At 39.7% G+C, this 137075-nt stretch overlaps 2 protein-coding genes across 9 annotated transcripts; both read right to left on the bottom strand.

Annotated features, from left to right (window-relative positions):
- Positions 1–27839: 27839 nt before the first annotated feature.
- SEC62 (SEC62 homolog, preprotein translocation factor) lies at positions 27840–59077 on the bottom strand. Its single transcript, XM_079923275.1, has 8 exons — positions 59029–59077; positions 50086–50194; positions 48955–49060; positions 42847–43051; positions 42509–42601; positions 39397–39457; positions 35076–35195; positions 27840–31038 (listed from the first exon to the last, which is right to left on the bottom strand). The coding sequence occupies exons 1-8, from the start codon at positions 59062–59064 to the stop codon at positions 30569–30571; spliced, it is 1200 nt and encodes a 399-aa protein (XP_079779401.1). The 5' UTR covers positions 59065–59077; the 3' UTR covers positions 27840–30568.
- An 11121-nt stretch (positions 59078–70198) lies between these two features.
- SAMD7 (sterile alpha motif domain containing 7) lies at positions 70199–134089 on the bottom strand. 8 transcript variants are annotated; one of them, XR_013828438.1, is made up of 12 exons: positions 133996–134089; positions 113217–114470; positions 103987–104082; positions 95985–96111; positions 95640–95878; positions 94116–94240; positions 91215–91293; positions 89522–90150; positions 88383–88504; positions 84278–84388; positions 79013–81089; positions 76042–76159 (listed from the first exon to the last, which is right to left on the bottom strand). XR_013828438.1 is itself a non-coding variant. In XM_079922014.1 (10 exons), the coding sequence occupies exons 4-10, from the start codon at positions 96083–96085 to the stop codon at positions 80895–80897; spliced, it is 1362 nt and encodes a 453-aa protein (XP_079778140.1). In that variant the 5' UTR covers positions 96086–96111; positions 103987–104082; positions 113217–114470; positions 133996–134089; the 3' UTR covers positions 76909–80894. The 8 variants fall into 8 exon arrangements, 1 of the variants encoding a protein (XP_079778140.1); XR_013828439.1 differs by lacking the exon at positions 95640–95878 and having other exon boundaries at positions 113217–114237; positions 114379–114470; XR_013828440.1 differs by lacking the exon at positions 95640–95878 and having other exon boundaries at positions 113217–114237; positions 114395–114470.
- Positions 134090–137075: the final 2986 nt, after the last annotated feature.

Here is a 137075-nt window from a genome sequence, read left to right as displayed (position 1 = left end):
ATTATTGTTTCAAGATGAGCAGCAGGCAAGATATCTAGTACTTTCTCTTCCCTGCTGTGACTTCAGAGACTGTACAAAATGTTTGTCAAATGTTCCTATGCCTGCACTTATTTATTTTTTAAGTCTAGGCAATTATTTAGGCAGTAAAATATATGCAAAAGTTAAGTTTGTTTCAGTGACATAAGGCAAAATGTGGGGGCTTTTTTCCTCTTAACTTTTTTTATTATGGAAAGTTTTAAGCAGGCCAAAAAATAGAAGATTATAATGAACCCCCATGTTCCCGGCACCCAGCTTCAACAATGATTAACTCACAGCCACGCTTGTTTCATCTGTACCCACCCACTTCCTCCCACATGCTTGTTCAGAAGCAAGTCCCTGACTTGGTATCATTTCATCTGTAGATGATTCAGTATGTACCTTTAAGAGATAAGAACTCTTTGGGGGCTGACTGTTTTGTCGAGCATTTCCTGAGACTGGTTTGTGGGAACATTTGCCAAGAAAGGGCTCAGATGTTTTCCAGAAAGCTGCACTGGGAGAGGTGGGGAGCGAGGTCAGAGGAGATGGCTGGTGGGCAGGGAGGCTTTGGGTGAATGTGGGAGCAGCCGGGGAAGCAAAAGGGCCCACTCAGGGAGAGTCAGTTCTTCAGCTCTCGGCCTCCACTCTTCATTGTTAGCTCTCTCCATGTTTGGTGAATTTACTGATGTTTCTTCCTGAGTCTTAGTTAGTGTTTTAATGACCCCCATGGGAGAAACTCAGTAGAGGTGGCAATTCAGTGACTGCCTTTTGAAGTACCGGTCTCATCTGCATTGTCCTTTCCGTACGGCCAGCTCGCTTTAATGGGACCAGTAATAAGGCTCTCCAGGAAAGCCGACTGTAAACTCCCTGAGGGTAGAGTCTGGATACACAGTTTTCTCCGCATAATACCTGGCAGACTGTTTAGCACATAGTAAGTGCGCAGAAAATGGTTGTCCAATAAAGGAAGGGAGGAAGGAAGGCCTGAACAACTAACTGAAAGAATGCCGAAGTTTTAGAAGTGGCTAAAGGTGACAATAAACCAAGCAGCAAGGAAAAAGAAAGAAAATCTATGGAGAGTGTGGTAGGCAGAATCACGGCCCCCTCAAAGGTGTCCACATTCCAATCCCCAGAACCTGGGAATACGTTGCCTTATTCAGCAAGAGGGACTGTGTAGACGTGAAAGGTTAAGGATTTCAAGGTGGGGAGATTATCTTGGATTATCTGGGTGGGCCCCATGTAATCACCAGGGTCCTTAAAAGGAAAGAAGAAGGCAAGAGGGTCAGAGGAGACGTGACAACGGAAGCAGAAGTTGGAGTGAGGTGAGTACTGGCTTTGAAGATGGAGGAGACAGGCAGCCTCTGGAAGCTGGAAAAGACAAGGAAACAGATGCTCCCCCAGAACCTCCAGAAAACAGCCCTGCTGACCCCTTGATTTTAGCCCCCATGTCAGACTTCCGACCTGCAGAACACCGACCTGTTTAGAATATGTTCCTAAGGCAATCCTGTTGTCTCTACCTTAAAAACATATTCTGAATCTGCCCCATTTCCCGTCCCCACGCTGCCCCCTAATGCACACCACCCTCCTCTCCTGTGCTACAGCCTCCTGACGGCAGTCCACTGTCCACAGAGCTGCTGGGGTGAGGATGAGGGCTTGCCACCAGCGCACAGACTCGTCTGCACCTGGCCTCACCCATACCATGCTCACCTCCCTCACAGTGCCGCATTCTGAGCAGAGTTCCTTCCTGCCTGCAGGCCTTGGCACCGCTGGTCCCCTGTCTGGAGCCATTTCCCAGGATCTTTGCGTGACTGGACCCGATCAGGTGTCTATTTAAATGTCACTTCCTCCAAGGGACCTTCCGGAAGCCTGACCTGAAGTTCTGGCCTCACCCTCCTCCTGCTCTCTGTGCGATCTTAATTTCTTCAAGCACACATTGCCTTCTAAAATTATTGTTTGTATGCTTGTTTACTGTCTATTTCACCTCACCGAAAAATAGGCTTCTAAGGGCCTGGGAGCCTTGTCTGTCTTGTACTCGCTGTACCCACAGTTCTTGGAATTGCCTGTCTCATTTGTATTTATCAGCGATTTATATTTACTGAACAATGGACAGATGGATGGATGGATGGATGGATAGATGATTGGCTAGTAGGGCTGAAGGTGGACCAGAGATTAAGATCCTCATGTGACTGGGTAGCCTTCTGAGGGTACCTGATGAGCAAGGAATTCATCATGCACACAGTACCTGGGTGGACACTGGTAGAGTGTTGGATGCGTCCCTGCCAGTGCCGCTCACCTCACCTTCTAGTCCAACCGACCAGGTGCCTCGTGTCCCCTTCCTGTAAAAAGAAGGAGATGGCTTATGAAACAGAGTCTGTTGGTGACAGTTGACTGAACCGGAGCGGAGGAGGCTCCAAGGGGTGGTGCAGTGACAGCTGGAGCCAAGCAGAAGGGCAGCCAGGGCAAGACAACGTGACATCAGGAGGGTGACGACAGGGGCAGGAACTATGGCAGGAAGGGTGACAGCTGCATAGCAAGGAAGGGATGGGTATAGAGCGTGGGTGGTCCCTGTAGTTTTGTGAGCTAGGACTGTTTAATCGGGGGGTTGTGATCTCCTATTGCTTGGGGGAGAGGGTGACTTAAAAACAACAAATCTGGGCTTGCCTGGTGGCGCAGTGGTTGAGAGTCCGCCTGCCGATGCAGGGGACACGGGTTCGTGCCCGGGTCCGGGAGGATCCCACATGCCGCGGAGCGGCTGGGCCCATGAGCCATGGCCACTGAGCCTGCGCGTCTGGAGCCTGTGCCCCGCAACAGGAGAGGCCACAAGAGTGAGAGGCCCGCGTACCGCAAAAACAAACAAAAAACATATCCTTCAGTGTGGGACGTGTTGTAAGCCAGCTTGTCTTCCATCTGAACATCCAAAGTCTTAGAGGTGACCATGTGTTTTTTCCCCCAAAGACAGGAAGTTACTATTTCAGAGTGACAGACACAGCTGTTTGAATTTTCTGCAGCAATTAAAGACACCGGCTTGAGACAACACCGGTTCAACCCAAGTCACCTCCAGGATACTTGCTTTTGCTGGCAGCAACCCTGGAGGAATCATCTCTCTGGCTTACAAGAAACCAGTTTACTTGAGATCTGAGCTACTATCCAAAACCGCATAAGGCGGCTAATGCAGGCCAGCTACGCTGAGGAATCCTGCAGCTAGGCGGCTCTTCAGACGTTGATCCGGTCATTTTGGAGAAGTCTCATAGCTGGTGCTCTCAGACCTCCACCTGAGTTGAGCAGCAGGCCCTGTGGATGATCAGTCATTTCCTTATTAATTAGGTACTTCCTATGTGCTCAGGACTGTGCTAGATGCTTTGGGTAGAAATATAGTGAAAAAAGCATTAGAATGGGAGTTGCATAACCTGGGTACTATCCCTCTGGCTCCTCCATTAGCTAGTAGCACGACCTTTGGGAAATCCATTTAACCTGTCTGTGCAAATGTTTCTTCATGTGTAAAATGAGAGAAGCAGACTCTGTCCCTTTAAAATCTCCTCCAGTTCTTCAATTCTAGATTCTAAGAAGTAGAAAGATCATATCTCGAGATTTTAATTGAATATCCACTAAGTGCAAGAGACTGTGAAAATGTTAGGTTCCTCAAATTCCTTGGTTAAAACAGTAGGTAATATTGTTTGTGAGGTTATAACATAAAAGGGACTTCCAAATTATGTGACTTAATTAACAAAATGTTCCACCCGGAAGAGACTTGACACAGGAGTTAGGTGTTGTGTCATTCTAGGACCCCTGCTAAAGTGAAGCAGAGGGCTGAGAGTCCCCACAGCTGTCCTGCCCATGTCTTGGAAGTCATATCTCATGGATAATTCAGTCTTTAATCTCTGGATTCATTAAAAAAAAATCAATAACTTGGGCTTCCCTGGTGGCGCAGTGGTTGAGAGTCTGCCTGCCGATGCAGGGGACACGGGTTCGTGCCCTGGTCCGGGAAGATCCCACATGCCGCGGAGCAGCTAGGCTAGGCCCGTGAGCCATGGCCACTGGGCCTGCGCGTCCGGAGCCTGTGCTCCACAACAGGAGAGGACACAACAGTGAGAGGCCTGCGTAATGCAAAAAAAAAAAAAAAATCAATAACCAACTCAAGTTGAGTTAAGCAAGAAGGTGAAATACTTTGGCACATGACACTGAAATGTCAAAGGATTGGCAGGGTCTGGCATAGTTTGATCCAGGAATTCAGTGATGTCCCCAGGACTTGGCTTCTCTCTATCTCTCTTGTCTGCTCCTCTCCATGCTGGCATCATTTTCAGGCTCCATATGTTGGCAAGATGGTGCCAGGAGCTCCAGCCTCAGCCGATCTGCACTAATAGCTGCCACACAGGTCCTGGAATTCACTCTGGTTAGACTAAGTTGGGAATGACTTAAAATAAGAAGTGACATTTGAGCTGGAACTTAAATGAACTGTGAGAACTTATGAGTCATTGGTGGGACAGAGGAAACAGTCCAGGCAAAGGCAGAAGACTGTATGAAAGCTTGGTGTGTTTAGGGAAATCCAAAACTCCAGTTCGTCAGAAGCATGTGTGGTGGGCCTTAGGGGAAGTGAACAGTGACGTGCCCAAGTTTTACCCAGAATTTTAGGCAGCATCCGTACCCCATTCCTTTCCTTCTAATCTACCTACATCACTTGAATTATTTTTATGAGTTGAAAATGTCACCAAATAAACTACAGAAGCTTGACTGAAAAAGACTGCCACCCCCAGGGTTAACAAGTTATATTAAGTTTTTAGGAAAAGTAGGCAATGAATTCACATTTCCAGTCCAAACCCTTGGTCCTTTTTGAAAGGGAGAGTGTCATTGGAAGTTTCCACGCTGTTGGACCTGGGAGTGATATTTGCCTTTAAACCTACTAAAGCCCTGATTGGTTTTCTGTCTTGGCTTTGGTTCCCCTGGAAGCAGGCCTTGAGATAAGGACTTGAGTGTATGTAGTTCATTGGGCAGTGATCTCAGGAAACACCAGCTGGGGAGTAGGAAAGACAAGGAAGGTGCTATGAGTTGAATTGTATTTCCCCAAAATTCGTATGTTGAAGTCCTAAACCCCACCCCCATACCTCAAAATGCGACCTTATTTGGAAATAGGATATTGTACATGTAATTAGTTAAGTTAGGATGAGGTCATATGAGGTAGAGTGGACCCTGATCCAATATAACTGATGTCGTTATCAAAAGGCGAAATTTGGACGTAGACAGGCACACAGGTAGAACACCATGTGAACATGAAAGCAGAGACTGGGCTGATGCTTCTACAAGCCAGGGAACACCAAAGATTTCATGCAAACCACCAGATAATAGGTTAAAGGGATGGAACTGATTTTTTTTTTTCTTACAGCCTTCAGAAGGAACCAACACTGCTGACATTTTGATCTTGGACTTCTAGCCTCCAGACTGTGAGACAATACATTTCTGTTGTTTAATTCACCCAGTCTGTGGAACTTTATTATGGCAGTCCTAGAAGACTAATACAGAAGGGAAGGTGTCAATAAAGGATGTGTTATCAGGCAAGTTACCAGTGTGACCAAATGGAGAAAGGACTCTGCAGACAGTGTAGAATTCAAAATTATCCTGCCAGATACAACTCAACAATAAAAGGACAACCCAATTTAAAAATGGGCAAGGATAGATATTTCTCCAAAAAATACATGCAGATGGCCAGTAAAGTACAAGAAAAGATGTTTAACATCTGTCTTAGTCTGTTCCAGCTGCTATGACAGAATACTATAGACTGGGTGGCTTAAATAACAGATATTTATTTTTCACAGGTCTAGAGGCTAGAAGCCCAAGATCAGGGTACCAGCATGATCAGGTTCTTGGAGAGGACCCTCTTCCTGGTTTACAGATGACTGTCTTCTTGTATCTCATATGGAGGACAGAGAGGGGGTTAGCTCTCTTCCTCTTCTAATAAGGACATTAATCCCATCATGGGACCCCACCCTCATGAGCTAATTACCTCCCAAAGTCCCCACCTCCAAATACGATCATATTAAGGCTTCAATATATGGATTCTGGGGAACACAAACGTTCAGTCCATAGCAACATCATTAGTCATTAAGGAAATGCAAATCAAAACAGCAACGAGATACCACTTCACACCCACTAGGATGGCTAATGATAAAAAACATGGCAAGGACTTCCCTGGTGGCACAGTGGTTAAGAATTCGCCTGCCAGGGCTTCCCTGGTGGCGCAGTGGATAAGAATCTGCCTGCCAATGCAGGGGACACAGGTTCGATCCCTGGTCCGGGAAGATCTCACATGCCTCGGAGCAACTAAGCCCATGAGCCACAACTACTGAGCTCTGTGCTCTAGGGCCCGCGAACCACAACTACTGAAGCCCGTGTGCCTAGAGCCTGTGCTCTTCAACAAGAGAAGCCACCGCAATGAGAAGTCCGTGCATCGCAACGAAGAGTAACCCCCGCTCACCACAACTAGAGAAAGCCCGCATGCAGCAACCAAGACCCAATGCAGCAATAAATAAATAAATAAATAAAAATTAAAAAAAAAAAAAAAGAATCTGCCTGCCAATGCAGGGGACACAGGTTCAAGCCCTAGTCCGGGAAGAACCCACATGCCATGGAGCAACTAAACCTGTGTGCCACAACTACTGAGCCTGTGCTTTAGAGCCCGTGAGCCACAACTACTGAGCCCGCGTGCCACAACTACTGAAGCCCGCGCGCCTAGATAGAGCTCGTGCTCTGCAACAAGAGAAGCCACCACAATGAGAAGCCTGTGCATCACAATGAAGAGTAGTCCCTGCTCGCCGCAACTAGAGAAAGCCTGCACGCAGCAACGAAGACCCAACACAGCCATAAATAAAATTTATTTTTTAAAAAGTTTATTCTTTTTTTTTTTTTGGTATGCAGGCCTTTCACTGTTGTGCCCTCTCCCGTTGCGGAGCATAGGCTCCGGACGTGCAGGCTCAGCGACCATGGCTCACAGGCCCAGCCGTTCCACTGCATGTGGGATCCTCCCGGACCGGGGCACGAACCCGTGTCCCCTGCATCGGCAGGTGGACTCTCAACCACTGCGCCACCAGGGAAGCCCCAAAAATTTATTCTTAAAAAAAAAATATGGCAATAACAAGTGTTAGGATATAGAGAAATTGGAATCCTCATACATTGCTGGTGAAAATTTTAGCGCAGCTGCTTTGGAAAACAGTTTACCAGTTTCTCAAAAAGTTAAACAGAGTTATCATATGACCCAGCCAATCCACTCCTAGGTATTTACCCAAGAGAATCAAAAATATATGTCCACACAAAAGCACGAATGCTTATAGCAGCATTATTCATAATAGCCAAAAGTGAAAACAACCCACATGTCCATCAATTGATAAATGGATAAACAAAATGTGGTTTATTCATAAAATGGAATATTATTGAGCAATAAAAAGAATGAAATACTAGTATGTGCTCAACATGAATGAATCTTGAAAAAACGTTAAGTGAAAGAAGCCAGGCGCAAAAGGCTTCGTACTGTATGATTCCATTTATATGAAATTCCCCAAAAGACAAATCCATAGAGACCAAAAGTAGATTAGTGATTGCTAGGGGCTGGAGAGAGGATGGGATTAGGAGTGAGTGCTACCGGGTACTGAGTTTCTTTTTGGAGTGATGAAAATGTTCTGGAATTAAATAGGAGTAATGGTTGCACAACTGTATGATTATACTAAAAACTACTAAATTGTACACTTTAAAATATGAGTTTTGGGACTTCCCTGGTGGCACAGTGGTTAAGAATCTGCCTGCCAATGCAGGAGACACAGGTTAGAGCCCTGGTCCCTGAAAATCCCACATGCCACAGAGCAACTAAGACGGTGAGCCACAACTACTGAGCCTGCGCGCCACAATACTGAAACCCGTGCGCCTAGAGCCCGAGCTCTGCAATAAGAGAAGCCATCGCAATGAGAAGCCTGTGCACCGCAACAAAGAGTAGCCCCCGCTCGCCACAACTAGAGAAAAGCCCGCGCTCAGCAACAAAGACCCAACGCATGCAAAAATAAATAAATAAATAAATATTTAAAAGAAGTATTAGTTTTATGATGTGTAATTTATATATTGATTAAAAAAAATGAGAGATAAGATCTTTAAAAATACTGTCCTGCCTGAGGGAGGAGGGAGCTGGAATATTTATCTACCTGCTCCCAGCAGTCATTGGTTGAAGTCTGCTCCTGGGATGTATTTAACTCCTTGGAACTTGTGGCCTGATTCATATGTGGACTCCAGGAGCCAGAGAGAGCCTGTACAAGAGTTGCCACTATGGAAGTTGGGCCTAAATATTTTTAGGAACTATCCATTCCGAAAGTGTGGAGAGTTCCCTATGGGCTCATGGGCCAATGCTACTTGCCTTCCAGGGTTATACAGTCCTGACTTCTTCCTGCTCTGTCCTCACACAAGTCAAAAGTAGTCCCTCAACTTGGAAGATGAAGTGTTATGTAGTGAGGGCTTTCCATGAAGTATTTACGATTTAATTCATTTTGAGGTTATCCACAGTCGTTTTAGCTGCAAACAATGGAAACCAACCCAGGCTAGGATGGCTATACAGCAGTAACAACAGATGGACAGCAACAAGTGTTAAGGAGGTCATGGAAGGTTGGAACCCTCATTTACAAAAGAAGATGAAGTGATTGTTAAAGTCTGAGTGGCTGTGAGACTTACTGGAAAAGCTGGAGGACAAGGCTCAAGCACCGAGCTGCAGCCAGAGAAGCCACGCGTCAGAGCCAGGGCCAGAGTCACGGAATTTTGCTTTGTTTCCAAGGCGCACACTTTCAGCAGGTCAAGCTTGAAGTGGTTAAGATCACACAGCAATTTCTAGATGAAGGCGGGATTAGACAGGATTTTGAGTCCAGGGCTCCCTGGATCCAAAGTCCCTCATTCTTCCTTCTGCAAGTTTGCAATTTCTTCATCAGTAAAAGGACTGATGATGGCAGAAAGGTAGCCGTGAAAAATGATGCCACCGGGACTTGGGCAGTGTCCCTATGTGCCAGATGCAATTTAAATGGCATTGTTATTAAATGCAGCCACAATCTGCACTCATACATGTGTCTCAAACAACTAATTGCTGAAGGTGCCTTTGTTTGCTGGCTGCAACTGGTCCATCCTGAGCAGGTAAATGATTTACACCCCAGAGACAATGTCCTCAGGGCTTTTGACCCTCCTCCATTTGGTGTAAACCTCCGGCTTGGATTTTCTAGTCCTATTCTGTCTGCCTCCATTTCTAAAGCCCTTCCTTCATCCTTTTTTTTTCTTTTAAACCCCCATGATTCTGTGTGTCATCAAACCCTCTTTATTTTCAGTCATGTTTCTCCAAGTCCTTTAAAGGCTAAGCTGCACTGGAACAGCAGCTCTCATACCTATTGGTCTCTAGAGTCCTTAAATACTCTTTTCACAATATTGAGGATGCTAAAAAGCTTTTTTTGTGGATTATTTCTGTCAATATTTTACTGCATTATAAAGTTAAAAACAAAAATTCTAAAAATAGTTATTAATTTAAAAATAACGATGAAAGAGATTACAGGTTAACATAAAATGTTATCATGAAAAATGTATTTTTCAAAACAAAAAATTTGTGAGGAGTGACTATTTTACATTTTAAACAAACCTCTTGAATGTCTGGGTTAATAGAAGAAAGCTTGGTTCTTATATCTGCCTCTGCATTTATTCTGTTGCCATATCACACTGGAAAACTCCACTATACACTGTGAGAGAACGGGCATGAAAAGGCAATAACTTCTTACTTAGCATTATTATGAAAATAATTTGACTTTGCAGATCTCCTGGAAGGGGACAACCAGGAGCTCCCCTGGACCATACGTTGAGAACTGCTGCCATTTTTGGAGCTCATCATTCCTTTGTGTAGATCCATACTTCCACCTGGCATCTTTTCATCCCATGTGAATAATAACTTCCTTTTACATTTCTTGCAATGTGGGTTTATTGGTAATGAATCCTTTCAACTTTTTGTATATTTGAAAAAGTGTATTTTGTCTTAGTTTTTGAAAAATATTTTCACTGGGGTAGTACAATTCTAAGTTGACAGTGTTTTAATTCAGTATTTTAAAGATGTTGCCCTACTGTCTTTTCACTAGCATTGTTTCTTTTTTTTTTTTTTTTTTTGGTAACGCGGGCCTCTCACCGTTGTGGCCTCTCCCATTGCGGAGCACAGGCTCTGGACACGCAGGCTCAGCGGCCATGGCTCACGGGCCCAGCTGCTCCGCGGCATGTAGGATCTTCCCAGACTGGGGCACGAACTCGTGTCCCCTGCATCGGCAGGCGGACTCTCAACCACTGAGCCGCCAGGGAAGCCCTGTTTGCTAGTATTTTGTTGAGGATTTTTGCATCTATGTTCATCAATGATATTGGTCTATAAATTTTTTTGTGATATCTCTTTCTGGTTTTGGTATCAGGGTGATGGTTGCTATGTAGAATGAATTTGGGAGCGTTTCTCCCTCTGCAATTTTTTGGAAGAGTTTGAGAAGGATCGGTGTTAGCTCTTCTCTAAATGTTTGATAGAATTCGCCTGTGAAGCCTTCTAGTCCTGGACTTTTGATTATTGGAAGATTTTAAAATATGGTGTCAATTTCATTACTTGTGATAGGTCTGTTTATATTTTCTACTTCTTCCTGGTTCAGTCTCGGAAAATTGTACCTTTCCAAGAATTTGTTCATTTGTTCGTGGTTGTCCATTTTATTGTCATATAGTTGTTTGTACTAGTCTCTTATAATCCTTTGTATTTCTGCAGCGTCAGTTGTTATTTCTCCTTTTTCATTTCTAATTTTATTGATTTGCATCCTCTCCCTTTTTTTCTTGATGAGTCTGGCTAAGTGTTTATCAATTTTGTTTATCTTCTCAAAGAACCACCTTTTAGTTTTATTGATCTTTGCTATTGTTTTCTTTGTTTCTATTTCATTTATTTCTGCTCTGATCTTTATGATTTCTTTCCTTCTACTGACTTCGGGTTTTGTTCTTCTTTCTCTAGTTGTTTTAAGTGTTGGGTTAGATTGTTTATTTGAGATTTTTCTTGTTTCTTGAGGTGAGATTGAATTGTTATAAACTTCCCTCTTAGAACTGCTTTTGCTGCGTCCCATAGGTTTTGAGTCATCGTATTTTCATTGTCATTTGTTTCTATGCATTTTTAAATTTCTCTTTTGATTTCTTCAGTGATCTCTTGGTTATTTAGTAGTGCACTGTTTAGCCTCCATACATTTTTGGTTTTTACAGTTTTTTTCCTGTAATTGATTTCCAACCTCATAGCGTTGTGATCAGAAAAGATGCTTGATATTATTTCAATTTTCTTAAGTTTTCAGAGGCTTGATTTGTGACCCAAGATGTGATCTATCCTGGAGAATGTTCCATGTGCACTTGAGAAGAAAGTGTATTCTGCCACTTTTGGGTGGAATGTTCTATAAATATCAATTAGATCTATCTGACCTATTGTGTCATTTAAAGCTTGTGTTTCCTTATTTATTTTCTGTTTGGATGATCTGCCCATTGGTGTAAGAGGGGTGTTTTAAACTCCCCTACTATTATTGTGTTACTGTAGATTTTGCCTTTCATGGTTGTTAGTATTTGCCTTATGTATTGAGGTGCTCCTATGTTGGGTGCATAAACATTTATAATTGTTATATCTTCTTCTTGGATTGATTCTTTGATCATTATGTAGTGTCCCTCCTTATCTCTTGAAACAGTCCTTATTTTAAAGTCTATTTTATCTGATATGAGTATTGCTACTTCAGCTTTCTTTTGATTTCCATTTGCATGGAATTCCATTTGCATGGAATATCTTTTTCCATCCCTTCCCTTTCAGTCTGTATGTGTCCCTAGGTCTGAAGTGGGTCTCTTGTAGACAGCATATATATGGGCCTTGTTTTTGTATCCATTTAGCCAGTCTGTGCCTTTTGGTTGGGGCATTTAATCCATTTACATTCAAGGTTATTATTGATATGTATGTTCCTATTACCATCGTCTTAATTGTTTTGGGTTTGTGTTTGTGTGTCTTTTTCTTCTCTTGTGTTTCCCCGCTTAGAGAAGTTTCTTTAGCATCTGTTTTAAAGCTGGTTTGGTGGTGCTGAATTCTCTTAGCTTTTGTTTGTCTGAAAAGCTTTTGTCTTCTCCATTGAATCTGAATGAGATCCTTGCTGGGTAGAGTAATCTTGGTTGTAGGTTTTTCTCTTTCATCACTTTAAGTATATACTGCCACTGCCTTCTGGCCTGCAGAGTTTCCACTGAAAAATCAGCTGATAACCTTATGGGGATTCCTTTGTATGTTATTTTTTGTTTTTCCCTTGCTGCTTTTAATATCTTTTCTTTGATTTTAATTTTTGTTAGTTTGATTAATATGTGTCTTGGTGTATTTTTCCTAGGGTTTATCCTGTATGGGACTCTGTGCTTCCTGGACTTGGGTGACAATTTCCTTTTCCATGTTAGGGAAGTTTGCCACCATAATCTCTTCAAATATTTTCTCAGACCCTTTCTTGTTCTCTTCTTCTTCTGGGACCCCTATAATTTGAATGTTGGTGCATTTAGTGTTGTCCCAGAGGTCTCTGAGCTTGTCTTCTTTTCATTCTTTTTTCTTTATTCTGCTTCTCGGCAGTTATTTCCGCCATTTTGTCTTCCAGCTCACTTATTCATTCTTCTGCCTCCATTATTCTATTATTGATTCCTTCTAGTGTATTTTTCATTTCAGTTATTAAGTTGTTCACTTCTGTTTGTTTGTTCTTTAGTTCTTCTAGATCTTTGTTAAACATTTCTTTTATTTCCTCAGCCTGTGCCTCCATTCTATTTCTGAGATTCTGGATCATCTTTACTATCATTACTCTGAATTCTTTTTCAGGAAGATTGCCTATTTCCTCTTCATTTATTTGGTCTTGTAGGTTTTTACCTTGCTCCTTCATCTGTGACATATTTTTTGCTGTCTCATTTTTTTTTTTTATGAATGGGAATGTGTTCCTGTTTTACTGCTTGTTTGGCCTGAGGCTTCCAACACTGGAGTTTGTAGACTATTGGGTAGAGCTGGATCTTGGTGCTGAGATGAGGAACTCTGTGAGACCTCACTCTGATGAATATTCCCTGGGGTCTGAGGTTCTCTGTTAGTCCAGTTGTTCAGACTCAGAGCTCCCACTGCAGGAGCTTCCACATGACCCTGAGATTGCAAATCAAGATCCCACAAGCCACGTGAGGTGGCAAAAAATAAAAATAAAAAATAAAATTAGACTAGGAAACTAACAGATATGTTAGAAAGAATGTAAATATAAAAATATAGGTGAATCAACAAGTGGAAGTTACATTGGTGCCACAGTAGTAAAAAAGAGGAAGGAAAAACAAATGGGGTGGGAGGGAAGGCCTTGGCTGTGGAGAGCGGGGCCTAAGCAAGGGCAAGGTTTGGGTGGTGGGCTGGGCCAGTACTCAGGACCCACAGGGCTGGAAAAGGCCCTGGGGGCTGTGGGGGCTGGGGCTTAGGCTCAAGGAACAGAAGGAGCCCAGGCGTGCCCCCCACCCCTGGTTTCAGAGGGCAGGGGACCTCACCTGGGAGTCCAGCAGGCTTCCTGGGCTTGAGTGGGCGGGGCAAACACCCTCCTCTCCTGCTCCTCGGGCCTGGGGTCTGGGAGGGCCCCTCCCTTCTCCCTCTCCTGATCTCCCTGGCCTCCCTCCTATGCCCCCAGGGGGTGGGGTGGGGTGGGAGGGGGCACCTTGGAGGGCAGGGGACCAGCTTGGGAGCTCAGCAGGCTCCCCGGCCCAAGTGGGCCAGGCGATCACCCTCCACTCCTTTCCTGCTCTTCCCAGAGAGTCGCTCCCACCTGCTCTCCTGATCTCTCCTCCCTCAGGGGCACTGATCCTTGGTGGTCAGAGTTCCTCACCAGCAGGCGGCAGGTACCCTAGTTGTGGGGAGATGCTAACTCCACATCTTCCCACACCGCCTTCTTGACTCCTCCCTATCTATTTCTTTTTGAGTGGGCTTTGATCATTTGATTCTTTCAAGGAATCTGTCCATTTCATTTAATTTATCCAATTTATTATATAAAACAATTAAAAAATTACTATCTGTTTAATGTCTGTAGGCTCTCATATTTGTAATTTGTGTCTTTTTTCTGTTTCTTGATGAGTCTGGCTAGAAGTATACCCTTTTAAAATATTTTCAGAGAACTTTGGTTTCATCGATTTTGCTCTGTCCTTTTCATTGATATCACTTTTTCTATTTATGGTTTCTTTCTGCTTGATTTGGACTTAGTTTATTTGTGTCTAGTTTCTTAAGGTAGAAGCTTAGGTTCTTAATTTGAAAACCTTCTCTTTTTCTAATGTAAACATTTAGGGCTATAAATTTCTCTCTAAGCACTGCTTTGGCTATATGCCCAAAATTCCCATATGTTTTGTCTTTATTTTCATTTGATTCAAAATATATTCTGATTGTCTATTTGACACCCTCTTAGGCCCATGGGTTATTTAGAAGCATGTTGTTTAATTTCCAAACATTTGGGGATTTATCAGATACCTTCTATTTTATATTTATGTTTTAACTGTTGTGATCAGAAAATTTTGTACAATTTCAATTCTTTAAAACATTTTTTATGGCCTAGGATATGGTGTATCTTGATGAATGTTTCATGTGCACTTGAAAAGAATATGTACTCTGATGTGATTGGGTAGCATGTTCTATAAATGGAAATTAGGTCAAAAATGTTGATAGTGTAATTCAGTTTTATATCCTTTTTGATTTTTCTGTCTACTTGTCCTGAGACAATAGTGTTAAAGTCTCTAATTGTGTTTGTAGAACACAATTGTGTAGAACACAATTCTCCTATCAGTTCTAATAGTTTTTGCTTCTTGTATTTTGAAACGGTGTTCTTAGGTGCATACCTATTTGGGATTACGTTTTCTTGATGAATTAATGCCTTTATCATCATGTAATGTCCCTCTTTCTTGTTGTCCACTGTTATAATAAAGCCACTACAGCTTTCTTTTGATTTTCATTCGCATGGTATATCTTTTCCCATCCTTTTCTTTTTAGCCTATCTATACCTTTATTTTTATCCAAGCTGGCAACCTCTGCCTTTTACTTGGTGGGGGTACTTAGACCACTTACTCTTAGTGTTAGCCTTAAACCTACCATCTTTCTAGTTGCTTTCTGTTCATCTGATCTGTTCTTAATTCATTTCCCCTTCTTTCCCTGCCTTTTAATTTGATCAATTGAGTATTTATTATGTTTTTATTTAATCTTCACTAGACTTACTAATCATGCATTAAAAATTTTTTTGGTGGATGCCCTAAAGTTTACAATATAGATCTTATAGCTCTTAACACAGTGTACTTTCAAATAATATTATGGCTTTTTTGTTGTTGCTGCTATTGGTCTGCAATCAGATGAGGTTTGCAACAGAATATAAATCAACTGTATCACTAAGCACATTGTTTAGTACCTGACTTTTTTTCAGATCAAGACTTTCTTGATGAAATAAGCAGTATGTTGACTACATTCTTACACAAGCTTTCTTTGTTTTTGTGGTCTAGTAATAAAACTGTCACAGCCCAGCACCACTCCTCAGACCACACTTTGAGTAGCACACTGGTCTAAGCCATAGGCAAGAGTATCTTTAAGGATAAGGAGGAATATGTCTCTTCTACCAGTGCCTGATGCATGATCTAGAGCCCAGTACCTTCAAGGAAGGAACAGTCCATTCTTTTCTCAATTATCTCAAAGTACATAAAAGATATCAAAGTAAATAGCCCATAGTATCTTTGACTAAAGACTTCTTTTCTCAGATACATGCACCCCTATGTTCACTGCAGCACTATTCACAATAGCCAAGACGTGAAAAAAACCTAAATGTCCATCAACAGATGAATGGATAAAGAAGATGTGGTACATATATACAATGGAATACTACTCAGTCATAAAAAAGAACAAAATAATGCCATTTGCAGCAACATGGATGCAGCTAGAGATGGATAAACAACAAGATCCTACTGCATAACACAGAGAAACATATTTAGCATCCTATGATAAACCATAATGGAAAAGAATATAAAAAAGAATTTATATATATATATATAAAAAAAACTCAATCACTTTGCTGTACAGCAGAAACTAACATAACATTGTAAATCAACTACACTTCAATTAAAAAAAAAGACTTCTTTTCTCATATTCTCTAACACTCCACAATTTGTGTTTTTGCTTTACTTTTTATTGAAGTATAATCTGCATATAGAAAAGTGCACATATCATAAATGTACAGCTCAATGAAATTTCAGAAACTGATTACACTAGGGTAACCAGCACACAGATTGAAAAACAGAACACCATCGGCACCAAAGAAGACCTCCTTGAGCCCCCCACCCTTTCAGTCACTGTCCCCTCATCAAGGGTACCACTATTCTGACCTCTAACAGTGTACCTTAGTGTTGCTGGTTTCTTTTGCTCAACCATTATGTTCATGAGATTTATCCATATTGTTGCCTGTACTTTTAGTTCATTCATTCTCACTGCTGCACAGTATTCCATTGTGTGAATATCTCACAATGTGTATATCCAGTCCACTGTTGATGGGCATTTGTATTGGTTCCAGTTTTTAGCTATCACAAATAATGTTGCTTGGATTCATCTTAAAAAAGAATTTGTAAACATCTTTTGATGCATTTCTGTTTGGTATATTCCTAGGACTGGAATGGTTAGGTCATAGAGTTGGCATGTGTTCAGCTTTAGAAGATATTGCCAAACAGCTTTCTGAAATTATTATATCTATTTATTCTCCTGCTGACAAGGCATGAAAATTCCATTTGCTTCACATCTTCACCAACACTTGAATTTTCTATCTTTTATTTTAGCCATTCTAGTGGTATGTAGTGGTGTCACACTGTGGTTTTAATTTGATGACTACTGATATTGAGGATGTTTGCACATGTTTATTTGAGAAACATTTCAGGTGCTTACTTGAGAAATGCTTGCTCAAATCTTTTGCTTACTTTTTATTTGGGTTATCTGCTTTTTTCTTACTGATTCATAAGAGTTCCTTATATCTTCTGGATACAAGTCAGATATAAGTACTATATATATCTTCACTTACTCTGTGTCTTATTTTTTCACCTTCTTAATAGTATTTTTTGATAAATAGAAGTTTTTACTTTTACTGTAGTTAAATTTATTTATTTTTTTCCCTTTATGATCTGTATGCTTTTGGTGACCTGTTTAAGAAATTTTTACATACCCAAGGTCATGAAGATATACTCCTCTTCTTTCTTCATAAACCTTTATTATTCTACTTTTCATATTTAGACCTTTAGTCATCTGGAATTCATTTTTGTGTATGACATGATGTAGGGGGTCAATATATTTTTTTCTATATAGATATCCAGTTGACTCACATTCACTCCCCACCAGACTGAAGTATCATCTTTATTGTAAATCAAGTGAATATAAACATGTGAGTATTAATCTTTTTCAAGGATGTCTTGGTTATTTTTGGCCCTTATATTTCCATCTACATTTTAGAATCAGCCTATCAATTTCTATTTAAAAAATCCCTGTTGGGATACTGATTAGAACTTAATTTAACACATAAATCAATTTGAGGAGAACTGAAATCTTTATAGTATTGTCATAATTCAGGAACATGTTATATATTAATCCATTTATTTGTGTCTTCTTAATATGTCTTAGTTCATCTTAATATTTTCAGTTTTCAGGGTAGAGAAGTGTTACTTCAGCACAATAACATTCTGTGCACATTTTGTTAGATTTAATCCTAGGTAATTTACATTTTTTGATGCTATTGTAAATGGTATCATTTAAATCAATTTCTACTTGTTTGTTGTTTGTATATAGAAATTCCATTGAGTTTTTCGTCTATGTTAACCTTTATCCAGTAGCTTTCCTAGTTCCAGTGGCTTGTCTGTAAATTCTTTTGTATTTTCTTTGTATATAATCATGTCATACAATTTCTTTATTTCCAATTCTTATGCCCTTTATTCCTTTTTCTTTCCTTATTGCATCAGCTGGTACTTCTAGTATGATATTGAATAGGAGGCCCTCTTGTTTCATTCCCAGTCTTGGCAAAGTTTTCAGTAATTCATCTTTAAATGTGATGTTTGTAATAGATTTTTGTAGGTACTCTTTATCAGATTTAGAAATTTTTCTTCTATTTGTAGTTTGCTTATTATATTTCAAGTCAATCACTTCAAGTCATCAGTCTAGGAAGTGAGAGAGAGTTAATGTCTAGAGCTCAGCTCTGCACTTCTGGAGGACACCAGATCCACCTTTGCATTTGCCTTTAGCCAATGGTGACATTTTCCTTTTGCTACACCTGAATCAGCCATTCCATCCCAGTCCTCCAAACTCCCAAGTTTCTGACCACTATCAGTTCTGTAGGTCTGCTGATTTCCTGCTGTTAACCCCCAAACAGATTTTTCTACACTTTTGCTACTCTACCCCCAGCAGGCATTTATTCTGAAAAGTGGCAGCATCCTGTTTTCTCATGTGGAGTAATAATCTTTGATGTGTGTTTAAATTTCAGTTATTCTTATAGCTGATTTAGAATAGAGAAAAGGTGAGAACTGGTTAATATTTCTAGCAAATTGCTCTCAAACCTGCTGTACTCAAAAAACGAAGCACCTAAAGAATATACAATGGAGAAAAGACATCTCTTCAGCAAGAGGTGCTGGGAAAGCTGGACAGCTGCAGTAAATCAATGAGGTTAGAACACACCCTCACACCATGTGCAAAAATAAACTCAAAATGGCTTAAAGACTTAAACGTAAGACATGACACCATAAAACTCCTAGAAGAGAACATAGGCAAAACATTCTCTGACATAAATCATACCAATGTTTTCTTAGGTCAGTCTCCAAAGGCAATAGAAATAAAAGCAACAATAAACAAATGGGACCTAATCAAACTTACAAGCTTTTATACAGCAAAGGAAACCATAAACAAAATGAAAAGACAACTTACAGAATGGGAGAAAATATTTGCAAAGGATGCAACCAACAAGGGCTTAATTTCCAAAATATACAAATAGCTCATACAACTCAACAATAAAAAAACAAACAACCAATAGGAAAATGGGCAGAAGACCTAAATAAACATTTCCCCAAAGATGACATACAGATGGACAACAGGCACAAGAAAAGATGCTCAATATCACTAATTATTAGAGAAATGCAAATCAAAATTACAATGAGGTATCACCTCACACCAGTCAGAATGGCCATCATTAAAAAGTCTACAAATAACAAATGCTGGAGAGGGTGTGGAGAAAAAGTAACCCTCCTACTTGTTGGTGGGAATGTAAATTGGTACAGGAAGACAGTATAGAGGTTCCTCAAAAAACTAAAAATAGAGTTGCCAATATGATCCAGTGGTCCCACTCCTGTGCATATACCTGGACAAAGCTATAATTCAAAAAGATACATGAACCCCTATGTTCATAGCAGCACTATTCACAATAGCCAAGACATGGAAACAACCTAAATGTCCATTGACAGATGAATGGATAAAGAAGATGTGGCACATATATATTATACAATGAAACATTACTCAGCCATAAAAAAAATGAAATGATGCCCTCTGCAGCAACATGGATGGACCTAGAGATTGTCATACTAAGTGAAGTAAGTCAGACAAAGACAAATACCATATGATATCACTTGTATGTGGAATCTGAAGTATTCACAAATGAACTTATCTACAAAACAGAAACAGACTCACAGACACAGAGAACAGACTTGTGGTTGCCAAGGGGAAGGGGGGGTGGGGGAGGGATGGACTGGGAATTTGAGGTTAGCAGATGCAAACTATTATATATAGAATGGATAAACAACAAGGTCCTACTGTATAGTACAGGAAACTATATTCAATATCCTGTGATAAAGCATAATGGAAAAGAATATAAGAAAGAATGTGTATATATAAATATATATATATATAAAAATAACTGAATCACTTTGCTGTAGAGCAGAAATTAACAAAACATTGTAAATCAACTATACTTCAATTAAAAAAATGTAGTGCCTAAATATTATGGTTGATGGGCAATTCAACCAGACTGAATGAAAAGACACATATAATAAACTTTTTAGGCATTTATGACACCAGCACATTAGGAAAATACTCTTAAAATAAGGCAACTCTCTTACCATATGATCCAGCAATCCCACTCCTGGGCATATATCCGGAGAAAACCATAATTCAAAAAGATACATGCATGGGACTTCCCTGGTGGCGCAGTGGTTAAGAATACGTCTCCAAGTGCAGGGGGCATGGGCTCGAGCCCTGGTCTGGGAAGATCCCACATGCCGCGGAGCAACTAAGCCTGTGTGCCACAACTCCTGAGCCTGAGCTCTAGAGCCCACGAGCCACAACTACTGAGCCCACGTGCTGCAACTACTGAAGCCCGTGTGCCTAGAGCCCGTGCTCCACAACGAGAAGCCACCGCAATGAGAAGCCTGCACACCACAACGAAGAGTAGCCCCTGCTCGCCACAACTAGAGAAAGCCCACCTGCAGCAATGAAGACCCAACACAGCCATAAATAAATAAATAAATTCATTAAAGATACATGCACCCCAATGTTCATTGCAGCACTGTTTACAATAGCCAAGACATGGAAACAACCTAAATGTCCACTGACAGATGAATGGATAAAGATGTGGTATGTATAGACAATGGAATATTAGCCATTAAAAAGAATGAAATAATGCAATTTGTAGCAACATGGATGGACCTGGAGATTATCATACTAAGTGAAGTAATTCAGACAGAGAAAGATAAATATATGATATCACTTATATGGGGAATCTAAAAAAATTGATACAAACGAACTTATTTACAAAACAGAAACAAACTCACAGACTTAGAAAACAAGCTTACGGTTACCAAAGGGGAAAGGTTGGGGGAAGGATAAAATGAGAGATTGGGATTCACACATACACACTACTGTATATAAAAGACCAACCAGGACCTACAGTATAGCACAGGGAACTCTGCTCAATACTCTGTAATAACCTATATGGGAAAAGAATCTGAAAAAGAATAGATACATGTATATGTATAACTGAATCACTTTGCTGTATACCTGAAGCTAATATAACGTTGTAAATCAACTATACTCCTACATAAAATAAAAACTAAAAATATAAGGTAGCTCTCTACTATCCAATGATATGCAAAGTTTTACCAGCACATGTTTGTTAAGTGGCAAAAAGTAAGATACAGAAGAAAGGATATAGTATGTGCCTTTAGGGTAGAAACAAAGGGTGGGAGGGAGTGAAAATAAGAACTTTTATTCATACTTTATTATATATGCATAAAGAAACTCTGGAAGGATATTTATAGGGGAGGGGGTGGAGTGGGAGGAGAAACTGGGCAGATGCAAAGTTAAGAGAGAGATTTTTTTTTTTTTTTTTTGCGGTACGCGGGCCTCTCACTGTCGTGGCCTCTCCCGTTGCGGAGCACAGGCTCCGGACACGCAGGTTCAGCGGCCATGGCTCACGGGCCCAGCCGCTCCGCGGCATGTGGGATCTTCCCGGACCGGGGCACGCACCCGTGTTCCCTGCATCGGCAGGCGGACTCTCAACCACTGCGCCACCAGGGACGCCCAAGAGACTGAATTTTATAGTACAAATCTGTTTGAAAAGAATTCCCATAATTACATGTTGTATCAAGAAAAATAAAATCAGCCAACAGGAAGGAAATGGAATTGTTCTCAGCAGCACAGAACAATGTCTTGGGTTGCTTCCTCTTTGTAGTGCAGCATAAGGTAAACAAAATGAGCATCCTGGTGGATTTTATTTTAAGCAGGTTTAACTATGATAAGCACAAGATACTTAAGAAGTAAGTGGAATGCTTGTTTGACATTGTCCCAGATGTTAAGGCTGTGTACTGGAAGCCCCCATCACAGAGGCCCAAGGAGTTATTCTTTTGTTCCTTTCCTTTCTACTCCAACAGTTCACGGTTATTTTTCACTTGGATCTGTAAACTCCTGGAGGGCAATATTCCCAATTCTGGAAAACATCTGTTGATGGTAAAAAGGAAGCACAGGGAATGAGTGATTGCAGCGGTAAAACCCTTGCTTGTCACAGAAGCGCTACCCCAACCATCTTCCTTTTTTGCCTCCCCAGTCTTTCCTTCATGATCTAAGCCCCGCAGCACCAATGTTTTGTCTCTATGGCACATAGGGTTTGACTCTGTATTTGCATTATCTTCCCCCACAAGGCTGGAAACTTTCAGGTGGCAGAGACTGTGCTCTTAGGGTAGAGGATGGATCTCCTTCTGCACCGTGTTTGCTCTTGCATGGGCAGAGGCTTGCTGCATGCTCCTTCCCTGGACTGTGAGCTGCTTGGGGGCAGGGACTACAGGTTCCTCATGTTGTATCTTCCTTGTTTGGTACATAGTAGGGGCTCGGTTGGCCGAACGAAGGAAAGAAGGCAAGGTGGATCGGGTCTCCCAGTTTCAAGATTCTCCAGATGACCAACTTCCTGAGCGCTGCAGAAAACTGTAATTGCCTCGTGGAAAAGCAGTCTATGGTCTATATTGGGAGTCTGAATGGCATTCCTTCTGTCCCTACTGGTCACCACACTCCTCTTAATCTGTATAGGGTGGAATAAAGACTGTGAGTTGGGGGAATTCCCTGGCGGTCCAGTGGTTAGGACTCAGCACTTTCATTGCCTGGTAGGGGAACTAAGATCTTGCAAGCCATGCGGCATGGCCGAAAAAAAAAAAAGAATGTGAGTAGGCAATGGGGCTGAAAATTTGAGCTTATTTCCCAGGAATTGGTCCCCTTGCTATAGGGAAACTGTTTATAATTGTGCCTTGGTATTGATGGAAACTTTAAAACAAACATTCCATGCTGCCTTCCAGTACTGTTACTTAATAAGTCACTTTGGTTGGAGCCTGAGGGAATCACTAGACATCTTCAGAGTCCTTGCATATGCTGTTTTTAAGAAATAAAATTTACAATCTGTCCTTAGAAAAGAGACTGAATTGGAGGCAGGCTGGAAGGAGAGGTAGAAGCAAATGTATAGGAGTTTGAGAAGTGGAGAACTCTGAGGGTTCTATTAAACAGTGAGAACAAAGTTATTAAGAATAAGAGTTTCAATCTTGTAAACCTTGCAGAGTATATGCAACTAGAGAGCAGGGATGGAGATGTGATCTCTTACTTGTGTAGCATCTAACAGCTCTTTCTAGTCGTGAAGTCTGACAGATATTGTATAGACTATATATTCAATAAATGCAGACCAGTTTCTACATACTCATTGCTACTTTCTTCAGTTGTAGACTAATTTGTTTGTTAGTAATCTTTACTTTTTCTTTGCAGTACAAACTGCTAAAATTGTAAGAGGTAAGGATATGGGTAAGTTAACCATTAAATCTTCCTTATCTAAATCCCTCTTATGTTGATCATCAAACACATCCTAATGTGAAATCTTTGTAACATGCATTTGGCATATACTTAGTCTCAGGTTAACATTAAGTTCACAATTTGAAGCTTGAAGTTGATGAACAGAAATACAATTTAAAATCATAAGCTGGTCAATGATTTGTTCTTCTGGAAAAAATGTTAAGTCTGTAGTTTCGCACATGTTCTTTTTCCAGATCAGCAATTTTTGCATATTCTAAGTGCAAGGTACTTGCACTTATTTAATACATTTTCCCACCTCAGTGAACACAGTTACACAGCTAAGTGTTTAGAAGTATAAACGTTAAGTTTTAACAGTGGTTGTCCCTGCAGGGTAGATTTGGGGATTTTCTGTTTCCTTATTTTTGCTTTTAAGTATTTTCTTAGTTTTCTGTAATAAGAAAATAATCTCTATTTTAAAACAAGAGGGAAGTTTTGGTTAGAACACATAAATTTAAGAACTATTAGAAATATTCAGAGAATCTGATGGTCGCTCCAAGAGCCACATCTTCTCCTTCCCTCTAGACTTGCCCCTCATGAGCCCATTTCCATGTGGTTAGTATAGTCTAAGATGCAAATTTGATTGTGGCACTTCCCCACTTTGAGTTAATTCCCTCCAAAGGTACTTCAGTGTCACTGTCCATCATTATCCCGTGTAAGTCGGTCACCTTTCAGTTCCAAGGGACAGAAGCCTCACAAAATAGCTTAAGCAAAAATAAGGAATCCGTTCACTCATGTAACTGAAAAATCCAGGCAGGGCTAGATCTAGGAGTTCCAAGATGGCATTATTTCTTGTCTTTCCTGGTTCTGCTTTTTTCACGTTGGTTTTATTTCTAGGCAGGCTTGGTCTACCTGAAGGAAACACAGCCATTGGTGTCTCCAGGCCCACTTGGTCCTTAGAACTCTAGATCCTGAAGAGAGGACTTGGATTGGTCTGGGTTGGGTCATGTGCTCTTCCATAGGGCCAGTCACCCTAGAATGGAATGAGGAGACTACAGAAGAGGAAGGAATGTTCCCCAAAGGAAGATATTTTAGGCAAACCATGACTGGGCTCCAGAAGCATCACTTCTGCAGGGGTGCATAATTGAGCAGCTTCTCGGTCAGGTCCATGTGGGCCAGCGGCATGCAGTGCTGCAGGGAGTCCTTCTAGGTGTACTCAGCTTGCAGTAGCCCCAGGCACCCCTCCCACTTGTTCCTGGCGATCTTGCTACACGTGAAGCAGTGCACAGGTATGATCATGGCAACAGCACAGCATCTGGCTGGTCCCGTAGGCTGTCCCACCATGGAACTTGCTAAATATGTGTTAATGAAGTAGACATGAGCTGTGAATCACATTAAATACTAAATTATGCTAAATTAAGTATCACTAGCCTTTGAATATAATGTTATAGTTTCACTTGATATTGGTGTATCTGATTAGCTAGGTAAAGGGGTCTTACCTTGGAGTCCACAGACCTCTAAGGGATTTGATAGAATTCAGAGGATATGTGAACTTGGATGGGAAAAAAATTACTTTTTTTTCAATAGACTGTAACGGAAATTTAGTATTTCCTTTGATTATAAATGCATACAACAATGCAGAGCTGTTTTAGGCAGTAACGTGACTTCGTCACTAACAGAAATCAGGTCTTTTCATATCACATTACAGTTGCAGAGATCTCAATATATTGTTCATGCTACTTCAATGTCATAGCAGTTATTAAACTCTCTGCTAGATCTGGTTATTAAATGAACATATATTACTGTATCACACACGTACATATTTTGATAACTTACACTTCAACATAATTGGTTTTGTAACGCTATGCATTTTATTTTCTGCATTTAAAAACATTATTCTGAGAAAGGATCCATGGCACAAAACGCTGAAGTGATCTAGGTATTCACTTAAAACAAGATGAGACCAAAGTGTGATGATTTGACTCCAGAGAACCTTAGCCCACTCTACTCTTTCTAATGCCATGCTGAAATAGAGATGACGAGCCTTTGGACAATCCAAAAACTACAGACCTATCTATGTGTGATTTACTTTAGTTTCAGAGGGTCTCTGGGCTAGGTTAGAAGAGTGGAGTAAATGCATTTGGACCTACTCAAAAACTTATAACTAAATGCTGCAAACATTGGCTTAGGAGTTTGCTAAAGAAGACAAATTTGTTTCTTTGTGTGGTTATCTGCATAGGTATCTACCAGAATAGGATTTTGGTTATCAAAACTCTTCGGGCAGAAAATCTACAAACAACAAATGCTGGAGAGCGTGTGGAGAAAAGGGAACCCTCTTGCACTGTTGGTGGGAATGTAAATTGATACAGCCACTATGGAGAACAGTATGGAGGTTCCTTAAAAAACTAAAAATAGAATTACCATATGACCCAGCAATCCCACTACTGGGCATTTACCCAGAGAAAACAATAATTCAAAAAGACACATGCACCCCAATGTTCATTGCAGCACTGTTTACAATAGCCAGGTCATGGAAGCAACCTAAATGCCCATCGACAGATGAATGGATAAAGAAGATGTGGCACATATATACAATGGAATATTACTCAGCCATAAAAAGGAACGAAATTGGGTCATTTGTAGAGACGTGGATGGACCTAGAGACTGTCATACAGAGTGAAGTAAGTCAGAAAGAGAAAAACAAATATCACATGTTAATGCATATATGTGGAATCTAGAAAAATGGTACAGATGAACCTGTTTGCAAGGCAGAAATAGAGATACAGACGTAGAGAACAAACATATGGACACCAAGGGGGGAAAGGGGGAGTGGGATGAATTGGGAGATTGGGATTGACATATATATACTAATATGTATAAAATAGATAACTAATGAGAACCTGTTGTATAAAAAATAAATAAAATTCAAAAAAACCTCCCCAGAAAACAAAAATAAAAACAAAACGAAACTCTTAGGGCATGCTCTGTAAGGTTGTGAGATACTTTCTAATAATGTTTGGGGACAAGGACCCGTCAAAGAGGTAAACTCTTCATCAGAATTGTTCTCTAGGAATTTCTCTGGTTTACTTGGTCTTGGTTCCCAATAGGAAGCAGATGATTCTTAAATTAAGATACTTTGAGGAGATACTAACAAAGATGTGGGGTGTAGGGGAGCCACAAGAGGAGGCACAATAGCTTCAACAACTCCAGGCCAGTATCAGCAGAGCTGACATCACCGCTTGGCCAGAAGGGAAGAGAACAGGAAGTGGCAACTTGAAGGAAAGGAGTGAAGAGAAGTTTAGAGGAAGTGGTAACCTTTGACTATTGAGGGAGCCCATAGTGGGAGAGCAGAGAGAAGAGGTTACCCTGACCATCCTCAGATCTCCAGCTAGGACACTCCTTAGCCACACCCACCCAGAAGCCAGGAGGCGAGGCAGCCCACTGCTGTGGTCCACTCATAAGTCTCTTGAGGGCAGAGAGCAGAGTGGAACTGGAAAGGCAGAGATATCCAGCACATTTGGCAAATCCCTACCATAGCACTTTTCACACTACCTGATGGTCCAAGAGGGCAAAACTTTTTTTTTTTTTTTTGCGATACGCGGGCCTCTCACTGTCGTGGCCTCTCCCGTTGCGGAGCACAGGCTCCGGAGCGGCTGGGCCCGTGAGCCATGGCCGCTGAGCCTGCGCGTCCGGAGCCTGTGCTCCGCAACGGGAGAGGCCACGACAGTGAGAGGCCCGCGTACCGCTAAGAAAGAAAAAAAAAAAAATTCATGGCTACACCTAAAATTCTGACACGCTGTGTTTGGTATTACTGAACAAATGGACAAAGAACTGAAATACTGCTAAAACAAAGAGTAAAAGGAAACTACTACATACAAGTAGGAACTAAATATTTACTTTCAGACAGAATGGATATTTAAAATGTTATGGAAATACTAGAGCATGATTCAGCAATAAATCCTATTCTGTAGATCAGACAGATATGTCACAGCTTTATAATACAGTTAAGTACAATTGTTCCTTATTTGTGGATTCTGTATTTGTAAATTTGCCTGTTGTTTAAAACTTCTGTGGTGCTTTCACAATCATGCATAGAGGTGAAAAATTTGACTTGCCCAATGCATATGTTCCCAGTTGAGGGTGACAAGTTGACATGCTGTGTCCTTGGTTCAGCTCTCTTAAACAAGCATCGTTTGCTCTATTTAGTGCATTGTTTTTAGCATTTTTGTGCTTTTTTACTGGTGATTTTACTGTTTAAAATGGTCCCCAAATGTAGTGCTGAAATGCTGTCTAGTGTTCCTAAGTACTAGAAGGCTGTAATAGACCATATGGAGAAAGCACGTGTTAGATAAGCTTGGGTCGGGCATGAAGTTATGGTGCTGTTGACCATGAGTTCAATGTTACTTAACTCAACAAAACAGAAAGACACCTAAAACAAATTTATGTATTGATTAGCTGGTGAAAATGTGGCCAGAAGCTCACACAATAACCCCAGTATTTCCCCTAGGAGCAATGATTCAGTATTTGTTAATTCCGTGTTGGTGGTGACTTTACAGAACCTAACTACACGAATAATGATGATCAACTGTACTTATTGTTTTCCAATTCCTCATAAAGATTCAAAAAAGAAAATTCAATTTATAAAAGATACAAGATGATTTTTCTATAGTTAGCAGCTAATTGGTACTCATAATGTAAAACCAGAAGGGGGGAAAACATTAAAACCCATCACCACTGCGTAATTTTAATGTGACATATTAAAATTTATTACTTTTTGATAGTATTTGGCTAAATCCAAATTATTTCAATTAAAGTCATCTAGAAGGCCATATAGTTTGAAAATTAAAGAAATCAGTGGGAGGGAAAAGGAGAAACAACCTATTTAATACATTGACTTTACAATCACAAATGCATTATTATTATTATCTGGACTCAGTTCATTAATTCAATCCTGCTTATTAGTTAAGTCAATTTATACCCACTCCACAATAAATCCTACATTATCCAAAAGCTTCATGCTTCTATTTACAGTAGCATAGCAAACTTGAAGTTTTTTTTTTTAAATCACGATTCCAATGACTAATGTAAACAATTTTCCATGCTCTGGCATAAGAATATTTAATGTTAGTCAACAAAGACAGCCATCTATTATTCTGAGAAATGTAACAGTGGCAGTCTTTTGATTTTCTGTTTAAAGTATACAACCTTGAATAGTAAAAGAGCTGAAATTTCTAACTTGCTTTCTAACCATAGTAAGAATGACATTTTCCCCCAGGGACCACCAAATATTTATAAAAATTTGTACTAACATTCTTTAAGAATCCACACATATCAATAAGAAGCTGACTTTCCTGCCATGCTCCAAATGTCTTAAAGGTTAGACACAGTACATATATTATAAAGAGCTTAAGGATAAATATTGAGTGCCTGGGCATTATCACAACAGTAAAGGTTAAATCATTTTTATTTCTGAAAGACACTTTTGGTACCATTATCATATCCCAAAATAGGTATTAATGCTACTGGTGATTAAGAAGCTCAGAAGTTATAATTATGCATCCCTTTTAGGGAAATAAAGCAGAAGAGCTCTGAAAATGTGAGGGGAAAACACCCAGGCACTTAAATCAATGAACATTGGCTAGGAAACTTAAACTGATTGACTGCATCCTTGATAGAGTTGCATTAACATCCAACAGCCACATTTCTGTCCACTTAACAAGGAATACTATAAAGAAGCAAACAAGCCATGTTTAACAAAGTGTGTCAGTATACAGAAAGTGTACTTTTTCACAATTAGAAAAATTTAACACCTTTAGTCTAACACTTAGGTGGGAAACTGCCTAAGAAAAATGAAGACCTATACACACCACCTATTTCAACTACAAAGCAAAATGCTCTCACTGTGACTGAAGGAAAATAATTTAATATTCATTATCATTTGATAAGAGTATAACTCCAGGGAATGATTATGCTCATAAGTAAACACATGATTTTTCCTAAAGATTTTTTTTGTAACTAAGGTTTGCAAGACATGAAATCAAACTGCGAAACTAGTTTAAAGCAATTAGAGTCCAATGGTTCTCTTATGTTTGCTTTTATGTTCTTTATTTTAAATTGATATTTTAGAACAGTAAATTATCTTTCATAGCAGTCCTCCTGGTCTGATAATACAGCACCCCATTTCTGAATGTAGAGATTTAAGATAAATCAAAATGAACATTAAGGCGTACAAACAGCTACTTTAAGTCTGCTCTTATTTAATAAGGATCGTTTTAATTCATATTCAAATACATGGAATGTTGGCACAAAACTGAAGCTGCTGCAGAAAGATCACAGATGTTTTGTGGGTTACTGAAACTTCCGTTTCTCTAAAAACATATGCTTAAATGGTCTTAATTTTACAAATTTAAGTTCTGAGAAAATGTCTAAATAAGAAGTCAATTAAAATAAAATGTTTATTTGTAAATTATGTACAGAATACATTTTACTTTACGACAAGGGAATGGGAAGAAGAGCCATCACCTTCCAGCCAATGCTTCTTGCTTCCTCTGTTGGAGATGACCACCTTACTCTCAATCAGTCGTACAAATCAGTTTGGATTTCCTAAGTTGGAAAAGGAGAATTTGTAGTTAAACTAAGTGTTGCTGCATTATTACTAGTTGGCTTGTTTCCACAAAATGCTTTTGAACCTTGCTAACTCAGAATCTTGGAAATTTTCTGGTATAATTTTATAATCAACAAAAGCTAAACTATCAAGAACAATAATTTAAGCATTTCACCTTAAAGAAACTGTGAAATGGCTACAGAACTATGCATAATCTGAAATGTTGGTGTTTGTTTTTATCCCTTTTAGTTATTTTGATTAGTCTAACAGTAAAAAGCCATACAACTATCAAAAAATGTCATTAATGTAAATGTCACTGTGGAAAGTGCACCTTTGATAACTATGAAAATAAATGAGACCTAAATTTTACTGTAAAATTATCAAATAGATAAAACTTACAAATGGCTTTAGACTGTACCAATAATAGTATTACATGAAATGAGGGGCTGAATATAACTGCTTGGATGACAAATCCACTTCAGTAAATGGATTTAAAGAATGCTACAAATGTCACGTGTACATTATGATGATCAGCCAACCTAGAAAATCCAACCTCTTGCACTTATTTAGTCCCCAAATTAGTCAGATTATGATTTTTCATGTGAAGATTTAGTTGTTTCTCCATCATTGTCTTCTTCTTCCTCCTCTTCACAATCCCCATCTGTTTGCTGTTCCAGTTCCTCTTTTGTGATCATTTCAAAATCATTCCCATTTCCACTACTGTGTTGGGATCGGTCATCTTCTCGCCTGTCACTGTCTGTGTCTGAATGCCGTTCTCCACCTGAGCCTTCTGTTCCATGATTTCCTGGTCCTACTTTTCCTTCCTCATCTTCCTTTTTCTCACTGTCTGACTTTTCCTCACTGTCGGACTTCTGCTGCTTTTTGGTTTCAGACTTCTCATCTTTCTTTAAGTCTGCTTTTGGTCCTTTATATTCATGTGTGTACAGAGGCCTGAAGGAGTCAATGAAGCCCACGTCAGCAGTCAGATTTGGCAAGAACCAAAAATGGTGCCTTCCTCCAGTTATGAGCCAAATGATGAGAAATAGAATGCAACGAGCTGTGGGAGAAAAATTTCTCTAATTGAATAATTCAAGCATTGACTCAGAAAGCAAAGAATATTTGTTAATGCAAAAGTGGGAAAACATTCAGAGTTTTATTATTTGCATATTACATGCACCTTAAGTATAAACAATTAAATCCTAGTTTAGCAGCTATCAACAGTATTCTAGGCACAGAGCATTCTTCTCTGAACTTGAGGGCATAACGCTACAATGCCATTAAAAAATTGCTTTTATAATTTTTTAATTCGGGTGCTGTTTCATGGATATACTTATGATTTATGCACTTTGCTATGTTATAGTTCAATAAGCACAGCTGCCAGTTGGACCCTGAAGTACATGAGATCATGGTAGAAGAAAAAGGAAATAAATGCAGGATGAAGGATACCTTAAGCAGCCTTAAAAAGGAGAAAGCAGGGCTGCACCATGACTTCCCTAGACCCCAGACACTTTTGCCTTTGTAAGGCAATTCCTTCATTAAAAAATATTAAAAATTCTGCTTTTCCGACCATACTGGTACAAATACAAATATAATCCTGCACAGGTTCACTATGATATATGTGTATATATTATTACTTTTGATTTTAAAAGAAATGAAAATGAAACAATTTCCGTGCGCCCCTAAATGTATCTTGAGTTCAAGGCATGTGCCTACCCTGCCTAAAGGATAAGTCTTCTAAGAAAAAATACTTTTGAACAATAAGATAATGTCTTACCAGAAGTTACGAGTTTCTTAAATAAGTATATAATTTCTGTTTATTTTAAGGACCAACCTTCTCCCAATATTAGGAAACATACAATGCTAATGAAAGCCAGATGGCTTCAACAAATAGGTTTGAAGTTACTCTTTTAGAGCAATATATGACAAAACTGCGGTTTAGATAATGGAAGAAATTGAGAATTTTAAAGTTTATAGTAATGAGCTATCACAAACACAAACCCCAATATTTCATATAGTTTTCTCTTAATTTACCAAACATATTGAAGAGCTGAGTGAGTGATTTGCCTGGTTTTTCTTTTTTTTTTTTAAGGTCATGATTATGTGAATGTTATGGACTAATCAATTATGACAGGTTTTTGGTTTTATTTTACTTTTTGTTTTCTTTACTGATAATTATATCATTGTTTTCAAATAAGACCTGAGAAAAGCTCATCTATGTTTCTTCCATTACATTGCTTTGGACAAATAAAATGGTTATAGCTGCCCTGACTTTTATAAAGCAGTAATTTCTATTTTCACAAAAGAACATAAATATTCTGAAAGACTGTGTGTGTATACATCAGTATCTTTTGTGGTACAAACAGAAAAGGCAAATATGCTTTGAAATTATGGAATAATCAGTGAATAAACCCCACTGAAAAAAATAATGAACATCTCTTAAGGAGGCTGCATATTTTTCCCTCCAAATAGAATTATGATGTTATGATAGGCTTTGAAGGGTTGTTAAGACAGACAGTTCATAATATGAAATCTTGCCTCAAATCCAAGAAAGAGCAATATCGAAATGGCAAATAAAATCCAAATTCTAATGCCATATATAAACTGGGTATAGCAGAATTCTAACATTTTTTACAGTTTTTCTCTATGTGGCAGTAGATTATTATCAGGGGCAAAAGGAGAGGAATCATGAGAAAACCGCTGTGATATGTATTGTCATACCACTTCTATACTAAAAGTGACATATTTAGAAAATCGGCAAAGATCTTATTTTAAATGGCAATACTAAGAATATGTATTCAAAGTAGCACCAAATATAATTTTGACCAATATATAATACTTCATGAGATAATATTAAAAAAATCTCCAATTTATAAGTGGGGTACAGATCAAAACCATTTGAAAGTATATTTGGAATTTTCCAAGAGAAACAACATTTTCTAAGAGAAGCAATGAAAACGTTGGGTTTATTTTCTGATTTGATTCACAAGACTACTTAATGCACAATGCTACTTAAATCCATACTGTATTTAAAATGAAAAATTATAGAAAATATTACTGAAGAAACAATACTTTAAAAAGCAAAACAAGATAATAACCATAAATTATTTCAAATATTGGTTTAAATAAAAGATAACCAAGTGGGTTATTTCTATTCAGTGGAGTTAAACCTTTGCTGAAAAATTTCAAAGAGCTTCTAAATTTTCAGAGATTTGGGAACCATAAGACACCAACTTGATTAGTATATCTAATGGCAGATAAAAGTTTATGGCTTCTAATTCTTGATGTAGGTAGTACACTACCACGAATTACCTGCTTCACACTCTTAGATATTATTTCTTGGCCTACAAGTGTGCTGTTACATGCAAAAACTTCAAGGGCTATTTTCAAGGTGACTAAGCTAGAGGAAGGAAAAACTGAAAGGTGGATGAAAAAGGCCTCACACACAGTCAGAGATCCCAGAAAAAAATGGAGGCCCATAAACAAGATGAACTGAATGAAAATACTCAATGAATTCCTAGGTCCATGGCTGGTGGCGCCAACTCAGGACACTTTGATGTCCAGGGTGAAGGGATGTGCAGAGGGAAACTGCTTAGGGCTATAGCAGTAATGCTTTATAAACATAAGAATCTATTACATTACATATCATAGAATCTCAGAGTAACACACACCCTCCTCAGATAATCTTGGCCAAATCATGTCCTCTAAAAACAGATATTAAATCATTGATGTGGATATTTAAAAACATTTCTATAAAGAAGTACTCCCATATGTTCTGGTGGAAAAGCTTATTTGTCATTTGAGGAAAATAATCAGAACTTAGTACCATATACCAACATAAGCTCTCGATGGTTCAAAGAATTATATATAAGGTTAAAAAAAAAATCACTAAAGAGCTTTAGACAAGCATAAAAAAATTCCTATTTCTTTCCCAAAATGAAAAACTAAATTAGACCAGTTTACCCTATACAGGAAAATCTTCAAAGACTAGAATTTTAAGCAAAATAATACTTGTTTTTTCTCATAGTAACATGTTCATTGTAAAAAATACAGACAAGTGTAAAGAAGAACATTAAAATCATTCAAAACTACCACCACCATTTATATTTAGGCATACTTCCTTTTTTTTTTTTTTTTGTGGTACGTGGGCCTCTCACTGTTGTGGCCTCTCCCGTTGCGGAGCACAGGCTCTGGACGCGCAGCATCAGTGGCCATAGCTCACGGGCCCAGCCGCTCCGCGGCATGTGGGATCTTCCCGGACCGGGTCACGAACCCATGTCCCCTGCATCGGCAGGCGGACTCTCAACCACTGCGCCACCAGGGAAGCCCTAGGCATACTTCCTTATAGTCAAACCCTCCTTGGCACTATTTCCATTTCAAACAAAACAAAAAAAATTTTTTAAGTTCCTAATTATATAAGCAAAAAATACCACATTATCCTAATTTTATCATTTGATAACTAGTGATGAGTATTTTTCATATATTTATTAATCAATTGTTTTGAATTTCCTCTTTCGAATTGGGTTATTTTTATATTGTTATTTTAGCCATGAAAGACCCCAATCATCCAGAAACATAAAATAACATTATTTACATTTTCTTGTTGATTTTTAAACAGCATTCTACAACCTGTTAATGCATCAAGAATTTACCTTGGTACATGGTACAAACTGATTTTTACTAAAAATGGCATATCAATTGTTTACAATCATTTATTGTATAAAATGTAAATGTTTAAAATAAGTTTCACTTGCCTTGAGTAAAAAAAAAAGTGTTTACTGAAAATATTATGCCTAATAAATGATCAACCACTGTAAAAATATTGAAGTCCTTGTGGTAGTTAAATCTTAAAGCATAACTATTTGCAGACTGAGACATATTAAATCCTTTCAACACAACAGACCAAATCTAATCAAGCACATATACTACTTCAAGCCTGAGTCAGTTTTGGGATATGACCCAAAAAGTAGGCCCATATATTTCTTGATTCACTTACATTAATTTTGCTGTTAAACTTTACTGAAGCTCCAGATTATAGTCCAAACTGCTCAATATCTACCTCTTACCGAGGTCAGTCTTATCAATAACAATACTTACCAACAGCAAGGAGAAGAATGCTGGCTACAAAACAGCCTGCACCCACACTGAGGTAATAAACACCTACTCTCATTTCTGCTGGCCAAAGAGGGAAGAGGGTGGCTGCTATCACTGCAATCACTGGAACAAGAAATGAAAAAGTTACATACATAACCTTTAGATTAAAATTTTAAATGGCTTAGTTGCCATAACAGTGAATATACTCCTAGGGGGAGAAATAAAACAAAACCATATTGAAACATATAAAATTGCCATTTTTATAGGTAAAAAATGGTGGATTATCAACCATTTCATAGTTTAACTACTATTTTTAAATTAGATTAGGATTTTTCTAGTATAAACTATATATAATTAGAAAAAAGTATTGTCTAAAAATGTGAGACTGTTAGCTCCTTAAATGATCAACTGCTGCTGCTGTTAACTTTTTGACTATAAGATATCTGTCTATCAAATAGGGAAGCTTAAAGAAACAGCAACCAAACAACAGAACTAACCAAAAATGATTCCAAAGATCCCTCCCTGGAGATTGGTTCTGGGGTGAAGCTCTGACATCTACCAAATGAAAAGCTCACCAGGAAATTCTGATACAGATCATTTTTGGTAGTTAGGGAAGCTGTATACAAGCATCTCCAGTTTTTTTCTAAGTACAGTGGAACCACATGGAACAATCAAAAGAAAGATCTGGTTTTTAGGTATTTATAGCAAAAGAGATCAGGATTCAAATTCAAATTCTAGCTATTTCATTTATAAGCTAAGGATTGGATTTATTATTTTGAATGGGATCCTATGATCATATTGATCAAACTTGCTTAACTGCTATTTTTTTCTACTTGTTAAATCATTCCCTCCCTCTACTCCTATACCCGCCCCACTAAATTTACAGGAATAACACATACCTATGGTAACAAAAGAAGCAAAAAAACCCCAAAACAAACAAACAAACAAAAAAACCAAAACAGTAAAAGAAGAAACAATAAAAAACAAACCAAAAGGTATAATGTGAAGTCTTCATCCAATTCTTGGTCCATTCCCCAGAGGTTAATTACTATGATTTATTTGTATTCCCAGAAACTGCCTATACACAATTAAAACTAGCTACACAGAATTTTTTTTTTTTTTTTTACAAAAATGAGCTTATAACACTCTTACTCTTTCACAGTGTTCATTTAATCTATTCTAGATATCTTTTAGTGAGTACTAATAAGAATTAGTCTTATCTAATTCTTTAAAAGCTGCATGATATTCTGGCACACAGTTGCACTGAAATTTATTTCACCATCCTCCTACTGAGGGACCTGATCTGTTTCCAGTTTTATCCTATTACAGACGAGAGGGCAACAAATACCAATGTACATGTACATGTGTGCAACTGTGATTACAGCACAGGATAAATTCCTTGAAGTGTAACTATTAGGTCAAAGGGTAAAGGCATTTAAAACTTGAAAGATGTTTGCAGATGACATGATACTATACAGAGAATCCTAAAAATGTCACCAGAAAACTACTAGAGCTAATCAATGAATTTGGTAAAGTAGCAGGATACAAAATTAATGCACAGAAATCTCTTGCTTTCCTATATACTAATGATGAAAAATCTGAAAGAGAAATTAAGGAAACACTCCCATTTACCAGTGTAACAAAAAGCATAAAATACCTAGGAATAAACCTACCTAGGGAGACAAAGGACCTGTATGCAGAAAACTATAAGACACTGATGAAAGAAGTTAAAGATGATACCAACAGATAGAGAGATATACCATGTTCTTGGATTGGAAGAATCAATATTGTGAAAATGACTATACTACCCAAAGCAATCTACAGATTCAATGCAATCAAATTACCAATGGCATTTTTTATGGAACTAGAACAAAAAATCTTAAAATTTGTATGGAGACACAAAAGATCCCAAATAGCCAAAGCAGTCTTGAGGGAAAAAAAACGGAGCTGGAGGAATCAGACTCCCTGACTTCAAACTATACTACAAAGCTACAGTAATCAACACAATATGGTACTGGCACAAAAGCAGAAACATAGATCAATGGAACAAGATAGAAAGCCCAGAGATAAACCCACACACCTATGGTCAACTAATCTATGACAAGGATATACAATGGAGAAAAGACAGTTTCTTCAATAAGTGGTGCTGGGAAAACTGGACAGCTACATGTAAAAGAATGAAATTAGAACACTCCCTAACACCATACACAAAAATAAACTCAAAATGGATTCGAGACCTAAATGTAAGACCGGACATTATAAAACTCTTAGAGGAAAACATAGAAGAACACTCTTGGACACAAATCACAGCAAGATCTTTTTTGATCCACCTCCTACTAGAGCAATGGAAATAAAAACAAAAATAAACAAATGGGACCTAATGAAACTTCAAAGCTTTTGCACAGCAAAGGAAACCATAAGCAAGACGAAAAGACAACCCTCAGAATGGGAGAAAATATTTGCAAACGAATCAACGGACAAAGGATTAACCTCCAAACTATAATAAACAGCTCATGCAGCTCAATATTAAAGAAACAAACAACCCAATCCAAAAATGGGCAGAAGACCTAAATAGACATTTCTCCAAAGAAGACATACAGATGGCCAAGAAGCACATGAAAAGCTGCTCAACATCACTAATTGTTAGAAAAACACAAATCAAAACTACAATGAGGTATCACCTCACACCAGTTAGGATGGCCATCATCAGAAAATCTACAAACAACAAATGCGGGAGAGGGTGTGGAGAAAAGGGAACCCTCTTGCACTGTTGGCTGGGAACATAAACTGATACAGCCACTATGGAGAACAGCTGCAGGTTCCTTAAAAAACTAAAAACAGAATTACCATATGATCCAGCAATCCCACTACTGGGTATATACCCAGAGAAAACCATAATTCAAAAAGACACATGCACCCCAATGTTCACTGCAGCACTATTTACAATAGCCAGGTCATGGAAGCAACCTAATGCCCACTGACAGACGAATGGATATAGAAGTTGTGGCACATGTATACAATGGAATATTAGCCATAAAAAGGAACGAAATTGAGTCATTTGTTGAGATGTGGATGGATCTAGAGACTGTCATACAGAGTGAAGTAAGTCAGAAAGAGAAAAACAAATATCGTATATTAACTCATGTACGTGGAACCTAGAAAAATGGTACAGATGAACCGGTTTGCAGGGCAGAAATTGAGACACAGATGTAGAGAACAAATGTATGGACACCAAGGGGGGAAAGCCGCGGGGGGGTGGGGATGGTGGTGTGCTGAATTGGGCAATTGGGATTGACATGTATACACTGATGTGTATAAAATTGATGACTAGTAACCTGCTGTATAAAAAAATAAATAAAATTTAAAAATTAAAAATAAAAACTTGGAAGATATTTGCTAATGGCCCTCCTAAATATAGTCTGAGGGATTTGGATTAGAATAAAGTGTCAATGTATATTTCTGAATAGATACTTTGTGCAACTATATTAGGAACAGCCATGACATAAATTCCTAGAAGTAGAATAGTTGAGTCCATGTGTATACATTTAAAATTTGGAAGATATTGCCAAACTGCCCTCCATAAAAAATAAAATAACGGACATATCAATTATTGGAGAGTATTGGTTTTTCTTAAGTGTTGGACCTTCACTAAGAGTAGGTACTATTAAACTTTGTAATTCTCTTGATAATCACTGTTACTTTAATTCGTATTTAATATGAGTGTGATTAAGTATCACTCACAATTATTGGTCACTGTATTTCTTTCTTTTTTAAAATAAATTTATTTATTTATTTATATTTTATTTTTGGCTGCGTAGGGTCTTCGTTGCTGCATGCGGGCTTTCTCTAGTTGTGGTGAGCAGGGGCTACTCTTCGTTGCGGTGCGTGGGCTTCTCATTGCGGTGGCTTCTCTTGTTGTGGAGCATAGGCTCTAGGCGTGTGGGCTCAGTAGTTGTGGCTCACAGGCTCCAGAGAACAGGCTCAGCAGTTGTGGCACACAGGCTTAGTTGCTCTGTAGCATGTGGGATCTTCCCAGACCAGGGCTCGAACCCATGTTCCCTGCACTGGCAGGCGGATTCTTAACCACTGCGCCACCAGGGAAGTCCAGTCACTGTATTTCTTTATCTGTGAGTTACCTTTACCATTTTTCTAGCAGGTTGCTAATCTCTTAAAGATGTAGTGCAAATATTCTCCTCAGTTTATCATTTATCTTCTGGCTTTATTTAAAATGTACTTTAAAAAAATAACTATTTTATGTTAAATATTTTCTTTCTGGCTTCTGCGTTGTTTATATCCCTTTCTAAATTTTAGAGATTGTACTTACCAAGGATTAATCCCATGACAAATGTTTTAAAGTGAACTGGGTCATAGATCCACACAAATACCTAGAAGAATCAAGAAACCTCAGTGCTTAAAGTTCTAAGGTTACATTAGAACAGTTACTTCCAACCTCTTAACATATAAGAACTACTTTTAAAGGTAAACAAATTCCAAAGACTATTCCTTTAGTAGCAGTGTTTCTTTTGGTATCCATTCAGTTAGAAAATTATTTTAAAAACTATAAATTACGTAACACAGTTAAGTACATTTCTATGTACTTGCATGCTTTTAGCAGTTTACTCCTGTGTGCAAACAATTACTTAACCTAATTACCAGCAATTGTACAGCCTTTTTGCCCCTAATGTAATGATGTATACTGGCATTGAGTAGAGTAGAACCAACCCGTCTAAGAGCACAGTTATGATAGATTCCAGTCAGGCCCTATTAAAGATCCAGCAGCTCTCAATTCCACCCAACTGATGAGAAGCAAAGAACCATTATTAAAGATCTTGCTCAGTGAACATAAAGATTCTATGACTCCCTGCAATAAGTTCATTGCCAGCTCCCCACGGAGGGTCTGTAGCTGCAAAGCTGGGAACCACTGCTTTTAAAGCTTACTTTAGAAAACAGAAATTTACTTCATTTAGAATAATCAGAACTCTGTTCATCATCCATAAAACTCTTAGTTTTATCTCTCAGTTTCTATAAATAACAGTACTCTTCCATTTCCTGGTTCTATTTTTTTTTTTTTTTTTTTTTTGCAGTACGCGGGCCTCTCACTGTTGTGGCCTCTCCCATTGCAGAGCACAGGCTCCGGACGCGCAGGCTCAGCGGCCATGGCTCACGGGCCTAGCCGCCCCGCAGCATGTGGGATCTTCCCGGACCGGGGCACGAACCCGTGTCCCCTGCATCGGCAGGCGGACTCTTAACCACTGAGCCACCAGGGAAACCCTCCTGGTTCTATTTTGACTAGCGCTCTTGGTTACTGCTTTTTGATTTGCTTCTTTTTCTAACATTTCTCTTTTTTAATGCTGCACATTTATCCTGGAAATCGGATCCACAGACATCACTTCTGCCATTTAGCATTCTAAAGAAACAAGTTTTTAAAGATGTTTCCCATCTTCAAAAGTTTCAAAGCCTGCTTCTTTCTACAGAATAAAATCTTAGCCTTTTTGGGAATGCAAGCACCCATGCTTTTGCTCAGGAAAAAGCTTCCTTTGTCTAACAGACCTATAACTCCTTTGCAGTGTACCTGGCAATCTACCAGTCATCCTTCAAGGCTCAGGTCAAGTGTCCAGAATCTCCAGACGCTTCTTATCCTCTCTTGATTAAATTACCTATCCCTAATTGGTATTCTCCCATCATAATACTCACCATGCTGTAATATAGTACAGGCATGGACTATATTATACTGTACTATATAATATATACAGTGTACCTCAGAGGTATTTCCAGTTCAGCTCCAGATCACCGCAATAATGCATTTTTTTGGGGTTTCCCAGTGCATGTAAAAGTTATGTTTACACTATACTATAGTCTATTAAGTGTGCAATAGTATTAAGTCTAAGAAAACAATGTACATACCCTAAGTAAAAAATAATTTATTGCTAAAAAATGTTAACCATCACCTGAGCCTTTGGTGAGTCTTAATTTTTTTGCTGGAGGAGGGTTTGAAATATTGTGAAAAATACCAAAATGGGACAGACACAAAGTGATCAAATGCTGTTGGAAAAACGGAGTTGATAGACTTAATGCAGGGTTGCTGTAAACCTTCAATTTGCTGAAAACAAAAAAACAAACAAAAAACTTTATCTCTGAAGCACAATAAACAGAAGTACAATAAAATGAGGTATGCCCATACCACGTTTAAACGCTTGTATGCTTGCTAGACTATAAGAGCTTCCAAGAAGATAATTTTATCCTATTTATCATGTTATTCCCAACACCTATAAAAACGACTTCGCATATAGCCAATGCCTGATGTTTAACTGAAGGTATTTGCGCTTTCACATTAAGAAAGACCTGTGGTCTTCTATTACATTGGTTCTTAAGCAGGGGTTCACCAGAATCACCCAGGGATACATTATACAAAACACACACACACATCCATATACACACTCACTTACTATAGATTCCACCCTAGAGATCCTCATGCAAGTATGCCTGGAATGAGCCTAGTGCACATGTTTTGTGAAAAGCCTTCCCAGATATTCAAGCTCATAGCTCCAGGAACCACTGCTTTCTATTTATACTACTTTTGTATTAGGTATAGCAAGAAATTCACAACAACTCAATGGTCAGTATATAAGTAAATGTTTTTGTATTGGTTAAATGACTAAATTAAGTGGTCTTCATGGAAGGCTACAACCATAAAAATAAGCCACTAAATTAAATAAATAAAAATGATCTCCTTGAGTAAAGCATCAAGTAATATTGAAAATTTTAGACCCTGATAGTCGTGTGTCTAACTATAAGAGGCAGAAACCTGTAGGTGTCCCTCCTTAACCATTGTACTTTTTTTCCTTTGATTCTAATGGGAATCTTATACTTTACTGGGCAAATGACCATCCAGTATAAAAAGCATATTTCTAAGACTTTACTGCAGGTAGGCATGACCATATGAGTAGGTTCCGGCCAATGGAATACATGCAGAAATAAAATCGCCAGCTTCCTGGAAAGTATCCTTAAAAAGGAAGCATGTCCCTCATTCTCCTTCCCTCCTCTGGATGCAGATATAAGGCTGGCAGTCATTTTGCACCATGAGGTAATCTTTACTAACTGCCTCACACAGGCGGAAAAGTTCAGATCCACCCTGGAGCTGCCATATCTGCTTACCTTCCGATTTCATTAATGAGAGAGAAACAAGTATCTGTTTTGTTTTAAGCCACTGTTATTTCATGTTTCCTATCTATCATAGACAGCTGAACCCGATTCAGATTGATTTAAAAAAATTTTTATAAATCTAAATTCAGAGACATTCACTTTTAAAAAGTAGATTTTGTATCTACATGGTTAAATTTATCTGAATTACTTCTTTTCTTAGTGAAGGCATCAAAGATAATTCTAAAAACTCCTATGGAAAATTGGATTTCTACTTATAAGCTAGATACTCTCACCTCATTTCCATCCAGAAAAACTTGATCATCATGTGGCTCAAGCTTGAATTTTTTCTTAGTTTCCTTCTTTTTGGGAGTTCCAGGAGTTTCCTCCTATTAAAAAACAAGTTGAATAGAAGAAAACACGTTTGCAAAGAAGCAAAAAGCAATGTAACATCCATATAGTCAAAGTTTCACTATATGAGACACAGAAATCAAAATTCTCAACCACAGTATTTGTAAGAATCCTAATGTGGTTTAAGTGGTTGTTGCGCAATATTTTAAAGTGCTGATACACCAGTAGTGCTAATGTGCAAGTAATAATTTTTTGATTTTTACTTAATTTTAGTTGAAATCACCTTTTTGGATTCTTCCTTTTCACCATCTTTCTTTTTTTCTTTTTCCTTTTTTGTCTTTTCATCCTTTAGATTTTCTTTCTTGCTCTTTTTATCTTCTTCTTTTCCACTTTCAGCTTTTCCTTTCTCTTTTTCTTTTTTTATGTCTTTCTCATACTTCATTTTCATTACTTTTAGTGCCCGATGAAAAAACTGTTTCTTTAAAAGCCTTTGGAAACAAAGATATGACATTACATTCCCTATAAATTATATACAGACTGAAAAGCAAAAATTTCAAGACCTGAATAAAATGAGCAAAGGAAGACACACTGGCAACTCACAAAAGAAATTACAGCTAGTAAGCCCATTGAAGAACAATCAAAAATGTCTAACTGAAAACCTGTGTAGCCAATTTGATTATATGAAAGTTGTCAACCTAATTTTCATTTTTTAACTGTATAATTTAATGAGATTATAGGTTTGGAATTATCCTCAAGTTTTTCTCTAGGTTCATTAGGAGTAATCAAGACTGCTTTATTTAAAGTTAAGTCTCAAATTCAAGAGCAGATATAAGTGGTATATAAATATATGGGGAAAATAAATGTAACAGTTTAAGAAATGTTAGCAGATTAAAAATGTGCCCAGGCTTCCCTGGTGGCGCAGTGGGTGAGAGTCCGCCTGCCGATGCAGGGGACGCGTGTTCGTGCCCCGGTCTGGGAAGATCCCACATGCCGTGGAGCAGCTGGGCCCATGAGCCATGGCCGCTGAGCCTGCGCGTCCGGAGCCTGTGCTCCGCAACGGGAGAGACCACAACAGTGAGAGGCCCGCGTACCACAAAAAAAAAAAAAAAAAATGTGCCCATGATCTGACTGATCCAAATCGTGTCTTCACCTGTCCTTCTTGATGTATTTTTCTTCCCTCCATGTACTTCACTATTCAGCCTGTCACTATAATTAAGTATCTCCAATTAACTAAGGAATAATTAAATATGCTAAGGTGGGATTTCTGGACTCTGAAAACAACACAGTATCAAGTTGAAAACTGTACAATATATGTAGCAGAACAACACCATGTGTTCCTTGCTTCACTAATTTCTCTCAATAAACTGATCTTTCTTCTATTTAGCAGGGGTTATTTTGTTGTTGTTGTTTTTTTTAATATTCCTACTTCAGGGCATTTCCACTGGCTATTCCCTTTATCTAGAATGCTCTTCTCCCAAATAAGCATGTCCTTTTGGTCTACTTCCTCACTTCTTTCAAGTCTTCCCTCAAATGTTACCCTCTCTACTAAGCCTACCCTGTTTAAAATTATAAATCTATCCCTCATCCTTCCTCCTGTTTCCTGTTATCCTATCCACAGCATTTATTCTTTTAGTTTAGTATACAATTTATAACATGCTTGTTTGCCTTCACTAGACTGTAAACTTCTTAAGAGTAAGATCCTTGCTTTATTCACTTCTTTATCTGATGAATTTAGAAGCTCAGCTGACCCCAAATTAAGTCAACCTTGGCTGCCTCAATCTTTTCTAATCCTACTCAAGAAACTGGTTTAACCTTACCTTTGTCATCTAAAAGCCATCTTTTCAAATCTTATGTTCCAGTTTCAGAGTTCCTGATTTCTTTATTCCTGCCTTGATAAAGTACAACTACCAAAACACAACTAGAAGCTAGGTCCCACTGCCACCATCTGTGCCTGTTAATGGTAACTATCCACCTTTCTATTCAATACCTTCACTGGTGCCTACTCCAGCACATCATACCACTTGCTAACTAGATGCCTCCTTCTTGCCTAAAGACAACTTATTTCTGATCATTATCTTGTGCCCACCTGTGTTTTGACCTGCTTGGCTGGGCTTCTTTCTGCTGCTCAGTTAGGTCCACCCCATGAACATCTCCACAAAGCTAACTTCTAGGTCTCCTCATTTGGACTTTTACTTGTTCAGAAGATCTATACGGCATATACAATTATGCCACTGTCTGAAATGCCCCCAAAGAATCCATCATTAATATCTGCTACACATATACCTATATACATAAACAAGCAAAAATCTGAAATGAGACCCTTAATAATTAACTACTTATGAGTAGAAAGTGAGACTTAAAGAGTAGTGGTGGATATTTGAATATGAAGGGGGATCTTTAATTTTTACTACTTCAGAACTTCTTACAAAAATTTATAATGAAAATATTCTAATCTCTATTTTTGCACTTAGATGATTTCCAGATTTTCTATCAGGATCATTCATTACAACTTCACACATTACTGACCGCAGATGTACTAACACCACAGCACTAGTTTCTGCAAAACCCCCCACCCCAGTCAATAATGTGTTAATATGAAAACAAAAATACATCTTATTCATTGTATGTTAATTGAAAACCAGCATTTCATACTACAGTTCATATTATAGCTCTCCATATAGTAAGAGTACATGTACACACAAACACAGATACTTGAGTATATAGTCTCAAATGGTAATATAATTATCCATGAAGCAACATTATTGGTAATTTGGATTTTCTTCTGTATCATTTTCAAAATTTTCTCAAATTTACTTTAGTGAAAAAAATGTTCTTAATAAAGAAATAAACAATTAAAAAATATAAACCATAGAACTTCAGGAGAAAAAAAAAATCCTTCCCTTGACAAGCAGATACAGAAGAGCACAGAATCAGCAGGAACACCTGCTTCTGTTACTCCTCCTGTACAGCTGCCCCAACCCCTTGAGAGAAAAGAAGACTATTAACCAATCAAATCGGTCTTGAGAAGTTCACATTCAAGTAGATGGGTTCAGATATCACCTCTACCACATAACGAGCTATGTAGTATTGGGTAAGTTACTTAATTTTAGTGTATTTCTAAAATGGGGTATAAATGAGAAGCATGTAGATTGTTTAGTGTGGTGCCTGGCATGCATGTTCTCAATGTTAGCCATTACTACTGCTGTAGCAAAATCTTGAATTTCATTTAATATTGATAGTTATGGAAAACACAAACACATTTAGTTTTATAAATAGTTACATTATACCCTCATTCCATTCATTAATAAGTAGAATCATTCACTTATTCCTTGATAGTTCCTTAGAGAATGCCTACTTCAATTCACTCTATGCCTCAAAAAATGAGATGACATTTACTATTGTAATAAAATCAGTGCCTCCATTTATTTAGCTTTAAACACACTGTATAGTACAGATCATCTACATAAACTCTGACATTTTCACAGACTACTCATACTTTCCTATCTCAGTATGTTCTGTGCCCTCTGCCAGGATCAAATGTCCACTCTCCTATTGTTTGCTGGGTAATCACCTATTTCTGTTTCAAAATTTGATTAAAACGTATTCCCTGAGAGGCCATTCTTGAAGTTTCCCCATTTCTGTCTTTCTTACAGAACACACTGTATTGTAATTAGTCACAAATCTTCTCTAACAGATGAAAATATGTGCTTTGGAGGCAGAAACCAAGTCACAATTATCTCTGTATTCCTGAGGCCTGGCCTATAATAGATATTTGATAAGTATTTCTAGAATAAATGAATGGATTAAAAGCAGCTTGTAAAAAGTTATTAAATTGCTTATTATTCTTCTTCACCTCTTAATTTTTTTTTACCAGGTTTAATAAATGTTTATTAAATGCCAGACATATGTTTAGGACCTTCACTTATCTGACAATGGTGAATGCCCACATTGTGCTAATTGCTGTGGAGTTACAATAAAGTATAAAACAGTCCTCCAATTGCCTTCAGATTTAGCAGGCAAGAAATTTAGAAAAACTAACACACATGCAACAATTCTATTTAAATAGTTAAGGACTAAACTGTATGCTATTACCTTTATAAATTCTGTAGAACATTAGTTTAATGTGGGCTAGAGGATCTGGGGAATACTAGATGGTAGAGATGGAATTTGAGAGATATTTATATTGAGAGGCAGGCAGGATAGAGGAAGAACTGTTTGCAGAAAATGGCAAGTTATTATCAAAGAAAGCCCAGAAGAGAGAATGAGTATGGTATATGAATGAGAGTGAGAAGGACACTACTGGACTGGGGGGTTGGAGATGCAAAGTCACTAGGAGGGTTAGGATGATGCTAGCTAAAAGGCTGAAGAGTCTGTACTTGAAATAGGCCATAAAGAGGCACATCCTACAGTTTCCTGTTTTCCTTTGTTTTTCCTTAGACTCCCTCAAGACTTCAGAAAATGAGACAGGACAAGTGTCCCTTTGTGGTTTTGCCTGTAGTCAGGCAGGAACCCATGAGGGCTGGCCATCATGAGGTCACCATGGTTATTATTAGAAGTGGCTTTGAAAACTTTAGGTAGTTATGCTTCTCTCTCTTAGTGCAAAAAGGACACAAAAAGCTTGATATGAATGGGAATAACATATACAACAAAAAGTGAGTGTATTGCTAGGACAATCTCTGTACTAAGGTTTTTTTTGCTTTTCATATAACGAAGTATCAAGTCTCCTAAAAGGCCAAGTGAAGTGTATTAATACTGGCTGCTCTCCTCAGAGATTTGGGCTCAGATTTAATATTCAAATAGTATTGACAGGTTAATCCTTCATTTTAATTTTTGCTTCATTAAATCCATCATCATTTTGGAGGAGACAGTATAGTGCAGTGGTTAAGAGCATGGACTATGAAGTCAGATTGTTGGATTTAGAATTCTGGCTCAGCCACTTACTAGCTTTGTGACCTTGGGTAAGTGATTTAACTTCTCTGTTTCTGCATTTATAGCATCTTTTAATTTTTACACTATATATATAAAAAATAAGTCTGTTTTGAGGCAGGCAGGGAAATTTTCACTTTGGAGTTCTAATACACAGATGGCTGTAAAGGAAAATACCGACTACACCACTGTTAGCTAATCCCTGCCCCGACAATGAAATTTCCATTGTTTCTGAAAGGTCCATTAGTGACTCTAGATTTTGGCAGCTAGGAATTTTTTTTTTGGGCTGTGCAATGTGGCTTGTGGGATCTTAATTCCCCGACCAGGGATCAAACCTGGGACCGTGGCAGTGCAAGTGTGGAGTCTTAACCACTGGACTGCCAGGCAAGTCCCCGGCAGCTAAGAATTTTAAGAAATAGTTAATAATTCTTCAACTTTACAGTTTTAGAAACCAGGTTGTAAAATAGTGGTTTTTAAGAGGGGTCTCATGTGGCTGATACTTTAAATGCCATTAAGCAATATATTAGTAAACGCTATGTGTATCTCCCTGCTAAGCATATAAAATAATCTAAAATGTCAAATTCCCACCAATTACAAAATTTAGTGTCACAAAAACAAAATTTGATATACTAACATCTTAATAAATATGTTTAAGTAGTAAATAAACCAAGGGAAAAGTTGGAAAAACAAAAAAAAAACCCAGCATACTTCTTTCCAAGAGAAAAGTGATTTTTTTTGGGCTGCGCCACGCAGCATGTGGGATCTTAGTTCCCTAACCAAGGATTGAACCTGTGCTCCCTGCAGTGGAAGCGAGAAGTCCTAACCACTGGACCGCCAGGGAATTCCCCAGAAAAGTGATTTTTTTTTGTACACCATTCACCATGAAAAGTTTTTCCCAAAGGAGAAGTACTTACTATAAAAAACATGGATATGTTACTGAACTGTCTATACTTCATCTTGGAATGAAGAAAAGACAGATGTTTCAGCTGCCTTGATTTCACAAGGAATATATTAGTAATCACAAACAAAATAGGGAAGGGTACCTGGCTAATGGCTCAGTAGGCGCTGAAAAAACAAAACAAAACAGGGACAACAGGTCTATTAGGAATCTCTGACAAAGTTTTGGAAAAGATTCCCCAACTTTTGCTCTAGAAAAGAAAGAACTTTTTTGTTCACGACAGGCACTGGTATATGATTTTTATTGTTGATCCTTCAGTTCAGTCAGCCTGGCAAATGTACAAATGTAACAGAACACAAATAAAAGTTATAAAAATATGATAGCCTAACACCAAATAAATTCATTTCTAGAAGTACTGAAGAAATCCAGGTTACATGTAAAAGCTATACTTGAGCTATGCTGTAATAGCACTATACTTAATGATGAAATAGGGAAGGAGCTTCAGGACCATGGAGAATATTTTTAAATTACTATTTATATTATCCTTCACTAAGAAATAAAAACTACCTGTTGCAGTAGTCAACCACAGACTCCCTCGTTGTAAATAAAGCTTCCTCTCCTTTCTTGGCCTTCGCCCACTTTGAATCCAAAAGGCAATCCACTGCTTTTGAAGCTAAAGAAGAAATTTATTATTTTAAATTTAGTATACAGCAGGATTTGTGCCTATCTAAACAATATTCTATAAGGCAAACTTCAACATTCTGGCATCCGAAAATAAAACCAAGTTCAACAGAAAATTTAAGTCTGACATAATGATGACAAATAGTTCCTCAAAACCTCAATTTGTGAAACATACTGATTAAGCACCTTTCTTAAAGTAATTCTCTGAAATAAATGACATTCAAAAATACTAACTAAAGATAAATTAATGAGAAAATGTTCTTTAAAAAATTCAAAATAAATGTAAATAACACTCTTATCAAATAATCATAATATGGGATAAACAAACCAAAAATCTTCCTCTACCACAGTAACAGAAATTCTGTCACCAAGCTTTATTGTAACCCACTGAGGAATAAGCTCTGAAACAATCTACTGTCATTGGAAGAAGCTAAATATATGAGATGTGAAAAAAACAGCATATCTATTTTTATAAACTTTTAAGGACTATCAAAATCATTAAGCATAACACTGAAGAGATGATAAATAAATTTCTTCCCAATAATAGGTAATTCAACCTTAATTGATCAGACAGGCAAACTCAACAACTATTGATTTATAAGCTATGGGACAATATTACAGATAATATTAGCTTATTATGAAGTTGTTTAGATTATGTGAATAACAAACACTCCTAAGTTGGTTCTGACACACTTGTTTCACACTGAATTCTATGCCAGAGTTTTACAAAAAGAGTATCGTTAAGTACATGTACTATCTGAATAGAAGTTAGTGTTAGTACTGAAAATAAATCCTATTTTAAAAATTTCCAAGAAACGTTATTAAAAAGCACTTTCTTTTATTTTTATTTACATTTTCAATCATGAAATGAAAGAACAGGATAATCAATTGTCATATGCTCATCATCTAGCTTCACCAATCATGCTTGGAGAGCATTTTTAAAATATCTACCTATCCCCAAATTAGGTATCTTCATAAGATATGCACACAAATATAATTTTATTGATGTAATCCTACCAATAAAATAATCAACCCGGTGACCCATCATATTGGTGGACTTTGTTGGACAGTTAAATCGAAGAAACTTGGCTACAGCCTTCTCTTCTTTAGATGGTTCACCAACTTCCTGCAAAGTAAGAATATTAATTTAATGTAATCATTTACTTATGACATTGATATACTGAAGAATAATTTACAGATCTCTTCCGAAAATCTTTTTAAGTTTAGTACAGGCCTTTCTTTCAAGCTTTTTCTGGAGCAGACCTGGTAATGTATACAGAAGACAGAATGGAGATTTTTTTTGCGGTACGTGGGCCTCTCACTGTGGTGGCCTCTCCCGTTACGGAGCACAGGCTCCGGACGCGCAGGCTCAGCGGCCATGGCTCACGGGCCCAGCCGCTCCGCGGCATGTGGGATCCTCCCGGACAGGGGCAGAACCCGTGTCCCCTGCATCGGCAGGCAGACTCTCAACCACTGTGCCACCAGAGAAGCCCCTGGAATGGAGATTTTTAAAATCATGTTTTTCAAATACAAGTTGATAGGGCCCAAACCTGTCTGCCTCTTGGCCTCAGCTACAAGGCATTTATTTTGAGTTGTTTTTCCAGTATGGTAATCATTTTGTACCAGTTCACCTTCACTCTTGCCTGGTCTCTTTTTAAAAGCTGTAATGCAATAATTCAAAATATTAAGAGGTTGTCAATAGTGAGTGCCCAAATGTCAAAGTAAGTAGAAACAGGTGCCATAAATAAATGTTAAATAACAGCCAAAGCCATGTACCTTGAACAACGGACAACAGATTGCAGGAGGAGTTCTCAAATTAACCAAAGACAGCTGTCCCAGTGTGGTCCCAGATACAAACTACTATCAGAGATGCTGAAGATTTGTATTCTCTTCCCTTTCCCCTGTGGTTACAGATTCTAGATACTGTCAGGGAATCTTTTCTCACCTTGCCTTTCTTCTTTTCTTTCTGAACGGGGTAAAGCAAAAATAAAGATGCAGGGCTTCCCTGGTGGCGCAGTGGTTGAGAGTCCACCTGCCGATGCAGGGGACACGGGTTCGTGCCCCGGTCCGGGAAGATCCCACATACCGCGGAGCGGCTAGGCTCGTGAGCCATGGCCGCCGAGCCTGCGAGTCCAGAGCCTGTGCTCCGCAACGGGAGAGGCCACAACAGTGACAGGCCCATGTACAGCAAAAAAAAAAAAAAAAATGCAACAGACAAATAAATTACAATCTCATTTAAGAACTGATTAATGGAAGGGCACAAAGAGTTTTGGAAAGGCTGCTTCAATCCTTCCCTGTTTTCTTTTTTCCATTCCCTCCTCCAAACTTTCTACCAGCCTCATTGTTTATCATTCCCCATCTTGCTTTTATTTCCTTACATTCTGAACTTATGTTCCTGTCTACTTATTCTCCCCACTCATATACTGAAGAAAATTAGGTCAGTCTATGTTTGCATATATCTTTTATATATATACTTTTAGTTGTCTTATTGCTGTAAGCTATCATAATAAAAGTACTGTCTTTAATTACATGTTTAAGCACAGTACACAGAGCACTCAAGCAATATTTCTAGCAATATACAATTTAAATGTGAATGATTTCAGGAAAGGCTATTTCTTAAGATGAATAAAGTGCCAAATAATAGTAAAGAATTATCTGCCAAGAATCTAGTATGCCGAGAAAAATTAATGCTGAAGACAGTTATGTTTTATGCAAGACATTCTAATAACAAAAAACAGGAAAAATAAACTCTCTAAATCATCTATCTTTACGTCAGTTTTCCCACAGATTTCAAGTTAGTTTGCATTCAGTTATGTTTGTTGAAAATAAGGAACAACTAACAAATAAAAGTTTCAACTTTAATTTTATCCTGAAGAGGAGTAATTTGTGAGATGAAGCGAAAATCTGTGCCGTGGTTGCTGGATCACCTGGCAGCTACTTCTCGTATTTCCTTCTTTGCACTTCCCAACTCCTACTACTTCCAACAGCCAATTAACAATGCATGATTCTTATACTCTCGTATTACCCCACTTGTGGGTTACTATTTGTGACAGTAAAAATTAAAAGCCTGCACAACACTGTATATCAACTATACTCCAATATACAATAAAAATTTTAAAAAAGAAAAAAAAAAGCCCAAACCATTCAATCCAAATGAAAACTATAGTAAAAACCAAATATTTATGTGATTAAAAGACCTTTAGTTTTATATATAAAAACACATATCACAAAAAAATAGAATCTTAAAAAACTGTAAATTCAAAATTTAACACTCCAAGTTCAGTAACATCTACAATGTTCATAATTATTTAATCTGGGTCCTAGTCACAAAATATAGTTTCTGACAAACTAAAAATTCTATATTTCGGTTTTTGAAATCACACTAAAATTATTAACATACATATTAGTATATGTTAAACGATAGCATTTAATTATGTCTGTGTAACGCACTGCATTTCTAGGAGGCCCATCTATTAATAAATAATATCCTATATAGTCACGTACAGCCTAAAAAGTAATACTATATAAATAGATGGAAATAATGAGATACTATAATTGGCTTTATAGAAACGAATTCTATTTTATAATCACACCCATATATGTTCAATTTTTCCCTCAGTTGATACAACTGTTGCCAATTTAAAGATTTATCCAATTAACTGATAACTTGTTACTGGGATATGCTTGATTAAAAATGGTATGTGGGGGAGAAGTCTCAATAAACATAAATTGTTCAAATGCATACTTACTGAGTGTTTACCCTATAATAACTCTGGGTGCTACTGTTAATACCAAAAATTTGTTAAGGCATGATACCTCCACTTTGTTACAACCTTCCAAAACAACTACTGTTATTTTCCGAAATGAGTGGTAGAAAAAATATTTTAGGAGTACAAAAGGAGTGAGATTATCAATGTGGATGAGAATAGCTATGAAAGACCTCTTGGAAGAGGGACCTGGATTTTGAAAGATGAACAAATTTGGGATAAGCTGAATGAATAGCATAAACATACTGTGGCTAAAAATGAGCATAAAATTTGGCTCTAGTAGAGACAAGTTAGGAAGAATTGTGAGGTTAAGTATGTATAATAGGGCTAAACAGTATTCAAGGCAGTCTAAGAAATTTCAAATTTACTCCTTAAGTCACAGAAACTAGGTTTTGAATAGAAGGAGGACAAAATGAGAAAAAAAAATGACTTAGACACTATTTTGGAGCCTGTATGTAGAATGAACTGGGGGAAAAAAGCACAAGGCAGGAAAACTACTTAGTATTCAAGTAAGATGTGATGTGATACTAGACTAGGAATGGGAAGGATTTTGACATTTGAAACATTTCAAATGTACAACAGATAGGACTCAATGATAAAAGATGAATGAAATGGCTTAGTAAAAGATGTCAGACTTCTAATTTGATCAACTGAAAGGACAGTTTTTCAATTAACAGAAATTTGGGAGGAAGGTGATTCTGGGGGAAAAACAATCACATCAACTTTAGGCATGACAAGTCTACACTCATACTAACACTCAAACCATTTACTGAACACAGGCATACAGGTACTAATCTACTGATTGTTGATAAGAGGCATCAGACGTAAAATCTATTAGAATACCCAAGAAACTGAAAAGTCCATTCTATTATTATATAATAGGGAATCTGATAATACATGAATCCACATTTTAAAACCTCATTTTAACAATTAACTTCAAGTTCACCAAACTCTTTTCCACAACTGCAAAAACAGACTCAAGTATTCTCTTTGCATTCCCTTCCCCCTCCTTGGTAAAGGCACTACAAAGCAAGAATGAAGTGAACAGACCCAGAAAACATGGACTTGGATAATCTCTCCCAACCAGACACAGTTACTTATTCATTGATACTTTCTTAAAGTATCAGTTAACTTCCCTTAAACATCTGACTAGAAAAGTAGTGAATTCTATCAACATATTGGTACAACAGAACTGATTCCTTCCTTGCTCCTCCTTCAAGTTCAAATCCTTAAAAAGTTTCTATTATCCTCTGTGAAATATTATGAAATATTCATTATACCACATATAAGTTATACATACTGTAGACTGTCTCTAACAGTATAGAATTTGTGCCATCTGCTGGGGCTTTAAAGTCAGAAAGAAAGACTGCTACAGAAGAGCACCAAGAGAATATGACCTTGGGAAGCTAGTAATATAGAAGAGCCTGCCATGGAATCTTCATTCTCACTGCTCCCCTGCTGCAGGCTAAAACAGTCTTATCCTCTTCCTGTTTATACATTAGACTAAAGTACTTCCCCTCTTTGTTCCCTTTTGATGTGAAGAAATATTCAGAATATTTTCCTAACTTTTCTAGAAACCCTCTGACAAAAAGTGAAGGCCTTTTGCGAATAACATCACCCACTAACCAAGAGAAACCAGCTCATCGAGCCTTGAATGAAGAGAACTTTGTAGCTCAGTGAATGAGCTCAAATGTCTCAGAATGAGGAAGCAAAGAACCAGTACGTTCTGAGGCTGGACTGCCAACCCAAACACCAAGATGCCGGGTGTTGCAACCCTTAATCCAAAATTACAAAAATTGAAAGTTTGGGTAGAACATTCTTTTTAAATTACTTAACAAATATTTTTATTTTAGAATACTTCAACACTCAAATACTACAATGAAACTGGGGTTACCATTTCTAACTATATATTATTTTTGGTACTTAAGATAATCTTTTTGAGAAAAAAAATATTAGATCAAGAGTCAGTAAGCCATGGACTTCAATCTCACAGAATTTTTGACTTAGAATTTGTTTTCCCCATCCTCCCACCCCCAAAACTACTAGAATTTTTAAAAATTGTTATATTCAATAGAAATAAGCTTAGGTAATAAATAAGCTTGTTGAATGAACTGAGCAAAAGAAAAAGATTAGTTCACCAACTGTCAATTTGTATCTTTATACAAACAGTATAAAATATTCGTGAAAATGTAAATAGGTTAACACGTTAAAATCTGAAAGCTGGAGGAGATCTTAGATAAATCCTTTGCTTAAAGTCACACAGTATGTTACTAACAGAGCTTTACAAGAGTCTCTGTATCTTGACTTTGGCAGTGCCCTTCTAACATCCCCCAGCCCCTGCCATTGTAAGCCCTTCATTAAGCCTCTGGGGGGAGTTTTTCCACTTAGGACTGGCTTCCTGGGTTCCATCTCTTTTCTTCAGAAAGTCCCAGAGTCAGAGCGCATAATCCTAAACTTGGCCTTTTCTGAAATTTAGCATATTGGTTCGTGATATGTCAGGGTTTTACTGACAGGGAGACAGATGGGTGCAACAAAGTTAACTGAGATGCAGGTATTATAAAATTTCTAGGAATGAATAAGCCATTTCAATGTCCCAAAACTCAACTAGAAACTTTACACATAAGCAGAACACTAAACGGGATGAGCCTCTTTAGCAGGGACAAGTCTCGTTAAGTCTTTGTTGTACAATTTAATATAAAGATGGCAAGATTAAAGTATGTCAAAACAATTTATTTTTTATTTTATCAATGGTGCAGTGGAATGAACATTCAACTGGAATTAGAAGACTTGGTCTAAATCTGGTTTTACTATCTTGATGAGTGACCCTGGGTCAAGCCACATATCCTCACTGAACCTCAGTGTATCTGTAAAATGATGTTAACGGTTTAGATCAATATGTTTTATACCTAGTAATGCTTTTAGATCTAGGTCCTAAAAGTAGCTTAAGGATGAGGGATAATGGTAGTGAAGTAGTGGGGTACTGAGGTGATAGGGCTTTGGGCCCACCCCTCTGCTTTTACATAAGAGCTGCATTTGTGCAAAAAGATTCCAAAAACCCCTACTGCTTGAAAGTCGTTTTCAACTCTAAAATTTCATGGTACTAGGATTCTCAATTAACCCTTCTAGTAAGCAGCACTTTGTTAACCTATAAGCACTGATTTTAATGTTCTTAAAAACTTACATAATTGCATTTCTTAGAAAACTTACAATTATTTACTTTCAAATGTTTTATTAATTTGAATTGAGATCACTCTCACTTGAGAATCTCAATCATGAAAACTTTGCAATATAACGTCAGTGAACACGCAGCTCACTTTTGGTTTTCAGTGACCAGTAAAGTGAGTCCAAGAAGGAAATGTGACAAAATAGTCTTCTTGCTTCCAACTTTGATGGAATACCAGAATCTAAAATTAGGCTACATTAGAAAAAGCATACAGGGCTTCCCTGGTGGTGCAGTGGTTGAGAATCCGCCTGCCGACGCAGGGGACATGGGTTCGGGCCCTGGGCCGGGAAGATCCCACATGCCGCGGAGCAACTAAGTTCGCGTGCCACAACTACTGAGCCTGTGAGCCACAACTACTGAAGCCTGCACACCTAGAGTCCATGCTCTGCAACGAGAAGCCACCACAATGAGAAGCCCGTGCACCACAATGAAGAGTAGCCCCCGCTCACCGCTACAGAAAGTGCGCGTGCAGCAACGAAGACCCAATGCAGCCAAAAATAAATAAAATAAATTTTTAAAAAAAGAAAAAGCATACAAATTAACTACTTTTTAAAACCCTGAACTTGTTTGTATCAATCATTTCCCCCAATATACAAATTACAATTCAAGGTCAGTAAATCTACTAAACATAAAAATCTTTTCTAAACATGAAACATCAAGTAGCAACAGGAAACTGAGTTAATATTACAGATCTTTTTGCCCAGAGTCTCACAATAGAATTTTTTCTGTAACTTCAACTCTGAATTTGGTCATTACGTTTGATCTTTTTGTCTAAAGTAATGCCAATATTATAGAGTTTCTGATTCTCTGGAGGGAAAAAAATCAAGGAGTTTTATAAGGTATTGTACACTTTTATTAATCTGTTGACACTGCACAGTAGTACTCCAGGTAGCACTCCCAAGATCTCCACAACATTTTACATAGCACAGCTATGTAGAAAACTTGGAGGAGGTGAAAAATGTTATTTATTTTCACTTAGCAGTATACCAACTTGATTTTTAACAATCAGATCCTCACACACTTATCTAATCCCCAACTAAACAACAGTAAGTAAATAGCCATTCTTTATGGAACTCACAACTCAAAGGTTTATTTACTGAATAGATAACTGTTAATTTTTCTTCAGCATATCAGCGTGCTTAACAAAAACCAAAACAAATTATCCTAAAGCCTTCATCCCTGGGGAAGGAGAAAAAGGAGTTATGTGCTAAGCACTCTTTCAATAGCTTTTATAACCTTTAATAACAAGTCACCCACGCACCTATTTTTTCCACAACAACCCAATGAGGATATTTTTTTAAGGTAAATATTCCTTCTTATGGATTTGGAAATAGAGGAAAAAAGTTAAGTAACTTGACCAAAGTTACACGGCCAATAATTATTGACACTGGGGTACAAACAGGCACAAGTTTTAGCTCCCAGTCACTACCACTACTATACAGGTTTTTAAATCTATCTTTCTGCTTAATATGAGATCACAATTGAAATAGAGCAGGTATTCAAAGTGAATTAGGATCACCTTTACAACAATATTAAACAACAGTTGAAACTGTAAAAACAATGTTTATTTAAGGCCATAAAATATACCATGTGTGTAAATATAAGTCCAGTAAGTCCTAATTTGATAACTTCAATACAAATTCTAATAAAAGTATATTTTGTATCCATACCTGACCAATAACACTAAATTTTGAAAGACTAGAAACAGTATAATTAGAAACTTCTTCCATAATAACCTTAAGCCTTGGTTTTATGACCTGTCTGAACTTGGGGGGCAATTGTCTCTGGTCCCCTTCTGTACTCTTTTTGAAACTACTTTCTTATTTCTGCCTAATTCTAAAATTCTAAATTTACTGATCACTGGCATCTTTTTTTCCCTAGTACTTCAAAGTTTTCAGGAGAATTTTAACTTGCATAGCTCAAATCACCTGTGGTGTAAGTCAGTTAAGTGATAAAAATGGGGGAAAAAACATTAGAAACATTCATCTAAGCAATGAAATAGTAAGGAACAAAAAGACAATGACGAGTGTAACAATTTGTGATTAGTATATTAACAGTTTACAACACGCCATCAATTTATGACGACATATGAAGGTTTCTAAGCACAGGAGCTAATAAGGAGACAACAAAACATCCTGAGTCTAAGATGTTCCCCATATTTAATCCTCTCGGCAAAGAGCAAGAACAACAGGGGGAAAACTGCAAGGAAGAAATACACAGATGACATGCATGTGGAATGAGGGAGGGATGCTATGTAGGTTATGAGGATGACACACTGGCATGTGAAAGGTTTCTGGGCGGGACCCACTCTTTGCAGTACCAAGGGAGTTTTGTTTATTTACACTGTGTCGCTGAAAGAAAGCCGGAAAGCTTCAGTTGGACGTTTAAGTTAATAACTGTGAGGAAAAAGGAGGCTGCACGCAAACGAACATCTGGATACGCAGATCGCCGCCTGGGCCCCTGGGGCAGCTGACCAAACCCCGATCACTGCCCCCTCCTACGGTCCTTCTATCTGCGCACAAAGAACGGGCAGCTTTAGGTCAGTCCTCCGCCTCCTTCTACCCTAATTATCGCGGCCTTAATTTCGGGACAGCTAAGGCGAAAGGATGGCGTGGAGAAGGAAGGGGAGGAGCCCGGGGAGGGTCGGTGTCTGAGCTCGGAGGACGCGGACCTCCCAGCACAGGCCCAGGCCGGCAACGACAACGACAACGCCGCCGCCGCCGCCACCGCCACCCTGGGCTGGCGGCCGCGCCTCCCGCCTTCCGCCGCTGCCCCAGCACCTCCGCCTCGGTCTCCGCCGTCGCCAACACCGCCCTTCCTCAGGCCCCTCAAAACGACTCAGCCCGCAACCGGCGACCTCGCGGGGGAACCCCACCCCACCTCGTCCTCGATTTCGCCCACCCTTCCCGGGAGCTTTCCCTGCGTCTTCCACTTCCGAGAGTCCCCTATCCCAGGGCTCGGCTTTGCTACCTGAATCCGCTTCTTGTGTCGCCTGCGTTCCGCCATGTTGGCCGCTCCGCCCGGTTCCCTCTGACGTGGAAGTAGGCGGGGGCGGTGGAAATATCGCGATAGCGCGCCGCGGGGCTGTTATGTAATCTACCGGCTGGCGCCGGAGCGGGGAGGCTGGCGAGAGGCCGGTACTAGGCGGGCTCGGCGGGTCTTGGCTGCGCTTTCTCTCCCCTCTTTCCTTGGCTCCTTTTGTTGCAGGAACTGGAAATCGCTGGGACCAGAAGGAAGTTGAGAAGTGGATCAAAGAACAGGAGGACTGGAAAGAGTCCTTGGTTCTCAAACCTGACTGGGCATCTGAATCACCTGGGAAGCTATTAAAATACAGATTCCTGGGGCCCCATGCTCCTCGGAGTCAGTAGGTTTGGGGTGGAACCTTTTACAGAGGATTTCCTGAGACCTATGGAATTCTAGACGTCTCTAAGTGTGGCACTTCTTTTCTTGCCAGTGAGCCCTGCATCATCTATTCCCCACGTGTAAATTCTCCTAATCCCATTTTGAAGATGGGAAAGCCGAGACAGCTGAGGTGCAGCGATATGAACAGATTTATCTAAGGCTCCACAGTTGGTAGATGGCACAGACGAGACCTAAGCCAAATTATCTCCCCGTACAATGTAGGGGGTAGTCGGGCTCATGTGAAACAAACTTTGGATTCCCCATTCCATTTTCCACGTTGCTTCTCGAAACGCACCTTTAGAATCCGAGTCAGAGAACTCAGGGAAGTACAAGCAACTAATACGATGAGTAAGGAGAGAGATTCTAAGAAGCTGGAATTAAGAAGACTGCAGGGTACTTGGCGTCTGGTGAATTACTATTATAACTATTGTTATTTTAGAGCTACTTAGATCAAAGAGAATGGGCTTAAATTGCTAGTAAGTGTTTTTAGATGGAGATTTTAAATAATAGAAAATTAGGAATTTACAGAAAAGTAAGATGAAGGAAATAAAAATCCCTAACGCTACCGTCCAAAGATCTGTTGTTTATTTTCTTCTAGTATTTATTCATACTTTGTGTGCATATATTTCCCCCTTTCCCCCAATTGAGATCATATTGCATAATATGCCTTTTTCACTTAATGTTATGCTGAGCATATATCTTTAAAAAATTCTTCATTCCCTGTAAGTAACCTAATAGCAATTAAATATGTAATTAAGGCAAATAGTGGCATCTCGATGCCTAGTCTTTTATAAAGTAACATAGCTAAAGTTCATTTTTGGACTATGCAATTCTGCAGTCTGGGGACTGGATCAGCAAGTCATTTGGTTCCTTTTCCTTCTATAATCTACAATCAGGGTGTGTGTAGTCAGAGAGGGGTGAGAAAAAATGATGATTCTTACCAATTAACCCAAAACATAACACAGAATATGAAATGTGTTTATTTCCTTCAGTCGTCCCCATCCAAAATGAGGGTAGATCTGTTTTGTACTGTTTTATTTGGAGAACACTGGATTCTCTTCATAGGAAAGCTAGTTTATAAATGAAAATATTATTGTATTTAATAGATGTTGAGTGCCTACTAGATGCAAAATCCTAGGTTAGGACTATGATGGGGAATGAAAGCCCTTCATGGAAAATAACTACCTCTCTAGCTACTGCCCTACCACCTTTTTCTTCAGAAGAGGTTTAATTTACTCTCCCCATGTCTCACTGACATTCACTCCTTAGACTACAACAATTTGGTTTCTACCTCCACCATCCATTAATAATTCATGTCCAATTGTAGCATCTTATTAAGGATTTGACAATATTGACCATGCACTTAATTTGTTCTCCTTCTTTGGCATTCATGATATCAGGTTGTTCCTTCTGATTTCTCTTTGGCTCCTCTCTCTTTACCTAGCTCTTCAATGTTCCTGGCCACCACGTTTCCATTCTCATCTTCTTCCCTTTTCTCCATGCATTCTGGGGATTCTTATTCATGTTTACAGCTTAATTCCAAAATACTGCATTACTGTTTATTTCTAGTTGTCTTCTGGATATCTCCACTGAATGTCCAACTAGAAATCACCATTCCCCCCCACAAAACCTGTCTCTTTTACTGTATTTTTAAACTCTGGTAACTGCATCACTGTTTACTTAGTCACTCATGCTAGAAACCTTGGAGGTATCTCAACCATGCCAATCAGTAAGCAATCCTGTTGACTCTGCAACTGAGATGTTTGGAATCCTTCCATTCCTCATCATTCCTATTGCCATTGCTTTGATTAGGTTTTTATCATTTCCTACCTGAAATGTTGTTGCAAAACCCTGCTAATCGTTTCGCCCCAACTCTACCCTCTCTACACTCCAGACCATCCTCCACTCCCTTGTTAACCACCTGCCAGGCACCATTGCTCCCCAGCGTGTACAGCAACATTAAGGATGGCTAATGTTTGCACCTATAACCCAAATGTCACGTTTCTGGGTCCTACCTCCATTTAATATTTATATAAAAATAGCTCAAGCACTCTTATCATCACCCCATTTATATCTTTGATGGTGGTAGTGGGGAGTTTCTCCTGGCCACTTCTTGCTCTGATTTCCTTATGAATTTGCAATCTCATTCCCGTGACTTGACTTTTATTTCTCACCCAAAGGAGGCACATTACCCCTCTCCCTTTCTTTTGCCAACGCAAAACTTCTGTTTATCCCTGGACTCTGTCACTTCTTCTCCCTGGGGCTGAAACTCAGAATTTTTCTTGCTATATAGAGAATTTGAGGTCTTTACTCTTTACTGGATTCCTTGGGATGCATAAATATATAAAAACTCATTACCATGCTCTGCTAAACAAAGTGTTCTCTGATCAGGTTCCCCTCTCTTGAGGACTGATGATTAGGTGCGGACTTGAAAAAGTCAGTTTCCTGGGATCTACCATCCCAGTAAGTGGAATGGAATAGTACATAGAAATGTATTCCCCTTGATCAGACTTATCCAAACTGGAAACTGATACATTTAGGTTTTTGTTTTAAATAACACTTTCTCTGGGTCCATCTTGTATGTTAAATATATATGTGTGACTAAATTGAAAAGAAAAAAATTGTAGGGAAGTATAGCAAATAACGCCCAGGCCTTTTGGGGCATTATTTTTATAAAAGCACTTTAAAATATGTTAATTGACAATGTCAGTGACTTAATGCTGTTATCACAAAGAAAAAAAAATTTAATATACATATGTTTAATATAAAATAAAATACAGTAAACCTAATTTTATTTAAAATTTCAGTTAATGTTTTAAATTGAGTTGATTCTTTAGACTTCCACTCAGGAAACAGCATAAATAAGACAACGAATATGTATTATTGAAAAATGAGCATAAATATTTTGTTTTGAAAAAAGCACAATACATGATTTTTAGTACGCTAATATTAGACTAAGAACATTTTTAAAAGTCACTTTGACTTTTTAACCGAAATGGTAATTGTTTTGTCATTCCCCTAATTAAGTCCTTGTTAAAATACAGAGATTAGTTTCTCTTTTTTTGCACTGAACCCTAACTAATAGAACAAAGATAAGGAAATCATGAGTACCGTGTATGTGAATGAAGATTGTACTACTAATGTTGCTGTTTGTAAAGACTTAATTAGGGGAATTAGATGCTTCCAAAATCATTGAAAGTTTGCAAAAGCAGGATCAAGCCTGGGCCTGTCAGACCCTGCAGAACTAACCACTCAGGGGAATCTCTACTTTGGAGGAGTGAGGAGTCCACGATAGCCACGCTGAGTTCAAGAAATTACCAGATAGCTGTGATCAACCTGTTGGGAAGCCAGCATCAGAAGTTGTTGCCAGCACTGCTGCAGCTGCCTCAACTCCCACAATCAAGGCTGAACACGAGCTGTAGAAGAACCCTGTGTCTCCATGACCTTGCCTGCCAGCAAAGTGAAAGCCAGCCAGCAGCAGAAAGATGGCTTCCTCATCACTTTTGTCCTTCTGATATACAACCAGTGCATTGAATTAGAACCAGACTCTAGCTGCAAGGGAGTCTGAGAAATGAAGACTTTAGCTTTCTATCCTTTGCCATGTGCCAGCTGACCATATCCAACCATCATCTTCTTCCTTAGAATCACCTGGGTCACTCCTTTCCTGCTTCATCTTTCCTACTGTGAGACCACACTTCTCCTACTCCCCCATCCTGCCAAATGCCTTTTCATACCCACGTGTTTCCATTTTTTTCTTCCCCTTGTCACTTGGCAGATCCTTCAAGGGTCAAGAAACCTAACACTTCCACAGTGAAACCTTCCCTGAATACTTTCTTCAGCAGAATTAGCTGTTCCTTTTTCTGGGTTTCTGCAACATTTCATACAATCAGTGCTATAGTATATGTAATTTAATATAGTTTTAATATATTTATATGTAAAATTATATATATATATATAATACAATTTAAACAACAAATAGTATAATTTGTTGTTTTCATTTCTACCAGACTGTGAACCTTTTAAGGGCAGGTACTATGTCTTATTCTGCTGTTCTCAATATCTAGTCCAGTGCCTGGCTTAGTGTGAATGGGTGTCAATGGAGTAAATAACGAATGATGACAATGACATAGTCCTTATCCTCTGCAGCTTTCGTAAATGGAGAGAAGTATACTTACAAGATGGACAAAATTATGTTAAGTCTTCATTATATCCATGGCCTCTATTATCTCTATAGTCCTCTATGAAATTAGAAGAAACCGGTTTAATAAGCTTCCCTAGATTTGATGGAGGAAGCACTTCCTTGTGCAAGATGAGAGACTCTAGCTTTCAGTCATTGTGCTTGGTTTCCTGTATAATAGTAGTCTTACCTGAGAACAGAGACATGTAAGGATTCACCTTCTCAACCTACCTCCAACCCAGCAATTTGAGAGAAAATACAGGGTTTGACAAAGCAAAAAATCCCCCACATTAAAACCTTTTGGACAAGGAAAGAAAGCTAAACCTCATAGGTTATTAATATATCTAGAGCTTGTTTTCTGTCCAAACCCAACATCTATGAAGATGGGAAGAGAGGAGAGGGATGGCAAGGGTGAGAACAGAAGTTCAATTGGCACAGAATTCATGGAACCTGAAGTCAGGAGGGCCAAGAAAACCAGGGCATCTAGACCTGGACCTCACATGCAGATTGGGAGAAAAATCCTAACGTTTCTTCTTCTTGTTGATAAAATAAAATTCATGTTTTATGTCAAGACAGGAAAAATTTAAACATAAAAATTTTTCTTTGCCGGTTTGGGCCTCCTACCTTCCCTTTAGTGTGTATTGTGGATCTGCATTAACCAGCCCTCCTTAGGAAATAATATTCCTTCTTAACCTTGTAACAAGCATGGGACTTACCTGGTGGCGCAGTGGTTAAGAATCTGCCTGCCAATTCAGGGGACACGGGTTCAAGCCCTGGTCTGGGAAGATCCACATGCCGCGGAGCAACTAAGCCCATGCACCACAACTACTGAGCCCACGTGCCACAACTACTGAAGCCTGTGCGCCTAGAGCCTGTGCCCCGCAACAACAGAAGCCACCACAATGAGAAGCCCACACACCACAACGAAGAGTAGCTCCCCGCTCACCACAACTAGAGAAAGCCCGTGTGCAGTAGCGAAGACCCAATGCAGCCAAAAATAAATTTAAAAAAAACAAAAAAACAAAAAACTAGTTAGCATGACCCACTACTTGCTTTGTATGTGTAGATCTGGATTATGTAAATTGTCAATAGTCATTTGACATATAACCCTTTGTCTCAAAAACTTATATAACCGTGTTTTGATCTCTAATGGGCAGAACAGTCTTCAGAGCTTTCTGAAAGACTGTCTCCTTGGTTATAATCCTCAGTTTGGCTCGAATAAAATTTTCCATTTCTTTTTTAGATCAACTATTAATTTTTTGTTCACATTATATTGGCCTCAGAAAATTTTCAGACAGCACTTGTGGTCAAGAACTGGTCCAGTAATGCTGATTTCTCCGAAATGAAAAGAACAAAAGGCCAGTAAATCTTACGGAGTAGATATGTTAACTTTTAGGTAATTATCTAAATAATCTGGTGGAGGCTGTGGTAATTATGGGTCTACCTCCCCCCCCCCGTAGTTATTCAATTTTTTTGTATATCTATGTAAGAAACTACTAAATATAACATTTTATATTCCTACGTGACATGTAAAATCTTCTGCTTCCCATGACTGTACTTGCCTTTTTTTTTTCCCCTACAGGTTGCTTCTGAGTTATGCAGGGTCACCCCTAACCCCACTGGAAATGAACTCAGTTCATTTAAAGTGCTACATTGCAGAGCAAACAGCAAAAAAGTACTAGGCTCTTTTCCTAAGCTCTACTTCCTAAGGAGAGGGATTTGGGGGTCTTGATTTTTCATCTGCCAAATGGAAAACTTTCTTCTTCTATACACCCAGGAATCGCTGACCTGAAGATTAGAGAATTTAGTGCTCGGTTGTCATAATAAAACAGTTCCCAGCAGAGGTCTATTGATATTGTGACAAGGACAGACCAAGATTATCTAAGTACTTTTACGTACAGTTGCTATACTGAACTTCAACTTTTGGTAATAAAGTATATGCTGAGAGTTTAGAGTGATTTTAAGAAATGCCTGAATAATTCTACACATGACTAATCAAAGAAAAAGCTTGCTTGTCTAGTCTTAAATTCAAGAGTGAAGGTATTTCTTTTAATTAATATGTATTTTTTACTCTGTCCACAAACCAATATTATAATAAATGAATTCTTCTCAACCATGTTTTTTAGAATTTATTTTTAATTTTTTCAACTATTCATTTTGAAATATTTTCATACTTAAGAGAAAGTTGAGAAAAAATAGAAGAATTCACATGTGCTCTTCACCCAGCTTCTACAAATGTTAACATCTTGTGTAACCACAGTACCATTTTCTTTTTTTTTTTTTCTTTTGTGGTACGCGGGCCTCTCACTGTTGTGGCCTCTCCCGTTGTGGAGCACAGGCTCCGGACGCGCAGGCTCAGCGGCCACAGCTCACGGGCCCAGCCGCTCCGCGGCATGTGGGATCTTCCCGGACCGGGGCACGAACCCGCGTCCCCTGCTCGGCAGGCGGACTCTCAACCACTGTGCCACCAGGGAAGCCCCACAGTACCATTTTCAAAACAGGAAATTAACTTGACATAGTACTACTAAGTAATCTGCAGACCTTATTCAAATTTTGTCCTGTCCTACTACTTTTTTTGCTCAGGATTCAATCCCAGATCTTAGACTGCATTTAGTTTTCATGCTTTGTTAGTCTTTCATCTGGGCCAGTCCTCAGTTTTTCTTTGTCTTTCATGACAATGAAACAGTAGTTTTTCTTTGCCTTTCTTTGACTCTTTGAAGAGTATTGGCCAGTTATTTTGTAAAATGTTGCTCATTTAGGTTTGTCTGATGTTTCCTCATGATTATATTCAGGCTATGAATTTTTGGCAAGAATGTCACAAAAGTGACATCGTGCCCTGCTCAGTACATTCTATCAGGAGGAATATAGTTGACGTGTTCCATCACTGGTGATGCTAACCTTGATCACTTAGTTAAGATGGCATTTTGCCAGGTTTCACTGCTGTCAAGTTACAGTTCTTCCCTTTGAAATTAATTAGCATCTAAGAGAGGATACTTTATGTAAATATTCTGCTTTTCATCATACTTTTGCCCACTCATTTTAGCACTCATTAATTATCTTTGCCTGAAATAATTATTTCTGTTGCTAAATGCTGATTTTCTATTGTCAACATTCCTTCTACATATATTAATTGGGATAATATTGTAAGAAATAGTTTATTCATTCAATTATTTATTTACTATTTATTTATTTTAACATCTTTATTGGAGTATAATTGCTTTACAATGTTGTGTTAGTTTCTGCTGTATAACAAAGTGAATCAGCTATATGTATACACGTATCCCCATATCCCCTCCCTTTTGCGTCTCCCTCCCACCCTCCCTACCCCAACCCTCTAGGTGGTCACAAAGCACTGAGCTGATCTCCCTGTGCTATGCAGCTGCTTCCCACTAGCTATCTGTTTTACATTTGATAGTGTATGTATGTCCATGCCACTCTCTCACTTAATCCCAGCTTACCCTTCCCCCTCCCTGTATCCTCAAGTCCATTCTCTATGTCTGTGTCTTTATTCCTGTCCTACCCCTAGGTTCTTCAGAACCTTTTTTTTTAGATTCTATATATATGTGTTATCAAACAGTATTTGTTTGTCTCCTTCTGACTTGCTTCACTCCGTATGACAGACTCTAGGTCCATCCACCTTACTACAAATAACTCAGTTTTGTTTCTTTTTATGGCCGAGTAATATTCCATTGTATATATGTGCCACATCTTCTTTATCCATTCATCTGTTGATGGACACTTAGGTTGCTTCCATATCCTGGCTATTGTAAACAGTGCTGCAATGAACATTGTGGTACATGTCTCTCTTTGAATTATGGTTTTCTCGGGGTATATGCTCAGGAGTGGAACTGCTGGATCATCTGGTAGTTCTGTTTTTAGTTTTTTAAGGAACCTCCATATTGTTCTGCATAGTGGCTGTATCAAAAAAAATCTACAAACAATAAATGCTGGAGAGGGTGTGGAGAAAAAGGAACCCTCTTGCACCATTGGTGGGAATGTAAATTGATACAGCCACTATTTATTTACTTTTAAAATGATCAGTTTGGCTTGACTCTCTAGAGACCATCAGTTAGGAATGGTTTGTGAATGAGAATTAATATGACAACCTTTGGGTACTGTAATCTCCATTCCCCCTCCCCACCCCCCCAAGAACTGCTTCCTTTTGTGATATCTGAGGAGCTGATTTTTTTTTTTTAATTGGGGCTGATCTGGAAAAGAACTTGTATGGTTTTGTAGAAAGGATCATTGAGAAGATTCATCTCTCACTATGAATCTGTTTGCATCCATGGATCTGCACTGTGGCTGAACATCTTTCCAAGAAAAAGACCTTGAACTCTGTGAAGGCATATACAACATGTGTGATGGATGTGGTCCTCATGGGGACCAGAGTTTCGGAAGGAACAATGTGGGGCATGAGAGCAATGGGAGCTCCTGATAAGAGAGAAAGGAGCCTGATCTGGTAAGTCAGACCCAAACAGAGTGCTAGCTTCAGAGGAGGTATAGATTTTAGATCGCTGATGTAGCACTTACCTCTGATGTAGAACACAGACCTCTGGCTTTAGTGTGACTCTTGGTAAAAGTTGCTTAGTGTATTAATGAAAAGAACTGTGTGTGGAAGGGATAAATTAGGACTCCGGGATTAAAATATACATGCTATTATATATAAAATGGATTACCAACAAGGACTTACTATATAGCACAGGGAACTACACTCATTATCTTGTAATAACCTATAATGGAAAAGAATCTAAAAAAGAATATATATCTAAAAAAGAATATATATATGAAACCGAATCACTTTGCTGTACACCTGAAACTAACACAACATTGTAAATCAGTTGTATTTCAACTTAAAAAAAAAAAAAAGTTGTTGAGAGCTGGAATAACAGGCACTCACTCATTGCTGGCAACAGTGTAATATTTTGTTACATGAAAAAAAACCCTCTCAAATGTAGTATGTTAATATTTACATAAAAAGAGGGTGAAAAAATAGATGTACATTTTTGCTTGTTACAGGAGGGCAATTAGTGGCTGGAGGACAGGGATGGAACAGGTTTTTCATGGTTTACCCTCTTGAGCCATGTGACCCTATGCACTACTTTTCTTAAACTAAAAAATTTAAGTTTAAAAAGCAAAAGAAGGGCTTCCCTGGTGGCGCAGTGGTTGAGAGTCCGCCTGCCGATGCAGGGGACACGGGTTCGTGCCCCGGTCCGGGAAGATCCCACATATCGCGGAGCGGTTGGGCCCGTGAGCCATGGCCGCTGAGCCTGTGCGTCCGGAGCCTGTGCTCCGCAACGGGAGAGGCCACAACAGTGAAAGGCCCGCATACCGCAAAAAAAAACCCAAAGACAAACAAACAAACAAAAAAAAGCAAAAGAAGGGGGAAGAGGAGCAGCATTTATTAGCCAAGGTGGAAGCAGCAGTGGCTCCCCACCACTGCAGGGATAGGAGGGCCCAGGTGTTAAGCACACCTCCCATTTGGGGGCCACAGCAGTGATAGCTGGGTCAGCAAGGCCTGGCCTAGATCCTAGGAATCAAAGACAATATTTCCAGCCAGGCTTAGCATGGTGGTGCTACAAGCATAGGGGCAGAATGTCCCAAGTTAGAGGAAGTAAGAATTGGGTGCATTTCACCTGTATTAGGAATGAACAAACCTGTTCCGATTGATCATTTGGAAAAAGCAAACACTCTGGAGGTGGTGAGTTCCGAAAGCCTCGGTGCACTTGCACGGACAAACTTCTAGCAGCAGGGTTTTCTAAGTATGGTTCCCTCTGGTCCCCTCCACCATGCTTAACATCCCCTCTGCTCAGGCAAGGTGAAGAGGCACATGTGGGAAGGAGCCCTCAGCATCAGCCAGAACATGTTGGAAACACATCATTTCTTCAATGCTTTCAGGAATCGGTATGGGGTTTTAAAATGGCTCAAAGCTTGACGGGAAGGAATGGGTAGGAGGTGATAGTTCATACTCCCTTTCCACCCAGACATTTGAGTTACTAATCATTTTCCTGTCTCAACCTGTTTTGATATTAGGATTTCTTCTGCTTCAGTTGTCAAGTTCTCTTACCAAACAGAGCTCATTGTTCACAGATCAGTGAAGAGCTATTCTCTGCTTGTAACCTTGGAAATGGGGGGAGGGAGTATTTTGAAAATGACACAACAGAGGGTAAAGCTATGAAACAAGAAAGGGAGCCTCAGACAGAATACAACAATCATCTGAGAATCTGAGAATTAATAAAAGCCACATGTAGAGAGATACTTTCATTATTTTCTATTTTTCTTTTTGGTTTTCATGCTTTTGATTTTCCCAGTTTAGCCACAGAGAGTGTTTGTGGGCATGGAAAAGCATGTTGGCTGGGTTTCCTATAAGACTTTCAGTTTTTACAAAACAGGCAAACAAAACCAGATTTTGTCATACTAGCATCTCAAGGCCTAGCACCTGGGTCCTTTCTTCACTAAAAAAATTTTTAAAATATATACACACATACATGTATGTATGTTTGGTTGGATGGATGGATAGATAGACAGACATATATAGATAACATAGAATATTAACTGCTAGGGATCCTATACATCATAGGTCAATGCCTTCATTTCACAGATTAGAAGATGGAGGCTTAAAGAAGTAAAATGGGAAGTAAAATGACCAATTGTAATTCGAACTTCTATCTTCTAGCTCCAAGTTAAGGGCTCTGTCACTTGTGAAGCATTCCTTTTAAGGAGGGGTTTTCTAGTGGAGTTAGCAAATACTGTGATTCCTTGATGGTTTCAGGTAAGTCCCAATACCTGGTACTCCTTTGGCAGGCACATGGGAACAGAGTGGTGCAGCAGTTGCTATATTAACCTCCAGCAGCATAGGAATAAAAGGAGCTGATTCGGACATTCAGCCATTCATCCTTTTATTGAATACCTCCTCATGCAGGACTGTATTAGGTTCTGTGAGGAATAAAAGATGAATAAAATTAATGGTGTATAAAGATATTCAAAAGGATATTTATAGTAAAATCCCAGAGAGAGAGGGAGACAAGGAGTGAGTGAGCTTTGCGTATACACCAAAATGTTAACCATGGTCATTCCTAAGAGGGGTAATTAAAGGCTACTCTCTCCTACCTTCTTCTTTCTTTCTTTTTTTGTTAATCTTAAATGTTTACATTCTGCATAATAAACATGCATTGCTTTTGGAATAGGGAAAAAAGTTATTTTTAATTTAAAAAATTGACTAAGACATGCTGTGTGGGTTCTCCAGAGAGCCAAGTGGGCTATGGTTGAAGTGTCCTTGGTGGTCTCTCACCTCCCCCAAAGGTCTGGCTTCTGGGAAGCCCTGGCTGGGTGGGAGCATGGACGAGGAGGGCATTGTTCTTGTATTCCCATGGCCCTATCTTACCCCAGCTACTGCCTCTTGGGCAGCAAGTGCTTTGCATTAATTCTCATGGTCACATTACTCTCTTGATTGTTATACTTGTCCATGCTAAATAAGGGACAAACTGCTGTCACTGGCATAGCATGGAACAACAGAGACACACTCACTGGTTACCTAAAAAAGAAATAAATGAAAGAATCAAAAACATTTAAATAATCTTTTCCTAACTTAGAAAGTGTAAAAGATGAATTTTTTTTTTTGAGAGAAAGTCAGCTGTGTTAAATCTCATACAAGTATTTCAGTTTAAAGGCACAATTGTCCATTGTTCACAGGGAAAAACAAAGTGCTTGAAACAACGAGAAACTTTTAAGCATACTTTATGTTATCTTGTTCTTTAACTTTGACATTATAGTGTTATTGGAAATACTGTGTACAGAGTGAAAGTCTTTTTATTTGAAAAAATTAAAACTAGTGCATGTTTCGCTGTCCTTGGTTACTATAAATCATTTACTAGTAGTGCCCTTGGTCTTCCTCAGTCTCTCCACTATATGAAATCGGCAGGAATGGCCAGCAAGCATTTGGGAACAGAGAGGTACATCAGTTGCTATACCATCTCCAGCATCACGTGAGAGAAAAGAGCTAGTCACTACTTTCCATCATCCATCAGTTTACTGAACCTACCCTGTAAGGACTGTGTCAGGTACTGTGAATAAAAGAGTTAATGATGTGCAAAAATAAAAATGATGAAGCAATTATTTTTCCTTTAGGTTCCATATAGTTCTGTGGAGTTAGTTTTGCTTTTGGCCTCTGAAAGTTCTCATTTATTTATCTCAAATGTTTACAGAGTGCTAACATAGGATTCAGAAACAACTGGGCCAGTAAACTATTTTCCTTATTCTTTAGTGCAAAACGGAGCAAAAAACCCCAAAAAACAAAACAAAAAAAAACCCTTTCATCCCTCCTGCACACAAATTTAATTATATTATAATCAAGATAACAATCTGATTAATAAAGTTTCTTCCAGTTCTAATTGCCTTGATGCCGTCATTTGAGCCACTGCACTGACTTGAAGCAAGACATCTTTTTTGTTTAGCTGCATGATTCAATAAATTCCATTGATGATTTAAGGCAGTTTGAGTTTGATTTTCTAATAGTGTATGTGTGTGTAAGTCAGGATGCTGGCAGGACACAAATGGCACACTTAAACCAGATAATTGAGGAGAGTTTAATGAAGGACCAATTACACAGGTGTGAGTGGGGTTAAGGGAAACCAACAAGAACTAGCAATAGCAGGAAACCTTTTCATCCCCCAGCCTGAAATGACAAGAGGAGGGGCTGGTTTCCCACAATCTGGAACTTAGGAAGGGCCATAGCTGTTGTTTCTAGAGAGGGCTGCCTGACAGGAGCTGTGGGCTTTATGAGGAAAGCAGACTTGCAGGAAAGTAACCCAAGGAATAAATAAACACTCTAACTTATCTTTCCTCCCACTCCCAATGGAGAACATTCGTCATCCTGTGACTCTAACATATTTTTTACAAAGTACTTTGGGATGTTAGAGACAGTGCATAAATAAAAGAATGATCATTATGATCATTGTTACATATAATTCAGTTCCATTTGTTGAGCATTCATTGTTGTGGGTACTTTGAAATAGTGCAAGAAATTTAGATTCCATAGTTGCTTTCAAGGGGCTAATACCCAAAAGAGTGAGATGAGATATTACAAATGAAAAACAAAATTAAGGAGCTAAAATATATGTACAAATTCAGGCTTTAGGGATGAACCAATCTGTATCCAGCTCATAGGTATTGGGCACAGGAGCCAAAGGAATCAATGAAACTGAGTGACTCCCAGGAGTTTGAATCTATTAGAAGAGACATGCTCTTCCTTTCTATCCTGTGATTTGAGAATATTAGGTCTTGACTGCTAGAGGCATTTCACTATCAGGAGAAGAGGCCCTGGAACTGCTCAGAAGCCACTTCTATAGAACTTAACATTGGAGTCAAAGGAAGGCAGCACAAAGAGAAACTGGATCCTCGCTGACATCATTTGAACCGCTGGATAAGCCTCGCCTGAAGCCGAACATTTAGACTTTTTAGTTACAAGATCCAACAAGCTCCTTTTTATAGTTTAAGCCAGTATGAATTGGGTTTTCTGTCATTTGCATCATAGAATATCCTAATTGATACACCACCCTAAAACAAGATAATTGAAAAATTATTTCAAATTAAAGATTTCAAACATGAAAAGTGAGTCTTCACAAGAATACTTGCATTTTATTGTTATTCTTCATCCTAAATTTTAAAAGAAAGACCTGATTTATGAATTAACAAGTGTTTTAGGGATAGTAATTATAAGAAGTAACCTAAACAGTCCATTCACTTTGGAAAGTTCTCTATGAGGGAAGCAATGCTTAGAATCTATTCCGTACACGATTTACCTAAAGAGTTGGTGAGTGTAGACAAAGGCTGGTGAGTGATGATTTTTTTTATGCCTCTAGCATGGCAGTAGTCATCAGGCCTGGAATAAAGACTTTTTTTCATATTCTCCCAGGACTAAAAATGTTGCCTCTTATAGATTTATTCTTTGGAATTGTTGATATCTTTCTTATATACAGCCTATACAACCAGATTTGGGATGGTTCATTCTGATTCCTGTGCTGTGAATATTTATTTGTTTACTCAATTAAATGAGTGGTTTTAGTGGTAGCCACTGGTGTTAAAGCACGAAGAGCCAAGATGATAATTTAGGAAAAGCTGAGTGTTAAAGGATTCTAAACCAACTATTAGACTACAATAATAACTCCAATCTCATTAACACAATGAACCACCTGATCATCATCTAATTCATAAAAAAAAACCTAACATGGACCAAATTTCTTTCTGCAGCTTGGAATGAAGCTGTTTCTATTTATTCAGTGTCTGGGGACCTAAATGTATGAAAAAGGTGTTGCCCTAGTAGAGGTCTGCAACTGAAGTTTTGAAAATATCAGGGAACTGTTTCCCACTATTTATTAAATTATACAAATGCTTTTCATAAACACTTATCATACCTGTTTTGAAAGTAAAAAAAAAATAACTGCAGCAGAGTTCTGTTATCAAGGCAAAACACAGCACTGCATTTGACATAACTCCAACAAATATTGTGCTTCCTTCACTAAACTGGTTGGGTTAGTCTCACAAATGTCAAGAAACAAGTTGAGTGTTCAACAAATTATCTACCTGTCCCATATAGAAAGCACTGAAATTTCTAGCTTCCACAGGACATTATGCAGTGTTCAAAGAGCAGTTGAAAGGCATTTCTAGTCTGTGATTCAAGGCAGTTCGTGGCCCAGCCTATTAGGAGAGAAACATCCTTTTTGAAGTGAAATTAGCTCTTCTCTATATAGGAGTGGAACTGTGAAAAAAAAGTTCAGAAATTTGGCTATTTCCCCTACCCCAAAAAGACACAGAGGGGCATCTGAGATTGCTGACTAATGTTTTAGACATCAAAGAACCCAAGAATGTTGAGAGAAGACTAACAGAAAATGGGCCTATGAAGGTGTTATAGACTGTGTTCCTCCAAAATTATGTTGAAATTCTAACCCCCAATGTGATGGTATGAGGAGGTAGGGCCTTTGAGAGGTGATGAGGTCATGAAGGTAGAGCCCTCAAGAATGGGATTAATGCCCTTCTAAGAAGGGTCATAAGAGTTTGCTCCAGCTTTCTGAGTTCTACCATGTGAGGATACAATGAGAAGTCAGCAGTCTGCAACCTGGAAGAGGACTCTCTCCAGAACCTGACCGTGCTGGCACCCTGATCTTGGATTTCCAGCTTCCAGAACTGTGAGCAATACACTTCTGTTGCTAATAAGCCACCCAGTCTGTAGTATTTTATTATAGCAGCCTGAACTAGGAAAAAAGGTGATAAATTTGTTTACAGTAACAAGGTATTTGAGATCCTTGCTTTTGGTTCTTGTTTTTTTTTTAATTTATGTATGTATTTATGTATTTTTGGCTGCATTGAGTCTTTGCTGCTGCGTGCAGGCTTTCTCTAGTTGCAGCGAGCGGAGGCTACTCTTGGTTGTGGTGCACGGTCTTCTCATTGCGGTGGCTTTTTTTTTAACATCTTTATTGGAGCATAATTGCTTTACAATGTTGTGTTTCTGCTGTATAACAAACTGAATCAGCTTTATGTATACATATACCCCCATATCCCCTCTCTCTTGCGTCTCCCTCCCACCCTCCTTATCCCAGCCCTCTAGGTGGTCACAAAGCACCCAGCTGATCTCCCTGTGCTATGCGGCTGCTTCCCACTAGCTATCTATTTTACATTTGGTAGTGTATGTATGTCAGTGCTACTCTCTCAATTCGTCCCAGCTTACCCTTCCCCATGTTCTCAAGTCCATTCTCTATGTCTGCGTCTTTATTACTGTCCTGCCCCTAGGTTCATGAGAACCATTTTTTCTTTTTCTCTTTTTTTTCTTTTAGATTCCATATATATGTGTTAGCATACAGTATTTTTCTCTTTCTGACTTCACTCTATATGACAGACTTTAGGTCCATGCAGTGGACCTTCTCTTGTTGCAGAGCATGGGCTGTAGGCGTGCGGGCTTCAGCTGTGGTACGCAGGCTCAGTAGTTGTGGCTCACGGGCTCTAGAGCACAGGCTCAGTAGTTGTGGTGCACAGGCTTAGTTGTTCTGCAACATGTGGGATCTTCCCGGACCAGGGCTCGAACCCGTGTCCCCTGCATTGGCAGGCAGATCCTTAACCACTGTGCCACCAGGGAAGTCCCTGCTTTTGTTTTATTTGATGAGAATAACTTCTTAGCAAAATGAAAGAGATAATAATCTAATTCAATTAAACAATCAGTAAACTTTCTGTCACTCTAACTAGCAAAATAAAATCCACCCCTTAGGGAATGAGCCATTCCTTAGGGAATGAGGGTGGTAGTGGTGAAATACATTAGAAGTTTAGTTTAAAAAATATATATGCACAACCTAAAAGCATTCTGATTTTTTTCAAAATGGCACCCAATGATGTTCAAGTGAACTCTTACCTTTCCTGGGGAGATTAACTTTTCACAGCTGTACAATGACATCTCAGAATTCTTAGCAGATACATCGAAGACCTTGGACCTCATGTTGTTGGCTTATGTGAAGACACATTCACTTGGCAGAGGACAGGCTGGAAAAGTACAGTAAATTGACTACAACTCTCTATAAAACAGACCTTTCATATATTTGTAATGAGATGACAGTGTATATATTTACCATAATGAGGAATAGCATTAGCTTGAAGTATATTCTTAGTATTGGGCAGAACAAAATATTCCATAAATTAAAAATAACAAATATGTATTTTTGCATATTCTATTTTATTAAAAAATATTGGAATCCATACACATCGCATAACTCTTTAGTAAACAGATTTTTAAAAAACTTTTATTGTGGAAAAGTTCAAACATATACCAAAAAAACGGTGAAGAGTACCGTGGACCTTATATACTCATATATACTCACAACCCAGCTTCAACAAGTATTGACTCATGGCCAAACTTGTTTCACTATATTCCCACTGACTTACCAAACCCTCATTTCTCAAAGGGTTTTTTGAAGCAAATTCATGTCATGATATTGTTGGGAGAGAGACTCTTCTTTGGGCCTCTTATGTTCCTACAGATCTTGCTGGATGGACCAAGATGCCAAGGCCCTGACTGCTTTCACCAGGCCCATTGCTCAAGGTTGATTGTGTACTCAGTAACTTTAAGAAATGAGGTAACATCTCCTCCCCACCCCTCCACCCTCCACTCCCACCCCTGGACAAACAGTAGGTCTTTCTTGCTCTTACTGTTTGCTGTAAGACTAGTGAGTTCCCCAAACTCAGTGTTCCACAGCTGTGAAGCAACCCACTGCACGTGCAGCCATCCATCTGTGTTACCCCGGTGGCACCGAGAGCAAGGGGACCCAAAACAAATATGCTAATGTTTGTGCTGCTTATTGTGTCATGAGTAATAAAGTTCTTTGTCTCTGACCCAAGGGTCTTGAGTATTCTGCCAGGCTCCATAAAATAATAAGTGGATAATTTATTAGATTGTAGGTCAAGTAAAATTGAATCCCAGATCCAATATATATCATTTTATCTGTACATATTTCAGTATACATCTCTAAGAGATAAGAACTCAAAAAAAAAAAAAAACAACTTAGGTAAGATGACTAAGTTCTAGAGATCTGCTACACGACATTGTGCCTTAACAATATTATATTGTGCACATAAATATTTGTTAAGAGGAAAGATTTCGTGTTAAATGTTCTTACCACAATAAAAATGTCACTATTATTGCATCTAAAAAACAGACAATAATTCTTTAATAGAAGTGAATATCATCAATCATGTTCAAATTTCCCCAATTATTTCTCTTTTTTTTAAACAATATATTCAATAGGCATCCAAATAATTGTATTGGTGATATGAACCTTTAAAAAATTTATTGTGGTAAAATATATATAACATAAAAGTTGTGATTTTAACCAATTTAAAGTGTACGGTTCAGTGGCAAAAATAACATTCACAATGTAGCACCACCATCATCACCACCTGTTCCTAAAACTTTTACATCTGGGTGATTTAAATCTTTAGTATCTTTTAATCTATTGGTTTCCCTTTTCCCTTTCTCTGTTTCTCCTTGCAATTTATTTGTTGAAGAAAATCAAGTCATTTCTACTATACAGTTTCCCCCAGTTTGGATTTTGCTATATTCATAAGTTTCATAAGCTTCCATGAGGAGGCATATAATGTCTGGTTGTTTCTCTTTTTGTGGTGCTAATAGTCATTTATGATCACTGTTTAGGTCCATTAGTTTTTAGGGGTGCAAAGTGGTGATATTTGAATTCTATTATTGCTTTTTAATAGCTGTTTAATACTTCCATAGAGGAACAGTTACATAGTACTCCATTATATGGATGTTTATTCCCCTTGTCTAAACAGAATGTTTCATAAGTAAGAAGAGCCTATTTAGCAAACACATTTTTACTGTGATTGTTTTTCAAACATGAGAGAGAATTTTGTTGTTGTTTTTGCTGTTCTTTATTTTATTCTCCCAAAGGGTACACAGTACAATCAAGACTAAAGTTGAATTTGCAGAAGAGTTAAAAACTATTTCTATATGATAATATGAGTAAAGTTTTCACCCTTCAAAATAATTTTGATTACTAAAGTGGGTCTTTTGTTAAAAGGTACCCTAGAGTCATGAATCTGGAAAGAATAATCTTAGTGTGGACAAGCAACTTCAGTCTCCTTTTCTTCCAAAGAAGAGTGCTGAGAGCTGGGGAGAGCCTCCTTTACGTGGTTCTCTTTTTATGCATGGTTCTAAAATTAAGCACAGTGCTTTTTTTGGTGATAGTACATGCCAGGATGACATAAGGACATTTTCCTTAGAGTAACATTGAGACACATCTGTTCAAGTGAATCAGTTACCAACTCAATTGACTCATTTAGCAGGGAAAAGAAATTCAAAAGCCATCATATGGATGGAATCCCATGATCCCTTTGCCACTAAAAGTATTAATTAAGCTTTCTTTTTATCCCATACCATAACACCTGTTAACTCACGTTTGGCACCTTGTGAAACTTTTATATGCTGGGAATAACAGCAGGTGAAAGGTTATGTGACAAAATAGTTTTTAAAATTTTGAACTTTGAAAGTATTATTTCTCTCTCTGAGCCTTTCTCTCTCTTTCTCTCTCTATCCCCTCAAAGTTACCAATACTCCCTCTTTGGTCCACAAGCATGTTTGATAGTATAATATAATTTTATGTCAGGAAAAAACCCTGTTGTTTTCACATTAAAAATGAAAGAAAGCAAAGATCAACTAAATCAACATGGCTTGTGGGGAAATGACTTCAAAAGCCCATCTTCCAAATCAAAAAGTGAACATGGGAAGCACGCTACCTATGTTTATCAATGCAATTTGTTTGTTTATTTTAGGAATCTATTGCTACAAAACAAATTATTCCATTAGTGGCTGGAAACAACACATACTTATTATCACAGTTTCTGTGGGTCAGGAACCCAGGAGCGGCTTAGCTGGGGGCCTCTGGCTCAGGGTCAGCCACAGGGCTGCCGTCAAGCTGTGGGCAGGAGCTGGATAGTCATCTCAAGGCTTGACCTGGGGAAGAGTCACGTGGCTATTGGCAGGCCTCAGAAGATCTATTGGCGAGTTCAGTCACACGGTCCTCTCCACAGGTCCGCCTGGAGACAGAAAAGCTGGCTTCCTCCAGAGCGAGCAATCCAAAGAGAATGAGAGAGAGGACCTGTGACAGAAGCCACAGAAGTGACACCCCGTCATGTCTTCCATCTTCTATCCCTTAGAGTCATAACTGCAGCCCACCCCAAAGGGGAGGGGAATCACACAAGGTATCAACATCAGGAAGCAAGGGTAACTGGCATCCATCTTAGAAGCTGCCTACCACAGTTTATATTTTTTTTTTCTATTTTTTGGCTGCGCCCCCATGGCGTGGGGGATCTTAGTTCCCTGACCAGGGATTGAACCCGTGCCCCCTGCAGTGGAAGCTCAGAGTCTTAATCACTGAACCACCAGGGAAGTCCCAGTTTGTTTATTTTAAATATAAATTTTAAAAACAGAAAATACGTTCTCATAGTTAAAAATTTTAAATGTGCCAGAGGATATATAGTAAGAAGTCTCCCTCACACCGCTGTCACCCAATACCCTCCTTGAGCAAACGCTTATCAGCTCCCTGCGGATCCTTTCACAGTCTTTCTGTTCAATGTGAAGTTGAAAGAGTGGGATTCCACAGGGCACGCGCAGAAGCTGCCGTCATCGTCTCCCCTCGACCTTGCCAGTTCAGTACTGCTTTGAGGAGGTAACTCTTCCCCACCTCTTGGGTGAAATAGGAGGTGGTCACTATGCCCTTTCCTCTCCCTCTCAGGTCATAAGGAGTCCTCCAGTTGTTTTTAGTCATAACATGGTTTCATATCAGAAGGAAAAAGATGAGTAACAGTCGAACTCTGAACTTTTAAGGTTCGAGCTTCTGCCCGTTCCTTTCTCCAGCTTCCTTCAGGCTGAAAGCCTGCCATGAGAAAAGCTGGGGCCTTGTGCTCAGCTCCTCTATTTCTCTATTTTGTACTTCACTTTCTCTTCTTCCTCCTTCTGGCTCCACTGGGTTGCCTCTGTCTCTCTCTGGGCTGGGGGATGGGAAGCCAGTGAAGACAGTTAGGAGCTGTTTTTCAGTGTCAGTTTTTCTGGCTTCTGCACAGATATCCTCGTGGAAACACCCAACTATAGCTTTCTTTTTTTGTTTTTGAAAATCAGAAATAGACCTCTTTAATGAAGGTCGTCAAAGGGTACAAACTTCCAGCTGTAAGTACTAGGGATGCAATGTACCACATGATAAATAGAATGAACATGCTGTACGTTATCTATGAAAGCTGTTAAATAAGTAAATCCTAAGAGTTCTCATCACAAGGAAAAACTTTATTTCTTTCATTTTGTATCTATAAGAGATGACGGATACTCACTAAACTTATTATGATAGCTGTTTCATGATGTATTTAAGTCATATCATTATGTGGTACACCTGAAACTTATGCAGTGCTGTTATGTCAATAGTATCTCAATAAAACTGGAAGGATAAAAAAGAAATACACCTCTTTATATATACAAATTTGATGTTTGCAAATTCTATCCTTCATTTAGTATTTGCTTCCAAGGATACGGCTCCAGCCGCTTTGTGATGTGGTCACCTCAGGAAGCCTGGGCAAGGCCTCCTCCCAGAGAGCTCAGGAGGGTGGGCTTTCTCTCCCTCTGATCCGCCATCTGGTCCTGGGAAACCCCCGCACACTCTTCAGAATATGCCAGACTTTTCAGAAAACCGATTAAGACTGTTCTTGCTCTGTGAGGGTTTTAATTTCTCATAGTATCTCGCTCATTTCTTTTAGGAATGATCATATCCTGGGAACAAGGAACGTCCAGTGTATCACTCCAGGAATTAAAATCCAAAAGAGGGTTTGTATCTGTTGGTTGATTGAATGCTTGTTTCGTGTGGGTAGGAAGTGAAAGCCTTTTCTTGTAGAATATACTTTCCATATGCTGAGATACCTTAGAAGACAAAATATAGTAATTACATCTATGAATTCTTTCAATAACACAGCATATTCTGCTAAGCCACAGGTGGCAGGGAGGCTGAGGTAATTTCAGGCATGGGACATCTAGAAGGACACAATTCTAGGATGCGGTGGGCTTTTTCTTTTAGAATCATAGTGTTTACATTGTAAAACTGGATATCAAGGTGGTAGGAGCTTACCAGTTCCTGTTCTTGGTTCTGCTGTGGTTGATCTGCACACACAATTATTTTACTCTGAGTTCACTCTAGCTCTTCCTTTCCCAATGGTCCCACAAGGGTTCCCACAGACACCCTACTTCACCTTCACCAACACCCAGCCCGTCCTTCTCCAGGTGAGGCTGGAATTCTTTAGAACCTCAGCACACAACAGGCCTTCAGTGGGCTTAGTGTTGAGACATAAATAAGGCTGCGCTGGGACCTGGTGCCCTAGTACTAACCAGCGGGCTCCTACACAAACCTGATGCCGAGTGGGACCCAGGAGATTTCTATATTGTTCACATTGTTACAGCTCAAACCCCCAGCTCCCTCCATTCTAATAATATCTTTCTCAAATTCCAGTAACTTTTTCTTCTCCTACCCCTTTCCTTGTGTGCTCAGTCCCGGTCTACCTTCTACGTCTCTGTTCTGGAGGGTAGGTTTCCTTCTTCTTAGCAGTTCTTGCTGTAATGGAATTTTGCCCTTGATTCCCATTTTGGAGATTGAGATTTTGTTATCCACTGATTCCTGCCTGCTCACCTTCTGGGACTTTCAGATGTTACTCAGAACCTTCCAATTTTCCTGCTTCAATGGGACCCCTGGAAATTCCCAATCCCAAGGACTCTACAACTGTTCTGCTTGGTTGAACATCTGGCATCAGCTGGACCTTCCCCCTCCACCTCCCCCCCACCCCCAGCTTCTGTGGGAGTCCTGTCCTGTTATGCTGGTAGATGGGGCCTGGGATATAACAGCTCAGCTGGGCTGCATGGAAGCACTTATATATATCAGATAGGAGCATAAGAATGCTAGCAGCAAGTGAGGAGAAGATTAAGAATGACTTGGGGTTGGCCACATTGTAAGGACAAAGCAGAACAAAAAGTGCAACGAAAGTGATAGACCAAAGCCAAAGAAAATCAGATTTGAGAAAACACTGCAGTGTTATTGTAAGTACTCCAAGAGGTACAGTTTCCTCACGAAAGAAAAATCAATCATTTAAAAGTGAATATTATATTGTACCAATGTTAATTTCTTAGTTTTGACAAATGTGCCCCGTCATGTATTATGTTAACATTAGGAAAAGCTAGGTGAATTCTCTGTACTATCTTGGCAACTTTTCTGTACCTAAAGTTATTCCAAAATCAGAAGTTGAAAAAAAGAACATCAATGGAAACACTGAAGTATTTGCATTAGAAATAAAGAACTTCTTTACCCTGAAAAGTTTAGGAAAAATAAAAAGGTTTTTGAAGAACATTCTGGAAACTCAGCTCCTGGTCTAAGCATGTATTGTGAATAAGTAAAGTACTGTATAAATTCTGAAAGAATTAGTTGAGGCTTCTTGGTTTGACTTTTAGGAAACTCACTCTTTCAACAAATAATTATTGACCTATTATGGGTTTTGCACGTTCTAAGGTTGTATCTGTCAACAAAACAGATAAAGATCTCTGCTCTAATGGAGCTTACATTCTAGTGCGGGCAGAGGGAAATCAAAAATAAATATAACAAATAAATAAATTATATTGTGTGACTGAACGTGATGGGTGCTATGGGGAAAAAGAGAAGACCAGAAAAAGGGATAGCAGTAGTATGTATGGGGGCTGGGCCATGTGCAATTTTAAGTAAGGTGAACCAATCAAACCTCACTGAGATGGTTTGGTGGAGCAAAGATGAAGGAGATGAGGGAACAAAGCATGAGGATGTTGGGGGAAGAGCATCACAGGCAGAGGGGGGAACAGTGTGAAGGTGGAACCTGTCTAGATGTTCGAACAGCATCCAGAGGTGAGTTGACAAAAGCAGTAACTGGCAGGGAGAGACTCAGAAGATGAGGTCAGGAAGGCAAGGGTGGTGATGGCTGGAGAGGACTGCAAATAATATAGGACTTGGACTTGGACTTTGAAAGAAATGGGGAGCTATTGCAGACATTTGAGCAGAAGAGTGACATGATCTGTCTCATGTATTAGAAGAATCATTCTTTACTGCTGTGTGAATACGCTCTGGGTGGGCAAGGGCAGAGCAGGGAGAAGAGTTAGAAGGCTAACGCAGTAATCCAACGAGAGAAGACAGTGCCTTAGACCAGAATGAAGCAGTGGAGGTAGTGATGAGAAGTGGTGCTCTGGAGCTGGCTTGTTCCAGCTCTTGAGACCAATTGTTATAATTTTAGGAAATTTGCAAGCTAATTGCCAGAAATGCCATTATTAAAAATTAAATTATATAAAGTTACAATTAGATATATTATATTGCAAACTAAAGTATTAAATACCCCAAACCTATCACTTAATTATTTTTACCTACTTATTTTACTATAATTGTTTATTATTATCTCTGCTCTTGAGGTTGTTTACACTTGTGCTATCCACATGGTGAAGACAGTCTGAAATGGGGAGCTGCTGTGCATCTCTTCCCAATTCTGTATTCAGTGACGCTGCATATGGAGTTTGTCAGCCATGGTGGGAGGACTGACACCACAGAAATTGACAAATGCTACGAATTGGGGTTCATTTTTAAAGACAGCAGGTTGTTAAACATTGGCCAGCACACCACTGCTTTGTGCCTTCCCAACCAAAACTAGGAACGTGTACCAATGCCCCGTCCAAAGTTTTCAGGTTCCCTTTTTTTTTTTTTTTTTTTTTTGCGGTACGCGGGCCTCTCACTGTTGTGGCCTCTCCCGTTGCGGAGCACAGGCTCTGGACGCGCAGGCTCAGCGGCCATGGCTCATGGGCCCAGCCGCTCCGCGGCATGTGGGATCTTCCCAGACCAGCGCACGAACCCGTGTCCCCTGCATCGGCAGGCGGACTCTCAACCACTGCGCCACCAGGGAAGCCCTCAGGTTCCCTCACTTTTATCATGTCCCCAACCACAGAGGGGAAAAGCTTAATAAAGAGGTATTGTTAATGTTACAACAAGATAAAGGTAACATATTTCTCTTAAGCTTCATACCATTAACACGTTTAGTTACGAAAAATCACACTACCTGCGATTGGATCTTTAATGCCGGCCCCAGCTTTAAGCCCATAGTGCTTCGAAGATGCCCCTCTGTGAGTAATGGCAAAGTTTCTCCATCAATTGCATGATCTTTAAACACCTTATTAAACACAAAAGATGTCAGCTTTGTTTAAATGTCTTTTTTTTAAGACCTAACCTATTTTCATGAAAGCAACTTGAGCGACCTTTCTGAAACACAAAGCTAAGCACGCCACTCCTCCTTAAAACCTAGACTGTTTCCGGGATGAAGTCACAATCCTTCAAGTCTCTGTGGCCTGATCCCTTCTCCCTCTTCAGTCCCCTATCCTGCCATCCTCACCTTTCCCACCTTGGCCCTGGCCTCTGGCCACTAAAAATTATTCTCAAATCCCAACCATGTTAAGTTCTCTCTGGCTTCTGGTCCTCACCTGGAAATTCCTCCTTTGCCTCCCTCTCACCTTGTTGCCCCTCAGGTGGTAATCTCCTCACCGTCAGGTCTCACTTTCGATGCCTCTTCCTCTAGGAAACCGTAAGGCCCTCCTGTGTGTTCCTACCATGCCCCGTAGCTGCCCTCTCCAGCATGGTCACGCTGATGTGGAATCCCTTACGGTGCCCCTCTTCTGGACTACAAGCTCCGTGAGAAGAGGAACCATATTTGTCCCATTTCCACTGTGTGTTCCGTGCCTCGGAGGACATGCCTCAGGACCAGCAGAAAATTGGATTCTTCTTGGGAAACTTCTGTACCAGGAACTTTGTGTTCTAACAGATTTTAGTTATTTACAAACTATATTTATTAAGTAATTATTTCTTTTCCTATTTTAGCTGATCAAATTGTAGAATGGCTAATAGAAGTAACTTAATTTGGGCCAAAGCAAAAAAGTGGACAGTTTGGGTTAGTCTCTGTAGCCTTATTTTGGGGAAATGTATGATATTTCTTAGGTTGTCTGTTGTTTTGAAATATTTTGAATAACTTAAGCATACCTTCTACCACCTTTGAGAATTCCTAGGGCCCCAGGTACCCTTGGCCGAAAATCATATGGCCCAATAGCCTCAATGTAGAGTAATTATGATGGAAAGAGCTAGATTTGGAGTCACACACACATTTTTTTAAGCAGTCCTCTAGCCACCTTGAAGTTCAGCTTTACTCAGCTGCAAAATAGAGCTAATATCTCCTTTGCAGAAGTATGGTGTCGATTAAATTTAAAAGACAATCTAAATAATTTACTTAGCACTGTGCCTGGCACATAGTCTGTTGCCAATAAAGAGTAGGCGCTATTATTATGATTTTTTGTAAATGAGAGAACCAGCACAGAAAAGGTTAAGTGAGTTGCCCAAAAATCATAGCTTGCCTGTTAGAGAACCTGTAAAATAATGTATAGTTCATGATTCTGATCCAGAATTTTCCCTGCTTAACCCCACTGCCAATCAGCAAAAGGAGTGCTGATAAAAATAGTCACCTATATTTATGGTAGAAAATTTACCTAATTTCTCCTTCCTTTGTAGGGATTCCATTGAGCAGTGAAGGGACCATGAGAGATCATCCAAAGAAGGAGAAATCACAGAGATAAATTTTCACACAGAGGTAGGCTGGCACCCAGGGCCTGAAATGCATGAGAGCCTAACCTTCAGTCCTGGTGGATGGACCCTGGGCCTGAGGCAAGGATGCAGAACATGCCTCTGTCATTCAGAAGATACCCTCACTTCATTCTCATGAGAGCAGCTTGGGCCAAGTGCATGGTATAAATATGCATGTATTTTTAATAATTTCATTTATTTTTAGAGAGAATACTTTCACTGCTGACTTATTTGAACTAGACATTGACTTTGAACAAAAAAAATGTGTTACAGGGTATCCTGGATGTCCCTAAATGGCTGAACCACCCATCCTCTCTTCACAGCTATTTAAGATTTCATTTGCAAGGGGCTTTGGATTTTCACTGCGGTTATTTTTCCTGAATTTCCTTTTTCAACCTGCAGAAGGTGGGTGGTTGGAGGTTGCTGCACCTAAGGCAGAGGTGAGGAAGAAGAGGACAGAGAAGGGGACAGGGGGTGTGGCCCTGAGTAGTCCCAGGGGCTGTGAGTAAAAGCGGATGGCACATTGCAGACAAGGGTTCCTGTGAGAGCTGTGCACAAGCAGTGCTACTTCAGAGCCTGTTGCGCTCAGACGGCACCCAGCTGCATCCAGGGGGGTGCTCCCCATTTCTGTACAGAACACTGTCACCGAACACAGCCTGGTCATGCCCAGCAGAGTGTGGCATCCTTGCTGTTGAGGTCACCAGCAATTGCTAAGAGGGGAACTGACTTTAGTGAGGAAACAAGAGCAGGACTTGATCCTAAACACATTTGAGAAACACTTAGAAATAACTGTACCACTTCTTGGGGTGGGGAAGGAAGCACCAACATCCTGTTGGTAAGAGGTAATGAGTCAGCAAAGTTTGGGGTCTTCGTGTTTATGTGACGTCTTTATACCCATAAGGGGACATCTGGGATTATAAAGTATGAAATACATGTAACATTATTTATTACAAGAGTGGTTATTATAAACTGCATTTTTATGACTGTGAATCACTGACTGATTAAAAATAGTGAGTTCAAACAGATTCAATCCATCAGAAGTCAGTAATCAAATGTTCGTTATACATGGGGTTGCTTCTTTCTGGTTATCAGAATTTGGTAACTTCATTGTACCACTTGAAAAGCGGCATAGATACATTTAAAAAGTGACTTACCCACGGTTAATGACTAGTAATAAAATAATAAGGTTATACTCATTGAATAGGCAAAAATAGAACAAATTTTTTTAGCAGGTATGCAAAAAGACAAAGTAGGTGACTTGAAGAATACAACCTGCCTCATAAGTAACTTGAGATTCTGCTTTCTCTAGAAGCCTCTGAGGCAATGATGAAATTAGAATCTACTGAGTGCCAGGCACTCATTTATGCTTACAACAATCCTTTGAAAATGTATTATACTATTATCCTCATTTTACAGATGAAAAAAACCGAGACACCGAGGAGGGAGGCAATTTGTCTTAGGTCACATGTCCAGAAAGTGGAAAAGCCAGGATCTGAACTTGTACTTTCTGGTTTCATAAGCCATACTCTTAATCACTACTCTATATGACTTTTCCATTGGTCCAATAAAAAGAAAAAAGGAAGAAAAAGAGAAAGGGAAAGGAAGGAAGGGAGGGAGGGAGGGAGGGAGGAAGGAAGGAAAATTTTTAAAAAATTAACAGCATTACACTGAAGAAAATATCACAAAATGAGATCTGAAAAAAGTTATCTCTAACATCAGTTACTTATGATGTAGTTAAATCATAATGTCCTTTCCTTGCTTTCTTTTACTTTAAAATATAAACCAAAGATAGTTATACCAGATTTAGTAGGCACATTGTTGCTTGGAATTGTGTTATTAAATCACTTGAAAAAGTAAATTATATGCATGAAAATGTAGCACTGACATAAACTTCAAAAACTTGGCAACCCACCATTTTTATCTCCAATTTTCCCATATAAGTGAGGCTAGTTTTACTTTTCAAGTGTCCTGATAGTTCATTATAATTTAAAAAATAGTATTTATCTACCAGATTAAATTATGTGTGTAGGCGTTTTTATATATTGCCCCAGAATAAAAACGGAATTTTAAAATAGTTAATTTCCAACTTTTCAGATGTATTTCCTTCTGGTCCTTTTTAGAATAAAGTATATATTTCTGTTATGTATGATAAGTAGCCTAAAACTTCTGATACAGAAGTACATGCCTCCAAATGTTTGCTAAATGGATGAGCAGGGAATACAGTAGACACCTCTCCTTCTTCTTGGATGTTTGGCCTCTGAACCTCCTAATTCTGGGAGAATTCCACATCTCAGGAGCCTTAATGGGACAGAAACTAAAGCCAGACACTGGCTTTCCCAGCCTCCCCTGAGGCTGGGGTGGGCACATGACCCAAGCTCCACCAATCAGAGGCTTCTGTTCCAGGGGAGCCAATGACATACAAAGGGAGAGATTATTAGGAATGCTCTCTGGGGTCAAAATCAAGTTCAACAGAACTCATTATGAAGGAAGTATATTTCAAAGTGTCTAACTTTTAAGAAAATACTTAAATGTTGCGTCACCTGAGCATAGTCTGAACAACCTGGAAGGCCACTAATGAAGTTGTACACGTCATTCACGGTCCATTTCTGAATATCTTCATCCAAAGATAGATTTTCCTTGATTGTAAGAAGCACATGTGTTCCTTTAAAACAGAAAGAAAATTATTTTGTGGGAAAAGGGAAAAGGGGGAAGCTAAGAGTACAGTTTCATGTATAGTTACATTCATTTCCTCATGTTCTATTACCACAGAGCAGTCCCTTTACATAGATCTACACATAACCCCCTTAAAAGATAGAGTTACTGAGAGATGATTTCTAAAAAAGCTTAGCTATCTCCTTTCTTTTCTTCCTCTAAAGGATCTTTAATGACAACCTTATCATAAATAAAAACAAAGTTCCAGCTTCTCTCAGATTCCAATAGAAATACCCTGTGGATTTCATTCTCCAGATTAATACTACCATGTTCTATGATGTTACATGATTTATCATGCTCTCTAAGCCATGTGAGAATTTAGCTACATCTTCATCAAAATGGCAAATTAATATTTTGTCAGGGAAGCAGTCGGTATGGTGGTTAGATTACACATATCCAAATCCCTGTGTTTTAAAATATTTTTATCTAAAGAAGTTCCAGTTTTAAACTATTTTTTATCTAAAGAAGTTCTTGAATACTATTCAGTGTGTCTTTTTGGGGCAGGGGGTAGTGTGTTAATACTCTTAGGTTAGAGAGTATCATAGCAGTAGTGAGCACTGAAAGAGCTTCTGTTTAATTGTTTATTTTTTCTACACTTAAATACAGGGGAGATTGAATTCATACTTTTAAGCAAGAAGCCCCTCTGTTTTGTGTTGAAGAGATTAGATTAAATCAAAAATTAAATTAAAATGTTAATTAAAAATTCTGGTAGGCTTTCCCATCCTTCCTCATATTTACCTTCCTAGCCTTTGCTGAAATTCTCTATATAGCAAATATATAAACACAGATACATTGCACTGTTATGGCTGACTGGAACTAATGTAATAAATTTTTCAAGAGGAGGTAATTCTAAGTAGGATCAAGAAGAAGGAGGATAAAAAGAAACACAGTGGTTACAGCTCACCATGTAATAACTCCAGGGACTTGATGACCTGCGGTTCATGAGGATTAGCCCCTGGACTCCTACCTGGCAGAGACGGTCGAGGAACTGGCGGGTAAACCTCATTCTTTTCACCACAGGCTGCCAAAACCTGCTCTGAAGCCTTCTCCTTCCCATTGTCCCAGGCCTTTTCTTCCAGGGGAGTGCCATGAGCTCCCCAGGGTTTTCCATGGCCGCGCTCCAGCTCTCCAAAGGTGTGGGCAAGAGCTGTAGATGGCTTTTCTTCAGTTTCACCCAACTTGTGATTGTTGAGAGTGTCTGTTTCTGGGTCTTTTGCATACTCATTCTCTTCACAGGGAATTGCACGGGTTTGGCCTAGGGGCTTTTCTTCTACTCCACTTTTAGAACTCTCGGTGTCACTGTCTAGAACTTTCTGATTCCCTGTACCTCTCCTGAGACGACGACATTTCTGCCCCCAGCTCTCTAGAAAGTGCGGACCGGTTGCCACTAGCATGGGGTTTCCCTGAAAGTTTCTCAGGGCGCTTCTGTGAGCATGCAGGTCACTGGCAGGGAGCATGCTCCTGCCATGGTCGGTGGCTGGGCCAGCTGGGATACTGAAGCCATAAAGGAATGGTACCCCTAGGCCTGCTAGTCCCTTGGAATTAACTTTTTCTATTCTCCTTTGTTGGTAAATGGCATGCATTTCCATTTCCATCCTAAAAACAGAACAATATATTTTATAAACCCAACAAAACCATTAGAAATATCATTTTAATGGCCCTCTGCCTTCCCTATTGTAGCACCTCTGCTTTTCTTTTGAGTCCTTATGCTACTTATCTGAAGTCTGTTAGGTGTAAACACGAATCTCCCAGACAGCCACTGGGAAGGAGAGTCTGGAGTAAGATCAGAGGTGAAGGGTTTGGCTGAATCTCACAATGGAAGTCTAAGGCCAGTCTTTAGAGCACTGTCTCTAATGGATGTGACAATCTTAGCAGGGATGGGGAGAATGCAGCACAGCATTAGTTTCTTGCCAGAGATTAATCCTCAAAGAAATTAAAGTTTTGGGAAGAAGTTTTTAAACCTTACAGTACAATTTTAGTGAGACTCAAGAAACACAGAAGTCTCAACTGTTAAAGTTAATGCCAGTGGTAAGGGTTGGGGAAGGGAGAAGGGCGGAAGACTTGCTGGTATTTTTGCTTACTTTACTTTGCTTATTGGTCATCACCTGGACCCCTTAATGTTCAGCAATAACCTAGTCATCACTGCTGTGTGTTTCTCCTGGCTGTTGAAGGCCACTTTTAGATTGACAGGGGGCTGTCTGGGCTCTAATGGCATAGTTTGAAGTGGGATTGGCAAGCTTGGCTCCTGTCTTTGAGCAGAACTGAAGTCATTTAAGACAGAAATGCCAGTATGAATTTCAAAGGAATCACAGCTAGGCATTTTAATTATGAGACACTGACAAGCTACTGTGATCTGCAGACTTAGCTTCACTGTGTAATTTCTAATCTTGTTTTTATCCTTAAACAACCTGTGTACATGTTTGTATATGTTTCTTTTTGTAATATTCCTGGACTACTTTTTGAAAGTGATCAGTGTGTGTGTGTGTGTGTGTGTGTGTGTGTGTATATAATCAGTGAATACATATACACAAATATAACAATACATACAAAAACAATACACAAATACAATAAATGAATGAATATATAGAAAAGTATATATATAACAAATGAATAAACAAACAAGTGAATGAATAGAAAATAAAACAACATTGTTACATTACCTGGCAGTATGCTGCCTTTGAATCATTTCATTCCTTCTAGCCATTGCCTTTATGGATTCAGGTGGCAAAATGCCCCAACCTTAAACAAGAAAACCACCATCCCACCCCACAAACAAATTAACAATATCCACTTGAAAATAATGAAAGAAAATATAATGATTTAAAACAGTATCTGCAAAAAACCTCCAACCGAGCACAGTGTTGGAACTGCTATCAGTTCATGGCTGTTCAGAATCTTAGAGTCACTTTGGTGATGGCATGATAACACCAGATAATTTTTTTCTTTTTTATGGCTGCGCCTTGCGGCTTGCGGGATCTTATTTCCCTGACCAGGGATTGACCCCAGGGCCCTGGCAGTGAAAGCACCGAGTTCAAACCACTGGACTGCCAGGGAATTCCCCAGATACTTTTTTTCTTTAAGTATGGGTCTCATGACTGGCAATGTTTCCCTACCATACTTCAAAAGGAAAAAGATGAAATTAACTGTGGATCTCTTGATCGCTTGCTTTTTCAGTAAATACTGATAATTTTTTTTTGGAAGAAAAGAATTAGCTGACCTTAAAAAAAAAGTAACTAAGTGCTTCTTTATGCACCGAAATCCCTGGAAATAATACATTGGGTTTGTTTTTGTTTTTGTTTTTTTTTGCGGTATGTAGGCCTCTCACTGTTGTGGCCTCTCCCGTTGCGGAGCACAGGCTCCAGACACGCAGGCTCAACGGCCATGGCTCATGGGCCCAGCCACTCCGCATGCATAAGACTGCCAACCCATGGGGTAATGCCCAAGGATGCAGACACTGTCCATGTGAGAAGATCAGTGTAGAGGGTACAATTCTCATTACCTGGATTTTAGCACCCTATGAAATGTGGACTCATCAAACCTATTTCAAGTTTCTTTCTCTTTCCCAAATAGTTGACATCAAACTTAGTGCTAGTCCTGTTGTAATAATCCACCCCCTACCTAACATCCCAAATTTTGAAACAGATCCCTGTCTTAATCCCTATTTTGCTAACTTACTTAGTGGCTCGGTTTCTATAGGACTGAGGCCCTACCCTTGCCCTTGCTTACTCCCTTACACGTCAGCCTTGAGGTGGGAGACTGACCTCTGTTCCTGGGACAGGTTGTCAACCTGCCTGTTTGTATCCAACTATTGGCAGTTTCTGGATTCTTCATCAGTAAGAAGCTCTTTCTGAGTCAGCAATGCAGCTATTTCACTGGTCTGCTTAATTGCTGCCTGTAACTTCGGGCTATAGATTTAACCTGGTTCTTGCTGCCAGATGGGGCTACCACCCAGGTTCAGCTGATGGGCCTGTCACACTCCAGTGGGTGTGTCTAGTTTCAGACCTGGCCCCTGCTCAATCTCATCGAAGTGGAGCCACATGCACTGCGGCAGACAACATGCTTAAGTCCAGGCAGGCCAGTGTCTTCACTGGCCCTGGCACCAATCTTATTTCTTTCTGTCTCAGGCTTTTCACTCACATTGTTCATATCTAGTGGGTTGGTCAAAAAGTTCACTTGGGTTTTCCTGTAACATGGAAAACTCGAATGAACTTTTCAGCTAACTCAGTATTCAGAGTTGTTGGAACTGGAGAGCAGGGACAAACAGAAACTCACTGAATATAGTTTGGGGGAGATAAGATGCATCAATCTGATCTTCAATCTTATTCCCTCTTGAGCCCCTACACTCATGTTTTTACTGACACCACTCTGCTGAAATTGCTCTTATCGAGATCATCAATGACCTCCACAAAGCTATATCTAATCATGTATTCTTGGTCCTCATCTTACTTGGCCTTTGAGTGGCACACTTGACACAGTTGCTCACTCTTTCCTTAAAACACTTTCTTCCCTTGGTTTCCAGGCCTCCGTCCTCTCCTGGGTTTCCTCCCACCTCAGTGGTTGCTTTTTCTATATCTCTGTTTATCTTCTAGACCCTGTTGGTATGTCCCAGGGATCATCCTTTTAACTTGTAACTCATCCTTTTAACCCACTCTATGGATGATCTCATCTAGTCTCATATATCCCGATGACTTCCAAAATTATATCTCCAGGTTGTCTCCAGAAGTCCTCCCTGGACTTCAGCTGCCTTCCAGACATCCCCCCATTGATTGTCTATTAGGCATCTCAAATGCCTATGATATCCCTCCCGCCCCAAGAACTCCTGCTTTCATGGTCTTCCTCAACTCAGTGAAGAGCAACTCCACCTTTCCCATTTCTCAGCCAAAATTTCTGATGTCATCCTTAACACCTCTCCTCTTTTCACATCTCATATCTAAACTCTGAGAAAATCTTGTTGTTTCTACCTTCAAAGTATTTACAGAATCCAGCCACTTCTTACCATTCCTACTGTCACCACGCAGGGCCAATCCATCATAATCTTTTGACTATTCTAATAGCCCATTAACTCCCATCAGTTTAACTCCAGAACTTTAATCCTATCAAGTTTGTCCCCAACACAGCAGCCAGAGTGATCCTGGTAAAATGTAAGTCAGACCATGTCATTCCTTTGCTCAAACTCCTCAAAAGCTTCCCTCTTCCCCAGAATAAAAGGCAGGTCCTCACTATGGCCTATCAGGCCATATGTAAACTGCCCCAGGGCCTTTAACTCTCAGACCTCATCTCCTCATGACCTCATCAGTTCCTGCCTGTAAGATAAGACAGATAGTAATTGCAGATTTTCATGTTATTCATCAGTAAATTGATGGTTGGAGGAGTTAAGCGACTTACACTTGGTTACACAGTGGTGGAACCATGATTTAAACCTAGGTAGTAATTATAGAAACTACAAGTATAATCACCATACAGTTTTGCCTCTAAAATTTGGCAGTAAATTTGATGGCAAGCTTAATGCAGCAATCCAGTTCACAGTGGCTCCACAGACGAGAGCCACCTGTTGCTCATACCTGAGTAGACATGACTGGACAGCACGTTCGGCATATTTGCATTTGGTAGAGCAGAGAATCCAAATTGGGAAGGAACATAAAACTGTCTTGGGTCAGTTGGAGCTACAGTGGGAGGCAGTAAATCTCTAGGGAAAAAGATACACATTAGGATATTACTCAGCCATAAAAAGAAACGAAATTGAGCTATTTGTAATGAGGTGGATAGACCTAGAGTCTGTCATACAGAGTGAAGTAAGTCAGAAAGAGAAAAACAAATACTGTATGCTAACACATATATATGGAATTTAAGAAAAAAAAATGTCATGAAGAACCTAGGGGTAAGACAGGAATAAAGACACAGACCTACTGGAGAACGGACTTGAGGATATGGGGAGGGGGAAGGGTGAGCTGTGACAAAGCGAGAGAGAGGCATGGACATATATACACTAGATAGATAGCTAGTGGGAAGCAGCCGCATAGCACAGGAAGATCAGCTCGGTGCTTTGTGACCGCCTGGAGGGGTGGGATAGGGAGGGTGGGAGGGAGGGAGACGCAAGAGGGAAGAGATATGGGAACATTATATGTATAACTGATTCACTTTGTTATAAAGCAGAAACTAACACACCATTGTAAAGCAATTATACCCCAATAAAGATGTTAAAAAATAAAAGAAAAAAAAAGATACAAATTAGGTAAAATGAATGGAATTGTACAAAATTTCCATTGCATAGACAGTGAGTTTTTTTTTATTGCCATATGGGATTCTATCATCTCTTCCCAAAATGAAGTACAAAAGTCCTGCAGTCTCTATTGGCTTAAGTAGAAATATGATGAGAAAGCTTAGGAGGAAGAGCTCTACTAAGGAAGGACTAACTCAGCTGCCAACACAACAGAGAAAGCAGGAAAGGGAAGTTTTAGGGATGTCAGGGAAAAAAAAAGATCCAATCAAATCAGTACCAATGTCTGATTTTCCATTCTTGACCACAACATTCTTTCCTCATTTGATAAACATACTGTGGCTTGAGTTTTGCCATCTGGGATCAGTGACTACCTGGGTGGACAATTTATTTCTCTGAACTTCAGTGGTCTCTAGAAGTCCAACTCTTTTGTTCATGCTCCATGAACAAGCATAAATACTGAATTTTTCTTTCTCCTCGGAATGTCAGACTATATCTTCAAAAGAAGGGAAGACAGGAAACTGCCAGAGTGTACAACCAAAATACTGATAACTTCACTTTTATTGCAAAGAAAGAATTGCTCTATCACAGGAAATCCAGGATACCCAATTGTTATGGACTGAATTGTGTTCCTAACCCCTGCCCCACCATGCGACTGTCTTTGGAGCCAGGGCCTTTAAGGGGGTAATTAAAGTTAAATGAAGTCCTAAGGGTGGCGCCCCAGTAAGACTGGTGTTCTTATAAGAAGAGAAAGAGACACCAGAAGTGCTTGCACACAGAGAAAAAGCACGTGAAGACACAGAGAAAAAGGCAGTCAAGTCTGCAAGCCAAGGAGAGAAGCCTCAGGAGAAACAAAACCTGCCAGTACCTTGATCTAGGACTTTCAGCCTCCAGAACTGTGAGAAATAAAATTAAGCCACCCAGTCTGTGGTATTTTGCTACCACAGCCCTAGCAGACTACATCCACGTTTGCACCTATGCGATGCCTGTCACATAGAAAGTGCTCCTTAGCTATTTGCTGAGTGAGGACGTCAAGCAGGCCTCAAAGGGGAAGTGATGAGAAGTTTGTTGAAGATGTGGCCAGCAGATTTATTGCACCACAGTTCCCTGAAATAACATTAGACAATAAAACAACACTGGGATTAACAGCATTTGAAACCTTAATAATATCCATTTTCTCCTTTGACTGGAATATCGTATTGAAGAGAAATACCTATCCACACTTGGAGGTTCAAATGGTGAGGGAACCAGTGGAATCCTCTGATGCCCTGATGCTGTCAATAAAGGGTTCACGGCCATCATTGGATTTATCATCAATATCTCTCGCCACTGATGGAGTTCTAAAAAAAACCAGATAGATATGTCAACAAATACCTCTACTTTTTGTGAACTATTTGAATTCTTCTTGAACACGATGAACACCTTTTGTATTTTCCCAACACTTGGGAAGACTAACTACAGCAAGATTTCAGTTACACAAAAACCCCTCCATTGTTAAGTACCCAGATACAACTGTAGAACTCCGTGTGCCTTTGGAATTTGTTGGAGAGTGCACAGGTAATACCATACCACACTACAAGGAACACTAATAAAATTAAACCAGTTTTGCAAGATTCCAGAAATACCATCTTCTTTTATTACAACTTATTTTGATGTTTATATTTCCAGAAGTACAAATGCACGTATGCTCCCATATGTTAAATTTTTGGAAAAATATTCCTATTTAGTTGATAAGATTAAAACAGAAAAGAGGAGGAAAATCTTCCTAATGGCCCAAAATACATCTAATTAAAGTGAATACAGGCTGACTGTGTGTGTCTAATTAGAACAAGTGACCAAGTTATATCCAAACATACATAAACACAAGCATTCATAACTTTATCTAGAACCTAGTGATCAGAAAAAGGGACCATTATAAAAGGGGTAAAATTTTGTCTTATATTTTCTTATTAATTATTAACATCTTTTGAATAATTTTAAATATTAAATGAGTGTTAGTCAAACAGGTCACTTTAGCTTCTTCATCCTCAATAGTTACTTTAAAAAAAACTGAGATAACTATAACTATGTTTGAAAAAAAAAGGAAATCAGGAAGAAAATGTTCTGCTTTTCAAAGTAGTGATGTTTTTTCTTTCTCGTGTGCATATTTGATTTAATTTTTAAAAGAGTTAATACATTCATATGGTTCCAAAACTAGAAATACAATGGTATTTAAATAAGCAGTCACTTCTTTAGCTTCTTTTCCAGGCCTAAACCTACGGATCAACTTCGAAATTCAAGTCCACAGGTCACCTAGCATTGGCTTTCACCATTCATATACATTTTTTTCACGTTTTGAATGTGGATTTCTTTTCACTATTTCTGTGAGGTCGATATAATTTCTTCCCTGATAGTGGCCTCAGAGTAGTGACCAGTCAGAATCAGGATAAAATTATTTGCCAGATGCCTGCCAGCCAGGGTGAGATGCCAAGAAAGAACTCAGGCCAGGTGTGTCAGCTGTGGGCTTGCATCTCTGGTGAGGACACTGCTCCTTGGCTTAGAACCTCAGGTCCTCCGCATCTGAGATTTGGTGCACAGCCACCTTTTTTCACCTCGTCCATTACACAACCGAACAGTGTGGGACACAACGTGGGGTTTCCTTTTGAAATACTGTTGAACTTTGATTTGTGTCATGAATTGACAGTCTCTGGTAGAAGTTTGAACTTACCTATGAGAGAGAAACTTTGAAGCTGTGACATATAGTGCTCATCTTGCATTTTATGTGATGCCTGAAACAAATCTGGAGGAAGGAGAAGGAAGAAAAGGAGTGCAGAATCCCTCCAGAGCAAGCATTGCCTAGAGGCTGACCACCCCGCTACTTCACATGTCACCACAGGGAAGTACCATGGAGACTACTCACCAAGAGCGGATGAGACTATCTTACTTTGGGATTCCTCCAAAGCAGGCCTGAGACAAGGACTTGAATGAAGGTAATTTATTTGGGAGGTAATCCCAGGAAGCCCACATGAGGGAGTGGGTGAGACCAGGAAGGGAAAAAAAGCCAATAAGGGGTGAGCTAATCTGTGAGTTACCACTATGGACAACCTTCTGAGGACCCGCTAAGAAAACTTGTAGTATACACCTCATAACTGTCCCAGTGGAAGACATAGAGCTGGCCATTTACCCACTGATTTCTGTCAGCCACTGGTGGAGGGCAACGTTCTCCCTTGCATCTGGGTTATGCCGGAGCTAGATCCAACAAGCTCCTACAGTGCCGGAGAAAGCCTTCAGTCTGAAGCAGAGAAATGCACGTGCTTGAGATGGGAAATGACCTCTATGGTTGCAGATGAACTCAGAAAGGGGGTATGGGTAAGGCAGCAAGAACTGTTGAGGCCACGTGATTACTTTCTAATGTCATTCCACTAATCGACACAAATGCCTTTCTTCTGGACTACCAGGTTTGCCAGGCATAGGCATATTTCTACGAGGCTCTGTAGGGTCCATTGTCTGCAACAACACAGCAGGATTTTTTTCACTGTTATTCATGTGCTCAGTGAAATGAGTGGGGGACTTAAGGCTATTGAGCCAATGGAGTTGAAGAAACGAGGCATCGGAGACAAGTCTCATCTAATCTACCATTAAAGCCCTCCTTGGTGCCACACCTGTCCTGGATTCCACGGTGCTTGAATCTGACTTTCTTTTTGCAATGCCAGGGAAACTGAATGTAATCTATAAAATTCTGTTACACTTCTGACATGGTAATTTATTATTTTTAATCAGTCTACCAAATTTTTTCCTAAAATGTAAATTATTCCCAAGTCTACAGAAATGTCCCTATGTCATGAAGGTCCCTGGGAAGGACAATGAGTCATTGGCACCTACCACACCTGAATGTTACAGTTCTGGGCTCCACCTGGCTTCCCTAGTTTCTTTTCATCTTTACACCTGTGAGAAAGTGCTTATTTACTTACCACGACATCTATTAGTGCCCAGATTTTCTTAAAAAAAAATTATAGCCCTGTGCTATAGACTGTCTCCCCTCAAAATTCGTATGTTGAAACCTAATCCCCAAAGCAATGGTATTTGGAGGTGGGGCGTTTTGGAGGTGATTTAGGTCATGAGTGTGGAGCCCTCATGTATGGAATTAGTACTCTTAGAATAGAGACAGCAGAGAGCTCCCTCAGCCTTTCCTCCACATAGGACACAGTGAGACGAAGGCCATCTATGAACCAGGAAGCCAGTCCTCACCAGACACTGAATCTGCTAGTGCCTTGACCTTGAACTTCCCTGCCTCCAGAATCGTGAGAAATTAATTTCTGTTTATAAGCCACCCAGATTATAGTATTCTGTTATAGCAGCCTGAATGGAGGAAGGCAATTTTTAATGTTGTGCCTGTTACCTTTGAATGTCCCAAATTTTATATATGTATATTTTATAATTATATATATACACATATATATATTTTTTAACATCTTTATTGGAGTATAATTGCTTTACAATGGTGTGTTAGTTTCTGCTTTATAACAAAGTGAATCAGCTATACATATACATATGTCCCCATATCCCCTCCCTAACCCACCCCTCTAGGTGGTTGGTCACAAAGCACCGAGCTGATCTCCCTGTGCTATGCGGTTGCTTCCCACTAGCTATCTATTTTACATTTGATAGTGTATATAAGTCCATGCCACTCTCTCACTTCATTCCCAGCTTACCCTTCCCCCTCCCCATGTCCTCAAGTCCAGTCTCTACATCTGTATCTTTATTCCTGTCCTGCCCCTAGGTTCTTCAGAACATTTTTTTTTTTTTTAGATTCCATATATATGTGTTAGCATACGGTATTTGTTTTTCTCTTTCTGACTTACTTCACTCTGTATGACAGACTCTAGGTCCATCCACCTCACTACAAATAACTCAATTTCATTTCTTTTTATGGCTGAGTAATATTCCATTGTATATATGTGCCACATCTTCTTTATCCAGTCATCTGTCGATGGACACTTAGGTTGCTTCCATGTCCTGGCTACTGTAAATAGTGCTGCAGTGAACACTGTGGTCCATGTCTCTTTTTGAATTATGGTTTTCTCAGGGTATATGCCCAGTAGTGGGATTGCTGGGCCATATGGTAGTTGTACTTTTCATTTTTTAAGGAACCTCCATACTGTTCTTCTTTTTTTTTTTAATAGACTATTTTTGAGAGCAATTTTATGTTCACAGCAAAACTGAGTAGACAGTACAAAGAATTCACATATACCTCTCCCACACACACGCATAGCCTCCCCACTATCAACATCCTGCACCAGAGTCTTACATTTGTTACAATGATGAACCTACACTGACACCTCACTATTACTGAAAGGCCACGGGTTCCCTTAGGGTTGGTTCACTCTTTCTGTTGTACATTCTTTGGGTTTTGACAAATGTATAATGACATGTACCCACCATTACAGCCTCATACAGAATAGTTTCACTGCCCTAAACCAAATTATATTTTAAAGCAAATATCATCAGACACTTCCAAGGAAGTACTCTGGAGTTGACCAGACCTTTCACTTTACCAGCTAGGTAGATAAATACTTGAAGCTCCAAATGTGTGTTTCTACAAACTCACCGTTTTGGAGTTCCTCAGTCATGGATCAACCTGTGAGTCTTTAAACATTAACATTCACATTTTCAGGGTATCCTCTTCTACATGTTTAGAAACATGTAGACAATTTTTGAACCAAGGTCACTTTGCTGTGGCACATGAAATGCTCCTGAGTCAAAGCGTAGACTGGGATATCCGTTCTGAATGCAGAGCGTGTCTGGTGATCCCCAATGCAGGAATGCACTGGTGCTTAGGTTTGCATTCAGGCTGGATTTCTTTGACCTAGGGCTCTGATCCTGGATGCCCAGCACTTTAGGAGGATGAAGACTCCTTAATCTCTGTCTTCAGACTCTTACCCTCAACAAACCCTTCCAGGCAGCACATAGAAGATTTAGCTAGTGCTAATTCTGTCTCAACTGATTAGGGCAATAGTAGTAAGACATGAACTCCATGAACTTGCCGAACCATGAAACAAAGCCCTTGCCGAATCAGCAGATACTTACTGAGTACCGACTGCTACTATGGAGAACGCTTGCCTGTCTTATGCATCGCAGCCAGGTGCCAATTCCATTACATTTCTTTACATGGCTTTACTATGACCATTCATTAAAGTCAATACAATTTGAGTTTGGCCAACCCTGAATTTAAGCAATTATATATAGAATACTTATTGCACGTATGCTGCATGAATTCTGGGATTATATTCATTAAGATAAATTAATTTTTAAGTAACTGCTGTATTCGGTAAGTTTTTACATTTGAAAGGTAGATCAATAGAATTAAATATTTCTATAATTCTGAGAAAAATAAATTCTTAAAACTAGAGGGAGATATTCTTAAAGGTTTTTCAGTTATAAAACAATCCTTAGTAGCTTCACATATTCACTGTTCTAAGTATCCTGTATTAATGTGAGTGCTGCAAAGCATGTTAATGCGAAAGTGTAATTCACTTGTCCTTAAGTATATTTTCAGTGTTTTAAAATAATAAATGAGAAATCTTTTTTAAAATTAGGAAGGCCAAGAGAGCTGCCCCAAAGCATTTCATGATCAAATACTTTTAGCAGAAAAACTAGCTGTGAGAAGAGACATCACGGCAGTTTTTCATTGCTATAGTTAGAAGTGTGAAAAAAGTCTATTTTTATATCCTATAAGAAAAAAGTTTTTAAAAATTATATAAATGTTAATTGTATAAAATAAAAATAATTGTATTGGTATTCAAAATACATTTGTTAATTGAAATAAAGTTTAAGGTAAGACTAGATGCATAACTGGCATAAAATATTTGACTGTTTCTAATTGTAGATACATGTATTTCCTGAGAAGATTACACGGGAATTCTAAAATTATCCGAGCACTTATCTCAAGTGGAAGAAATAGTTACATTTAAAATATCTTCAACCCACATGTGCAGCATGGTCATTTATAACAGGACAAATGACATTACTCCTTAAAATCTGAGCAGCTGATATCACCTTCAGCCCCTATCCCACATCTTCTACAAGGCTCTGCCCAATCCTGGGGATTTCATCTTCGTGGGTGCTCGGGTTCTGAGTTTACGCCACTGTGGGCCTCCCAGTCTACTCCCTTAAGCTTTTCCCTCCTCTCTGCTCTACAGACGCAGAACGCAGTCCACTTCCCTCGATATCCATATAAAACCACTAACACAAGGTAACACGTGTGTGTAGCTGACTTTACCAAGGTCTTGGCCGATTGGGGAGTGTGTGTGTTAAATACATCTTAAAATTGAACATCAGATTTTTCCACTGTGAAACAGTGCTTTGGGCAATTTTGACAATGCAGGCTCTGGCTTCTTGCTCTTTTCTTTTTTTTTTTTTTTAAAAACCTTCTCTCAGCTGCTACCCCAATAACTCTAAAGCAATTCTTCCCACTTTATTTTGCAGAGACCACTCTAGCCCCTCTCCCTGAGTCCGCTCTTAGCCTTTCCTCAGTGGGCCTTTGACTCTGGTCTCTTCATATCTTCCTCCCCAACTCCATCTTTGCTGAGGGTAGGGGAGTTTAGAGATTTCTACTTGTTTGAATTATACCACTAACATCTCACTTTAGAAGGCAGCTAGACTTAATTTTGGTTTTAAATAACAATAAGCACTTTCCCTGTTATACAAGCACATTATAAATGAGTTAGCACCATAGTGGCAAGTAGTATTGACAACAAAGACAGTTAATACTGAAGCACTTGGTAGTGGCCCTAAAATATATTTCACTTTTACTGAAGGCACATGCTTCAGCACTCTTCTAAATGCATCTAAATGCACATTCCCTAGAAAGTGTTGCTGATGACAGATGGCTTGCATGTGCTTCCCTCACCTCCTATTTCTTTTCACTGTGGAAGCTCATTGTCGTCAGATCCACCCATGTCTTCTTGAAATGAAAAGTTCTAGGTCTATTTGCAAGTATTATAATGAAAAGGGATAAGCCTCTGTCATCAATAAGCAAGTAGAAATGATGTAACTTCTTTTCTTCTTGAAATCAACATAATTTAAGTGCTACCACAGTTTGTATACATTGTGTTCACTTTCTTCCAAAGATTGTGAAGCAAAACCCATTATATATAAATCTGTACATAGACTAAACTGAAATTCTAGCAGTGCTCAATTGAACCGAATTTTAGATATTTCACTTAGATCTTTTTAAAGAAAGAGTGAAGAAATATTAAAATGAGATGTTTTTCATGATTATCATTGATTGTTCCTCAATTTTTTTCCCCCAAATTTTCTACTCTGTCATTTCATGGTCCATATCTCGTGACAATTTTTTTGCATACAGTTATCTGCAGTAATGGGAGGCCATTAAAGTAAGAATGGGGAGTAAATGTATAGCTGTAACACAGAGAAGCAGGTACTTAATCTATTTAAAGATAATGAAACACTTAATAAATTTATATAACAACTTTGAAATGACTATTTCAAATAAACTTCCTTTTAATTAAAAAAACTAAAGCAAGGCAGTATTTACTTATTTGGCAAATAAATCTTTACTTTACTGTCAAATAAATCTTTACTCTTTAGTAACTTCAGCCAAATAAGAAATTATTAGCTAACATACTGTTAGTAATGAAGCCAATAAAATTTATAGATAAATCTAAGTATTTCTTTATACATATTTATTTTTCCCAAGTGTATCATGTTTGTTTGTTTGTTTGTTTTCTTTGCGGTACGCGGGCATCTCACTGTTGTGGCCTCTCCCATTGCGGAGCACAGGCTCCGGACGCGCAGGCTCAGCGGCCATGGCTTACGGGCCCAGCCGCTCCGCGGCATGTGGGATCTTCCCGGACCAGGGCCCAGCTGCTCCGCAGCATGTGGGATCTTCCTGGACCAGGGCACGAACCCGTGTCCCCTGCATCGGCAGGCGGACTCTCAACCACTGCGCCACCAGGGAAGCCCAGTATCATGTTTTATAGTATACCCAGTAGTAGGGAGGAATGTATACCCAGTAGTAGGGAGGAATGCTGTTGACGGTATTTACACAAGAATAATACAAGAATATTTCCTTACGTCTTCATTGTTCATTAGACCCATACAGAACCGTATTCCTTTTAAGATAAAATTTTCCCTTTATTTTTATGTGCAAACATGTTTTCTGAAAGTAACTAGCCTCAGTTTGGACTAATCAATGTGTAGATTTGTGTACTTACATCCACTGTGAAGACCTCTTGGTTTAGACATTGCTCAAAGAAGAACCATCCAAAGACTTTCTGTCTTTCAATTGCAGAAGCTTCTCTGAATGCAGGCTGAAAAACACATTGGACAACTGTGTCAGACTGTCTTAATTAATTCACCTTGCCTTAAATACGAACTCAGCTAAGTTGATTAGTCCTATTTCATGACAGAAATGCTGCCCTCTATATCCTCTACAGATAGGAGAAAAGACGTTAAGCCCCAGGAAAGTGCACCACAGTGTACATAAACCTGTCTCAGAGTTTAGCCTTTACTTTAATCCTTCCTTAGCCTTTAAGATGCTTTGTGGGCATTCAGTTAATGCCACTCTTCAATTTAACACAAAAGTAAAATACTCTGCGTATAAGTAATAAGGTTTTCTTTGATAGAAATAGAACTATTTTATATTTCCAACAGATTTTGAGTGGAAAAGTTCCTTTTGCAAGTAGGAAAAAGAAAGTTATTTTCCACAGAGCTGCAAAATTAAACAAAAGATGGCAGTATATTTAAGGAAGAAGCTTCTAGAATTGACAACTGTACTTTAATTCCTATAGACAGTGAAAGAAACTTTTCATAATCTGTGCGAGAGCTATGATCAATATAAAAGAGAAAATATGGAATTTTGAAATAGACCTGTTCTATTTACTAAAGAAACAGTTGAAACCTTGAAAAAGAATATCCATATTTTTCTATTTCTAACAATTTTACTGGTGGAAAGTACGAAATAAGAATACAGTATGAAAGGGCTTCCCTGGTGGTGCAGTGGTTGAGAATCTGTCTGCTAATGCAGGGGACACGGGTTCGAGCCCTGGTCTGGGCGGATCCCACATGCCACGGAGCAACTAGGCCCGTGAGCCACAACTACTGAGCCTGCGCATCTGGAGCCTGTGCTCCGCAACAAGAGAGGCCGTGACAGTGAGAGGCCCAGGAACCGCGATGAAGAGTGGCCCCTGCTTGCTACAACTAGAGAAAGCCCTCGCACAGAAACGAAGACCCAACAAAGCAAAAATTAATTAATTAATAAACTCCTACCCCCAACATCTTCTTTAAAAAAAAAAAAATACAGTATGAAAAAATTACAGTTGAGTTACAAGTAATGCTTTCGGCTTCTAGTGTGACGATAACTTGCTGCTTTGTTGACACACATTTTTAGCATTGGATATTGAGGTCATTATAAAAAATACCACATGGGACGTATTGACTGCATTTTAGGGTGATTGTTCATGAAGCAGTCATCAACAACAGGGACTTAAAATGACTAACTAACAGACCCAGTCAAGTCCCAGGCCCACCGTGTATGAACTGTACGACCTGGCCAAGGTATTAAGGTATTAAACTTCTCTGAGTTTCAGTTTCCTTATCTCGGAAGGGCCTCATAGCGTTTTTCTGAGATGTGAAGGTGACAAAATAGAAAAATTACATGGATAGCTCCCGCTGAGCACTAGCCATTGTATTAGAAAACTACATGACATGAAGTCCTCTGTTGAGGATCCACGGGAGACAATTTTCTCAGCCCACAGTACTAGGAATAATTGAGTTTTTCCCTGAGAAATCCGGCCAAAACAAAATCTCAAGAATCATGTAACGTGATTTATTTTTTTGCATTAACTGCTAGGAAGCTCAGGGCCAAATTTGTGGCCTGCTTTTAAGCATATATTTTAAAACTAGAAATTATCTACGGCTTCATCTTGTTTTTCCTAACATTATTTTCCTTTTGCCTTGATTTCTTTACTAAAGTGTTTTCTTATTGTATTATATGCATATTTTGAAGTTTCTGCCAACAACAGATTTTCATCACTCTGGTAGTCTTAAAGTTAGAAGAGGGACTTCCCTGGTGGTGCAATGGTTAAGAATCTGCCTGCCAGTGCAGGGGACATGGGTTCAAGCCCTGGTCCGGGAAGATCCCTCATGCCAGGTAGCAACTAAGCCCGTGCTCCACAACTACTGAGCCTGCGCTCTAGAGCCCTCAAGCCACAACTACTGAGCCCGTGTGCCACAACTACTGAAGCCCCCGAGCCTAGAGCCCGTGCTCCACAACAAGAAAAGCCACCGCAATGAGAAGCCCTCGCACCACAACGAAGAGTAGCCCTTGCTCGCCGCAACAAGAGAAAGCCCGCATGCAGCAACAAAGACTCAACGCAGCCTAAAACAAATAAATATTTTCAAAAAATTAGAAGAGCTTGTCCCTGAAAGGCTTGTTTATACTTTGTTCAGTGGGAACTTATAAATGCTTTGCTTCTATTCATACAACTTCCTAAAGGGTAATTAGGTTCCCAGCCAAGGCATAAGCACCTGTCTAACAGTGTAATAGCAGTGCTTGTTTCAATATGGAGTTACCGGAGACTTCTGGGAAGACGGCGGAAGAGTAAGACGCGGAGATCACCTTCCTCCCCACAGATACACCAGAAATACATCTACACGTGGAACAACTCCTACGGAGCACCTACTGAACGCTGGCAGAAGACCTCAGACCTCCCAAAAGGCAAGGAACCCCCCACGTACCTGGTTAGGGCAAAAGAAAAAAATAAACAGAGACAAAAGGATAGGGATGGGTCCTGCACCAGTGGGAGGGAGCTGTGAAGGAGGAAAAGTGTCCACACACTACGAAGCCCCTTCGCGGGCAGAGACTGCGGGTGGTGGAGTCGGGGAGCTTCGGAGCCGCGGAGGAGAGCACAGCAACAGGGGTGCGGAGGGCAGAGCGGGGAGATTCCACCGCAGAGGATGGGGGCCGACCGGCACTCACCAGCCGAGAGGCTTGTCTGCTCGCCCGCCGGGGCCGGCGGGGCTGGGAGCTGAGGCTCCCGCTTCTTCGGTTGGATTGGAGCGCCGGGAGAGGACTGGGGTTGGCGGCGTGAACACAGCCTGCAGGGCATTAGTGCACCGTGGCTAGCCGGGAGGGAGTTGGGGTGGGGGGTGTCTGGACTTTTTCTTCCCTCTTTGTTTCCTGGTGCGTGAGGAGAGGGGATTAGGAACGCTGCTGGCGGGAGCTCCAGAGACGGGCGGGCCGCGGCTGGAAGTGCGGACCCCAGAGACGGGCGTGAGACGCTAGGGCCGCTGCTGCCGCCACCGGGAGGCCTGTGTGCGAGCACAGGTCACTGCCCACGCCCCCCTTCCGGGGGGGCCCTGTGCAGCCCGCCACTGCCGGGGTGCCAGGATCCAGGGACAACTCCCCCGGGGGAGCGGGCGGCGCGCCTCAGGAGGCTGGCGACGTCACGCCGGCCTCTGCCGCCGCAGGCCCGCCCCGCACTCCGTGCCCCTCCCTACCCCCCCCCCCCCCCCCGGCCTGAGTGAGCCAGAGCCTCCGAATCAGCGGCTCCTTTAACCCCGTCCTGTCTGAGCAAAGAACAGACGCCCTCCGGCGACCTACACGCACAGGCGGGGCCAAATCCAAAGCTGAGCCCCTGGGAGCTGTGAGAACAAAGAAGAGAAAGGAAAATCTCTCCCAGCAGCCTCAGAAGCAGCAGATTAAAGCTCCACAATCAACTTGATGTACCCTGCATCTGTGGAATACATGAATAGACAACGAATCACCCCAAATTAAGGAGCCGTGTGGATGAAAGGCTCTTGGTGCTGCAGCCAGGAGTTGGTGCTGTGCCTCTGAGGTGGGAGAGCCAACTTCAGGACACTGGTCCACAAGAGGCCTCCCAGCTGCACATAATATCAAACGGCAAAAATCTCCCAGAGATCTCCATCTCAACGCCAGCACCCAGCTTCACTCAACGACCAGCAAGCTACAGTGCTGGACATCCTATGCCAAACAACTAGCAAGACAGGAACACAACCCCACACATTAGCAGAGAGGCTGCCCCAAATCATAATAAGTCTACAGACACCCCAAAACACACCACCAGACGTGGACCTGCCCACCAGAAACACAAGATCCAGCCTCATCCACCAGAACACAGGCACTAGTACCCTCCACCAGGAAGCCTACACAACCCACTGAACCAACCTTAGCCACTGGGGACAGACACAAAAAACAACAGGAACTACGAACCTTCAGCCTGCAAAAAGGAGACCCCAAACACAGTAAGATAAGCAAAATGAAAAGACAGAAAAACACACAGCAGATGAAGGAGCAAGATAAAAACCCACCAGACCTAACAAATGAAGAGGAAATAGGCAGTCTACCTGAAAAAGAATTCAGAATAATGATAGTAAAGATGATCCAAAATCTTGGAAATAGAATAAACAAAACGCAAGAAACAGTTAACAAGGACCTAGAAGAAATAAAGATGAAACAAACAATGATGAACAACACAATAAATGAAATGAAAAATACTCTAGATGGGATCAATAGCAGAATAACTGAGGCAGAAGAATGGATAAGTGACCTGGAAGATAAAATAGTGGAAATAACTAATGCAGAGCAGAATAAAGAAAAAAGAATGAAAAGAACTGAGGACAGTCTCAGAGACCTCTGGGACAACATTAAATGCATCAACATTCGAATTATAGGGGTTCCAGAAGAAGAAGAGAAAAAGAAATGGACTGAGAAAATATTTGAAGAGATTATAGTTGAAAACTTCCCTAATATGGGAAATGAAATAGTTAATCAAGTCCAGGAAGCACAGAGAGTCCCATACAGGATAAATCCAAGGAGAAATACGCCAAGACACATATTAATCAAACTGTCAAAAATTAAATACAAAGAAAGCATATTAAAAGCAGCAAGGGAAAAACAACAAATAACACACAAGGGAATCCCCATAAGGTTAACAGCTGATCTTTCAGCAGAAACTCTGCAAGCCAGAAGGGAGTGGCAGGACATATTGAAAGTGTTGAAGGAGAAAAACCTGCAACCAAGATTACTCTACCCAGCAAGGATCTCATTCAGATTTGATGGAGAAATTAAAACCTTTACAGACAAGCAAAAGCTGAGAGAGTTCAGCACCACCAAACCAGCTCTACAACAACTGCTAAAGCAACTTCTCTAGGCAAGAAACACAAAAGAAGGAAAAGACCTACAATGATGAACCCAAAACAATTAAGAAAATGGGAATGGGAACACACATATCAATAATTACCTTAAATGTAAATGGACTAAATGCTCCCACCAAAAGACACAGATTGGCTGAATGGATACAAAAACAAGACCTATATATATGCTGTCTACAAGAGACCCACTTCAGACCTAGAGACACATACAGACTGAAAGTAAGGGGATGGAAAAAGGTATTTCATGCAAATGGAAACCAAAAGAAAGCTGAAGTAGCAATTCTCATATCAGACAAAATAGACTTTAAAACAAAGACTATTAGAAGAGACAAAGAAGGACACTACATAATGATCAAGGGATCGATCCAAGAAGAAGATATAACAATTGTAAATATTTATGCACCCAACATAGGAGCACCTCAATACATAAGGCAAATACTAACAGCCATAAAAGGGGAAATCGACAGTAACACATTCATAGTAGGGGACTTTAACACCCCACTTTCACCAATGGACTGATCATCCAAAATGAAAATAAATAAGGAAACACAAGCTTTAAATGATACATTAAACAAGATGGACTTAATTGATATTTATAGGACATTCCATCCAAAAACAACAGAATACACATTTTTCTCAAGTGCTCATGGAACATTCTCCAGGATAGATCATTTCTTGGGTCACAAGTCAAGCCTTGGTAAATTTAAGAAAATTGAAATGGTATCAAGTATCTTTTCCGACCACAACGCTATGAGACTAGATATCAATTATAGGAAAAGATCTGTAAAAACTACAAACACATGGAGGCTAAACAATACATTACTTAATAACGAAGTGATCACTGAAGAAATCAAAGAGGAAATGAAAAAATACCTAGAAACAAATGACAATGGAGACACGACGACTCAAAATCTATGGGATGCAGCAAAAACAGTTCTAAGAGAGAAGTTTATAGCAATACACTCCTACCTTAAGAAATAGGAAACATCTCAAATAAACAACCTAACCTTGCACCTAACGCAATTAGAGAAAGAAGAACAAAAAAACCCCAAAGTTAGCAGAAGGAAAGAAATCTTAAAAATCAGATCAGAAATAAATGAAAAAGAAATGAAGGAAACGATAGCAAAGATCAATAAAACTAAAAGCTGGTTCTTTGAAAGGATAAACAAAATTGATAAACCATTAGCCAGACTCATCACGAAAAAAAGGGAGAAGACTCAAATCAATAGAATTAGAAATGAAAAAGGAGAAGTAACAACTGACACTGCAGAAATACAAAAGATCATGAGAGATTACTATAAGCAACTCTATGCCAATAAAATGGACAACCTGGAAGAAATGGACAAATTCTTAGAAATGCACAACCTGCCAAGACTGAATCAGGAAGAAATAGAAAATATGAACAGACTGATCACAAGCACTGAAATTGAAACGGTGATTAAAAATCTTCCAACAAACAAAAGCCCAGGACCAGATGGCTTCACAGGCTAATTCTATCAAACATTTAGAGAAGAGCTATCACCTATCCTTCTCAAAGTCTTCCAAAATATAGCAGAGGGACAAACACTCCCCAACTCATTCTACGAGGCCACCATCACCCTGATACCAAAACCAGACAAGGATGTCACAAAGAAAGAAAACTACAGGCCAATATCACTGATGAACATAGATGCAAAAATCCTCAACAAAATACTAGCAAACAGAATCCAACAGCACATTAAATGGCTCATACACCATGATCAAGTGGGGTTTATTCCAGGAATGCAAGGATTCTTCAGTATACGCAAATCAATCAACGTGATACACCATATTAACAAACTGAAGGAGAAAAACCATATGATCATCTCAATAGATGCAGAGAAAGCTTTTGACAAAATTCAACACCCATTTATGATAAAAACCCTGCAGAAAGTAGGCATAGAGGAAACTTTCCTCAACATAATAAAGGCCATATATGACAAACCCACAGCCAACATCGTCCTCAATGGTGAAAAACTGAAAGCATTTCCACTAAGATCAGGAACAAGACAAGGTTGCCCACTCTCACCACTCTTATTCAACATAGTTTTGGAAGTTTTAGCCACAGCAATCAGAGAAGAAAAGGAAATAAAAGGAATCCAAATCGGAAAAGAAGAAGTAAAGCTGTCACTCTTTGCAGATGACATGATACTATACATAGAGAATCCTAAAGATGCTACCAGAAAACTACTAGAGCTAATCAATGAATTTGGTAAAGTAGCAGGATACAAAATTAATGCACAGAAATCTCTGGCATTCCTATACACTAAGGATGAAAAATCTGAAAGTGAAATCAAGAAAACACTCCCATTTACCACTGCAACAAAAAGAATAAAATATATAGGAATAAACCTACCTAAGGAGACAAAAGACCTGTATGCAGAAAATTATAAGACACTGATGAAAGAAATTAAAGATGATACAAATAGATGGAGAGATATACCATGTTCTTGGATTGGAAGAATCAACATTGTGAAAATGACTCTACCACCCAAAGCAATCTACAGATTCAATGCAATCCCTATCAAACTACCACTGGCATTTTTCACAGAACTAGAACAAAAAATTTCACAATTTGTATGGAAACACAAAAGACCCCGAATAGCCAAAGCAATCTTGAGAACGAAAAACGGAGCTGGAGTAATCAGGCTTCCTGACTTCAGACTATACTACAAAGCTACAGTAATCAAGACAGTATGGTACTGGCACAAAAACAGAAATATAGATCAATGGAACAGGATAGAAAGCCCAGAGATAAACCCATGCACATATGGTCACCTTATCTTTGATAAAGGAGGCAGGAATGTACAGCGGAGAAAGGACAGCCTCTTCAATAAGTGGTGCTGGGGAAACTGGACAGCTACATGTAAAAGTATGAGATAGATCACTCCCTAACACCATACACAAAAATAAGCTCAAAATGGATTAAAGACCTAAATGTAAGGCCAGAAACTATCAAACTCTTAGAGGAAAACATAGGCAGGACACTCTATGACATAAATCACAGCAAGATCCTTTTTGACCCACCTCCTAGAGAAATGGAAATAAAAACAAAAATAAACAAATGGGACCTAATGAAATTTCAAAGCTTTTGCACAGCAAAGGAAACCATAAACAAGACCAAAAGACAACCCTCAGAATGGGAGAAAATATTTGCAAGTGAAGCAACTGACAAAGGATTAATCGCTAAAATTTATAAGCAGCTCATGCAGCTTAATAACAAAAAAACAAACAACCCAATCCAAAAATAGGCAGAAGACCTACATAGACATTTCTCCAAAGAAGATATACAGACTGCCAACAAACACATGAAAGAATGCTCAACATCATTAATGATTAGAGAAATGCAAATCAAAACTACAATGAGATACCATCTCACACCAGTCAGAATGGCCATCATCAAAAATTCTAGAAACAGTAAATGCTGGAGAAGGTGTGAAGAAAAGGGAACCCAGCTACACTGTTGGTGGGAATGTAAATTGATACAGCCACTGTGGAGAACAGTATGGAGGTTCCTTAAAAAACTACAAATAGAACTACCATATGACCCAGCAATCCCACTACTGGGCATATACCCTGAGAAAACCCTAATTCAAAAAGAGTCATGTACCAAAATGTTCATTGCAGCTCTATTTACAATAGCCCAGAGATGGAAACAACCTAAGTGTCCATCATCGGATGAATGGATAAAGAAGATGTGGCACATACATACAATGGAATATTACTCAGCCATTAAAAAGAAACGAAATTGAGCTATTTGTAATGAGGTGGGTAGACCTAGAGTCTGTCATACAGAGTGAAGTAAGTTAGAAAGAGAGAGACAAATACCGTATGCTAACACATATATATGGAATTTAAGAAAAAAAAATGTCATGAAGAACCTAGGGGTGAAACAGGAATAAAGACACAGACATACTAGAGAATGGACTTGAGGCTATGGGGAGGGGGAAGGATAAACTGTGACAAAGCGAGAGAGAGGCATGGACATATATACACTACCAAACGTAAGGTAGATAGCTAGTGGGAAGCAGCCGCATAGCACAGGGAGATCAGCTCGGTGCTTTGTGACCGCCTGGAGGGGTGGGATAGGGAGGGTGGGAGGGAGGGAGACGCAAGTGGGAAGAGATAAAGGAACATATGTATATATATAACTGATTCATTCTGTTGTGAAGCTGAAACTAACATACCATTGTAAAGCAATTATACTCCAATAAAGATGTTAAAATGAAAAAAAAAAACAATATGGAGTTACCTTTTATAATTCTTTTTTTCCGGTAGCTTAGTTTCTTCCAAGTTCAATGGTCTCCTTCTGATTTTTTCTTTTTTTCTGCTTTGAGATGGCATGGGAGTCCGGGAGTGGACAGCTTGCAGTGTCCTTGTGGTGGAGGAGTTGGGGGAGGGATCTTGGAGAGTACTGAGGGGCCACATACTGCCCTTTGGTTCTCCTGATGCCGCTTCAGGCTGGAGGCTCTGTTGGCTTCCCATGTGGACACCACCCTATGGTCTGCTCACCCAGAGTCCCCACCTGCTGACTCAACATCTGACACAGCAGAGCCCCTGAGGTTTGGCTGTCCCTTCCCTGGCTTAGGTGGCCCTCGCTATAGCCCTTGACCACAGAGTTATTTTTGCCCTGGCATTGGTGACCCTAACAAGCTTCTCAGGCAGAGTCTCTGCTACTCTAATGTTGCCTAAGGGGAGGCAGGCACCTCCTTCCACACCATGCTGGGTTCCTCAGGAAAGCTAACTCAGGCTCTCTCTCTGCCTGGCCTCTTGGCACTCCGAGGTTGTTCCAGGGCACCTTGCTGGAAAGTCTTCTTCCAGGAAACCACACGAGATGTGCGGCAAGCGTGCTTCTGTGCTTAGCTTCCCCTCTACTCGTCTAACACTGTTCTCCTCTCCTGGACCCTAGAGTACTCTGGGCGCTCCCAGAATCGAAAGCTAGGCCACTCTCTTCCTGCCTTGCTGGGACTTTCCTGATATACAACCGTGAGCAGGTCCTCCAGTCCTGGCTCTTGTTATGCTAACCAACAGAGATGATCTGGAATTAAGTTATCCATTCTCTCTCCACAAAGTCTAGTTTTAAGGATAAAAGTTTCAACTAAGTAGATGAAAAAAGGAAGTGTGGGACTCAAAGCCAGACCACCCTAGCCTCTTTGGTGATGGGAGTTCTCACACACGTTCCATTCCTGTGGCCATGAGCCTCATGACTCTGCTGCTGAGGGGTCATAAGTGGCTGCTGGCTTTATAGCTTCACATTTTTGTATCACCTCCATCTATTTAAAAAAATATAAAGTTAGCTTTCAGGTTTTGTTTATTACTAAAGTTCTTACTGACTTACTGTCAGTGACTTATCTAATTGTGGTGAGGATACACTGAAAAATAAAGATTGCTTTAGAACTATTTTATAACCTCACTTGTTTTGATACTGACACACTTCTGATCCACCATGCACTTGAAATTATTTCCTCCTGTAGTGCTGAGAGATCTTTTTCTGTAAGATAAGCATCTAAGTATAGAAACAGAATGTAATACGATTAATTTCAAGGACACTTTTTCCATGTAAACAAAAGACTTATAAAGAAAGAATAGGAAATATTCCTTCTTCATCTGTTCTTCCCTTTCTTTGCCCAGAACTTCTATAGTGATTATTTCATGATCTAAGGAAATTGTGAAAACTTCAAATCTACTGAGTTTGTAAAAAACTGGAACCTCTAGCTTAATAAGATTGTGATTCTTTGTTAAAAATATGGAGACTTGGGACTTCCCTGGTGGTCCAGTGGGTAGACTCCACGCTCCCAATGCAGGGGGCCTGGGTTCGATCGATCCCTGGTCGGGAAACTGGATACCACACGCATGCCGCAACTAAGATCCCACATGCCACAACTAAAGATCCCACGTGCCAAAACGAAGACCTGGCACAGCCAAATTTAAAAAAAGAAAAAGATAGCATTAGATATGTTCTTCTGAAATTGTTATGTGCTACTTTATAATGCTTTTAACAATTAATAGAATACTGTATTTGGTATAAGCTTTGAATAAATGAAAGTATTTGCTTCTGGAAATAACTGAGTTGGAAATAACAAACATTTTCCATCAATTTGCATATACTCATATCAATAAAGTATATTATTTTTATAATGGCAATTTCATTCAGTCAGTGAGCTTTGGTTCACCTCTTGCTCGTGTATATCATACAAGTGGATAACAGTTTGGAAATGGTAAGATAAGAAAGACAATCAGCAGAGGTTTTTGCTTCTTTCAATACTAGTTTTAATTGTTATTTTCCTTAATTTCCCTAACTTTATTTTATTTTTTTAAAGTTTTTTTTGATGTGGACAATTTTTAAAGTCTTTATGGAATTTGTTACAATATTGCTTCTGTTTTATGTTTTGGTTTTTTGGCCGCAAGGCATGTGGGATCTTAGCTCCCCGACCAGGGATCAAACCTGTACCCCCTGCATTGGAAGGCGAAGTCTTAACCACTGGACCACCAGGGAAGTCCCAATTACCCTAATTTTAGAAAGTCTCACTTTCCTTAATATTCCCATTCAAAAATAAGATTACTTATTATCTTTTTTTTTTTTTTTTTTTTTTTTTTTTGCGGTACGCGGGCCTCTCACTGTTGTGGTCTCTCCCGTTGCGGAGCACAGGCTCCGGACGCGCAGGCTCAGCGGCCATGGCTCACGGGCTCAGCCGCTCCGCGGCATGTGGGATCTTCCCGGACCGGGGCACGAACCCACGTCCCCTGCATCGGCAGGCGGACTCTCAACCACTGCGCCACCAGGGAAGCCCCTACTTATTATCTTATTACATAAAATCTTACTAAGATTTAGAAAGCCATGAACCCTGAAAATAAAAATACTACTAAAATATTATCTCCTGCATTGCAAAGTACCTTAAAAATATCATTTGATCTTAAATAGTGATTTTTAATGGCCATAAAATGCCAAACACGATGAGAATTGTATGCTGGAAACATGGTTCTTGCTTCTGGCTTATAATCTATGACTTTTTTTTTTTAATCAAAAGACCCTTGTTTTTTGCTACATGAGTCCCCTGTTCCTCCCTCTTCACTACTGATATAGCATAAGAACAAGCATGAAAAATAACTGCCAAGGTATAGGAAAGAAAGTAGTCTAGGAAACAGAAGAAATGGCATTTCATCTTCAAACAGGAAAATTAACTTAAAAGGATCATTAAAACAATTGCACTTGTTTGTTGATGGTGATACTTTCTTTGGTACCAAGAACACAGGATAAAAACTCCTCCAGGGAATTTGAATCTAGATTACTTGACCATACCACAAACACTTCTGGAATTGAACACATTTTTGTTATGTGGATATTAATTGTAATGGAATTCGATCCCCCCCAAATTATTTGCATTTCTCTAAATAATAAAAGTATTTCCAACAAAAAAATGACCATGAAAAATGAGAACTACAGTTACTGTGCTCTTATAACTTCATAAAATGTTGAGCTCTTGTGCTGAGTGTCACCATGATTCACGGGTAATATATTTTTACTGCCATTAGAACACTTGCAAAATTAAGGTAGAATTACCTCTGTTGACTGCTATTAGCCAAAGCTCCAGGATCCAGTGCCAAAAATAAATCCTCGTAATGATAGACTTCAACAGTTGTACAAAGCAGGCTTTTAAAGATTGGTTTCTGGAAACTAAATATTACTTGCTGTGACAAAGGGCCTATCATTAATAGATATCTAGCACAGACCATTAAATGGACAGATTCCTTTTAACAATGTAACAATGTTTATAGAATTAGCATAGTAACACTAGTGATACTTTTTTTTTTCTTAAAGTCTTCTTTTTGGTAAAGAGCCTCTGTAGTTTTACAAATATTACCCCATTCATACTTAAAACATCTAGTTTTTTTTTAGAAGGCAGTAAGAGCATTTGATCAAATCCTCCAAAGGTGCAGTAACTGTACTTCACACATGGCGTATCGTTGATAAAACCAGAAGCGGTCTTGGGTTCCCTGACTCCCCTCCAGTTTACTGCTCTGACTCCTGGCTTGAGCAGTACCCTGTTTCAAAGTAATCTCAGATGTCAATATTTTATCCTGTTTCAAAGCAATATCAGATGTCAATAATGAATCAGTTTTATGAGTGCCACATGACATGAAATATCTTTTTTTGAATTGTGGTTTAATACACATAACATAAAATCTACCATCTTAACCATCTTTAAGTATACAGTTCAGTAGCAACTTTATTCACATTGTTGTGCAACCAAGTCTCCAGAATTCCTTTCATCTTGCAAAACTGAAACTCTATACACATTAAACAACAACTCTCCATTCCCCTTCCCCCAACTCCTGGCAATCACCATTCTACTTTCTGTTTCTAGGATTTTGACTATTCGGGGTACCTCATATAGGTAGAATCATATTGTATTTGTTCTTTTGTGATTGGCTTATTTCATGTAGCATAATGTCCTCTAGGTTCATCTGTGTTGTGGCATGTATCAGAATTTCCTTCCTTTTTAAGGCTGAATAAAATTCCATTGTATGTATATATGATCTTTTGTTTATTCATTCATCCACTGAGGGACACTTGGGTTACTTCTGTCTTTTGGCTATTTCGAATAATGCAACTGTGAAAATGGGTATGCAAATATCTCCTTAAGACTCTGCTTTCAATTCTTTTGGGTATATACCCAGGAGTGGGATATCTGGATCATAAGGTAATTCTATTTTTACTTTTTTTGAGGAAATTTTATACCTCAATAAAGCTGAAAAAACATTTATAAATACTGAAAGAATATTCCCTCAATTTTTTATGCTATTCTCTAAGCAATGGCTTAGAGACATGATGTGCACTTCTAAAGTTTTCGTCTGGATTATTAACATTTTCTCCATCATCTTATTAAGTCTACAATCAACAAAACATATCGAGCACTGATACAAAGCATTTTCTGATTTCCATGGCGTTCATACTCTCACCACCACTGATTTCAAGCCACCTCCATCTCTGAAGGGACACACAGCAGCATTATACATTGCTTCCACCATTCTAATAAGTAGATGTAAACAACCTCAAAAGCATACAAAATAGTAAAATGTGGTAAAATAATTAGCAAGTGATAAGTTTTGAGTATGTATTACCTAATTTTAATATAATTGATTCAATAGTGTGTGTACATAACTTGATTTTTAATAACAGCTATGTTTAACAGCAAACTTGAAAAATTCCTACAAATTTAATCATCACTATTGTGAGTTGGTACAAGCTGGCTCCAGCACATCTCTGTTTAGACCACTTCTGCTCTCAGCCATGAACAGAGTCCTTCCCTCCTCCAACAATGTAAGCATTTTGTTTGGGTTTCTAAAACAGTGTATAACTTTAGCCTTTCCTTAAAATCTTTCAAGTAAGTCTCAACTAATTGGTATTCCAAGTCCTTCTAAATCTGGGCCCTGTACACCTAACCACAATGTTCCCACACCTCGTTAACGTGAACCTTGCTGCACTTCCAGTGGAGCCGGGTGCCTCCCAGCCCTGTCTTCACACAGCCCCATGCACATTCTTGACTCTGGGCCCTGCAACCTCTCAGTTTCTCTGGAAAGCCTTCCCCTATCCTCATACAAGTTCAATCCCTCCATTAGGGCCCAGCTCCAATTCCACTGACTCTATGAATTCTCTGGCTACCTCAGTAACTTCTCTTACCACTTTATTATACTTATAGCTTCTACCGTAAGATGCGCCTCTTAGTGAAGTATTATTTTGTACTGATCTTTTATTGTTGTCACATGTTGTTCTTAATTTCCCAATTAGAATGTATTGGAAATGTATAACATCTTCGATTAGAATGTAAGGAAAAGACTCATGTTTTATACCTCCTGAGTATCCTTCCTATATGTATGCATATACTCAAAAATATTCATTGAGCATCTACCATATATCAGGGGCTATGCTAGGCATTAGGGATAAATTTGTAAAAGTCCTTGTAAAGGATCAAGACACAAGTTTATCTTTGCCTACCTCGTTGACAAGGCACACACTAGGAAATAAAAATAATTAATTAGATTAAGTTTGGGGGTAAAGTATATAAATAGAACCACTGAATTCCAGAGCTAGCAGGGATCTTAGACCAGGGAATCTCAATGGGGACAGTGGTACCTCCTCAGGGGTTCTGTGGAACCCAATGGAGGGTTTTGGGTTGTTAGGTTGTTTAGAGAATGCTATGGCATTTCTGGGTGGTTCCAGGGATAGGCAACATCCTGCAATGTGTGGACAGTCATGCTCAACAAAGAATCACATTGTTTCATACACAATTTTAAAGTGTTTTGCTGGGAATTTATGAAGATGAATTATAATTAGCAGAACTTAGAACTGAACTCCACTTTACATGAAGAACTTTCTCTTATATGGTTTTTGGCATACACTGAATTTTCCAGATATTCAACTAGGATGTAAGTTGAGGGAAAATTGCTTTCTTCCATTCCAAATTTTTTTGAGTTGTTCATCATTCCAAAAATAATCATATCATAATCAGCAATGTCCTTCATGCTATTTGAGTCACAAAATCAACACATCATATCATTCTGCATTCTTAGTCATTATATGTCTACATCTCTCTCTATAAAATCTTACAACATGCTCATCTGTACAATATACTAATTTAGTCCTGATTTCAAAAAGTCGAGTACTTTAAAAACTCAAAAATATTACATTGACTATAAATAACATTATAATTTAAATATGTTGATATAATAAAGTATTAAATAATGTAAGCACACATAAAAATTAAATAAAACATTTTCAATATAAGTGGGTATAAGCAGCTGACTTTTCATGTATCTTACAGTGTAGTTGTGCTGGAGTATTTGCATGTTAAAATACATATGACTTTTTTAATGTTATTTTCCTTGCTTTTCTCCTTCCTATTACACTTAGGACATTACCTTGGTTTTCTGGAAGTGTGTAAGCAGGTTATATAATCTAGGAATTCCACGTCAGGATGTTAAGGGGTGTTCCAAAATGTCTGTTATGAGAAGGGGGCTTCGGGTCTGATGAGGGTGAGCACAGCAGCTGCAGGACCACACAGACATGAGATCGCTCCAATCACTCCAAGTGTTTTTATCTCTGCTGTGACCCTTGTTTCATTGCTGTGGGGTTTTGCTTGCCCTCCTGCCCTCCTTGAGAGCACCTGCACCCCTGGGATAGGGTCTGTGTTCTCTTGAATCTGAGAGCATTAGGCACACTGAAGTCAGATAGCAACATGCATGATGAAATGGATGTCGAAATCATGGTAACCATAAAGCACAACAGAAATACTGGCAAATAAAGCGAGAGCTTGCCTGACATGTCACCTACGATGTAATTTTAAAGATAGTCATAAGGACAGTATCTTGGAAGGATAATAATGACTAAAGGAAATAATGTCATTGGTGTTGGGTGTAGTTCTAAGAACTGGGGCTCAGACCCCAGGGGAATCAAGCTAAATTTTAGTGCCTCCTGTCCTTGCTTGCTCGTGTCTTCGAACCGTGTCTCCTACAACAGAAGGGAGGTTTTAAAATTCATCACCTAAGGGAAGGTTCTAAATACTTTGTAGCTTTGAGTAGGTTTGGAAAATGATTAGAGACGAAATGCTTGAAAACATGTGTAGGAAGCGTTGAGGGAAAAACAGCCTGGCCCTTATTATTATTCAGCTGACAAATACCACTGCAGCTTCCCCAGGCACCACCCCCTGCCCCCATCACCAACACACACAAACACTTAAACACCTTAGTCACCATTTTGCACAAGCGCTGTTCTGTTTTCATTTCTTTGCAGTGTCCCCCTCTCAGGTTTCCAGTCAAAAATGCAGCAGAGGTTCACCAAAAAATTAATAATCAAATGTACCCAATTTTTATCTAAACAAAATCACCCTTGACACAACAGGGACAACCCCTGACCAAAGATAGGTGCTTCGTGCTATATCCTGGGGTCATAAACCCAGGTGCTCTCAAATGGAAAAAGAAATATGCTTCAGAGCGAAAACAAGCTGCAGCTGGTCTCCGTGTGGATCAACCAGGGACCGTGATTTCGTCCAGTTTCCCCACATGGGGAGGGCCCAGAGGAGACTCTGGGGCAATCAGGGACCAGCCAGAGAGCCAAGACCAGTCAGTCAAGAAGAGGAGAAGTGAATTGCGAATACAAGCAACTGCTGGCATGTCAAGTGATTTTTTCTGGGATGACTTATATATAATAGAAAAATAAGTAATTTTGCCTTTTTGTCCCTAGGGTTAATGCATCAGTTTTTCTTGTTACTAGTTTTTCCTACTTTCTATTCAACTGCTGTTGCCCTTCTAAAGACACACTGTGAGAAACAAGGGTGAGATATGATCGTTTCCATCTATTAGTGCAAAATGGTATTGCTTCTCTATGCCTGCCTCAGCAACCATGGCAACAGCCCTTCTCACTGGGCATCTGCAGCTAGTGTTTCACCCTATCACTCAGGAGTAAAAGGCTGCCTGTGTCCCTGTTCTCAATTAGAGAAAGCTCCTTCGGATCCAAGTCTTTCCAGCCATGCATTTTGGGACACAACTCCGATTCTGTGGACATTCTGTCTTATTTGGTGAGACGGATGAGCTAGCCATACTCGTCAAACTGTGGGAGGTGTGAAGAGAGGGTGACTATGAAATGTAACATTGGAGAAAGCACCTCCATCTTACAAAATGCCAAAGAAATCTGGCAGTTCTGCCCTGGCCTTTGGGACAAACATGCCAGCGTGTTTTTCATAGGATAACACTGACCTCAAGGTGCCAATCTGAGTTTAGAGAGAGGAAATTCTTTGTCCATAAATGCAGGCAGCTAGGGCCAAAAGGGTTATCAATGTTCCTTCAGCAGAACAGAGCCTTAGGACACAAGGATGCCTCGGACTTATTACAAGAATGATGGTGACGGCTAACATTTACTGAGTGCTTACTCTGTTTTAAGCCCTATGCTTTATATTTCTTACACATTACCTCATGTATTCATCGCAACAGACCTGTGAGGCAGGTACTACTATTACTTTCATTTTATAGATGAGGATGCTGAGGCGAGGATACAGTTAGGCTCCCACTGCCAGTAAGAGAACGGGGATTTGAACCCAAGTCTGCCTGGCTTCACAAGCTTCTCACCTTCACACACAGCCTTAGGTGGGAGTTGAGTGGACTGGAGCAGAACTCCCTCTTCCACTCCCCATCTCCACCCCCAGGTCTGAGCCATTGGAATTTCTGGGCCTTTTCCTGGTTATCCAGCCCCTGGTCCTGTCTCCCCAGGTTACTCATCTTTTTCTTGCAATTGAGGTCTCAGTATGCAATTATTAATATTGTGTGGTGACCTGGAGCATAACTGTCTACTCTTTGAAAACACAAGGTGAGCATAAGTTCCTTGAAGTTCTCTGCTAATGATGCTTGGCACTCTTTGGCTAAAGGAACATGAGTCCATAGCTGTCATCTTTCTAGCTCTAGTTGTGGAAGCACTGTGATTTACGAATGCAGCCAATCTAGCTGGAACTCTACATATCTGAAAGGGTGAGGCTTTCCTTTGCCTGTTTGCTCTGAGCACAGATTCCAAACAGCAGGAATGATGGTTATGTGAAGATGTTGTTCACACACTGAAAGCTGAATGGACACCTGGTTTGCACATTGGCCACGGGAAATCTTGAATATCCTGGCCGGTTACTAGGACTCCCGTTTGCATGAGGCCCCCTTGGGGTCTTGGGAAGTGGGATAGTGAATTTTGGGAAGTTACAAACTCCTAGAACATCAAGATGAGTCTTAAACAAAGATGTGATGAAGGCTGCCTTTGATTTAGGGGGACTGCAGTACCCTGAAATGCAGAGGATGTATCATGTCTTGAATGAAGGAAGGAAAATTGATCCCTGGAGAAGAGTTCAAGGGCAATAGAGGAGAGGTGCGTTATTACTGGCCCACATTTCTCTAGATCTGGGAGATATATCCCAAGTCCCTCAAACAAGTGGGCTATCTTTTGAAGGAGGGCTTAAAGAATGTAATAGCCAGTATAAGACCAGGCCACTGGAAGTTAGGCCAAAAAAACTGTGTTTGCTGGCAGGGGAGAAACTCTTCTATAGCTTTAAGGATTATTGCAGTGAAAGGAGAGAGATGAGAATCATATTCCAGGGACAGGGAAGTAGTAGCCACAAACCCAGGCCACCAAGAGCTGGAACAGGCAACATGAACCACAGCTTCATCTGTTGAGAAAGCTTCAGGAACAAGACCAGGAAGCCTGCCTTATAGCTAATAGGAAAAGGAAGGAAAGCTTGGGGCCTTTGAGTCCAGTGGCTTCCTTGGAAAACTCAAGAGTTTTCATCCCCAAGGAAGCCTGGGAAAATAAGAGTCACCCCATGTTATGGGGTGAATTACATCCCTCCGAAATTTATATGTTGAAGTCTTAACCCCCAGTACCTAAGAACGTGGCTTTCCAGGAGATAGGGCCTAGTAATCAAGTTAAAAGGAGGTCATTAGGATGGGCCCTAATCCAATGACTGGTGTCCTCATAAAAAGGGAATTTGGGACACTGACATGTACACAGGGAGAACAGCATGTGAACATGAAGGCAGAAATCAGAGTGATGCTCCTACCAGCCAAGGTACAGTAAAGATTGTCAGCGCACCACTGCAGGCTAGGGGAGATACATGGAACCAATTCTTCCTCACAGCCCTCAGAAGGAACCAAGCCTGCCCAAACCTTGATCTTGGACTTTTAGCCTCCAGAACTGACAATAAATTTCTATTGTTTAAGCCACCCAGTTTGTGAATCTGTTACTGCAGCTGTAGGAAACTAATGCATCCAGTTAAGCCCTCAGAGCACCAGGTACTGGAACATTAATATCAAGGAATGAAAGGGACAGCAGTTCTCACTATCATGATGAGGTTATGCCCCATAAATTGTGTTCTCGGTCTAGGCCGTGTTTTGGTGAATGACTAGAATGTCTTCTCCCCTGAAGTATAAGTGTAAATCCTGTAAAATACTAATATACACAAATATTCATTCAATGAACACTTACAGGCACTATTATATGCTCAGCAACCATTATCAGTTTAAAAACATGACTAATAAAATTGGGTCAAACACTTAGTTGTCTCCTTTTTAAAATATTCTGATGAATGGATCCATTGAAGCCTGTCTCCAGCATTGCTGCTCTGGCCAGGCCTCCAGAGGTCAGATAGGGATGGAGAGGGGCACTGACTCAGCACATCTGGATGAACAGCAAGGTTTCACTTATTTCAACAACACTTTATGGTTCCTGTATGGAATACTTAACTGAGAGCACTGAGTGCTACAGGATTTCCCTTTCTAGAGTGGAAATCCTGTATAGAACAATAATCAACATAATCAAGGCCTTTTTTCTTGGCTTTTCCTTAGAGGTGAGATTGGTCCATTTCATGTAATTTTGTTGGATTCCACTAGAGCCTTTGAAATTCTTGTTTCTGAAGAACATTTTCTTTGGTATGTGGTTTAGAAATACAAAGGGGGATGGTGGTTGGACATAAGCCCTAAACAAATCTTTTTATTGTGGATAACTTCAAACATATACTAAAGGAGACAGACTAGAAGGATGATCCTGAGTATACCAATTATGTTGCTACAACAATTACAAACTCGTGCCTACTCTTGTTTCAGTGATGCCGTCCACTTCTCCTTCCCCACGCTGTTTTATACTGAAGTAGATGCCAGCTATGATATGATTCCATCCCCAAATATTTCTCTAAAAGAGAAAGACCTTCCAAAAATTACAATGACCCCATTACCACACCTAAAATAGTAAGTCTAAGTGGCATCTATTGCCCAGTCAGTGTTAAGTTTCCCTGACGGTCTCATCATTTTTTTTTTTTAAGTGTTTTTGTTTTTATTTAATTAATTAATTAATTTTGGCTGCGTTGGGTCTTCATTGCTGCACGTGGGCTTTCTCTAGTTGTGGTGAGCGGGGGCTGCTCTTTGTTGCGGTGCGCAGGCTTCTCATTGCGGTGGCTTCTCTTGTTGTGGAGCACGGCCTCTAGGCACGCGGGCTTCAGTAGTTGTGGTGCGCGGGCTTCAGTAGTTGTGGTGCTCGGGCTCAGTAGTTGTGGCACAGGGGCTTAGTTGCTCTGAGGCATGTGGGATCTTCCCGGACCTGGGATCAAACCTGCGTCCCCTGCATTGGCAGGCGGATTCTTAATCACTGTGCCACCAGGGAAGTCCCTCTCATCACTTTTTGAAAAGTTGATTTGTTTGAATGAGAATCCAAAAAATGTCCACTTGTTGCATTTAGTTTATGTGCCTTGAGTTTCTATTAAGCTGTAGGTTCTCCTCTCCCTTCTTTTTCTTCGAAATATATTTGTTTAAGAAAACAGGTTATCTCTGTCGAGCCTCCCACAGTCTGGTTTTGCTGACTGCATTCCTGTGGTGTTAATATGTTTCACAGGCCTCTGTATTTCCTGAAACCTTGTTATGAGATTTAGATCCTTGATCTGATTCAGATTCGATATTTCGTCAAAGCTGGTGTTGGATCTCCTACCAGGAGGCACATCATGTTCAGTTCTCTCTCTTCTTGTGATGTTAGTGCTATTGATAGTCAGAGCCTAGATCTTATTTCATTTGAGGTTTGCCAGATGATGATACTTTAAGTCTACTATTCCTTGAGTGTAAGGATACAGCTCATACAGGAAAGGCAGGTTCAAGCTTTATTCTTTTCCAAATATTTAGTTGGTTCACTAACATTCTCCAAAGGTGACCAATGAGATTATTTTTAAAATGTCATTATGACTTTTATAATAAATTTATTTAATGTTTGCCTTAATGCTCAAATTGTTCCATCTTTGGCCAGTTGGTGCTGTTTCAAGCTGGTGTTTGAGTCTTGCACATAAGATTTTTAACTACTTTTGGGAAAAGGGCATAGACACTCTTTCCAGACCTTTCACTCATAGAGCAGTGGTGTCCAAACTTTTTTATTGTTAACTCCCATTATAAAATATTTTCAAGTGTGAATCACCACTGTATGTTTATTTATAAATTATACACATGTACTATTATTTTATATATTATGTGCATAATAACACCCCAAAAAGAAAATGTAAAGGATGAGATAAAGCTGAAATAAATAATGTTTTAAAAATGATGGCCACCTACGAGATCACTGGATATGGCTCTCTCAGCCAGTATCTTGGCAATGGCAGAGCGCTCCACCTTTGTCTGGTGAAAGCCAGCCATCATAAGAGAGACCAGGCTGCTGGCCTCCAATACTGGGGCCTGGAAAGCTCAGCCCAGTTTCCTGCCAAGAGTCTGGCCTTGAGCACAGCTGAGATTCCTAAAGTGTCCTGGCACCCCACCAGGCTCTTTCAATGTCCAACAATCTGGTGAGCAGGCCTGAGTTGGGTAAATGTTCAAAAGAGGAGACACACAGGCTGCCTTCACAGATATGGAAACAGAATCATATTCAACTCTCCGAGAAGGAAAAATTTTAAGTTAGAAAGTATGACTTCCTTTGAGAAAAGGAATCAGCTGATTAAAAAGAACTGATAAAGCAAATTACTGAAAAGTACTTTTTCACTGCCTTCCTATGCTGATAAACAAAGCCAAAGGATAAACAAATATTTATGACTCAGGCTGCTCAACAGAGGACTTTTTTAAGTAATCTGGTTGAGACAAACTCTCAAAGACTCAAAGATTTTGCTCCATCACGAGTAACAGATTTCCTCAGTTGTGCTTTTATGATATTCAGTTTATGAGGACTCTCTTACTGCCAAATTGTTTTGATATTCCACTACATTGCAAACCTTCATGCTTGTCAATAACTCTGAAACATGTTTAGAAATTGTTAAACATTAATAAGTAAGGCTGGTGTTGGAAGTAATGGTGGTTTATGCAAGGAGCCTATTGTTATCTCTTCAAGGTGTCTGAATATAAAATCAACTCTGATATTTACAAAAACAATCTTTTGTTCTCCAAAACAATTAAAAAAAGTCAGAACAGCATCTGGCTTTTGAAATGGTACCCACATTCCCTGCCTCTCTTTTGTAAAAGTTTAAAAGCAAACCTGGATAAAAGAAAAATTTCTCCTTTGACAGTTTCTAAATTTGAACATGGAATTTTACTCATAATTTGCAATTGTGGCAAAGAAAGTTAAGAGCTGAAAGGACCTGAGAGAGTAAGATCATCTTTAAGAAGAAGCAGAAACTTCCAAATGGTTCATCACCTGAATTTTACTCTAAGTTATTCATTTCTATGAGTTAAGGGTTGCTAACCCTAGAAGAATGCAAATATGTCTAGGAAGCAGAATATAGTACTGCTAACATTTTGGGTGAATCAGTCAGTTTTCCTACTGATTGAAGGGACCAGGCAGAGAGAGGTTGCAAATTTTTTGTGACAATCTCTTCAAGAGATGGGAAATTTTTTCACCTACTGACTTTTTTCTGTACAAACACTTAAGCCCTGTTTTTGTAATGCCAACCACTCTTACTGAAAAATAAAATTTGACCAATTTTAGCATCTATACTAGAGAGCTATCCCAAAAGTTCAGTTCTCAAAGTTGGAAACAAAAGGCCTGAGCTTTTTATTTCATCACAATCACCTTCACCTTCAGGAGGGCTGGCTAGCTCTTCAAGTATGTGATGATAACCCACCACCCTTACTGCCTCGTTTATAAAATACCTCTAAAAATGCTCACCATCACTAATTTATCCAAAAAGGAGACAAGTAAACTACATCATCATGGAAAAATCTGTTCTGTGTGATTTCCCAGCTGGATTAAGTACTTAGAGGCCCTGGGCGGGCAGACAGACGTTGAAAAGACAACTGTGCTCTATTATGTAAACAAGTAAAAACAATTTCAAACTATAAAATACTTGTACGGAATCCAGCAAAGCATTTGTATTTCCCATGATGACCACTTCAATTTATTTTTCAAATATAAAATATCAAATTTTTTTAAAAAAAGGTTTTTTGTTGCTTCTCTTTTTGCTGATCAGCATGTGCCTCTTCTTCTTCCCCTCAGCTGACCCAGTCCCATGTGTTTTCGTCACAGAAGACAACTTGCTATAAAGCTGGATTCGTGTCAGGATTTCAGTTTCTTGGGAATGGGTTTACCAGTTAATAAACAAGTTTGTATTAAGCATTTGCTAATGCCCAGTACTGTGCTGAGTACTGCAGGGAACTCCAAGACTTGTAAGTATGAAGGTGGTATTTCATTCAAAGTGTTTATAACCTGGGAAAGAAAGGTGAGTACGTGAAAATGTCAGTTGTTACACAACATGGATCTGGAATTGAGTACCTGGGAGACACTCTGGAAAAAAGCTGGACTTGTGGGGTTTTTTTTTAATTACTTAAATTTTATTTTCTGTTTTGAGTAAAAATATTCAAAATTCCAAATTCAAAGTTTCAAAGATCTTCCTCTCTCCCCTATCGTTCAACTCCAAGTTTCCTCCTCAAAGGCAATTGACATTACTGCCTTTTTGTATATTTTTTCAGCGATATCTCATGCATATATAAATAAATGTGAGTAGATACTTTCTCTCCCTTTGGAGTTACAAATTGTAGCTAGTCTGTGCCTTGAAACACAGAGGTAGTACGGTGTAGCAAGCTATCAAAAGCTGAGGCTCTGGGTAGGGGGCTGAGAGCAATAGATGAGGGAGATTAAGAGGTACAAACTTCCAGTTACAAAATAAATGTCATGGGGATGAAATGCACAGCCTGGGGAATAGAGTCAATAATCATGTAATATCTTTGCATGGTGACAGATGGTGACTACATTTATTGTGGTGATCATTTTATAATGTACAGGAATACTGAATCACTATGTTGTGCACCAGGAACTAACATAGTGTTGTAGGTCAATTATTCTTCAAGAAACAAACAACCTCACTCACAGAAAAAGAGATTATATTTGCGGTTACCAGAGGTGGGAGATGGGGGGAGGAGGAATTGGAGGAAGGTTGTCAAAAGGTACAAACTTCCAAGTATAAGATAAATAAGTCCTAGGGATGTAATGTACAACATGATTAACATAATTGACACCACTGCATGTTATATATGAAAGTTGTTCAGAGAGTATATCCTAAGAGTTCTCATCAAAAGGGAAAAACATTTCTTTTTCTTTTCTTTTGTATCCTTATGAGATGATGGATGTTCACTGAATATACTGTGGTGATCATTTCACGATGGACCTAAGTCAAACGATCATGCTGTACGCCTGAAACTTATACAGTGCTGCATGCCAACTGTATCTTAATAAACTGGAAGAAAAAAAAAAGCTGAGATTCTGGAGCCTGTGTTCCAGTCTTGGCTCTGTCGTTTTTTACCAGTGTGACCTTGGGCAAAAGTCACTGAGACAGTTCACTGATCTCTAAAATGGAGGAAAGTATGAGTATCTGCCTCTTAAGGTTGTTAAGGATTAAGTGAGCTAAGGTATATTAAATGCTGAGAACACTGCCTAGCATGTAGAAAGCACTGTAACATGTTAGACGTTACTATTTTCACGTAATATGTCTTGGAGTTTGTTCCTTATCAGCATAAACAGAGGACTCTTATTTACGATTGCTTAATGTTTCATTGAAGGACACACTATATTGTGCTTGGCCTCGAATGATGAATAATATTTAGAAAATTAGGAAAATAGTGGTGTTACAGGGCATAAGGAGATAAGAGAAAAAGTAACAGGTTATCACTATGCACCTTCAATTGGCTAAATTTTATTTATTTATTTGCCGCGCCTTGCAGCTTGCGGGATCTTAGTTCCTGGACCAGGGGTCAAACCCGGGCCCCCTGCAGTGGAAGCTCGGAATCCTAACCACTAGACTGCCAGGGAATTCCCTAAAATTTAAAAGACTGACCATACAGTGTTGGCAAGGATGCAGGAACAAGCGGAACTCTCTCACACACTGCTGGTCAGTAGGTAACATGGTGTGATCATTTTGGAAAACAGTATGGCAGTCTGGCAATTTCTTATGAAGTTAAACACACATCTGTCACATGAGGCAACCATTGCACTGCCAAGTATTCACTTGAGAGAAATAAAAATATATATATGTTACTGGCAAAGCCCAGTGGGTCCCTGGAGAAAAATAAGATGGTATCTACGGGATAAGGTCTAACCTCTTCTTTTGTGCTTAGTCTAGTTTCACTTGCTTTTGGGGGCCGTGTGTAGTGGCCTTGCGCCTCACACATCGGATAAGGGTTCCCAGCACAGAACTGCTGCTCCTGACACCCCAACTTGGCAAGCTGTGTACAGAAGTGCTGCACACAGCACCTCAATCCAAGACAGTGACTGTGGACCGTGCGCAGACATGCTGCCCCTGCACTTCAGTGTGAGGTGCCGTGAGCCACAGAACCTCGTCCGACCTGCAAGCACTCCAGCCCTCCCTCTGCTCATGAGAACCCCAGAAAGCAACCCAACCAAAGGCCTTTCAGAGAGAACATGGACTTTAGAGCTTGAGCTCACACCTCTCCATTCTTTGAGCAAAGAATAAAGCCTTCCTTTGCTTCTGAACCAAGCTCAGTCTCATTCTACTGGCATGAAGTACACCAGGCACGAGGATCCTTTTGGAGACCTAACTGAAAAGGGTCGGAAACAATTTCTGGCGATCACGAAGGATGGACTGTGGCCTTTTCAGCCACACCTATCCACCAGGCTCCAGGCTCACCCCGGCTCCAGAGGGAGGATGGCAGAGGTTTTGGGAGGTTTGCATAAGGATGACTGACTCTGATCTTTGAGTTCACCCTGATGGGGTAGAATGGCGGCAGCCTTTGGCCAAATTCAGAGCAACTCTGTCCAGCAACCCAATACCCAGGTGTGGTTAAGCACACAGCGTGGCCCCCAGAGTCATCTGGACTGCACCTCCTTGAGGGGATCATACTGTGGCAGTGTTGGGGATTGGAGACTGAAACTCACACGTGTCTGCCCACTGCCTCTGGCTGGCTTCCCATGTTACCAGACAAGACGGAGCCAGGCAGTCTTGCTCACTGTCTCGCCAGTAGTGCCGGCCTCCTGATCCCTGTACAAGGCAGTAGCAGCTGCAACAGGGCTTCTTGCCCTCCTTGCCAACCTCCAGGGGTCAACAATGCATTCTCCATCATCATAGTTTGGTAAAGGAAAGTGGCCTGCCGCGTGAGTCAAGAGGCTAGATGGGGAAAACGCCCAGGTAATAAAGACTGCCTGACAAAACAGAATGAGGGCACAGCATCTGAGTTCAAGAAGAGGCACCAGGGACGCCTGATTATGAAAGGGCCCTGGGTACAAGACCGGTGACTTGACCGTTTCTGGTTAGTGACAGTCTCCCTGAAGTGGGCTGGGAAGCCCCATGAGCTGCTCGCGAGACCAGGAGCCCCATTATCAGGAAGCCCTGTGAGCTGCTGGCAAGAACAGGAAACACCCACCGTCTGACCTCTCTCTGATCTCTTTTCCTTCTAATCTTCCAGACTCCTTCCCCCTACTGCTTGTGAGGCAAGCCTTGGATGAGTCTTTAACAACTGAGGCTCCACGGACACTCCTCCTGGTATCAACCCTCGTGATCTGGTGAGTACCCTGATTGGGGGGGAATCCCTCATGCGTTTAGCTCTCACTTGGCAGGAAGTCTAAAACGCCTTTCCAGCTGAAAGAAGGAAAGACACCCGCCTCAGCTAAGCTGCTCTGGCCTGGAGGCAGTCCCGTCTTCAAGCACCGACTGAAAGTCAAGGGGAACCCCCACATAAGAGCTCACTCCTATTTGGGTCTCTTGAGGAATCCATTAACAGTTTGCTGCTGGTTCCAAATTTCCCAAACTGGAAATCTTATTTGGGTCAAGTCTTGTGGCATTTGCGTGCCAATCACTCCAAGAGCCCCGATGGTAGTTGGAAAAAAGTCATAGTAAGGGGTTGAGGGAACATCCAGAGGGGTTCCTGAATTTGATTAGTGGAATCTTTTAGACCCATGACCCACATGGGCTGACATTTAGAGCCTCCTCAATGTACTCCTAATGGGGAAAGAAAAGGCCATGGTCTTTTAAAAAGCCTGAGAGGAAGCAGACAAAGAATAGAAACAATGTAGGTCATGTTATTTTCAGACCAGGAAGTCAAGGGGTCCCAGATAACAAACACAACTGGGACCACTGAGACAATGGATAAGGGGGTAGAAGGCAAAGGCTAACCAATTATAAAAATATGATCCTAAAGGGAATCCAAGCAGCAGGAAAGACACCTGTCAATTAGAATAAGATAAAGGAAATCAATCAAGAGCCATCGGAAAACCCTTTGACATTCCTAGACTGCCTCAGGGAATGCCTTTGAACATATACTACAACTGACCCTGGGTCATTGGAAGGGAATGCAGACCTGAGGTTGTGTTTCATTTCCCAAAATGCCCCGACATTAGGTGCAAACCTCAGAAACTGGAAATAGAACCAGATACCTCTACCCCTTGCCTGGTTGAGGTTGACTACCAGGTGTTTAATAACTGAGATATAGAGGAAGAAAAGTCAGAAGATAAAAAGGTGTGGAGGCAAGCCCATGTCCTGGCTGTTGCCCTTCAATGTCAACTGGTCACACGGGAATCTGGACTAACTGCCCAGACTCCACTGAGTGACCCCAAGTCCCCACCGAGGGATAACAGGCCAAGGAGACTAGAACCTAATCAGTGCCCGTGTGCCACGTGTAAACAAGAGGGACACTGGAAGAATGCCCTTGCCACTCCCAAAGGGAGACAGAAATGGCACATCCTGGCCACTACCCTTGAAGGCAGATGGTCCAAACAAACGAAGAATGATGGGGCCATGGGGCTCCTAAGCTGGTGCTCCAGCTGGCCCCTGAGGAGCCCTGGCTAACACTGGACATAAGGGGAAAGCCTGACAAATTCTTAGTCGACACCAGTGTCACTTACTTGGTTCTGAAGACCAGATCAGGCAAACTTGATTACAAGAGTTGTAAATTTCTAAGTGAAATAAGTCAAACAGAGATAGACAAATATCATATGATATCACTTATATATGGAATCTTAAAAAATGATACAAATGAACTTATTTACAAAACAGAAATAGACTCACTGACAAAGCAGACTCACTGACAGAAAACAAACTCACTGACTCACTACCAAAGGGGAAGGGGGAAGTAGGGCTTTGGGATTAATATATACACACTACTATATGTAAAACAGACAAACAACAAGGACCTACTATATGGCCTTGTATATACTATATATACTTGAATATATACTATATTCAATATCTTGTAATAACCTATAATGGAAAAGAATCTGAACGAGAATACATATACATATGCATAACTGAATAACTTTTCCGTACACATGAAACATTGTAAATCAACTATACTTTTTAAAAAATTGCTGGGCTTCCCTGGTGGCGTAGTGGTTGAGAGTCCGCCTGCCGGTGCACGGGACACGGGTTCGTGCCTGGTCCGGGAAGATCCCACATGCCGCGGAGCGGCTGGGCTCGTGAGCCATGGCGGCTGAGCCTGCGCGTCCGGAGCCTGTGCTCCGCAACGGGAGAGGCCACGACAGTGAGAGGCCCGCGTACCGCAAAAAAAAAAAAAAATTGTTCACCTGGATGTAGAACTCTAGGCCAACAGTTATTTTCCCTCAAAATTAATAAAATATAATAAAATTAGTTTTAAAAAGAGTTGTAAAATTATGGGGGTAACAGGGAAGGCCCAAGAACAGGCATTCATAGAGCCATTAGACAACCCAGTGGTTACTATAAAAACCTGCCACACACTAAATCCTGCCACTTTACTACCTACAGAAACAGTCCTTGGAACGTGATTGTGTAGAAACAATAGATACAGTCTATGCCAGTTCCCCCAACCTACGAAGCGAGCCTCCCCAAACCCTAAAGAGGAATGGTTCATGGACAGGAGTAGTTTTATGAGGGAGGGAAAAAGGCTGGCAGGATATGCTGTAACCTCCCAGACTCCAGTAATAAAAAGGGTTACAGAAGATAGACAAGCGTCCCTCAAAAATGAGGGGCAGGACAAAAGACACAGGAGGGCTTCGTCATTGCCAAAGCCCCTTAGCAATTCCCAGAAAATAAAAACAGAAGCTGGGTAATAAAAAAAAGTCTCACCTTTTTTTTTTCCTTTGTGTTTAGTCTAGTTCCACTTGTTCATAGGGAGCCGCGAGCAGAGACCTCACACCCAGCACTTCAGCAGAGTTCCCACTGCAAAACGGCAGCACCCGACACCTCAGCTCCAGCCGTGTGCAGAGACGCTGCGCACGACACCTTAATCCAAGATGGCGGTGGTGGGCTGGGTGCAGAGGAGCTGCACCTGGCACTGATACGAATGAATGCCACGAGCAGCGCATCTGCGCCTGCCCAGTGAGGACTCCCCATCCCACCCCGCCCACCCCGCCCACCCCGCCCACCCCGCCCACCCCGCCCCCTCCACTAGATCCCGATAAAGCAGCCACGCCCAGGGCCTGTCCGCCTGTTGGAGAGAGTGAGTGCTGCGGGCCGAGCTCTCATCTCTGCATTCTCTAATCAAAGAAAAAAGCTTCCATTTGCTTCTAAACCGAACTCAGTCTCCTTCTACTGGCACTGGCGACACTGGGCAGGAGGACCCTTGTTGGGGCTTGACTGGGGAGGGTTGGTAACACAAGGACTTGTACGCAAGTGGACATAGCAGCTTTGTTTTCAATTGCCAAAACCTGGAAACAGCCCAGTGTCCATCAATGACTGAGTAGAATAAACAGGTTTTGGTGAATCTATACAGTAGAATACTACTCAGCAATAAAAATGGACAAACTAATGATAAATACAACGTGATTAAGTCTCAAAACAATATTGCAAAAGAGTGAGTTCATGAACTGCAGTGAGTTCATTTATATAAAATGCTAGAAAATGCCAACTAATCTATACTAAACAGAAAACAGATTAGTGTTTGATGAGTGGAGGAGTGGGGGTGAATTATAAAAGGAGACTGGAGGGGATGATGAATATGTTTATTAACTTGTGATGACAGTTTCACAGGTATGTACGTGGGTCAAAACCCATTAAATTATGTACTCTAAATATGTGCAGTTTATTGTGATAAAATGTACCTCAATAAAATTGGGGAAGGAAAAAGAAAATAAAATTGTATGTATTCAAAACAAAAGGGTTAGAGCACCCATAACAAGCTAATAGAAAAACTAAAATTTTTTGAATATCCAAATACAGTTCATTTGAGTATGCATACAAAAATAGCATAATACCAAATAACCTCCAAATCACTTGCATTTAGTTCTATTTCACACTTTCCCTTCCTTGCTCCCATACCCAAACTGAGTATGTTTGTAGGAGAGGAAAAATCTTTCCTTCTACCCTTCTATGGTCTCAGCTGGATCTCTACAAAGACAGATTAATAGCAGAAAAACAAACAAGTTTGTTAACATCTCACATATGCATGGGAAAAACTTGGGGAAAGAGAAGAGTAACTAGAAGAGGTGGCTTAGAACTCCTGCTTTTATAGCATTTTCAACAAAAAGCAATAAATTTGTAGAGAAATGACAAAACAAAGGAAAGCAGTTTTAGGTTTCCAAGGGTGGCAAACTGTGGGAAGGTAAACATATAGGAGGAAAATAATGGAGTAAGGTTTGTTTGCAGATTCCTTGGGTTGTCTCTGGGCTCATAATTATGAGTCCAGAATCATCTCTAGTAAAGGAGAATTTATATCCTGCCTTTAGGCAGAAAAGGTGGACAGTACAGACAGGTTTTCCTCTGTTTGCTTCTTCTTAATTGCCTTCAGCTCAAAATAAATTTATGTCAAAGAGGGGTATTTAGGGGTGACATATTCTGTTTTCCTCTACCTTCATTACTCAGTTGGGGAATTTTTTTTCTTTTAATTGCTTTGTTGAGTCACTTAATATTTACTTATTGAATTAAACTGTTTTTTTTTTCCTTCAGTAGGCGATGGGAAAGAGCTTGACTGGGATGTGTGTGTGTGTGTGTGTGTGTGTGTGTGTGTGCGTGTGTGTGCGTGCTCTTCGAGGTGGGATGTGTGGAAAGGTGGCTAGTAAGTGGCAGGGATATCTCTATTCAAAGCTTACACCAGTGATTCTCAGTTTTTTGGCCTCAGGATCAATTTTGCTCTTAAAATGTATTGGGTGCCTTAAAAAACTTTCGTTCAAGGCTTCCCTGGTGGCGCAGTGGTTGAGAGTCCGCCTGCCGATGCAGGGGACACGGATTCGTGCCCCGGTCCGGGAAGATCCCACATGCCGCAGAGCGGCTGGCCCATGAGCCATGGCCGCTGAGCCTGCGCGTCCGGAGCCTGTGCTCCGCAACGGGAGAGGCCACAACAGTGAGAGGCCCGCGTACCGCCAAAAAAAAAAAAAAAAAAAACTTTTGTTCAAATGGAATGTATGTCAATATTTACTGTGTTAGAAATTAAAGCAGAATTTCAAAAGCATTTATCAATTCATTTAAAAATAACAATGAACCCATTGCATGTTAATATAAATAAAATATTTTTATAAAAAATATATTTTCAAAAAAAGTTAGTGAGAAGAATGGCACTGTTTTGCATTTTTGCCAATCTCTGTAATGTCTGGCTTAGAAAAAGACAGGTGGGTTCTCTTCCTTCTTCATTCAATCTATTGTGACATCACATATCATGTAGCCTCTGGAAAACTCCACATGTCATGTACAGTCATGAGAGCATAGGAGTGAACAAGGCAAATAACATCTTAGCATTGTTAAAGTGAGAATTGTTTTCACTCTAAGGACCTCAGTGAGAGGGTTCGTTTTTTGTTTTTTATTTTAATTTATTTTATTTATTTACTTTTGGCTGTGTTGGGTCTTCGTTGCTGCGTGCTGTCTTTCTATAGTTGCGGTGAGTGGGCTTCTTATTGCGGTGGCTTCTCTTGTTGCAGAGCATGTGCTGTAGGCGCATGGGCTCAGTAGTTGTGGCTTGCGGGCTCTAGAGTGCAGGCTCAGTAGTTGTGGCACACAGGCTTAGTTGCTCCACTGCATGTGGGATCTTCCTGGACCAGGGCTCAAACCCATGTCCCCTGCACTGACAGGCGGATTCTTAACCACTGTGCTACCAGGGAAGCTCAGTGAGAGGGTTTTTACCAGCCCCAAAGCTCTTCTCTGGGAGAGACCTTGAGCCCATGTCACTAGGACCACCCTTGTCACAGCATCCAGCTGACACTCTATCCTGTTTTACA

Source organism: Stenella coeruleoalba (genome assembly GCF_951394435.1).
Source record: "Stenella coeruleoalba genome assembly, chromosome: 5".
Taxonomy (NCBI): Eukaryota; Metazoa; Chordata; class Mammalia; order Artiodactyla; family Delphinidae; genus Stenella; species Stenella coeruleoalba.
The sequence above is the reverse complement of the archived record's forward strand: the minus strand, read 5'-3'. Positions and strand labels throughout refer to the sequence as shown.

Bases quoted from the DNA above. Each gene is read 5' to 3' on its own strand.
- SEC62 (XM_079923275.1), bottom strand. From the start codon at position 59,064: ATGGCGGAACGCAGGCGACACAAGAAGCGGATTCAG. The intron at 50,195-59,028 runs GTAGCAAAGCCG...CTTACTTTGCAG, and splicing joins GACACAAGAAGCGGATTCAG to GAAGTTGGTGAACCATCTAA. The intron at 39,458-42,508 runs GTGAGAGTATCT...TGATTCTTCTAG, and splicing joins TTTTTCTGGATGGAAATGAG to GTATTTGTGTGGATCTATGA.
- SAMD7 (XM_079922014.1), bottom strand. From the start codon at position 96,085: ATGATAAATCCAATGATGGCCGTGAACCCTTTATTGACAGCATCAGGG. The intron at 94,241-95,984 runs GTATTTCTCTTC...CTTTTTCCCTAG, and splicing joins GAACCTCCAAGTGTGGATAG to AGATTTACTGCCTCCCACTG. The intron at 81,090-84,277 runs GTAGTGTGATTT...TTGTCTTCTAAG, and splicing joins CATTAAAGATCCAATCGCAG to GTATCTCAGCATATGGAAAG.